The sequence below is a fragment of the Chiloscyllium punctatum genome, chromosome 10 (assembly GCF_047496795.1).
Source record: "Chiloscyllium punctatum isolate Juve2018m chromosome 10, sChiPun1.3, whole genome shotgun sequence".
Lineage (NCBI taxonomy): Eukaryota > Metazoa > Chordata > Chondrichthyes > Orectolobiformes > Hemiscylliidae > Chiloscyllium > Chiloscyllium punctatum.
In genome coordinates this window covers 4,458,510-4,602,688 of record NC_092748.1, presented here as the reverse complement: position 1 = coordinate 4,602,688, position 144,179 = coordinate 4,458,510, and the positions used below count along the sequence as shown (strand labels likewise).

Sequence of the window (144,179 nt, the reverse complement as noted above, 5' to 3'; positions counted from 1 at the left end):
AAGAGGAATGAATTTCCGGAGGCCAGACAGATCTTACGGAGCTATTTGAAAGTGAGGAGCAAAGTGGTGAAGCAGAGACTTGGGGAATTCCAGAGTGTGGGAGTGCAAGCAGGCTCAGGGTTCTGAGGCTGAGTGAATGTGCAGAAGCAGATGACACAAGCAGTACGAGATTGCAAAGAAAGGGAGGGAGAGGATCAAGGTGGTGGAGGGATCTGAAGGTGCAGTGAAAGGTTTGTGCTGAGGAACGAGGCTCCGACTGAAGACCGTGGAGCTAATGAGTGGAAACTCGGTGTGTGGGATTGATGTGAGTGGTCAAGCAGTGGATAATTTGTCATTTAAATTCAGTTATTAAATCATTGTGACACAAGAAAGTGATTAGTAATGCCAGATGTAACTAAAACATTGCCTTAGCTACCCTCAGAAATGGCCAAACAAGCTGGGCAGTTAGAGAGATGGGTAATAAATCATGGTCTTTCGTGAAAACTATCACAACTGGGTCAATGTGATGAAGTGACAGCTGTTATCCAACTAAACACAGGAGACCATCAATCAGAGCACAGAGTGCTGGCAACACTATGAAGAGTTACACTGCTAGCTGAAACATTAGCTTTCCTTCTGCCTTTCCTTGTGTTAACTTTTAAGGGAAGTGAGGGAGAACAGAAATATTTCACCAGTAATTCCGTCGTTATTTTTGATGTGAGGCTGATGTGCAGCATTCAGGGGTGTATTGTAGTTGAAGCATCACCTGCATATCTTTGGATTATGTCAGGATCTGGTACAATAATTGATGATTTTATTTTAATTATTTTTGATTCTTGGAAAGGCGAATCAGGGAAGGACTTATACACTTAACAGTCATGTATTCCTGGGGAGTGTTGCCAAACAAAAAGACCTTGGAGTGCACTGTTCTTTGAAAGTGGAGTCACAGGTAGATAGGATAGTGAAGAAGGTATTTGATATGCTTGCCTTTATTGGTCAGTGCATTGAAGAGTTGGAAGGTCATGTTGAAGCTGTACAGAACATTAGCTCGGCCACTTTTGGAATATTGCATTCTGGTCTCTCTGCTGTAGGAAAGATGTGAAACCTGAAAGATTTTAGAAAAGATCTACAAGGATGTTGCCAGGGTTGGAGGGAGATGCTGAATAGGCTGGGGCTGTTTTCCCTGGAGTGTCGGAGGTTGAGGGGTGACCATATAGAGATTTATAAAATCATGAGGGGCATGGATAGGATAAATAGACAAGGTCTTTTCCCTGGGGTGGGAGAGTCCAGATCTAGAGAGTATAGGTTTAAGGTGAGAGGGGAAAGACCTAAAAGGGACCTAAGGGGCAACTTTTTCACAGAGAAGGTGATGTAAATACGGACTGAGCTGCCAGAGGAAGTGGTGGAGACTGGTACAATTACAACATTTAAAAGGCAATTGGTTGGGTCTCTGAATAGGAAGGGCCAAGTGCCGGCAATAGGGACTAGATCAGTTAGAATATCTGGTCAGTATGGATGAGTTGGACCGAAGGGTCTGTTTCCATGCTATACATCTCTATGACTCTAATACCCGTGTATCTGCTGCCTCGGTGGATTAATATTGGGGCAACACTTTTGGCTCCTGTCCTTAGAGATGCTCCCAGTCAAAGGTAATTGACCAGTCAGCGCAGCAGGCAACAAAGGGTGTCCGAATTACGATGGAAGAGCCTGACTCGCCAGCTGCCAGTCCTGCCAAATCTTTCACATGGCATACTGTCCTTCTGTTGCTCCTCTATGACTAATGAGGGGCTGGGAGAGCTGGAAGCGTTCAAGCCAGCACCATGCAGATGCTTTGTGAATACAATAGACGCCTGCTCCTTCCTTCCTCCTTCCTCACTATCAGTACGTTCAATGTTTATATTGTCTGCGCTGCCTCTTGTCTCAATGGCACAATCTTTTATTTTCAGAGAGAAAGGGAAGGCTTTTATCCATTCTGTCTGGACTGAATGTGTGTGCCACCCCAGGTTTTTAACAGTTCAAGGCTTTGAATGAGACAAAATCTTTTTTAAAACATAACGTTTATGAGTCTTCCCATTAATAAACAGGCAGCGAGAAGAGCAATATTAACATAACTTAAAATGTTCAATGATGGAGTACTTTCATGTTGCCTTGTGGCAGCAGAATCCTATTTCATCGATCATTGCTAGAATCTGACGTTAGATCAGCAGGCAGTGCCAAGTGAACCACCCTCATCTCCCAAACAACTGGTTATGTACCACCAAGGAAACAAGATCTTTGAGGGACTTGACCCATTGCCACTGATATATCTTGTAATAAATATAATCAGAGAAATTCTCATTAAGGACTCCTCATGTTGGAGGGTGGCACCGTGGCTCAGTAGTTAGCACTGCTGCCTCACAGCACCAGGGACCTGGGTTCGATTCCAGCCTCAGGCAACTGTCTGTGTGGAGTTTGCACATTCTCCCCGTGTCTGTGTGGGTTTCCTCCGGGTGCTCCGGTTTCCTCCCACAGTCCAAAGATGTGCAGGTCAGATGGATTGGCCGTGCTAAATTGCCCGTAGTGTTCAGGGATGTGTCGGTTAGGTGCATTAGTCAGGGGAAAATGTAAATTAATAAGGTAGGGGAATGGCTCTGGGTGGGATACTCTTTGGAGGGTCAGTATGCATTTGTTGGGCTGAAGGGCCTTTCTCCACACAGTTGGGATTCTAATTCAATATCAATTATTATCCTGAGAAACAACACCGCATTTGTTTGCAGCATAATCAGGACATTACAGAGAATGTTGGTATGGTTCAGGCCAGACCCCCTCAAATTATTTAAGAATCTAGCCTAGACCCTAACTGTTTCTTATTTGAAAGGCAGATGTGAAGTGGATATTCCAGGTCTGATGCAGCTGGTCAAACCACTCAGCTTTAAGCAAAACAGAATTTATTTAAACACTGCAGTTGAAACATGAACAAAAGAAAAATGGAATTTAGAATATAATAACTATTGGAAAACTTTATCGACCCCATACAGCAATTTAACTAACTAACTGTTCCAATCCAGTAACATCCCATAAACAAACCCTGTGGCAGAAAGGTAAATTCAAACACAGATTCTTAGATGCAGGAAGGAACAACTTGCAGAGAGAGGTTTCAGAAGAAAGAGGAATTCTTCACTGACGCTTATAACTCCCTTGCACTCACAAATTTTGTGACTGCTACAGCTAAAAATAAACTAGAATAAACCTGAACTGGGAGAACAGGCTACTCACCTTCCATCGTTAAACTAGACTCTTCCGCACCTCTGCTTTTACAACCTCTCTTCAAAATTCCCAAAGACAAAATGACCTTTTTAAAGTGATAGCATCGTCACAGCTTTACGGATGGTGAGTTACGTTTTGAAGGGCAGCCACTTTAGCCAAGATGTCTGTTCATAATGATGCCCCGATAACAAAGAGGAATGGCCAGCTAACTCCTTGCTCAAGGGAGAAAAGCTATTGAAGGCATCACAAGGATTTCTCGCACTCAAATGAATGTGTTGCAACTGCCTGAATTGGGAAATCCTGGTTTTAATTTGAAGGCTGTGCCACTGATTGGGCAGCACTCCCTTTTTGCCACACTGAATGTCAGCCTAGATTATACAACAACAGCTTCAGTTCAGGACTTGAACCCACATCTGACTCAAACAAACTTGCTACCAACTGAGGCAAGCTGACAACTTGACAAACTTTCCCCTTAGATTATTAATCCAAGAATCCAGATTTCTAATGTGCTAACTTCAGATTATGCTGAAGTTCTGCAGTTCTGAAAAAGAGACATACTGGACTCATTGAAGCCTGGAAGATAATGTCTGTGCTCATCGGTGGTATGGCTTGCAATGCAAGTCTGTGTTGCCAAGTGGATCAGAGAGATGCGTGAGAGGTTGGCATGTATCAGATGCCAATATCTGTGAACTAGGGTGAGCTAGGATGCATTTCATTGGTGTTTGGCGAGCATGCCCTGAGACGCTGATTAGTGGTCTACAACATGGAGACTGCTCACAGCCGGCGGTGGGCTAAAGTTACCAGGGCCCATTCCGACTTCCATGTCGAGAATTTTCAGCATCTGGTCTGCTGAGCAGGTTTCGTAAGATAGGAAGCTGCAACTTAGTGAAGTGAGATGTGCAGCTAATTACATCATTATAAAGGTGGCATGACAGTATAGTGGTCCCAACCCTGGGTGACCGTATAGAGATTTTATTTGCCTTCATTGGTCACACCATTGAGTACAGGAGTTGGAACGTCATGTTTCAGATATTGGCAAAGCCACTTTTGGTGCACTGTATACAATTCTGGTTGCCCTGCTTTTGGAAGGATGCTATTCAACTGAAAAGGGCGCAAAAAACTTTTCAAGGATGTCACCGAGACTGGAAGGTTTGAGATATAAAGAGAAGTTAGATAGGATGATGCTTTATTCCCTGGAGCATGGGGAGGCTGAGGCGTGACCTTCCGGAGGTTTATAAAATCATGAGGGCCATCGATAAGGTGAATAGCTAGGGGTAGGGGAATCCAAAACTAGAAGGCAGAGGTTTTTGAGGTGAGAGGGGAAAGATTTAGAAAGGACCCAAAGGGGCAAAGCTTCAATTGTGGAACGAGCTGCTAGGGGAAGTGGTAGAGACTGATACAATTTTATCATTTAAAAGACATTTAGACAGGTACATGGATAAGAAAGATTTGGAGGGATATGGGCCAAACACAGACAAATGGGACTATTCAGTTTCAAAAACCTGATTAGCAAGGACGAGTTGAACCAAAGGGTCTGGTTCTATGCTGTATGACTTTATGACTCGCAGTAATAACACCCTTAATCAGCAACTTACCGCTGCCCGATAACAAACTCATTTTGATGCCCAGCAATTGCATAAAAGACGCAGTAAGTTATTCCTAGGGTTGAGACAGACCTTGGCCAACTTCTCACATGGTTCTGCCACAAAGCTCATCAGAGTCTGCGTCATTCAGGCCCCTGTCAGATTTCTGCCCTTTGTTCCTGCCTTCACCAAACAGAATACAACAAGCATTGCTGTAATAGCTGTAAATCGGGAGGGAGAAGGAAGAGAGGAACTTTGTGCGATGACTATCACTAACAAAGCAGCACTGAGCAAACTAGTGGAGATGTGGACTGACAGATGGCTTGGCCCTGATGGACATTCCTGATGAAGGGCTCCAGCCCGAAACGTCGATTCTCCTGCTCCTCGGATGCTGCCTGACCTGCTGTGCTTTTCCAGCATCACACTCTCAACCCTGATGGACTTAACTCTCCAGTTTGAAAAGATGTAGCTAATCAGGTAGTGGATGCATTGGAGTTGATTTTCCGAAATGTACTCAATTCTGGAAAGATTGCATCAGTCTCGGCAGTAACAAATACAATCCTCTACTCAATGAGGGAGAGGAGCAGATAACAAGAAACTATGGCATGGCTGGGCCTGTGGTGATATCTGTCTTGTACTTGAATCAATCCTTAAAGATGTTTTAGCTGGGCACTTAGTCAAATTGGAGGCAATTAGGAAGGTTCAGTGGAGTTTTGTCAAGGAGAAGTCATGTTTAACCAATTTATTAGTGTTCTTTGATGGAGTAACATGTGTTATGGATAAGGGGGAGCCCATTGATGAACTAGATTTGGAATTTTCAGAAAATACTTGACAAGCTGCTGCATAAAAGGATATTATGGAGCATATGGTCTGGGGGATACCATATCATGTGGGTGAAAGATTGGCTGGCTGGCAGAAAACAGGGAATATGCATAAATAATTCTGTTTCTGGTGAGCCGACTCTGATGAGTAGGGTCTGTGTTGAGTCCTCAAGTTATTATAATTTGTAAATGGAGAATGATTGTGAAACATGTAGAGTGATTATAACACAGAGCTATACAGTCCACTGAATGTGCACCACCATTCAGTTGATAATCCTCAATTCCATTTTTTTGCCTTTCCCCCATAACCCCTGTTTCCATTACTGACTAAAAATCTGTCTAGTTCAGCCTTGAATATCCACAATGACACAGCCTCAGCAGCCCTCTGTGATAAAGATTTTCTCAGAGTCATTATCTTCTCAGAGAAGAAATTCCTCCTCAGCTCAATCTTAAATGGGAAAACACCACAATCTGAGATTTTATAGTTTTATGGTTTTATGGTTTTATATTCTTCCAAAAAAAGAAACAACCTCACTTTATCTACTCGAAAGAATCTTATATATAAGATCTATAAGATATTATCTATAAGATTGCCTCTCATTCTTCTAAATTCCAATGAGGATAAGCTCAACTACCCATAAAAAATCCCCTGCATACCCAGAATCAGCTTAGCAAACCTTCTCTGGACTAAGTTAAAAATCACACAACACCAGGTTATAGTCCAACAGGTTTAATTGCAAGCACTAGCTTTCGGAGCAACGCTCCTTCATCAGGTGACTACTACCACCTGATGAAGGAGCGTCGCTCCGAAAGTTAGTGTGTTTCCAATTAAACCTGTTGGACTATAACCTGGTGTTATGTGATTTTTAACTTTGTACACTCCAGTCCAACAGCAGCATCTCCAAATCATGACTTCTCTGGACTGTCTCCAATGTCAGTGTAACTTTTCTTAAATAGGGGCACCAAAACTGTTCACAGCATCCAGATATTGTCTGACCAGTGCCTTGTGTAGTTTTAGTAAGACTTTCCTATTTTTATATGCCATTCCTATTGAAACAAAGGCCTACATTCTTCCCCATTAGCCTCTGACTTGGATGTTAGCTTTTTGTGATTCATGCACAAGGACTCCCATATCCTCCTGTGCTGCAGCTTTCTGCAATATTTCTTCATTTAAATAATATTCTGCTCCTCTATTCTTCCTGCCAAAGTGCATAATCTCACAGTTTTTCACATTAAATTCCATCAGTCAAAATTTTACTCACTCATTTAACTTGTCTGCATCCCTTCTTCGACTCTTTGCGTCATCCTTGCTACTTGCCTCCCCATCTATTTTTATGTCATCCACAAACTTGGATGTAGTGCATTACTTTCTTCATCAGAATCTTTAAAATATATCATGAATAATTGTGTCCCCACATTAACCCCTGTGACACTACTTTAGTTACAGGTTGCCATCCAGAAATTGCCTGTTCATCCTAAGGATCTAAGTGTTCCAGTGCATAAATCACAAAATGTTAGTTTGCAGTTGCAGCAGGTTATTCAGAAGTCTAGCAGAATTATGTTGAGGGGAATTGAACTAAACATAAGGATATTATGCTTTGATCATACAGAATATTGCTAAGATTGCATGTTGAATACAGTGCATCGTTTTGGGTTTTTTTAGTGAAGAAAGCTGCAAATGTATTGGAGGCTGCTCAGAAGAGAGTTACTAGGTTGTAATCTGGAATTATTGGTCTGGAAACATTGGACTGACTGGGCAAGTATTCACTGGAGTTATGAAGAGTGATTGAAATATGTAGGATCCTGAACAATCTTGACAAGGTGCTTGTGGAAATGATGTTTAATGACTGTGGGTGAGTCCAGAACTGGGGAGAGGGGGCGCAGTTTTTAAAATTAGGGGTTGCCTTTTTAAGACAGAGATGAGGAGGAAAGTTTTCTCTGTTTGCCTCAGAAGGTCGTGGAGGCAGGGTCATTGAACATTTTAAAATCAGAGGTAAATAGATTTGTTGTTGGGCAGGGGAGTGAAAGGTTCTCAGGAAATGGGTAGGAATTTAGGACTCAAAATGCAAACAGTGCTGCAGGCCAAGTCTCCCCATGTTCCTAATTCAGATGTTCCCATGTTTATATGCTTACACCTGCCTGTTCCTCTGGTCATCTGCCCTAAAATGTTCTTATGTAGTTTAATGCAAATTTTGCTTTTGAGTGTTCTTACATGATATTTTATTAGATTAAAAGTGCTATTTTAACACTGTTGGATAAACAAGTTTGCTTGATGAGACGAACTTGGAAACTTTGGAGTATCTCCAGTCTCTAATACATAAGTGACTGCCTCTGGGAGAAGTTGCCATTTCTATGCTGTAGTCAGGTTGTTGTGAGTTGTCAGTCAGCACAACAGTCAACAGCCATTAATATCAATGGGGTTACTGTGAGCAGAACGTTATAGGGGTCTGAGTGAAGTGCAGCAGAATCAGACAAGGAGCCCACCAATGCCTCGCTGCAGGTTGACAATGTTCTGGGCGGCAACACAGGTCTGTTGCTTGGCAATAGCAAGTTGCCTATTACGTAAGGTTACTGCTTGTTAACATCCTTCTGAAATGGCAGCCTTTGCCTCACCAATGTGCAGCTTTCCATCACACCACGGGCTGCAAGGAAGCTGCACTCTAAGATTTCTCACCGTGCAAGTCAGGGTGGGTCCTGGCAATTTCCACTCCTTACTCGCTCCAGCAGCACTCTGTGTTGGAGATCAACATCTCATGGGCACTGCCCACACACACCCCACATCCATAGTCCCTTGGCATTTGACACATGCCAGCCTCTAAGTAGCTGCTTTACATGCTTTTGTACCTCTGTGCTGCACCTTGGGGCACAACAGCAATGCAGTGTTATGCTGCAGCATCGACACTGTATGCTCAGGGACATGCAGGCCAGCTGATTGACCGGAACAGGCCGCACCTCTGGCCTGTTTAGTGCTAGCTCTTTGGTGCTCTCTTAGCACTAGCTAGTTCTGAGCCTGCCTGGATGCAGACGATATACCTAACTTGCCTTGCTTTGCTTGTTTGCACCTTGCCCCTGAGTCAGAGATATGGGGCTCACAGCATTGCCATTTTACCACGCTGAGAAGATACTCCTTGCCACGGGTGTCACCCTGGATGTGACTGAGGACCACTCTCCTTGGACTTTGAGGTAAGGCCACTTCCTTGAAGCACACGGTGCAGGTGTGAGGTTGATATGGCCCAGTGCTGTTCAGTAATTCTGACCAAAACCAACAGGCATGGCAAAGCACCTCGCTTGGTGTCTGGTTGAAACTGTCACCAGTGCAGCAGTACCATGAACCTTTATGCTCTGGCTGAGTTGGGGGAGCAGCAAGGCCTTAAAGGGCAAGGCAAGGCAGAGATGCTGTGAGCATCCAGGAAGGCACTAAGTAAGTGCACACTAACATCGTAAGTGAACAGGCCCCAAATGCAGCCTGGGGTCTGATCTGGGATACCAGTCTGAATGCACACAGTATCCTTGCAGCAGCATTCCAATGATAGTGCTGCTGTGACCCAATCTGTACCACGATGGCATTGAGAGACTGGCACCCTTCGGATACAAACACCTGTGGATGTTGGGGGGGTGGAAGAGGTATGCAGTCACTGTCCATGGAGTGCGCCCCGAGACAATGGTGTCCAAGATGGAGGTCCGTCAGACCAAGAAACAAGCTGGAGTTGCCAGGTAAAGCACTACCTTAGCACCCCACTCCTCTCCCCACCCAAAACCCTCCCCCACGCCCTTTATCTACAGCTCTCTTACCCCCATACCCATTCCTGAAGAAGGGTTACATCTGAAACGTTGATGTCTCCACCTCCTGATGTTGCCTGGCTTGCTACGTTCTCCCAGCCTCCTGCCTGTCTACCTTGGATTCCAGCATCTGCAGTTTTTTAGTCTCTAGGTAACGCACTCTGACTTCCACCTTGGGAAGTTTCAACAGTGGAATGGAAACCTGCATATTAATGAGATTAGATTATAATGAGGATGACCACAAGCGATAATTCCTGTTAAAAGCCCTTGGGCTGCTCACTGGTCTTGCCTGGAACTTAGTTGGAAAATGTGACTTATTGCTCTCGATATCAAGAAAGGCCTCAGTTGACATTTCATTTCATTCTCGTTGACTTCCCACTAAAACCTAAATTGCTCACTCCCGGAGAAGCTCACCCAATGATTCTGAATTCATTTTAATGTAACGTGGGATCTTGTTAGCTTGTAATAAACCATTTCTTGCTACATTCCTCTTCTGCAAAAGACCACGATTGTTAATCCTTCACCACTGAATACTCAGAAGACTTGGAATAGAAGGAGGTTTGGTGGCAGCACATGAACACAAAGAAAATCCCAGCAGATCCAGTTGCCAGCTGCAGGTAACTCTTTCAACATCCAAGTTGTTGCTATTATTGTTTTTCTCTACGATGGGCGATGGTAATTCCAATCATGGAACTAAAACAGGGCTCTATTTTGGATTAGGAATGTCAGGAGAGGACATCAGCTGTGAATGAGACAAGGGGTCATCTCAGGTCAGTGGAAGGAGTGACCTACGGCAGTAGGAGTGCATGGAACCTGCAGTTGGAGATATCTCAAATGTCATCCTCAGGAATAGATCTCAAACCCTGTCGTCCCCTCAGGCTGCAGCTAGATGAAGCATGGGGACAGACTGAAAGAGTATGTACACCATCCACTCCCGACAAAGGAAAGCATTGTCAACCTAAACATTGACATTCCACATTCAACCAGGTCAATAGTTCTAGACACTGCACATCTAGGTGATCCTAACATGTAAAAGTATGGTTTACAGGGAGCTAAGAATATGGTACTGACCTAGGATCAATGGGCAGTATGGCCTTCTTCTGTGTTACATCCTGGACAAGCCCTGGATTCTTGTCTTCATTTTATGAATGGGACCAGTGGTGCAATGGATAATGTGTCCAACTTCCAGTTAAGATATACTACGTTCGACTACTACCTGGCTCAAGTGCAATTTTGACTATTTCATACTTCCCGACTAATCTTTCTCATTGTTCTGAAGCCGGGATGAGCTTTGAATTCTTAATCTACAGGGATGATCATCATCTCAGTGCCTCAGATCAGTAAATAGGGTGGCATGGTGGTTCAGTGCTTAGCGCTGCTGCCTCCCATCACTAGGAACCTGGGTTCGATTCCAGCCTTAGGTCACTCTGTATCTGGAGTTCTCTCAATGTCTACATGGATTTCCTCCCACAATCCAAAGATGTGCAAGCTAGGTGGATTGGCTTTGCTAGGTTGTTCATAGTGTCGAGGGATGCACAGGCTAGGTGGGTTAACCATGGGAAATGAAGAGATGTGGTGGTCTGGGTGGGATGGTCTTCAAAGGATTGGTGTGGATTTGATGGGCTGAATGGCCTGCTTTCACACTGTAGGGATTCTATTGTTCCATGTTTGTGTGTTGTCCAGAGATTTATGGTATTGTAGTTCACAGCATATTTCTGGAGGGTACAAAGTCTGCTTCCACAATCCTTCCTCTTGAGTTACAGTCTTGCTGGGCTCTTAACACTGGTCTCGAATTGTGTTGAGGCTGCCCAGGTATGAGGTGAGTTGCTGTTGTGTATGGGCAAAGATTTCTTGGGATTCAGATGCAGACAGGACAATTTATGCAGTAGGCACATTTCCAAGGTTCCAACATGAGAGAACCAAGATAAAAAAGTGAATGAAGAAAGGGATGAAATAACTCCTGTAGACTCCTAACAATATTTCTGTCAATGGGACATTTAGATCATGGCTGACCTAGAACCTTGATTTTACTTCCCAGTCTTTGCTCCATATGCCTTGTTTAACGAAAATCTATCGATCTCAGTTCTGAAAGCTCCAATGGGTCACAGCGCATGTGAATAAACCATTGTGTTTTTTTAACAGAAGCAATATGTCCAATTGACAACACCAGAGAAAACGTTGATGGAGATTTACACAGGGGGGGCTTAAGAAAAGGCCACCATCAATTCAACATCAATCATGCACATTACAGAGTCCATTCAGCCCAACACCTCTGCACTGACGACTAGAGAGGGATCTGCACCTTAGTCCCACTTCCCTGCTCTTGCCCCATAGCCTTGCAGATGTTGCCTTCCTTTGTACTTATCCAGCTTCCTTTTGAAAGTTATTATCCAATCTACTTCTTCTGCCCTTTCATGCAGCCCATTCCAGATCGCAACAGCTCACAGAATTAAACAGAGTATTCATCCGCCAAGAAAATGTGGAGCTGGAGAGGCACTATATGTCAGGCAGGATCAGGGGAGCAGGGAACTCGACATTTTGGATCAGGACTCATCAGCCCCTGGCTTTTTTCTTTTATCGTTAATTATTTTAAATCTGTGCCCCTTGGTTAGTGTCACTCCTTGCTACTGCAAACAAGTTCCCCACATCCACTTTAGAAAAAAACCCTGCCAATGTGGAATGCCTTTATTAAATTTCCAGTTAACTGATTTCTGTCTAAGGAGGACAATTCTAGCTTCGCAACTCTCGGTTTGCAACTGGAGTCCTTCAGCCCCTCGACTATTCCAGTAAATCCCCTCTGCAGCCCCTTTCAAAGCCTTATCTTTCACAAAGTGCTGTGCTGCTTGTTGTTCCTCCAACTCGGATCTAACGGGTGTCTTATGGAGGTTTAATATAACATTCTTGCTTCTGTATGTAATGGAGGGGGTGGGGGGGGGGGAGTGTAACAAAGTGAACAGGAAAGAGCCACAAGTTTAAACTGGTAAATATGGGAAGCTGTACACCAACCTGTTGCAAACACAATTAATCCAGTTTAATTGTGGCAAGGTTAGGGGAAGGCTCAGGGGAACCTGCTCTGGGGAGGGCAGAATTAAATCAGACTGTGTCCCTCGGTTTACAGAGAGGATAAGTGCGCTGCTGAAGCCAGCATTTATTGTCCATCCCTAATTGCCCAGAGGGTAGTTAAATGTCACTCACCTTGCTGTAGGTCTGGAGTCACACGTAGGCCAGACCAGGGAAGGATGACACTTTCCTTCCCTAAAGGACATTAGTGAACAAGATGGGTTTTCCCGACAATCATTAATTCATACAGACATACAGCACACAGCAGACCCTCCGGTCCAACCAGTCCACGCCGACCATGTTCCCAAACTAAACCAGCCCTACCTGACTGCGCTTAGTCCATATCCCTCCAAACCTTTCCTATTCATGTACTTGTCCAAATGTTGTTTAAACCTGGTAGCTGTACCTCCACCACATTCTCTGCAGTTCATTCCACTCTCTGTGTAAAAAAAGTTCCTCCTCAGGTCCTTTTTAAATCTTTCTCCTCTCACCTTAAAAATATACCCCTTAGTTTTGAACTTTAGGTTAAAGACCCTTGCTATTCACAGTAGGCGCTGTAAGACATGTCAGAGTGTGGACATAGATACCACTATTAAGCGTGGGGACACCTCCCACCTTGTACGTGGCAGGTACTCGTGTGACTCAGCCAACGTTGTCTATCTTATACGTTGCAGACAAGGATGCCCGGAGGCATGGTACATTGGGGAAACCGAGCAAAGACTACGACAACGGATGAATGGGCACCGCACAACAATCAACAGACAGGAGGGTTCCCTCCCAGTTGGGGAACACTTCAGTGGTCCAGGACATTCAGCCTCGGAACTTTGGGTGATCATCTTCCAAGGTGGACTTCGGGACAGGCAGCAGAGAAAAGCGGCCGAGCAGAGGCTGATAGCTAAGTTCGGTACCCATAGAGAGGGCCTCAACCGGGACTTTGGGTTCATGTCACACACACAAACACACACACAAAACACACAGTCACTCCTATACACATATATACACTCGACACATGTATACACAGACACTCACACACACCCTTACAGACACACACACCCCACACTCACGCATGCACCATCCCACAGACTTAGACCACTCTACACTCATACACACATATATACTCACAATCCCCCACCCCAGACACACACACACCCTTACAGACACACACACCCCACACTCACACATGCATCCTCTCACAGACTTAGACCACTCTACACTCACACACACACACATACTCACAACCCCCCCACCCCAGACACACACACACTTCTACAGACACACACACTCCCACACTCACACATGCACCCTCTCACAGACTTAGACCACTCTACACTCACACATACACACATACTCACAACCCCCCCACCCCAGACACACACACACTTCTACAGACACACACACTCCCACACTCACACATGCACCCCCTTACAAACTTAGACATTCTACACTCACATACACACACATATACACTTCTCTCACACTCACAACACCCCCACCCCAGACAGACAGACACACAGACACACACACACACACAAACCATATGCACACATATACATATACGTTTGTGGGGTGAATTTGTACTTGCAGAGTTACATTTGCTCAAAAACTGCATTAATTCATGTAAGACTCTGTTATCTCACTGTTTAGATTAGAATCAATCTAAACATAATGGCACAGACACAGAGCACAGGGGGCTAACACCTTCAACATATTGCCTGGCTGATACCAATTGTTACAGTTAAGCTGAGAATGTAACTTTTAAAAAAACGTTTTGTGATTTATATATGAAAGAAGTGAAACTGTCATGGTTTTCAAACAGAAGAAAGACTCAACAAACAATCAAGCTATTTTTCACTGTATAATTTCAGTTGCATCATATTCTAAACTTTTGCTGTAAATTCTGTGTCTTACAATTGTGTTCTCCACAACCACCTGATGAAGGAGCGTCGCTCCGAAAGCTAGTGCTTCCAATTAAACCTGTTGGACTATAACCTGGTGTGGTGTGATTTTTAACTTTGTATTGCTATACATTGCTGAAAATGTTTTGCTGGAAAAGTGCAGCAGGTCAGGCAGCATCCAAGGAGCAGGAGAATTGACATTTCGGGCATGAGCCCTTCTTCAGGAATGAGGAAAGTGTGCCAAGCAGGCTAAGATAAAAGGTAGGGAGAAGGGACTTGGGGGAGGGGCGTTGGAAAGTCCCTCCTCCCTACCTTTTATCTTAGCCTGCTTGGCACACTTTCCTCATTCCTGAAGAAGGGCTCATGCCCGAAATGTCAATTCTCCTGCTCCTTGGATGCTGCCTGACCTGCTGCACTTTTCCAGCAAAACATTTTCAGCTCTGATCTCCAGCATCTGCAGTCCTCACTTTCTCCTAGAAGATTGCTATACATTGTGGCTAGTTAGTTGAACCTTGGTCTTTTCTCATCTCTTAAGATCTATGTGCAGACAATGCTGTTTTCAGCTTTAGGGTTTGAGATACAAACAGGTGGGTGGCATGGTGGCTCAGTGGTTAGCACTGCTGCCTCACAGCACCAGGGACCCAGGTTTGTTTCCCGCCTTGGGCGACTGTCTGTGTAGAGTTTGCACCATTCTCCCCATCTCTGCGTGGGTTTCCTCTCACAATCCAAAGATGTGCAGGTTAGGTGTATTGGCCATGCAAAATTGCCCAGAGTACTCAGGGATGTGTAGGTTAGATGCATCAGTCAGGAGTAAATATAGGGTAGGGGAATGGGTCTGGGTGGGTTATTCTCCAGAGGGTCGGTGTGGACTTATTGGGCCAAAGGGCCTGCTTCCATTCTGTAGGAATTCTAATTCTAGGTGCATTTGGTAACATTTTCCACCAGAGGGTGCTGTTCATTAACACTTGAAAGCTCCAAGCCATTTTCCTCAGGGATTGTGTTCAATTTTGTGGGAAATGATTCTGACATGAAATATACAGGAAAGGCTAGAAATGTCACCTTCCTCATTCTGAGAACAAAGTGGAAGTCAGTTATGTTTCTTATAAGCCGAACAGTTTTTCTTATATTGTCCTTTAAAAGTACATACTTATTTCTGAACCCCTCTTCTCGTTGAGGCGGGGGCCTTCCCTCGGGTTTATGTTTCACTTGTCTTGACAGTTTTGCATCATGTTGCTCGCAACCATTGCTTTCAAGCGAATTGACATGGAGCTATTGTTGAGCCATAAGGGGGCATCAAAGATGAGTTTAAGCCATGCTCACTTTAACTTGTCCCACTAAAACCTTCCAGCAGGTGGCACTGTTGAGCATTTGGTACCTGACTGCTGAGCATTGCCCTAACAAGGCCCACTGTCACCTCACAACCTAATGTCACAAGAAAATTTATATTTTGAAAGGTACATTGGTTTGCACTACACTGGGTGTCCCATTATTAACTGGAAGATAATGAATGTATATAATTGTTTTACATATAGAATCAGACTGATAATTTGCAAATTACAAGAACAGAGGCACAGGAGAAGAAATTTAGCCCTCACACCTGAGTTCGCCATTGCATCAGTTCATGGCTTAAACATCTCTGTCCACCCTGATTCCCTAATTCTTAACACCATTGTCCAACAGAAATCTGTCAGTCTTAATTTGAATCTTTCAATTGATCCTTGAGACTCCGAGGGGTACAGGAGCTCATCAGTACACCAGGGAGTTTGTACTTAGTTAGAATGAATACTTCTCAAATATTGGGCCATCAAGTGTCATGGCAGGGAAATGACATCGTGAAACAGTCACTCAATGGGAGAGTCCATCTTGGGTCCATCACAGATGTCTGTGCTTTGTTAATCTTCAATCCATGTTCAGTGGATCAGACATCCAGACATCCCTCATGAAACCCTGGGGGGGAGGGGGAATGGGGTTACATTCTTTGCCCCGGTAGAGTATGACTTCTGATTTAACAACTTGTATTGAACGGTAGGAGTTAACATATAGATGTGGAATTTGCAAGCGAGTCACAGCTGTAAACGAAGATGACACACTGTGGTGATGTTAAAACTGTGTACCTTTTGGGGTCTGGCTGAAGGATAATGTTGGTGGAAGAGTCTCGGGAGTAGATTTCACTCTTTGCCTCTTCCTGTTGTGAAGTAACCTGTACTCCACAAAGTTGACCTGTGCTAGGGCCAAGGCCTGTCCTGCTACAGATGTGAGGCTCCCTAGGAAAGCCTCACTCAGGTTTCTGGGTGCTGTCCATTCATAAAGTGTGTGAGAATAAAGTGCCACAATATAATTGTAGAAAGTTCCTTAAAAGAGGAGTTGCGAGTAGACAGAATGGTGGAAAAGGCATTTGGTATGTTTGTTTTTATTGGTCAGTGCATTGACTATAGGAGTTGGGAGGTCATGTTGTGGCTGTACAGGACATTAGTTAGGCCACTTTTGGAATACAGCGTGCAATTCTGGTCTCCTTCTTATAGGAAGGATGTTGTGAAACTTGACAGGGTTCAGAAATGAATGTTGCCAAGGTTGGAGGGTTTGAATTACAGGGAAAGGCTGAATAGTCTGGGGCTGTTTTCCCTGGAGCGTTGGAGATTGTGGGGTGACCTTATAGGTGTTTACAAAATCATGAGGGGCATGAATAGAGTTAATAGTCAAGATCTTTTCCCCTGGGGAGGGGAGTCCAAAATTAGAGGGCATAGGTTTAGGGTGAGAAGGGAAAGACATAAAAGGGAACTAAGAGGCAACCTTTTCATGCAGAGGGTGGTGCGTGTATGGAATGAGCTGCCAGAGGAGGATTGCATAATTATAACATTTTAGAGAGAATTGTAAGGGATAGGATTGTCTTAGAGAGAATTGTAAGGGATAGGATTGTCTTAGAGAGAATTGTAAGGGATAGGATTTATGCACATCTGGATAAGAATAATGTGATCAAGGATAGTCAGCATAGTTTTGTGAAGGGCAGGTCGTGCCTCACAAACCTTATTGAATTCTTTGAGAAGGTGACTAAGGAGGTAGATGAGGGGAAAGTGGTAGATGTGGTATATATGGATTTTAGTAAGGCATTTGATAAGGTCCCCCATGGTAGGCTACTGCAGATAATACAGAGATATGGCATTGAGGGTGAGTTGGAGGTTTGGATTAGGAATTGGCTGGCTGGAAGAAGACAGAGGGTAGTAGTTGATGGCAAAGGTTCATCTTGGAGTGCCGTCACTGGCGGTGTTCCGCAAGGATCTGTTTTGGGACCATTGCTGTTTGTCATTTTTATAAATGACCTGGAGGAAGGGTTAGAAGGTTGGGTGAGCAAGTTTGCAGATGATACGAAAGTCGGAGGAGTTGTAGACAGTGAGGAAGGATGTGGCAGGTTACAGCGGGATATAGAGAAGCTGCAGAGCTGGGCAGAAAGGTGGCAAATGGAGTTCAATGTAGCTAAGTGTGAGGTGATTCACTTTGGTAAGAGTAACAAAAAGATTGGGTACTGGGCTAATGGTCGGATACTTGGTAGTGTGGAAGAGCAGAGGGATCTTGGTGTCCATGTACACAGATCTCTGAAAGTTGCCACCCAGGTAAATAGTGCAGTGAAGAAGGCATATGGCGTACTGGCGTTTATTGGTAGAGGAATTGAGTTCCGGAGTCCTGAGGTCATGCTGCAGTTGTATAAGACTCTGGTGCGGCCGCATCTAGAATATTGTGTGCAGTTTTGGTCGCCATACTATAGGAAGGATGTGGAGGCACTGGAACGGGTGCAGAGGAAGTTTACCAGGATGTTGCCTGGTATGGTAGGATGATCCTATGAGGAAAGGCTGAGGCACTTGGGGTTGTTTTCATTGGAGAAAAGAAGGTTTAGGGGTGACTTGATAGAGGTGTACAAGATGATTAGGGGGTTAGATAGGGTTGACAGTGAGAACCTTTTTCCACGTATGGAGTCAGCTATTACAAGGGGGCATAGCTTTAAATTAAGGGGGGGTAGATATAGGACTGATGTTAGGGGTAGGTTCTTCACTCAGCGAGTCGTAAGTTCATGGAATGCCCTGCCAGTAGCAGTAGTGGACTCTCCCTCTTTATGGGTATTTAAGCGGGCATTGGATAGGTATATGGAGGATAGTGGGTTAGTGTAGGTTAGGTGGGCTTGGATCAGCGCAACATCGAGGGCCAAAGGGCCTGTACTGCGCTGTATTCTTCTATGTTCTATGTTCTATGTTCTAAAAGGCATCTAGATGAGGATATGATTAGGAAGGGTTTAGAGGGATATGGGCCAAGTGCTGGCCAATGGTTCTAGATTAATTTAGGATATGTGGTTGGCATGGATGAATCAGACTGAAGGGTCTGTTTCCGTGATGTACATCTCTATAACTGTGTGAACTGTTACAGTAATGTGTCTCCAAGTGGGGCTGGACATCTGACTTGGAAGCAAAACTGGAAGCTGATGATAGCACTCTCTGGAAATGGGACACATTTTCAGCAAGGGCCAAGATTTCATGACTGTGAATGACACAGTCCAAGATGGGGATGACAACAAGGAGTTAGAAACAGGTGGGAATGAAAACAGAAGGAAACTTGGATCAGAGATCATGGAATTGATGGTGGGAGCTCTGAACCCAAAATGCTGCCTGGCCTGCTGTGTTTTCCAGCACCACATTTTTCAACCAAACACTTTGTGTTGGGTACAAGAGGCAAAAATCTCAAATGTAACAGCAGTCACATGAGCTTCTTAATAACTCAAAGATATGAATCATTTGCTCAGCAGATTTCACAATGAACTATATTTCTGATGTTCGAAATGCTGCAGGTCTCAGTGACAACTGAGGCAATGGGAATACCTCCCCCCACCCCGACTCAGAATTGGAGACTAGGTACAGGGGATGGTGTCCTGTCTGAGGTGCAATGATGAACTCATCAACATGGGGTGCAATTAACTAAGGTGGTGATGGAGAAGAAGAAAATGGTGGTGGCGAAATCACAAAACCAAGGACTTAATTATTCACGGTGTACAGCAGTGGGTTATTAGCACAGCGATAAATTACACCAAATGATGTCCACGTTCTCGGACAGCCAACCAGGATAGCACTCAGCTCCATGATTCCCTTGTCAAAGAATATCAGCAGACCTCGGGACAAGCAACAATGCAAAGTGACCGTGTAGTGGCTGACAGCCAAGTTTGGTATCCATGAGGATGGCCTCAACTGGGACCTTGGATTCATGTCACAGGTGACTCCAGTACACTATGAACACACACATTCACATGCAAACCCTCCCTCATACACTAGCCGTCCCTCATATGCACATACACCCCTCACACTCACACCGACACACGCATCCTCTCACGCATATCCCATCACACTCACACACACATATACACACACGCTCCATTACATGTACACACACACACGCACACTCAATCTGTCGCTCCTACATGCGCACACGTATAAGTTTATGGGGTGAATTTGTTTTTGCAGAATTACATTTTATTTTGCTGCATGAATCGATGGAAAACTCTGTCAAACTATACAGAGGGTTTGTCAGTCTGACATAGCACTGGGATACAGACAGACCTCATACCTATTGTTTAAAAAGCTGAGCTAGCTTGAGAATGTAATTTGAAAGAAGTTCTGGGATTGACGTATCAATGAACAGAAACCAGCATATCCCATTATAAAAGATGAAAGTGTTAATGTAAGATTGTTTACTGTATCACATCTCCATGACACTTGGCTCCTTGGGCTATAAACTCTGTGAGCATGATCCTATTCTCCACAACCACTGATGAAGGAGCAGTGCTCCAAAAATTAATACTTCCAAATAAAACTGTTGAACTATAACCTGGAGTTGTGTGATTTTTAACTTTGTCTACCCCAGTCCAACACTGACACCTCCACATCATGCTAGGAAGGGCCATCCAAATCAGTGTGGTACCTAACCCCAGTCCTGTGCTCAACACCAGTGAGGTTTTGCTAATGGAGGCATGTTTCCATGTCAACAGGTGATGTGCAGACTTGAAAAAGACACTTGAGTGAGTATTCCAAAATAGGCTCTCCCTCACTGAGGTAAAAACAATGACTGCAGATGCTGGAAACCAGATTTTGGATTAGTGGTGCTGGAAAAGCACAGCAGTTCAGGCAGCATCCAAGGAGCCCTTCATCAGGAATAAAGGCAGAGAGCCTGAAGCGTGGAGAGATAAGCTAGAGGAGGGTGGGGGTGGGGAGAAAGTAGCATAGAGTACAATAGGTGAGTGGGGGAGGGGATGAAGGTGATAGGTCAGGGAGGAGAGGGTGGAGTGGATAGGTGGAAAAGGAGGTAGGTAGGACAAGACCGGACAAGTCAAGGAGACAGTAACTGAGCTGGAAGTTTGGAACTAGGGTGAGGTGGGGGAAGGGCAAATGAGGAAACTGTTGAAGTCCACATTGATGCCCTGGGGTTGAAGTGTTCCGAGGCGGAAGATGAGGCGTTCTTCCTCCATGCGTCTGGTGGTGAGGGAGCGGCGGTGAAGGAGGCCCAGGACCTCCATGTCCTCGGCAGAGTGGGAGGGGGAGTTGAAATGTTGGGCCACGGGGCGGTGTGGTTGATTGGTGCGGGTGTCTCGGAGATGTTCCCGAAAGCGCTCTGCTCGGAGGCGCCCAGTCTCCCCAATGTAGAGGAGACTGCATCGGGAGCAACGGATACAATAAATGATATTAGTGTCCCAGCGTCACTTACTGAAGGGGAAGCTTCCACACATTGTGCTTTACACTGAGTGAAAGAGTAATAAGGATAAAGTATTCCTTCTGCCTTAGTCAATACTCAAAAGCAAATGATGACACTTTAGTCTCTTTTCAACACTTTGAGATTCATTCAAAGTAGAGCATCTTATGATAATGATATATTCATTTCTCATCACAGGAGGCCAGCACCATGCTAGCACATCCCAGCTTCTGACTCTGCAGACCAGAGAGATTAATAACGCTGCAAGACATTTGTCAGTCTTCTGCTGCTACAGCAAGCAGTTGCTGAATATTTAACCTCCTAAGTAATTAAAGTTGCATTCTGCGAAAGCATGTAGCAGCCAGAGAGGATTAATGTCCCACTCAATAGGTTAGTGACTGTCCTGGAGACTCAGTCTTAGCTCTGTCTTCTTGGGTTGGTGGCTCTCGTCTGGGGGTTGCCATGATAGATCCACAGTTAAACACAGTGCTCATGCTCTGTAAGTCTTCTCTGTGACCACAAACCCAATGGTATTTATCAACCTCAAGGTGGCTTCAGGCATTCTTCTTCCACACTTCAATTCTCAAGCAGATGTCCCAAAACGTTGAACAAGTTGTTCTGGATTTTGACCGATGACAATGACGGAATGGTGATATAGTTCCAATCGGGAATGGTGTGATTTGGAAAGGAGCTTGTTTTCCCATTACCTGCTGCCCTTACCCTTCTAGCTGGTAGAGACCCTGGGTCCATGAGGTGTGGTCAAAGGAACTTTGGCGAATTGATGCAGAATGTGTTGTAAATGGTACACACGGCTGCCACCGTGCATGGATGGTGAAGGGAGTGTATGTTGAAGGTGTTGGATGAGGTGCCAATCAAATGAGTTGCTTTGTCCTGGTTGAGTGTATTGGAGCAGCACTCATCCAGACAAGTGGGAAGCATTCCATCATATTCCTGACTTATGTCTATAGACACGGGTCCATTTTTCCACCTACATCTGTCACTAAGGTTGCTCTTGAAACTCTACAATCCATCACTCAAGTTGTCTGCATTCCTCCAAAACTGATCATTAAATTGTATCCAATCGCACCCCCCCCCCCGCACCAGAGCAAAATATGCTGTAAAAATACAAGATGTTGCTGTTGAGAAGATTCGGTTACGATGCCAAAAAGCTCTATCTGATCTCTTTTTATTGGTACGTACGTGATAAAAGGTTGTCATGGATTATTCAGGGTCTAGTAAAAAAGGGCTGACATTTCTACTGAATGATTTATGTAAAATTATGCAAATCCCACCAAGAAACATTCAGCAGAAAGCCAGAACAAAGCCTCTCTGATTTAATAAAGTACTGAACCAATGCTTTAAGATGAATCAATTAGGATTTTGCTAATTTACAACAATCTCAGCATGCAATTTGCAGCTAGCATCGATAAATTGCTGTTCTGCTTTGTATTATTCCCTACAGCAGCAGTTAAATAATAAATAAATAGCAATTAAGTAATAAAACTTATTCAAGTTTTCTTAGACCTGCTGTATTTCTATAAATTCTTTGCTGTCTTTCCCTCGAAGGTACACTGCTGTCCACTATTGGCATTTGCTTCCAGTACCTACCTCATGTTCCCTGTCTCTCATTGATCTTTCCAGTGGGTCTTAGGAATTTAAAATTGATCTACATTTAGCTCTTCACTTTTCATGACTCAACATTGCAGCATTTTCGCAATGATTCACAGAACCACAAAACAGTATTGATGATGGACTGAGGCCCAGACTAATGCTGTTGGGTCATTGGTTCAAATCTCTACCTCAGTTGCTGGTGGAGTTAAAATTCAGGGATATCATTTTGCCTCAGTAGTACAGGCAAGGAACAATCATTGTTTGTTATAAAGTTCCATATGTTTCACCAATGTCCCTTTATGGAGGGTAATCTGCCACCCTCACCTGGTCAGGCCTCCATGTGACTCCAGACCCACAGCAACGTGGTTGACCCCTACCTGCATTCTGAAAGCTACTTAGTTCAAAGACAATTAGGAGTGGGCCACAAATATTGGCCCAACCAAAGACATCCAGATCACATGAAAGAATGACAAAATAGAAACATGGAAAATAGGTGCAGGAGTAGGCCGTTTGGCCCTTACAGCCTGCACCACCATTCAATCTGATCATGCAACCTCAGTATCCCATTCCCACCCTCTCCCCACAGCCTTTGATGGTGTTAGTCACACAGGCCACACCCACTCTCCTTCTTGAATATATATCTAATGAACTGGCCCCAACAGCTTCCTGTGGGAGAGACTTTCACAGGTTCACAGCTCTCTGGGTGAAGGAATTCTTCCTCATCTCAGTCCTGAATGGCTTACCCCTTATTCTTAGACTGTGACCTCTAGTTCTGTACTTCCCCAACATTGGGAATGTTCATCCTGCATCTAGCCTGCCCAATCCCAGCAGAATTTTATGTTTCACAAGATCCCCTCTCATTCTTCTAAATTCTGGCAAATACAAGCCCAATTGATCCAGTCTTTCCTCACGTCAGTCCTGCCATCCCGGGAATCAGTCTGGTAAACCTTCGTTGGAATCCCTCAATGGTAAGAGACCAAAACTGTGCACAATACTCAGGGTGTGACTCACTAAGGCCCTGTATAACTGCAGCAAGATGTCTTTACTCTGATACTCAAATCCTCTCATTAGCTTTCCTCACCACCTGCTGCACCTGCATGCCAACCTTCAGCAACTGTTCCACCATGACACTCAGGTCTCGTTGCACCTTATCCCTTCCTAAACTGTTGCCCTTCAGATAATAATCTGCCTTCCTATTTCTGTTACCGAAGTGGATAACCTTATGTTTCCCAAGTATTTGCCCACTCAGCCATCCTGTCCAAGTCAGCCTGTAGCCTCTTAGCATCCTCCTCACAGCAATAAGGAGAAAAAAAGGTGTAACTGAACTAACCACAGGGATGGGATATTAATGCTAGTCTGGATTCTGTCCTTGTACAAAGCCCAAATGTAAAGGTTATATCAAAGGCTGAGGATTACCATTAACCAGAAATGGTTAATGGACAAGCCATAAGAACAATAACAAGAGCAGGTCAAAGGCAAGGAATCCTACAGCAAGGAACTTATCTCCTGACTCCCCAAAGCCTGTCCACTGTCTCAATGCTCAAGATAAGAGTATGATGGAAGAATTTCCACTGGCCTGGATGAGGACAGCTTCAACAAATTCAAGAAGCTTGACATCATCCAAGACAAGACAGTTCACTTGATTGGCACCACAATCATAAAAATTCAGTCACTCCATCACTAACGCTCAGGAGCAGCAGTGTGTACTATCTACAAGGTGCACTGCAGAAATGCACCATGGGTCCTCACACAGCACCTTACAAACCCATGACCATGTAAAAGGACAAGGGCAGTAGGTACAAGGAAACACCAGCATTTACAAGTTCTCCTCCAAGCCACTCACCATCCTGACATGCAAAACAAATCACTGTTCCTTGAGTGGAGCTGAGTCTAAATACTGGAACTCTCCCCCATCAGACATTATGGATTTACCTATATCAAATAAGGCTGTAGCAGTTCAACATCACATCTCACCACCACTTTCTCAAGGGTGGCATAGTGGATGTTTTGCACTGCTGCCTTATAGCGCTGATTCCAGCCTTGGGTGACTTCCTGTGTGGGCTTCCTCTCACAGTCCAAAGACATACCAGATAGGTGGATTGGCCATTCTAAGTTGTCCCATAGAGACAAGGGATCCACAGGCAAGGTGGAATAGCCATGCTTAACGGGGATAGGGTGGAATACTGATTGTAGGATGCAGGGGCCAAATGGCTTCTTTCCACAGTGTAAGAATTCTCTGATTCTAAGCTATTAATGGACAATAATTCTGTCCCGCCAGCAAAGGCCACATCCTGTGAATGAATTCAAAGAAAAAGAATTTGGATTAAAATTGAATTAATGTGCTTCTAGGCTTGCCGTAGTAATATAATCTCTGCCATGAGACACTCACTGCAGACTGTCATCTTATAACCAGTTCAACAGACACAATACAAGCTAAACTGCTGCCCTGTGTCTGACTGGTCTTGAAACATTAACTGTTTCTCATTCCACAGATGCTGCCAGACCTGCTGAGTTTCTCCTGTGCCCTCTGTTGTTTGTTTCAGATTTCCCGCATCTGCAGTATTTTGCTTTTCCATATTGATACAGATATGTGACAGACTTAAAACGGATGGCAAAATCTGGGTGCCTGATCTCATAGCAGACAGCCAGTTCAATGGGAGCCCACAACAGCTTAAAAACCTTGCCTGATTTTTATTTTGCCTTCCCTAGCCCAATGGTACCCCTTGCTACCTGCGTTCCCTCTCATTTGTGTATTGGCTGGGTGGGTCTCCCAGGCCTGTTTATGACAGTAATGTCTGGAACTGTAAGTCAATGCTACGACCAGTTTTCAGAGACCAATTTTCGAGCATGGGAGTGGCTGTACGTGTGCAACTTAGAGGGAACGTTGCCCACGATTATAGCACACCCTTTAACCCCAGCGATGCAATTCGATACTGTATCTCCCTCATCTGTCTGCTGTAGTGCTGTGGCATCTGTTCATTCGGCTTCTCAATCAAGCTTCAACTGTTGGCACAACATTTACTTGAGATTACAAAGACACAAAGTGGCCATGTAACATCCTCCCCCCCCCACCCCACCCACCTCCCCCACCGCCCCCCCCACCCCACCCACCTCCCCCCCCCACCCCACCCACCTCCCCCCCCCACCCCACCCACCTCCCCCCCCCCCCACCCCACACCGCCCACTGAGCCTGTTCTGCCATTTAGTTGAGATTATGGCTAATCTATGACCGAACCCTATGTATCGATCTTTGCCTTATACCTCTCAACGTGATGGACCAACAACAATCTAACAAGCTCAGCCTTAAAACTGAGTGGCAGATGGAGTTTAATTTGTATAATAGCGAGGTATTGCCTTTCAGTACAACAATCCTTTAAAGCCAGGACTTATACAATTAATGGCAGGGCCCTGGGCATCGTTGTAGAACAGGGAGACCTAGAGGTTCAGGTATAAGTAGCTACTGGCTATCCGAAAATAGCGTGTTCTAGGGAAACCTTTTGTAAGCCGGAAATGTTGTAAAGCGAATGTGCACGATTTATATGGGACAAAGTATTGCCATTTTTCATACAAGTGAAAATCCTCTTTGGACTTGTGAAAACAGGTACTAAAATATATCTTTCATAAAAGTGAACTGGTGTTAAGCAAACATTTAAAACGCAGGGACTACCTGTACATGTTGCTTTGGAATTTGTGTCACAGGTAGACAGGGTAGTTCAGGTGTTTAGCCTGCTTGTCTTCATTGCTCAGACCTTTGAGTACAGGAGTTGGGTTGTCATGTTGAGGTTGTAGAGGACATTGGTGAGGCTACTTTTGGAGTACTGTGTACAGTTCTGGTCACCCGGTTATAGGAAGGATATTATCAAACTGGAGAGGGCTCAGAAAAGATTTACCAGGAATGTTTCCAGGACTGGAGGGTTTAAGATATGAAAATAGACAGGAAAGATTGGGACCTTTTTCACTGGCATGAGATTGAGGGGTGACCTTATTGAGCTTTATAAAATCATGGGTAAGGTGAATAACAAGGGTTTTTTCCCGAGGGCGGAGGGGTTCAAAATGAGGGGGCATATTTTTAAGGTGAGAGGAGAAAGATTTAAAAAGGGCCTGAGGAGCAACTTTCTTTTTTTTAACACAGAGAGTGGAATGAACTGCAGAGAAAGTGGTGAATGCAGGTACAGTTACAATGTTTAAATGACATTTAAATGACATAAGTACATGAATAGGAAAGGTTTGGAGGGACGTGAACCAGGAGTAGGCAGGTGGGACTAGTTTAGTTTGGGAACATGGTCAGCACGGATTGGTTGGACCAAAGGGCCTGTTTCCGTGCTGTATGACTCTATGACTCCACATCAAATACCATTTGTTGAGGGGAATTCTAAGCTAATAGCAGCCTTTGCAGACAGGAATGTTTCCTGATTTCGTTTCTGGGCCTACGTTTTACACCATTCCCTCTATGACCTGTTCCACCCCAAAACCCATCCTACACTCTCCAACCAGCTTCTCCCAATTTACTCTATCGATTCCCTCTTATATCTTGAACATTTGGATCAAAATGTCACTTCACCTTAGACATTCCAGGGAATACTATCCCAGAATGTGTAACCTCTACTCACAGCTTCACTTTTGGTGTCAAGGTCTCGTTCTGGTAAAGCTACACAGCTGTCCATCCCAGACCATGTATTCTTCTGATGGAGTGAAGCCCAAACTAGCTAACAGGAGCTCAAGGTCGCTCTCATCAGGGCTCAGCGGTTTGTGCACTCTGTAGTGCCACCAACAAGGCTGTGATTGTTCTTGCAATGACCAGAAATATCAGGTAGATGTTTTACAGGAAGGGGACTTTCTGGGACTGGGGGGGGGGGTCATAGAGGGACAGAGGAGGACAAAGAGATCAGAAGCAAGGGCAGGGAGTGGCTCTCAGGGGCCACCCCATATCCCATATCCATTACTGCACAGGAATTATTGCAGATCAAGGAACACTCACTCCTCAGGCTGCGTGCGCTAGTTTACTGTGCAGCCGTGGGGTGACCCTTTTCCCTTGTCCTGCTGGGAGCTGAAAAGATTGCAGCTATGACGGAATATGAAGTTGCTTGATTTACTGACCACCCAAGGTCTTCAGTTATCGGCGAGCCCTCACTGTCCAGAACTTAATTCAGGTGAAGACAGGAACGCGTTGGCTTTATGGGACACCGCCCTCACTCAGCTGCTTTCCAGTCCAGACGGTTCCAGTTTGTGAAGTGCACGGTTTTGTTATTTCCCTTTCAATGGGGGTTGTCATGGCTTTGATTGGATCACTCACACCGTCACCATTATGAGGCAGTCAAGCCTTCACAACATCTGTCAGACATTCTCCTAAGATCTTCCTTCAGATAGGCCACTGCTCAGGTGCTATATAAAGGAACATTCCTGCAGGTGACATTTTAAAAACCTCACCCATCTGTTGAACTATGGATCTATAACACAGCCAAGAATGTTGCCAAGTAAGACATAACCTTTCCCGGCAGCTGAATGAACAGTTCAATATCTTTGCCTCAATCTATTCATTGTGCTACCCTTGGTACGGTTCTCCTCCCTGTTCTAAAAATGGCTTAACCTGGATTAATATACACCATGAACAGAGAACTTATTTACCTCATGATGGTCTCCATTTACAGGTCATTCTGCTATAAAGTGTGTTTCATCATCACAAATTCGCTGTAATGTGATTGATGAATAGGGAATGCTGTTTCTAAACGCACAAGCTTTTAAAATGTGTGATGGCTATAATGGGATTACATCACCAACACTTTAAGTGGTTTTTTTTGCATGATTCTTGTATAGTGCAGGGTCGCACAGGAATGCTACAATCGCACTATAAAATAAATAAAAATATCAGAAAGTCATTCTCTTCCCTCAATGTAGCTTTTCCTATATCAAACAAATAGGGTTTAAGAAACCTTTCCAAGTCCTGTCATTAGCCATTTTAATAGACAGCTAAAGATTTTCACCTGACATGTGATGTCTCTTAATGTGCTTGCTGGCTTAATCTTCTACCTTACCGAATTTGGAGTCTCACAAAAATGCCAAGGTATTGCGTGATGATACTATGGCTTTAAGAGGTATATTTTGAACATATTTCTATGAAGAGAGGTTGAGACAGAGGTTACAAGTTGTCTGTTCCCAGCCAATAAACAGCTTGTGAAACCTTGATGTTTCATTTTTTGATGCTGGAACAATAGATGCAGCCTGAAGGGGTGGGGTCAAGCACTCACAGAACCAGGGTTTCCGTTAACTCCCCATAGCTGTTGGGATTTGGAATCTGCTATACATCTTCCCCTGCTACATCAAAATGCTCCAGTTCTCTTTTTGTCTCTCTCTCTGTCTATCTCTCAGAGCTTTCTCTTGATGTTCTTTCCTCCTGGACTGGAGAAATTTTGCATGTAAGACAATCTATTTTACTGAATTTGCCTTTTGCCAAGGGTGTGTTAATGGGATGTTATCCTACTGGAACAGTTACTGTTTAGTAGTTTATGTTTCTGTTAAGGTTTTCCAGTAGAGTTAAGTTAGTCCATTTCTTTCTTTTGTCTGCATTTTAATTATAATGTAAGGATAAACTGTTTTTTGCTTCAAGCCTGGTAGTTTGACCAATTGAAATGCATCCAGAACACGACACTTGCCTTTAAAAATAAGAATAAAATGGGATCTAGTCTATCTTCTTAATATATCGAGAGAAGGTTTAGTCAGGTCCATGATAGTTGCTAGTCCTAGAACTGTTGTTAATTGTCAGTCTGACTGGACAGCTGCACATATTAAAACATGAAGTACTTCATGTCCCTCATTTGTCTAATGACAAAACTGAATTTAACACCCAAGAAACCAGTTAGCTTCTTCAGTTTAGTGAGAACTACACTTGGCTGAGGTTATCCATGAGATGTTGATCCTGACTACTCACCCAGCTCCTATTAGTGTCTCACGGGGTTTTGTCTCAGTTGAAATGTTGTGGCTAGTAAAAGTAACTAAAGGGTAATAACTAAGCAATAAGTTGCTGACTGAATGGTATCATTGCAATGGAATTATTGTCTGCTAGTCACAAGGCACCAGAAGAAGAATTCAGTAATAAAGAGTTTGAGAAACTATTATCTTTCATTGTTTCTGACTGTAATGTCAATCAAATGTAAACCTCTCTCCAGGAACAATTCCACATTAGTCATGTTCAGCTGAAAGCAATACACACAAATACTTCAGCTCAATAGCCATTCTCACTTATGATGAGCTAAGCTTTCCTCTAATACAACAGATTGAGTTCCTAAATACTGTACATGTTGAGTACACTTGGTTGGGGAGGGTGTTTGATGACCAGTGCAAAGGCATGTATTTCCTCAGATATTAATACAGATATTCCTGATACAGACTGCATCTCTGTGCTGCTTCTTTATGGTGTCATCTGAAAACATAACATTAGGCGCCACGTGTATGCTGATATCACTCACCACAATCTCTCTCAACCTCACTGCTGCTTCTAAACAGTCATTATTTGTCCAACATGCTGCATTAGATGTGCAGAAATGTCCTTCTTTATTTGGAAGATCAAAGTCATTATGTCTTTGGTTCTATTCCCCAGTCACCCTCTCCCTAGCAACTACCTGAGGCCGAATCAAACTTGACTTGGTTTAAACCAGGAGATGAGCTTATGCCCATATATCTATAATATTGTTAAAACTGCCTATTTCCACATGTATATTATTGTACATTTTCACACCTACTTCAGCTCCTCTGCTGCTGAAATCATGCCTTGGTTAGAATCGCCTCCCATCTTTTATCCTCAGTAACGTTTGCTCATCAAAACTCTGCCATCAAGTCTCGATTTCCACCGTGTGTTGTCAGTCATCATTCCTGCATTCTCTTTACTGCTGCTTGTTAAACTGCACTTTGTTATATAATTCTGTGTCTTACAATCTTATACTCTACAACCACCTCATGAAGGAGCAGTGCTGCAAATGTTAGTGCTTCCAAATAAACCTGTTGGACCATAACCTGGTGTTGTGTGATTTTTAATCTTGTTATACATTCCTACCTTATTTTGAATCTCTGCAAAGCCTTGCTTTGATTTGCTGTCTAATCTCCTCCATCCCCACAATCTTATATATTTGAACTCTTCTCACACATTCTCTCGAGTGCATGTCTGCTTTTAGTCCTTCCAACATTGGAGGCCATGCTTTCAGTTGTTAGGTCTTAAGTTATGGAAATCATCATCAACACTGCTATCAAGCAGCACTTTCTCAGCAATTTGGGTTTTATGAGGGTCTCTCAACATCCAACCTTGTTACAGTCTTGCTACAAACATGAAGAAAAGAGCTGAACTCCAGAAGTAAGCTGACAGTGACTGCCCTTGATATCAAGTGGACTGAGTCCAACATCAAGAGGCTCTAGCAAATCTGGAGTCAGTGGAAGTCAGGAAGAAAATTCTCCAATCATTAGATTCATGCCAAGCACAAAAGAAGATGGTTGTGGTTGTAGGATAACATTCATTAAGTTCTAGGACATCTCCTCAGGATGGTGTCTTAGCCTCATCCACCTTCAGTTGTTTCATCAATGACCTTGCCTCCATCATTAGGTCAGAAGTGGGATGTTCACCAATGATTGCACAATGCTTAGCACCATTTGTGACTTCTCAAATACTGAAGCATTCTATGCCTATACACATCGCGATCTGGACAATATTCATGCTTGGGCTGATAAATGGCAAGTAACCATTCACACCACTCAAATGCCAGGCAATGACCATCTCCAACAAGATCGAATGTATCTTGAATCTCCTGTTGATATTCATAGGCATTACCATGACTGAAATCACACTGTCAACACCCTAGGGGTTATCATTGGTCAGAAACTGAACTGGACTTGCCATACAAATACTGTGGTTACAAAACAGATCAGAGACTAAGACTCCTGTAGCAAGTAACATATCCCCTGACTCTCCTAAGCCTGTCAACCATCCACGAGACACAAGTCTGGAGTATGAAAGAAAACTCTTCACTTACCTGGATGAGTGCAGTGCCAACAATGTTCAAGAAGCTTGACACCATCCAGGGCAAAGCAGTCTACTTGACTGGCACCACATCAAACACCTTGAACAGTCAATCCCTCCACTGTGTGCACTAACTACAAAAAGCAGTTTGGCAATTTCAAAGGGCTCTTCCAACATCACCTTCTAAAACCCACACTTCTATCACTTAGAAGGACAAAGGGAGTCAGTGAATAGGAAAACCATGATCTGCAAGCTCTGATCCTGAGTTAGATTATCTCACCAATCCTATCCTGTTGCTGCATTGAAGCTCTGGAACTCCCTCGCTAATTGCACTGTGAGTGTGTTTACCCCTTACCCCAAGCTGCAAGAGAGCAGCTCCCCACCACTTTGTCACACACCATTAGGGATGTGCAATAAATGCCGGTCCATCTAGCAATGCTTACATCCCACAAATTCCCTCCATAAATATCTTAGTCTTTCTAATTATCTCTCTCCTCTTTTGAGGCATTTCTCCCCTAATAACTAATATTCTCTTACATGACACAGTTTCATGTTATCTTTGATAACATGTCTGTGAAGCAGCTTGGGTAATTTTGCATATCGAAGCTTGTGTTGTTTAAACAGGGAGATAACAGATCCTGAAGCTAATCGTGTTATCATTTCACCAGAAACAACCTATTCACCTGCTGCTCTGACGCAAATGTTGCACTCCCTATTGAGCTATTCTAGGAGACAAGTACAATCTTAGGAAGACACAAAACACTGAAGTAAAATATAAAACTTCCAAAGCAAGGTCAAATATTGCATTTCACTGTTAATTAAACTTTCTTTTTTAGATGGCTATAATTTTCGATTCTGGCGCATAATCACTTAATTAAGCTTCATTTCTTAAACTATGCACTTAAGAAATCTAATGATGCAGTCAAGAACATTCAATGGAATGCGAAACACATCTGGCTGTACTCACTCACAGAGGTGTGTCTGACATTTCTTACGCAAAACTGTGCTGGGTGTATGTAAGGCACAATCTTTCCATAGCACATACCTGTTTCCACTCACTGAGTGGGAGCTAATTGAGGCTTTATGCAAGGCCTTGAGGCCTGTCAAATTCCTCGCAATCATTTGAGAAGATTTACTATGCAAGAGAAACAAAGCACTCTGACACATCCTGCTTTCGATCATATGCTTCTAGGTGCTATCAATAGGTGGACTGTGACCACTAATGCTCTATACTCTCCTGAATGTTGGCATGAGCTGAGATGCGGTTTAGCAGGTCCTGGGAAACGCTCTGACAGACAGCTGCTTCTAATGAGGAAGCCTGCTGGCTGAACCATTGCAAAGGAAGTGACAGGCAGCATCTGTTCCTGCAATCTTCCAGTATGTTATAACAGATGTGCTTTCCAGCAGGGAAACATTCGTGGTCAGATATCAAAATTTCAGCTGAGTTCTAACCTCCCTTGCCCTCCAGCTGTGAAAGAGGAGAGCAATGGTTCGGGTACAGATCAAATATGGAACATTTCCCTCTCTGCGTATCCCAACACCACACTCACCAATTCCACTGACTTTATCTGGAATGCCTCGGCTAAACATTAGGAAGGAGAAAGTGAGGATTGCAGATGCTGGAGATCAGAGTTGAGAGTATGGTGCTGGAAAAGCACAGCAGGTCAGGCAGCATCCGAGGAGCAGGAGAATCGACATTTCGGGCATTCCTGATGAAGGGTTTATACCTGAAACATCGTGTCTACTGCTAAACAGTCAGGAAACCCAGGTGCTCAGGAAGATAGAAAAGTTCACAAGCATCTCACATTTCAAAATAACAATCAGGAAATTAAATGTGTACAGCAAAACAAATCTGAAAAAAGCAAAGAGGTGCATCCACAGGAACAAGAGCGAGATTCAATCTCGAATCCTCACTTCATTGCAAGGATATTGTCAATGGGTCTGTGCAGTGGCTTCATAATCCTGATGGTGCAGGGAAGAGAAGAAAAAACTAACCAGGCCTTCTTCCAGCATTTAGTTCATGATGTTTGGGCATTGCTGACTAGGCCACCACTTATTACTCATTCTTAGTTCCGTAGTCACACACCAGCTTATGGTCCAACATTTGAAATGTTTATTTGAAATCACAAGCATTTGGAGCACTGTCTCTTCATCAGGCGAAGTCACATCTGTGTGATTTTTGTCTTTGCCCACCCCAGTCCAATACCAGCACCTACACATTGTTCCCAATCGCCCTTGAGAAGGTGGTAGAGAGCTGCCACTTTGACCTGCTACAGACCATGGTGGGAGGAGGGGCCTCCTGGTAGGTACACACTTATCATGATGTCAGCGAAGAAGTTGCAGCATTTTGACCCAAACCATCACTGGAAACTGCAATGGTGCAAACGCCGGGACGTGGATTTATCCCAGATGCTGCAATTATTAAAACGGCCCTCTGTTAGCAGTCAGTCTTTTTTCAATGACAGTGCGCTGAACCAGGCATAAAGGGGTTAACAGGCTACTCCAGTGACTCATACTTCATTTCATTGCATGTTCTCACCGACGTGCTGTTTTTCACATTGGACAATAAACCAAGGCCTCTCCAGGCTACTGAGTGGATCAAAAAGGTGAGTGGAAATATTTGAAGAACAACATATGGAACTCTTACATTGTACTGTGAACAGTTATAGTCCTTTTATTAAGGAAGGATTTCATTAACTTGGAGGCATTTCAGAGAAGGTTCACTAGGATGATTCCCCGATTTAATGGGATTGTGTTATGACCAAAGGACAATCAGGTTGGGACTGTACTCACTGGAGTTTAGAAGAGCAATAGGTGATTTCAGAGTCTCAGAATAAAGGGGTGCCAATTTAAGAATGAGATGAGGAGGAATTTCCTCTTTTAAATGGTTGGAATGCCTTGGCCTGAGAACTGTGGGTGCAGAGTCCTTGTGTATATTTAAGGCTGAGATAGATATCAATTGGCAGCGGAATTGGAGGCTACAAGGAAAGGGCAAGAAATTGGACATGAGAAATGGTTGGATCAGCCATGATGCTAATTGAATGGTGGAGTAGGCTCAAGGGGCTGAATGGCCTACTCTTGTTCCTATTTCTTATGGTCTTCTTCTGCTGCAGAATTGATAGTGTTAGCAACTGACCCAGAGCTGACAGCACCACCATGGAGCAGGCCAGGAAACGTTAAGAACAGCCAAGGCATAACAGCTGGGCAGACTGTGGAATTCTCTGCAGCATTGCTGGATATGCTCGTGGCTATGCAAGTGACATTATTTATCAAAAGAACACAGGGAAAAAGCAACTTAACATTAAAAAAATTGATCTAATCAACCATAAGATGTAAAGTGCAGAATGCATACGTCACATATTTACTTGAGGTATTGAAGGTGGGAGTCTTGATTTTGTAGGCACATTTACGTGCTATCAGCAAGGCTGCTGTGGAGATATATCAATCAAACAAGCTCAGACTTGTTGCTAGGATTTCAGTGAAGGATACTTACTACCAATCTCCCTTTCAAAACTGACAATGCTGTCTCAATTTATGCATCAATGACTTGAGTCCAACTTAAAAATTAATCTTTTTCACCTACTGATTTTTTTTAATCAATCAGATTTCTCTGATAGGAAGGATTGAAAATGGTGGGAACCATGCTGAGCAGTTCTCGGGTATTGTGTGCAAATTTCTGAGTAGCCTGGAGACACAGGAAATACATTAAACAGGTTTATTAAGTAACAGGAGGACAAAACATGAATAAACTCTGGCAGCAGTTCCCTTGATTTCCAAAGAGTTTTGCTTTTTACTTTAGCACTGGGAAACCTATTATCCAGCCAGTGTCAGCAAGGATACACTGGGATGAAAAGCATTCTTGTGGTGTAGTGATGACATCCCAGCCTCTGAACCAGGAGGCCTGGATTCAAGTCTCACTTGCTCTAGAGTTGTGTCAAAACATACCTGCGTGGGATGGTTAGAAAATATCAAAAATGGAATGAATATTAGGTCTGACCTGGAAAGTGAGAGCAAATTCCTTTCAAAGTAACTGCCAGTTGAAGAGATTGATCTGCATCAAGTGCACCTAAAGGTTTGCATCATCCACACTAAAATATGATTAGTAAAAATCTAGGAAATACCAACTGATCAAAAAGTCTGTTTCAAACATTGTAAAATTAGAATATCTATAATCTCTTTATATACCAATCATAGTTTAATTTTAAAAAATACCCATTGAGTTTTCTACATCTTTATTATTTTTGCACAAGTCAGCAGGTACTTAAATGTGTGCATTTTTAATATCTAGATAAATCTGGCATGTGTGTGTGTGTGTGTGTGTGTGTTCAGACTTTGTGTATCAACCTAGTAGAGTGGTATTTACTAACTTTTGTTTGAATTAGTCGATAATAAGCATGTTGTGGATTTGAAGCATTGGATAATGCAATTGAGTTGTTGTTAAGCCTGGATAATACCCTCGGGACAGCTTTTGGCTCACAGAACTCTCACATTTATGCAGTCAGGTGGGTTCCAGTACATGGAAAAACCATCAACGAGATGACCCTGTGCAAGAAGAGGCAGATAGCAGGGAATTGCAGGCTGGTTAGCCTAATGTGCATCATTGGCAAAATGCTCGAGAAGGAACAGCAGGTTGTTTAAAAAAAGTTCAGCGCTATCAGAGTCAACAAAGATTTCTGAAAGGGAAATCATGATTGACAAATAAGCTAGAGTTGTTTGAGGATATAGCAAACAGAGTTGTTAAATGAGAGCTGGTAGCATATTTGGATTACTAGAGAGCTTTCGATAAGATGCCACACAAAAGGTTATTGCACAAGATTAGAGCTCAATATTGGGGATAATGTATTAGCATGGATTGAGGATTAGTTAACATAGAGAAAACAGACAGCTGGGATTAATGGGTCTTATTCAGGTCAGAAAGATGTAACTAGTGGGGTTCTGCAAGAATCAGTACCAGGGCCTCAACAATTTACTTCTCTATATTAATGACTTAGAGGAGGGGGCAGAGCATAATGTATCCAACTTTGCTGATGATACGATGATAGGTGGGAGGGCATGTTGTGATGAGGATAGAAGGAATCAACAAGTGTAGATTGAGCAAGTGGGTAAAAACTTGGCCAATGAAGCTCAATGCAGGAAAATATGAAGTTATTTACTTTGGGAGGGAAAATCAAAAACTACATACAGTCATAGAGATGTACAGCATGGAAACAGACTCTTCAGTCCAACCTGTCTATGCCGACCAGATATCCCAACCCAATCTAATCCCTCCTGCCAGCACCTGGCCCATATTCCCCCAAACCCTCCCTATTCATATATCCAACTAAATGCTTTTTAAATGTTGCAATTGTACCAGCCTCATCCACTTCCCGGCAGCTCATTCCATACACATACCATCCTCTGCGTGAAAAGGTTGCCTCTTAGGTCTCTTTTATATCTTTCCCCTCTCAGTTTAAATCTGTTTCTTCTAGTTCTGGACTCCCCAACCCCAGGGAAAAGACTTTGTCTATTTATTCTATCCATGTCCCTCATAATTTTGTAAACCTCTATAAGGTCACCCCCCCCACCCCAGCTTCCAACGCTCCAGGGAAACCAGCCCCAGCCTGTTCAGCCTCTCCCTATAGTTCAAATCCTCCACCCCTGGCAACATCCTTGTAAATCTTTTCTGAACTCTTTCAAGTTTCACAACATCTTCCCGATAGGAAGGAGACCAGAATTGCATGCAATATTCCAACAGTGGCTTAACCAATGTCCTGTACAGCTGCAATAACCTCCCAAATCTTGTACTCGATACTCTGACCAATAAAGGAAAGCATACCAAATGCTTTCTTCACTATCCTATCTACCTGTGACTCCACTTTCAAGGAGCTATGAACCTGCACTCCAAGGTCTCTTTGTTCAGCAACACTCCCTAGGACCTTACCATTAAGTGTATAATTCCTGCTAAAATTTGCGTTCCCAAAATGCAGCACCCTGCATTTATCTGAATTAAACTCCATCTGCCACTTCTCAGCCCATTGGCCCATGTGATCCAGATCCTGTTGTAATCTGAGGTAACCCTCTTTGCTGTCCACTACACCTCCAAAATCTGCAAACTTACTAACTGTACCTCTCATGCTCGCATCCAAATCATTTATATAAATGACAAAAAGTAGAGGACCTAGCACCGATCCTTGTGGCACCGCACTGGGCACAGGCTTCCAGTCTGAAAAACAACCCTCCACCTGTCTTCTACCTTTGAGCCTGTTTTGTATCCAAATTAAATGGAGAGAAACTCCAAACTAGCACAAAGGGATCGGGGTGTTCTTATACATGGAACACAAAAAGTTAGCTTGCAGGAGTAGCAAGTAATTAAGGTGCAGAGGAGTTTGTCCTTCATTATTTGGTGTTGGAGAGAAATTTGGAAGTCTTGTTACGTAGTGCAGGGTGTTGTTGAGTCTGGGTACAGCCTTTATGCCTGTATTTGAGACAGGGTATACTGACATTAGAGGTTATTCAAAATTGATTCACCATGTCAATTCCTGGAATGAAGGGGTTGATTTTCTCAAGAACAGCTAAACAGGTTAGAAATCTTAATACATTACAGCTAACAAGGATGAGGGGTGACCTTATTGAAAGATACAAGAATCCGAGGAGGTTTGACAGAATAGAGTCATACAGCACAGAAACAGGCCCTTCCGTCCAACTCTTCCACGCTGACCACACATTCCAATCTGACCTCAGCCCATTTGCCAGTATTTGGCCCATATCCCTCGAAACCCTTCCTTTTCACATACCCATCCAGATGCCTTTTAAATGGAGCAATCTTACCTCCCTCCATCACTTTATCTGGCAGCACATTCCATACATGCACCATCCTGTCTGTGAAAAGGTTCTCCTCAGGTGCTTTCTAAATCCTTCCCCTCTCACCTTAAACCTATGCCTTCTAGTTTTGGACTCCCCAAACCTAGGAAAGACTTTGGCTATTCATCCTTTTCATGTCCCTATGAACTTATAAGAAAGTCTCCCCTCAGCCTCAGATGGTCCAGGGAAGAAAGCCCCATCCTGTTCAGCCTCTCCCTATTGCTCAAACCCTCCAGTGCTGGCAAAATCCTTGCAAATCCTTTCTGCAGCCTCTCAAGTTGAACAACAACCTTCTTATAAAAGGGCGACCAGAATTGCATGCAGTACTCTAAAAGTGGCCTCACCAATGTCCTGTACAGCTGCAACATGATCTCCCAAATTCTATCTCAATTTTGTGACCAACGAAGATATTGAAATGATGTCTCAACTAATGGCATTCTTGTGTATAAACCACAAAAAACAACCCATTATATACATTCAGCAGCAAAACAAGGAAGGCAAATGGAATATTGTCCTTTATTTCAAAGGGAATAGAGCATAAAAATGGGAAATCTTTGTTAAAACTGTAGAAGGCATTAGTTAAACCAGGCCTAAAATACTGTGAATAGTTTTGATCACCTTATCTAAGGAAAGATATATTAGCTTTGGAGGCAGTCTAGAGAAGATTCACTCAGCTGATACCACCTTTGGAAGAACTTCCTAATGAGGAGAGGTTGAGTGGGACCTGTACTCATTATTGATTAGCAGGATGAGAGGACACCTTGTTGAAACGTCGAAGATTCTCAAAGAGCTTGACAGGGTAGATGTGGAAACTTTGCTTTTGTGGGAGAGGCTAGCACCAGAGGGCATAATCTCAGAATAAGTGGTCACCTATTTAAAACAGCAGAGGAATTTCTTCTCTCTGAAGTGCGTGAGTCTGCAGAGGGCTGTAGAGGCTGTGTTCTTCGGCAAATTCAAGGCTGAAACAGGCAGCCTGTTAAATCAGAAGTCGGGTTGAAAGTGATCAGATCAGTCATGATCTCATTAAATGGCCAAATGGCCTGCTTTTGCTCCGACATTTTATGGTCTTAACTTGTAAGGACCCAGGCACAGTAACAGTCTTCCTTCAGAGTTTGAGGAAACGAGGGCTAAAATTCCAAGTGCATTTGAACACAATGTCAGTAGCATTCCAAAAGAATGCAACTGCAAACTACTGAACAAGGGAAAGAGCCCATCAAATAACCTGTGCGCTAACAAAGTTCACAAAAATGCAATGAGAAATGCAGAATTACAATTTTTTTTATTGCCAAATGAAGATGTTTAAAACCAAAGTGTCAATGAAGCTAGAAATTACTTTTCATAAATAGGTAGAGAAATGGAAAGCAGCGGCTTTAAAAACAAAATCACAGAAATAAGGCTATTCATATCTCCAAACGGCAGCCTATAATATCTGTCAGTGTGACAAGAGTGTGCTGTGTGTGTCAGGAAGCAAGTGAGTGGTAAATAATGCAGCAACTCTCAGTCAAGAGAGTATGTGGTAGAAAGTGCACTAAGGTGAAGGTCCAGGCTAGCTTACTGATTTATTTATTGCTGATCTAAGAACATGGATGGAAAAAGGAAGTGAAGCATCGCTTCAATTAAGACGGAATTAATAGGTATAACAACATGGGTGGTTAAAAATGGAAAGAAATGGAGAGTCCAATGTAGATGAATCCATAATCCCAAATTTTGTGCCACCTCAAACTGAAGCACATATCTTTCAACTTCTTTTTACTTGCTCATGGGATCTGAGCATCACTGGAAAAGACAGCATTTACTGTCCATTGCTTGACGAGGTTATGGTGAGCCACCTTGACGCCAGCAGCCCATGTGGTGCAAGTACAACCACAGAACTATTACAGAAGGGTTTCCACATCTTTGACCCACAAACAATGGAGAACTAGTGTGTTCTCAACACAACTCCAGCATACAAAATCAATCCTCCTTTCCAACTGTAGTGTAGTGGTAAAATCACAACTATTTTCAAACTACATATTTTAAATTGGGGGAAGTTATAGATGCATGGTGACATTGAACTGCGAAGAGACATGCGCACGCCCAAAACAAAAGCTTTACCGAAGGTTGATCAGTTCCGGGTAAAGGGTTTTTTTGGAATGCAAACCCAGAAACTTTCTTAGTGTGATTGGATGATAGTCCATTTTGGCTAGAATGGAGAATACATGAATATAATCCTGTGCCCTGTTGAAAAATAGCACATTATTCAATGTTAAAGACTGTGACAGTATGTATGAAGCATTATAGATCAGTGGAAGATGTATGTTGAGATTATGACCTTCAAGTTTGAGTTGGTGTAGTCAAAAGTGGTCCCTTTTTTTAAAAAAAAGTCTGAATCCTAAACAAAGTACACCAGGTGCTAGGATTCTCTTCACAGATGATATATAACCCTTGAAGTAATTCAACCATTTTCTCTTATCTACAGCATTAAACACACAAAACAGGCCCAATCACAAAATATGACCAGAACTGCAAGCAGATTACAAAAATGGTAAATTTACATTAATTTACAAAGTGTTGAGTAAATGAATTTCAGGGTTAAAAATGTCAACATTGAACAACACCTCACACTTACAGAGGCCAATCTGGAAAGGTCACTTCAATTGTGCAAGATTGGGTTGAAGTATGGGCAAAACAAATAAATTCAGCATGAACTATTAAAAGACAGACTTCACATACAACAGGATTTTAATCAGATTGCCTCAATTAATAGTGCTGTTATTTTCAGAACTACCTATCATTTGAAGGAGGTCTTCACTTTCCATGGCAATAAACTCACTTGATGTAGGTCCCTCCCAACACCAACATCGCAAAATATTCCGGAAAGGTGGTTGACAGAAACTCCCACCTTCAGAACTCATCTAACTAAGCTAGTAGCAGGATATGTCTTCTGATCAGACACCTACACATATAATACTGTCATAAGAACAGCTTTGCCAGTGACTTAGGTCAATTTGATGACACAGTTTAGTGGAATCAAACCACGCGATCCAATTTCAGCACCTTCACCAATTATTCAAAGATTCTCCAAATCCTCAGTGAGCATCAAAAAAAAAACAAGGCTCTGAACAGATAAAAATTTTAAAAGTGGCCTCTCTGAGCAATATGAAGTATTTTGTGACATTGATAAGGTGAACCTGGAAAATTACTTGGTCAGTCAGACCAATGGACTGAGGGGAAACTACTTTGAATTCAAAACAGTTTTACATACATCTCAGGTGGCAGAACAGTCTTTGCAAATGTGTGTCGTGCTTTGACTTATTGTTCTACCAAGTATTGCTATGTATTCAAACAGCTCAGGGGATTTAAGCAATGGATGGGGCTCAGCATGGGTTATTTCAGAAACACCGGAGATGGACAGGACAAACTGGAATTCCTATTCCAGACTCTTCCTGCACTAAATTATCACTGTCACTCTAGAATAAGTCGTATATTATTTAAATATCAACAACTATTTATAAATCTACAAATTCCCTTTACAAATCAAACAGAATTGAACCAGTCAAACATTTGGCATCAGCATTTTTTGATAATTAAGAAAACTGGTTTTCTTACTGGGGTCCTCAGATGGGTGAAGCAAACGTCCTATTTATCTGAACTCAATTAGGAATTAAATATTAGGCTAAATTAAATTATAGCTCAAAAGGAAAATGTCTGAGCATTCATCACCAGTTTCATATTAATTTCTGGCATCATGTAGATCAGTTCACACCAAAATAAATGTCACATAATCAGTATAATATTTAGAACTAATTTAGGAGTCTGACCTCAGAATATTAATAGCTTTTCCAATGAAGATAACAAAATTCATTATATAGTTTCTAGGCACCAGTTGATAAATCCACACCCAATAGCAAGTAAATCCGGACAAACTTATTACAATTTAATTTAGGGAGTTGTCTTTCCTCCAGAGCTCCATGGAGGCAGCACCATGCTATCAGCCATTGAAGGAAACCAGAGGCCAACCACTGACAAGAAAAAAAAGGTTTTCCATGTCTAAATTTGGGAGGAAATTGGGCAGACTGCCAGATTCAGTTTGCATTATCAAAAATCAACAGGGAAAAGGACTTTGGACTCTGCATTCCAAGGTGCTCGCTATACGGTCCACAACCTTACATGTGGAGGAATAATATGGAATCCACGAGCAGCCCACGTGAACTACATGACTACCAAGTTAGTGATGCAGAGGGAAACCACCAAAAGAAATTCTGATCACAGCAAACTTTCACATTCCTGTCAACGTTTTTCCAGGTATGGAAAGAGACGGGGGAGGGAGCAAGATTAAGACATGTACTCTTTCTCAGGGCAGAACAACGAAAAGAAAACTGCAATTGAAAAATAAAACAGTTCCAGGCCATTACGTGTGCTTGATAATCAACGGTTCGAAAATGAGTGATTACTCTGCCCAATAAGCCCCAGTTATTCTCCGTGAAAGTTGTGTGCTCTGAAAGCATTAACATTTTTGGCCAAAGAGTGTTAGAGTTTTTTTTCTAAATTCTGCTGTTTCAACTTCCCCATAGAGGAGAACCAAGTGTTGACTGTGTATTATTGGCAGCCTCACAAAGGCTAATTAGTCCAGACTATAACTGGGTAGCTTCGACCAGAACATTTGGCTTCAAGACCCACCTGCTTTAGCGGTATGTCATAACATGTCTGAACGTTTTGATTAAAAATATATAAAAATATAAAACTGGGTTGCTGGATATGATTAAGTTACATTAATTAGCAAAATCTCAGTTAGTGAAGAGGAAAACATAAAAACGCACTCATTCGAAAATCTTCACAATTAAGCCCAACAAGGAGCAGCAGGCAGTAAACATTCCATCAACCATTACAGCCTTCATCTTCTGCCTAATCCATCCCATGCCTCATTTAAAAGCCATTAAGAAATTGTGATGTTTAAATCAGAAACTCCAAATAAAACGCACCTTCAGTGTTAGCAAGAGGGTTAACAAAAGGCAAAGCATGTGATGAATTGGGATAATGCATTACATTGAGAGGGGAGACTGGAGATGCAATATGACCTCTGTTTTTAAATGCAGTATGGAGTGCTGAATTATCACAACACTTGCATCTTTAAAACGCACTGAATTCTTTTCCTCCATCCTATCCCTGACCAGCAGCATTTTCAATTGTTTAACAAACATTCAAAGCTATGCTACTTAAAAACTGGAGGAAAACACTGCTGTAGCTAAATGGCATCTGTTGAATAACCTGAATGGGACTTGTCAGTGGTTTGTCAGAGTTTCAGCACATAGTAGCTGTGACTAGCTCCCCAATGCAAAGTGCAAGCATGTCTCGACATGTCCAATTTCCCTCTGCAGTTTTTCAACCGACAGCCTTACAAGGCAGGATAACTCGGCAAAAAGTTGGGATCAGCAGGCAGTTGACCACAGCACAGGGTTTCGAAAGCAAAGGCAGGGAGATGAAGACATGAGCGTTCAGGGTTAAAGCAGACTAGGGAAAAGCTTAAACGTACCTGAGGTAGTTAGGACTATACACACAATGCTCAAAAACTACATTCTGTCAATTCTTTAAAATATGGGCTAAGGAACAATTCTTTGACACTTAAAAATAGTACCAATAAGTAGTGCTATTTAAAAGGGGGGAGAAGAATCATGCAGTGAAAGCATAGCATCTCTGTACAGTGAAGCAGAATCGCAAATGAATCAGAAACAATAACAGAATTTAGTTAGGAATTAGTTTATGAATAACCATTGGTGAATTCATTCACACCGACCCTCCCTAAAATAAATTTGATTGATTCTGTGTGCAAAACAAGCTTTTAGAATTCACTCCCAAGTCACAAGATGAGGTGGCACTTTAAAGTGACTTGGGAACAAGGCTGAATTTTGCCCTTGATGGCGATAGTTTGAAAACAGTGATAAAACTGACAATCAAGGCTCTTTACAACACAGAAAACCCTGCAGTACTCCATGTTAAAAGGATCTGTCCATCCTGCTGCCAATTTTGAGAAACTGGGTCCAAATGGCTTGAGCCACTCAAGGCAAAGCTGTTTAAGTCATTTTTCTGTCCGGCTGGACTTAGTCCACATCTTCCCAAGACAAGTTCGAGAATATCCAAGTTAAATAGCAATGTCATCCTGGTCAGGGGGGCTGAAGGCTGCAGCCCTGAGGATGTCCAGAGCATGAACCAAAATGAGGCTCCCTGTCAAGTGTTTCCAGCGCTTGGTGATGGGATGCTTCATTTTATCAAGCCCCAGGTGTAGTTCCTGAATCACATCCCTGTAGCTGTCTCCAATCTGTGCACTCCAGGTCAACAAGAAGTCATAGGCAGGTTTCCACATAGCCTGGAAGAATACAAATCAATTAGACCTGCTATTTTGTACAACCACCTGTATTAATGAAACACCATTTACATTGCAAATTGTATTGATCCTTCCAGTGGCAGAAGGTATTTACTTTTTGCTAACCTTGTCACACCCTTCTATTCGAATAATAGCTTAGAAGCTGCATAGTATAATACACACCTAGCCACTTTTGAAAATTGTCAATAATTTTAAAGGTTACGGGCATTGCTGGCTTGGCAGGAACTAGGAACTATGTGGCAGACAAAGGAGGTATTAATGTGATGTTTTACTTCAAATCTGATCCCATCTTACAGCCAATAACATTTCTGCACATGACAAGGTTGGGGGCTTTCCCCAATACTGACATTTTGCTCACCCAATCAAAATTGAGTCACTTAAACAGACTTGGAAAGGGGCTGAAATTGTTAACAGCAGAATTAATTCTATATATCCAGATTACAATAAAATTCACAATGACCCATGTCTCAGAGTCAGAAACAGGGGAAAAAAAACAACTAGAATCTTTCAATCATGTAGAACCAAAAAACAAATCAGTTTTCCAAGGCAATTAACTTGTCAATGGCTCCCTACTTGGGAAATTCTGGTAGTTATCACAAACCTTCAGTGGCTACTCAACTGCATCATACCCAAGACAACAACAGGAAACTAGGCTTTGGATGTGAGTTATGTAAACAAGGATAGAGAGGAGGAGAGGAAAATAAAATCAGACTCCTGTTCATAAGCATTATCACTATGACTACACTGCAATTCTTGACAAAAGACAGGATCATCTTAGCTGTGATACCCTTAACAACAACTTACACTTACATGGTAAACTAATGTATGAATGACCCCAGATGCTTCACAGGAGCAATATAAAATGAAGAAAGACACAATCCATATCAGCAGTTCTTAGATCAGATAACCAAAAAAACTTTGTCAAAGTTTTTCAAAAGAGTCTTAATATGAGAGAGGGGAATGGGAGGGGGAGACAGAGGATATAAGGTGAGTAACTTCCAGAATTTCGGGCTTCAACTTTGGTGACCGATGATGATGTGATTATAAGTGTAGATGCATAAGAGGCCAGAATTAGTAGTGTAAAATACCTCAAGAGGATAATGAGGTGGAGGAGACTATAGAGATAGGAAAAGGTAAGGCAGTGAAGGAATTAGTAAATTTAAGAAGTTGGGAATCAAGATATTGATTGACCAGGAACCAAGGTAAATCAATGAGGTGAGTGGGTGATGAGAAACTAGGTCATGCTGCAAATTAAAACACAGGCAGCATTGTTTTAGATGATCTCAGGTTTATGGAGGGCAGATAGCAGAAGGCTAGCCAGGAGTGCATTGGAATAAAAGGTAATGAAAGGTACAAATTAAGGTTTCAGTAGCATTTGGGCTGATATAAGGTTGTTGCAATCAGTGTGACAGAGGGGGAAACAGACACCAACAGAGATGAAATAGGCAAGGTAGGAAGTTCATTACAGGATCAACACAGTTGGCAAACCTGTCAATGCCTACTGCATAAACTGATAGATGATTAAACTAGATGTTGGTATGTGAGAGAGAGAGACTCCAACTGCAAGGCCTTCACACTGACCTTGACCCAATAGCACTGCTTTGATCAGAAAGGCACAAATAATTCCCTTACATTAGCTAGAATTGCTCTGGAATATCACAGATACAGATTCGAAAACATTCGATTCAAGAGAGAGGCTAGAAATCACAAATTCCCTGTGGCTGGTGGGGAGTACGGATCTCAGTCGATGGATTCCAGGACATACCCAAGAACTAATAAGAGAAGTCAACTAGGTCTGAGATTCAAACCTCCAAACCATTGCAGAAGAACAAATCACAACAGCCATCATTTTTAAAAGAGTTTGTTCCACGATTCCATAACCAAAGGGGAGGGTAGAAGGCAGGGTGGGCTGAGATGTGGAACTGAAGAATGGAACTTGAAAGCGCTTGCTGTTAAAAAGGTTTTTTGAACAATCTACTCTGTCTTGAACTCCAATCCATCCCTATTAACTCTTGAGAAGATGTTTTATCTAAATATTAGTATTAATATTTTATTTTATTCATTTGGAAGTACAGAACTTGAGCACTGCTGAAGAAAATACATGTTTTGTCAAAGCTTTGTTTGCACTCATCAAGACAATTTTCAGAAAATATCAATGAAAAGGAAAACCACCTTATTCCACTGTGTGAGAAGAAAGCACTGTTTGTATGACAAGCGGACCATGGGGAAGGTATTGCCATGGAGGATGCATCAGTGACATGTAGGGTAACATAAGATTGTCACGTTGGGCTTCAGCCCATATCTGATTATTCTGGAATGTCAAGCAACGGGGGAAGCTAGCTGTCTCACAGTGCACTTGCATGGTGCTGCTAACAAACCAAAAAGGCATTCTGTCTATCACACAAATGTGGTGTATGAATGCCATGCTGCTATTGTGCACATTATATGTCCTAAAGCCTGGCAGATAATGTTGGACTAAACATCATTTCGGTTGTTCACGCCTGCGAAGGCACTAACTGGAGCTCAACCAATCCGCGCTTGCAGAACTGAAAAAGTATTTAACATCAGATATGAATCACTGATTGGACAACATTGGTCAAATAATCCATGATGTGTGACAAATTACACTGATGACCAACTGAGGACTGTAATTTGGGTTTACAGTGTGAGCATACATCTGCATGCAGTGGAAGCTACGTAAATTGATACATCATCCTGCAGGCAGAAGGAATATGCACATGTATCAAGTCAATAAAACAGATGACAGCCAGTCTTTGGTTCATTTTTCAGGGCAATACCTTGAAAAACCAGAGTCAATCTGCCCGATTTAAATTTAAACAAAACTTGGCAGTTACTCGTCAGCTGTCATCTAATTGGCGGATTCTGCACAGCAATGTCGATCTCAATCAGAGTTCATTGCCAATCAATCAATACTTTCTTCTCATACACTATTAAAAAGATTGCTTTCCATTTAAATTGATACACTTTTCAAATTGTCCTGATGAGTGCAAGGCGAAAAGAGAGAAGTTGTTTTCATTTGTGGAAAAACTGAGAACGAGAAGGCACAGATTTAAAATAATTAGCAAAAGGAGCAGCAGAGTTGTCAGGAAGCATCTTTTATAAGCAGCAAGTGATTAGGATCTGGAATGTATAGCTTGAGAGAGTGTGGTGGTGACGGACTCAATTCCTGATTTCAAAACAGAATTGGCTCTTTGTCTAAAAAGGAAGAACGCGTGGAACTAAAGGGAAAAGATGGTGGATTGCCACTCGATATGTTGGACTCAAAGACAGAGTTGGCACAGACATGACTTGCTGAAGGGCCACCTCTGTGCTGTAAGCATTTCAGGATTCTAGGAGTACTGATATACCAGCAATATTGCCCAAATGCCTGAGTCTTTGCCTCTTGGAACAAGTCAATTCCAACATTTTAACAACCACACTTCCACTTTCTCTGTATCAAATCCTTGAACTGTTGATTTAAAACTGTTCGTTCAACATCAGTAATTCAAGCAGCCTGACAGTTAACTTTTTCCAAGCTGGCCTTGTTCCTCACCTAGCTGTACTATAGGTAACTATATCGCAAAGGTGAAATATTACTATTTACCCTGTTAAGTTTTCAGGGTTTCTTGGCAGAAATAGAAAACTCCAGATGAAACAAAATATAGCTCTTTCAAGGCAGGGCTTAAGGTGCAATGATGCAACCAACATAATTAAAAACAGATAAACTCCAAGTTTTTGGAGTCTTGCTTTGTACAAATTGGCTCCTGTGCTAGCTCCCTAATCAGCATATCATTGGTTACAAATAGTTTTGGTACATTCTCTTTTTGAGGATAAGGAATTTCTGTCCTTTGCAAGCAGGTGACCTCTTTGTTGACGTGGTGAGGACAGACCGGGATGTTCACGGACAAGGTTGGGCTAATATTAGGACTTTTGTTATTCACAAGTCAAGTTGTCCAGGGAGTAACGGTACTGCAAAAATATGTTTTGTTTTATCAATGCCTGAGGAGTGACCTTAGACTGAAATGAGGGACCATTGTCAGATTAGCAAAAAACAATTATAGTGTGTCTCACACACCTTACCCAGACAACAGCTTGATGGAGATCAGTAACAGTTGTTGTTTATTACTGCTTAGCCAGACTAAATATATCAGATAGAACAGCAAACCAGGTGTGAAAAACAGAGCCATTCACAAACTTCCCTACCATTTTTGGGAGGGAAACATTAACTCTGATTTTTGTCTATTCACACAGACATCATTGCTTCTTCCCTAGACTCAAGGTGGAAAGAGCTTGTGACCATTCATTCCCACTTCAATGTTGGGCTAAATCCAGATGTCAGGAAGTGAAGCTTTTGATCGGCTGGGAGAGGAGAGAGTGAAAAAAAGCATGAGCAAGAGAAAAATAGAGAGAAAGTGAGGGAGGGAGAGAAAGACAGGGATGGGGGTGGACAGAGAAGGAGGGCATGAGAGCAGGAGTCAACGAGCACAAACAGGATGCAATCAATCTGAGTATCTTCCAGGAAACTCAATTCACTTGGAGACAGCGTCTCCGTTAAACTGGAAAGAGGGAACCAAGGCACGCCATAATCCAGATCAAGGAGGAAGAGGCACAAGTTGAAATAGAAGTAGTAGGGATGGGCTTGTTGGACAACTGGAATTGAAGTATTTCAGGTGGGTATGCAAAGCCATGAAGCAGCACTCCTGCTTCTCCAAGTTCCACAGAATTGAAAGGCACAAACATGGTTGATACTGAGCGAGAACATACAGGGTACCCTGCACTGACACCTGGAGTCCCCTCAATGTCATCAAACCCTGACCTCCATTTTAATAAGTTACAATTGCAAACAATAGGCCCAGGAGAACACTGCTACAGCCTTGGTGACAGTGTGTCATTGTCTATATGTTGTGCCACTTTCTACTGGGTGGAACAGCTGAAAGGTCAGCTTTGTGTTTCGAGAATAGAAACAGCAAATTAGCCCATTTTAAACCATCATTCTTCTCAACAGAAAAGATCCTGACGTGGGAATGCAGGGCACAACTTCAAAATACGCAGAGGCACTGAACCTGTAAACATTGTGAATTATGAGGGGGATACTGATAGATTTAAAGAGAACACACAAGAGTGGAATGGTCAGACACATGGCAAAGCAAATTTAACTTAGAGAAGTGTGAAGTTAGATATTTTGGTGGAAGGAAGTAGGTGATAGATCTGATCGAAGGGATGCAATTTTAGGAGACAAGGCAACAGAGAGTGCAAGCAGATACAAGTCATTGAAGGGGACAGGTCAGGTGGAAAAAGTGACTAAAACAATACAGAATATGAAACAAAGAACTGTGAAGGCCAGAGATACGAAATGAAAACAAAATGCTACATCTGTGGCAGCACCTGTGGAGAGAATAAAACTGAGTTAATGTTTCGAGACCGGTGACCAGAACCCTTCCTTCAGAACCCCTAGTGCAGATCTGAAGAAGGGTTACCAGACTCGAAACATTAACTCTGTTTCTTCTCTACACAGACGCTGCCAGACTTGCTCAGTTTCTCCAGTAATTTATGTTCTTGATACATTACGGGATCCTGAGCTTACACACATAGCTCAAAAAAAAATGACATGATGATGAGCCTTGACAAAATAGTGCGCCTCAACCAGAAAACTGTATGCAAGCCCACGTCTATACATTAGTGGGAGTGCAGACAGATTTACAAGAATGGTTCAAGAGACGAGGATTTCAGTTATGTAGGCAAGCTGAGGCGGTCTTCCATAAGGAAAAGTTTGAGGTAGAGGTGTTCAAAAATGGTGGTGTAGGCAGAGTAAATAGGGGAAAACTGATCTCATTGACAGAATAGTCAACAACTGGGGTCACCAATTTCAGGTGATTAACAGAAGTGCCAATGTCAAGATAAGGAAAACCATTTCTTCATGCAGCAAGTAGTTAGGATCCGGAATGCCCTGCTGAGAGCATGGTGGAGGCAGATTGTATAGTGGAGTTTAAAAGAAAAGTTTAAATATTTGAACAGAATGTGCAGGCTCTGTGTAAAGGCACAGGGGTAAGACTAGCTGCATTGCCACTGCATGGAGTTTGCACAGACACAATGGACTGAATGACCTCATTCTGTGCTTTAACTATTCCATCATCCAGACTTGGAAAGAGGTGACACTGTCTTCAAAACTGCAGAATATGTAACATCAGGGAGAGCTTGTTGAAGTGCGAAGAAAACAATGGTTTCAGGAAACCAGGTTAGCATATTAGAACGACATTACCAGGAGATTTAAATGAAACAAATTGTAAGAGGGCATTCAACTGGTAATTTAATAATTAGATAATATAAAGGCAAAAGGTTTGAGGGGTGAGTTTCCTTTGGGGACTTGAGCAAAAATGCAGAATGTTGTTTGAAGATAAAATGTCTACCAGAACCAAACATCTAATGCAGAAACGTTCTTAAAAAGAATAGATGTATCAATGCAGTAGTACAAATGCAGCTTCAGATACTGTATGCTGCACTGAGCTGGTGCTGGCTGAATAATCTCACCTCAGTCTCGACAACTCCATTCTTGTCTCTGTGCGGAGCTTCGTAAGCTTCCATCTGCTGCCGAGAAACTTTGGCCAGTTTCTCAGCTAATTCTCTCCATCTCGGGGCCACTTCAACGGCAGTGGTGAGGAGGACAAAATCCTGGATGAGCCTGGCAACCAGACCCTGACAATCGAGTTTCAACAAGGCCTGGGGGGGGGGGGTAGAAACAAAGAGGGAAATATTCAGAAGCTGTGAGATACAAACATAGGGTGGTCAGGAAAAGACCAACAGATCCATTGAGCCCGTCCCATGCTTGACACGTGAAGCACCGTGACAGCTATATGAACCAGGGGTAGGTCATTCATACACTCAGACAAGCTTTCACCCTCTTGTTGATCAAGAAACTATGTCTTCCTTAAAAATAATTAAGGCTCAGTGACCACAGACTAAGTTTTTGGAAATCTCTTTCTCAAACATCTGGGAGCAAAGAATTATTTTCAACTTAGGTGAAACTCTATTTCTCCAAGAGCGATTTCCATTTTTAAATCTGCCCAGTTGAGGAAATGCCTTTTAAACATCCATCCTGTCAAGGATCCTCAGATCTTGCACGTTCCAATCAAGTGGCACCTCACAGCCTCCTAAACTCCAGCAGATACTAATCTATCTAACACCCCAGGTATTAATCTAGTTAGTGGACATTCTTAAACATTCCTTCCAGTCACCCTGTAGCTGTTTAGTCTTCAGGGAAAGGCAACAAAAAGAGTACAAAAATCCAGGATGAACAAACGAATGTTACTCTTGAAAATTCCTGAAACTAGTCTGGGAGGTCGCATAGTCCAACTGTTAACTACAAAGTTACTAACCTGCTTTGTCTCTACCCCAGTCCGGAACCCCAGTTGCCTGTCAAAGGGTTATAGAGTCAGTGCCCAGCACACCAGCTGGTAACACATTCCAGACACACACAGACTGCTCTCTGGGAAATGAACTACCTAATAATTCAATCAATTCCTACTCTCTCACACAGTCATCTCCTTTGGTCATCCTCACCTTAGTGAGGCAGATTATCCAATCCTTCATTATTCCATTGACCTTGATCAGCTCAGTTTTAAGTCCTAATTTCTCTGTAAATACACCAAGAACCTTGAGGCCAAGTAGATCAAGTTCCTTAAGCAAGTGTTCATCGTTGTAATTCTCTACTGGCTCTTTCCAAAGGCTATATGTCACCAACTTAGTGGGTCGGATCAAAACTGGGCCCTGTACCCAAGCTGCAGTTTGCTGTATAACCCACAGAATGCCAAAATGGTGCCCTTTGTCTTGTGCACCAAGATCGTTTCCCTTTTAAACTTTCAGTAACATTCCCCACAAATAACATGGCATTCTGTGACCCAACTAATATGTGTGGCATTTAACTAAATCAATTACAATTTAACATTGTGGTGATACATGTATCAAGCACAACTAAACCTCTTGGCAGTCGACTGCATACCTACAAACACTTCATCCTTACGTTGATTTTGGCATCAAGCTCCTGGCTGCCTGAAGTCACAAACAACCTGTTAACAAACTGTCCACATCACTGCCCCAGTCATTAAGTAAGACAATTGTAGGCTTCACACCAATCCCTGGGACGATCACCTCCATGATGATACTCATTCCCTTCTGGGCTGTGGGGCTGCAGCCAATACCCATTCCAATGTTACAAATTGCAACTGATATCACAAGACTATAATGTAAAATCTACATCAAACACTAAAGTATTTGTTGCTAATTTGTGTAGGGATAATACAAGGGACAGTTTTAACACTTTTGCTAAATCCTGCTGCTTTTGGAGGATAGAAACATCTCCCAACCTAGTTCTCTCAAGACGCACTCGGTACAGCAGTACTTGCACCTAATGGTAGTGGAGGACCAATGGTAACAATAAGATTCTAATACAAGGCATTCAATCAACGGAGCATGTACATAGTCTACTGTGGCTATCAATGCAACTGAATTAGAGAGATTGTACAGCCTTAGGATATACTGAAACATCTTCAGTATCATAAAGCATATCTTTTGTAATAGTCTGCTTTGCAGCTACCCGAAAGCATTTGTAGAACTACTGGATCATGCAGCTCAAATGGAGGCAATTCATCAATTCTATGACCATATCTAGTTAGTCCCACTCCCCACTTTCTCTGCATTCAGGATACCCAGTGATAATAATTATAATATTCCTGCAGAGGTAGGACAGTACTGCAGGAGCCAAGAAATATGTTGGCAGATAAAATGCGAGTTTCATAGGTGTCTGACGTGGCTCAGTGGGAGCACTCCCAACTTGGCAGCCGAGGGCTGCAGGTTTAAGTCCCACAGTGTACAGTGTGCACATGACCATATATTCATAGCTGGCTGCCAGAACAATGCACCCCTTCAAACCTGAAGGGGTTCATCATTGAGGTCACAAGCCCTAAAGAACTGAATGGTCAATAATGAGGGGGAAATGGGCAGTAGTAAGCTCAACATATAACTTCCTCTCTCCTGCCACTTTTACTCAGCTGTTTTAATGCATATTCTTCATGGAAACTACCTCCAATTAGCAGGGGAAAGAAGAGATAAATCCTGTATCACTCAGGGCTTGGTAAGGCTATTTCACTAGTTGTAACACAATTCCTTTCTGAAAGGTGTTGAACAGTCGTTGAGTAGCTCAACAGTTTCTTGATTACAGGGCTCGTTCAGTCTCCACAATTCAGCAACCTAGAGACTTGTCTGTAATTGTTTATCCTTTTAGCTATTGCAGTGGAAGCTAAGATGATGAATGATTTTAAAAGATTTTAAATTAGACAGGCGCTTGAAGGAAACACTTGCAGTGCTATGGGGAGAGCAGGGAACTCTCAGGATGGCATTACAGAGAAGCACATTGGATGTGATGGGCTGAATAGCCTCTGTCAGTGCTGCAATGACTGTATCACTGCTAATAGTGATGATTACGTACCTGATTCGCTCCACTTTGTGGAGGTAGGGGGTGATGGCTGCGAGGGCGGAGGACAGTTGTTAATACCATACAATATAGCAAAAATGGGTCTACGCAGCTCATGTTAGTGTAAGATCAACAATTGGCAAACTGGCTTGGAATGGTGAGCCGACAACAAAACAAAACACTGTGAATGGAGATTACACTGAAAGAAAACTACAAAGAGGAATCCCAGGGGAAGACTGATATTAAGACGACACAGCAACTCAATCAGAGTGGATAATACATCCATTCAGTTCACTGCACTGTGAAGGTAATAGTGCCTGTGCCCTTAGCTCTAAAACAGACAGGCCAGTTGTATCCTTCTCAATATCAACTTGCAGTTTTGTTTCATGGTGTCTGAGTCAGAACGGGATGTGGGTAACAGAGAGAGACAATGAAGTGTCCTCCCCCTCACTTGCCAGTCTAAAGTGAAGAAACTCAACGGCAGAGACACGTGGAGACAGCTGGGATTCAGGAATGATGACAAGCACACAAGGAAACTAAAACAATTGCAGAACAAACAAAATAACTTATCCAAATAATAGTTTAAAATAAAAACAATGCAAAGTTGCTGCACCGGCTGCACTGTTCAGGACAGACATAATATTCTTTGCATTTATGTAACATCTTATTGCACTGGTTACAATAGGATTCTACAATGAGGAGCCTAATGTATTCTATACCAAAAATTAATATCACCACTTCCACCAGTTTTGTTTCTCACAGCAGCTGGTACGTCATGACCAGGGGAAGCAGAGTTGTCCATCGCCAAAGTCGGTATAGCCAAGGCACAGTGAGGTACAGGGCAGCGTGATGAGATGCAGGGCAGCTGTGGCACGGTGATGTGTGGACAAGCCATGGCATGGCTAGATGCTGGGCAGCTGGGATACAGCCAAGGTGGACACCCTTTTCCTGGTTTTTGAGCTTACCAAGCAATGAAGCAACGCAGTTGTGCTAGATTTTCATACACTGAGAAATTCAAATAAAATGGTTGCATATGAATGAGAATTGCTTTGGTTTCAGCCCGACACTAGTCTTTGATACAGTCTGTTACACTTGTTTAGTATTGACTGAGAATGCTGATGCACTATGAGAAGCACAAGCATTTGAAATGAGGCAACAATCCAGTGGCAGGATCATCTAATCAGTCATTCAGGGGCTATTAAAAGATCCAACAATTGTACAGGCATCTTTTCTATAACACAGTTGTTGTGTTCTTGTGCAATCCCACGCTGTATAAAACGTGGGCAATAAAAATAGCAATTCACGAGTTGACAATGCAATCGTGTTATAGCTACCACACATTTTAATACCACCATACCCATATATAGGCGGCATGGTGGTTCAGTGGTTTGCACTGCTGCCTCACAGCACCAGGGACCCGATTTGATTCCTGCCTCGGGCGACTGTCTGTGTGGAGTTTGCACATTCTCCCCACATCTGTGGGGGTTTCCTCCGGGTGCTCCGGTTTCCTCCCATAATCCAAAGATGTGCAGGTTAGGTTGAGTGGCCATGCTAAATTGTCCCATAGTGTTAGGTGCATTAGTCAGGGTAAGTGTATGGTAGGGGAATGGGTCTGGGTGAGTTACTCTTTGGAGGGTTGGTGTGGACCTGTTGGGCCGAAGGGCCTGTTTCCATACTTTAGGGAATCTAATCTAAATAGCGTCCCCTATTCGTCAATCACTTTATAGTGAATTAGTGTTGACGAAACGCACATTATAGAGAAGAACCAGTAATTCAATGACCATTCCATAAGACATGACAATACTTCCCCATCGTGATGCGGATCAGGAGAAAGAGTTTGATTTAAAGCATACCCAAACAGATTGCTCTAAACTGATTTGTATGGATAAAAGATCCTGAAAGGGGTGCAGCCATGTGCTGTTTTAACACTTAAGAGACTATTCAGGAGAATCGGTGCACCTGACACCATGCTATGGAATTCAAGTGGTTTCAATGACTCAGCGTCATAGTGGAGGGATGCAGAACACATCTTGCGGTATTAATGAATAAACAAAGGTCTGTTTCCATGAACCTATGGCTCAGCGAGCATCAGCCACATCATGGTGAGCTATTTGCACCACTTCAGTATTGAGCTTCTAGTAGCTACGTAGCATCAATGGCATACACAAACTATCAACAAATTTAAGGCCCACCAGCATTACCTGGATATCAGTGCCACTCCACTACGATCCATGCTGAAACAGTTTTTCAACTAATTTTCATTGCTCCACCCATGAAGGTGAAGGAATGAATACTTACTTTCCCATGGCCTGCAATATATTGCAATGGGTGGCCTGGAAATGGCAAAATTTCCTCAACGTTGTTATAGAAATGGGAATATATACACTTCGAAGAAAAAGGGACACGTGCACACAATTATCTGTAGCAATTCCGAACCTTGCAATCTTACTGTATTGTCATGATGAATGTTACTTGATGAGTAAAGCCCCCCAGTGAGTTCTGCTTGAATGACATAATGAATTAAGTTGCACAATTTCGGGCTTGGACCGTGATTATAAGAAATGATTTCATTCAAAATCATGACTTGGTGCTTGGTAACGTTTCCCTCCATTGTCTTCCACTAGGACATGTTCACAGAAGGTGCACAATGAACACAGTCAACATATACTCAATGAGAATAGGTTACATTATTTTTCAAAAGATACGGCACTGAAAAACGTGCACCACCCCATGCCAATTTTGACATTTAATGACTGACATTTAAATTAATCTAAGGCATTCCAAAATTTTACAGACAATTGAGAGGAAAACTGCAGGCTTCAGTTAGTGCCCCGCCAACATTCCTCTGTAATATGTATCAACTACACCCCCTCTCCCTGACGTGCAAAACAGCAATGTGCTTTCTTCGGTTTGAAAATGCAATTAATTATGACAAGCACATCCTGCTTGGATCAAAGCCAATAATTCCTTGAAAACAGCTCATTTCCTTTGTCGTCATTTCTGCTGTTGACAAAGACGAGAGAGAGAGAGAAAGGATTCTGAGTGTTGCTTCTCATAGATCTTGTCACCTTTAGAGGCTGGCATTTGGGGAGCCTGAGCTAAATCCATGGACAAGAGAGAAAGCAGGAGGATCAGATCTGTAAATGCACTACAACAGTTCAACCAGTTAAAAGAGGCAAATCAGATCTGGCACCATGAGTGTGTTAAACTGACTCGACGTTTTGAAACATTACTGAGCCCTCGATTGAAGAAAGACACATTTCCATTGCACCTTTCATAACCTCAGGATATCTTAAAATCCTTTACAATGAATAAAGTACATTCGTAATATAGTCACTGTTGTGTTGTTGAGATGTAGCAGGCAACTTATGTGCAGCAAACTCTCTTAAACAGCTCAAATAACTGAATAACTTGCTCAATGCTCTTTCAGGGACATTGTAGGAGCATCTCACACCCCCAGCACTTCAAGTATGCTACCTTTTACAAAAGATGACACCTCTGACAGTGCAGCGTTCCCTCAGTATTGCACACAAGTGCTAAACCAGAATGGAGCTTTAGTTGGTGCTATTCTTGCTCAAGATGGGAGTCAAGGCTGGCAATTGTACAGATGCCAATAATATCGGCTTGTTTTCAGCAGAGTTACACATGTCCAACTCCAATGTTTCTATAGACAAGTCCTCGCTTTCCAATTGTTATTTGTAAACATGGTTGAAGTAGCAGGCTAAATGAAGAACAATGCAACTTTTATTATTGTAACGTGTACATTGGAAATGCAGAGAAAATAACTACACTCTCTACATTCCTGACTCATACACAAATTATACCTTAAATTTAGAGATTTCCAAACTTGCTCATTTAAGAAATGTGATTAATAGAAACAAGAACCAATAGATAAATTCATTGGATTTAAAAGCGAGAAGAGCTCTCCTCAGTACTTCTTCCATAATATACATCAAGAAGAACCTTTTTTGAAGAACTTGCATCCTAGAAAAAATACTTTTACTAAGATAGCCACCACATCAAGCTTGGGATGTATGTGTAGCATATAGCAAGGTGACAACTGATGAACAAAGAAACTTACACCTAACTACATGCAGTTTCTGTCCACTGAATTGAAGATCGAAATTCACTTCCCGAGAGCCACAGCTCCCTTCCTTCCCCTTCAGAACTTGATCTCCAGTTACTCACCCCCTCCAGGATGGATGGAAGCAGAGCTGTGAACTAGCAGCTTCAGTATCTCTGAAGGCCTGATAGAATTGCAAGTGAAAACCTGCAAGGATAAGGAGATCATAGTCCAAGATTCATAACATCCAATCTATTGTTTCATTTCATATACCTGGCCCTAGTCTTGGATATCTTTTCAGGTGAAAAAGATAAGGCATCCAAAGCTAACAAAAATGAATCTACATAGAAATAGAGGCAATCATTAGTGAGGTAGGAGACACAAAGGAACAATAGGGATTGGTGTCAACTGGTGAGATGTGACCAATGGTACCCCCCAGAGACTTGCACTGAGCCTCAGCTTTTCACCATATTTAGAAAAGCCTTGTATGAAGGAATAGAGAGCCATGAATTCAGATTTACTGACATCAGCAAGATGGGTGACAAACAAGTATTTTAGTTGACAGCAAAAATTTGCAAAAGTGACACTGATAAATTAAGCAAACAGGCAACATTGGTTCTACTGGGTTCAATGTGATCAAGTGTGAGACCATTCGTCTTGGAGTCAAGAAAGAAAGAAAGGCAAGCATATTTTCTAAATGCGGAGAAGCTATGATCAGTGAAGATACAAAGAGGCTTAGGAGTCTGTAGACAGATGTCACTGACAACTATTGGATGTGTTAAAAAAAACTAATCCATAAAAATAATTCAAGAGGATTGGATTAAATTACAGCTGCACAGAGTTCTACTTACTTCCCATTTCTAAGCAACTCAGGAACGGCAGATTTACTTTGGAGGGGATGGAGCACAAATTCACCAGAATGATACCTGGGCTAATTAAAAGGACAGGTTAGATCATAGGATTAGATCACAGAATCCCTGCAGTGTGGAAACAGGCACTTCGGCCTAGCAAATCCACACCGACCCTCTGAAGAGTACCCCACCCAAACCCAATCCCCTAATGAACTGTTGTATTTGGGAGCCTTATAGTTCCTTGTGTATAGATGGTTAAGAGTTGATTTAATTGAAGATACTTTTGATGATTAAAGGCCAAGAGGTAGCGAGCAAGAAACTAGTTCCTTTCATGTTAAGAATACAAAACCAAGTTAATACAAGGATAAGACAACTGGACTTGAGAATAAAATTCAGGGTCAACGTTAGGAAGCACTTCTTCACATGAAGGCAGTGGAAATCTAAACTCCCTCTGCTTAAAAAATAATCTTTGGGAGGCTGGAAATCAAATGAAGATTTTAAAACTGAGATTGAAATGTGTGTACTAGGCAAGGATAATAAGGCTAAGGAACCAACTGCGCAAATGGAGATAAGATGTGGATCGGCCATGAGCAGATTGAACATCAGAACATACTTGTGGGACAGAAAGGCCTCGTCTTATTTTACACTAATGTACTAACAGCACATTATATGACTATTAGCCAGAGATGGAGAACTGGATGTGATCTATCCCAGGTTGCTGAGAGGTGCAAGAGAGGAAATATCTGGGGCCCTGACTGATATTTTTGTAGCATCCTTAAACACAGGTGAAGTGCTGGAAGACTGGAAGGTTGCTCATGTTGTCCCCTTGTACAAGAAGGGTAGTAGGGATATTCCAGGTAACTACAGACCAGTGAGCCTGCGTGAGTGGTGGGAAAGTTGTTGGAGAAGGTACTGAGGGATAAAATCTACTTATATTTGGAAACAAATGGGCTTATCAGTGATAGGCAACATGGTTTTGTGCCGGGGCGATCATGCCTTACCAATTTAATAGAGTTCTTTGAGGAAGTGACCAAGTTGATAGATAAAGGAAAGGGTGTGGATGTCATATACATGGGCTTTAGTGAGGCATATGATAAGGTTCCTCATGGTAAAATAATGGAGAAAGTGAAGTCACATTATGTGCAGAGTGTTCTAGCTAGGTGGATAAAGAACAGGTTGACAGAGTAATAGTTAAAGGGAGTTTCTTGAAATGGAGTAAGGTGACCAATGGTGTTCCACAGGGATCATTGCTGGGGCCACTGTTTGCGATATACATAAACGATCTGGAAGATGGCATTGTTGGTCTGATCAATAAGTTTGCAGATGACACGAAGTTTGGTAGAGTAGCAGAAAGAATAGGGGACTATCAAACAATACAGAAGAATGTAGATAGACTGGAGAGTTGGGTGGAGAAGTGGCCGATGGATTTCAATCTAAGCAAATATGAGGTGATGCCTCTTGGGAAGTATATTTCTAAAGCAAACTATACTGTAAACGAAAGAGCCTTGGGAAAAGTTGATGAGCAGAGAGATCTGGGAGTTCAGGTCCATTGTACCTGAAGGTGGCTGCACAGGTGGATAGAGTGGTCATCGGACGAGGTATTGAGTAAAAAGAGCTGGCAGGTCATGTTAAAATTGTACAAGACTTTGGTTCGGCCGCATTTAGAATACTAAGTACAGTTCTGGTCACCAAGTAACCAAAAGGATGTGGACGCTTTGGAAAGGGTGCAGCGAAGGTTTATGAGGGTGTTCCCTGGGATGGAAGGTGCTATCTATGAAGAGAGGTTGAGTAGGTTAGGACTGTTTTCATTACAAAAAAGGAGATTGAAGCAGGACCTGATTGAGGTCTACAAAACCATGAAGGGTATAGACAGGGTGGATATAGATAAGCGTTTTCCCAGGGTGAGGGTTTCAATAACAAGAGGTCACGTGTTCAAGGTGAGAGGTGAAATGTTTAAGGGGGATACACACGGAAAGTACTTTACACAGAGGGTGGTAAGTGCCTGCAACGTGTTGCCAGCAGAGGTGGTAGAGGCAGGCACTGTAAATTCACTTAAGGTGCGTCTGGACAGATGCATGAGTAGGTGGGGAGCAGAGGGATACAGATGCTTAGGAATCGGGTGATAGGTTTAGACAGTGGATTTGCATTAGCTCAGGCTTGGAGGGCCAAAGGGCCTGGTCCTGGGCTGTAAATTTTCTTTGTTCTTTTCTTTATCCTGGCAAAGTGCAGCTATCATGACTACTGTATTTAGTACATTCTGTGTACAGTAGTTACATAATACCAGCACAGCTATAATGATCCTTCCAAAAGGTAGCCAAAGAGTCTCAGATTAAACAGGACAGACCAATGATCCATCAAGTAGACTTATGATTTATCAGATATACTTCAAAAATTGAATATCTGTTTAATAACAGTTTCAGAAAGGTGGTCAGAATTGACTGCATACAAAATGAAAACACTCCTTTTCGGCGTATTAATTAAACTATCCTGCTTTTAGATGCTTGTGACTCCACTGTGCATTGCCACAATTGGTAATTTAGAATGTTTTGTGAGTGACACTGCCTCAGCAATTGAGAAATTTACATCATAGTAGATGTGAACAGATCACTGCATCTTTTAATTGTACATGAATAACAAGTCTGGAGGATACAGAATTGCTTTCTTATGCAATGAGGAATTAGAATTTGGAATGCATTGCCTGATAGGTTACTGGTTACATTGTGAGAGTAACCTTCAAAAGGGAATGAAGAGAAGCAAGTCGCTTCCAACCTGGGCTACTAATGTCCTTTTGGGCAGAAGCTCTGCTGTCTTTGCCTGGTCTTGTCTACATGGGACTCCAGATACACAGTAATGTGGTTGAGTCTTAACTGCCCTCTGAAATGACTTAGCAAGACACCCAGTTCAAAGGCAATTAGGGATGGACACTAAATGCTGGCCTTGTGAAGGATGCCTGCATCTCTAAGAAAAACAGCCCAGAAGTTCTGGTTAGAGGAACAGTAAATGCATTCAATAAATGCATGAGGCATGTCTCAGTGAAGCACTTTGGAGGAGAAACTGATACCAGACAGAATAATGAGGAAAAAGTGCAGAAGGGGTTGTCACCCCAAAAGGCCAGGATGTGGAGGTGCCAGTGTTGGACAGGAGTGGACAATATTGAAAATCACACCACACCAGGTTTGGTCCAACAGGTTTATTTGGAAGTACAAGCTTTCGGAACGCTGTTCCTTCAACTGAAGAAGGAGCAGTGCTCGGAAAGCTTGTACTTCCAAATAAACCTGTTGGATTAAACTTGGTGTGGTGTGATTTTTAAACTTTGTCCTTGGAAAGGGATAGTGGAAAATCAACAATGCAAAAAACATCCCTGATATGAATCCACCTGAAACTGGTCAAAAATTATTTTAGACAGGTTGAAACCTTGCTTCTCTGCCACGATACATGGCTCCAAACAGTAGCATTGAAGCAGAAACAACATCAAAATGTATGAGACGTTAACCTACACTGCCCACATGGAGACGAGATGCCAACAAGAAGCAGTTGGGCCACAAAACATGAGACATTGTTGCAATGTCAATGCTGTATCATTTGCTATTTTGTGTAGCATCCAGCTATTCACTTTCAAAATTTCTGTTACTTAAGTGTAACTCAACCCTCTTATCTTTTACATTGTTCATGGGATGACAGCATCACTGGATAGATCCAATGCTAAGAGCATTTGAAAAGTTGGTGGTGAGTTGCCTTCTCTGATTGCTGTAGGTGCATGCTCAATTCTGTTGGGGACGGAGACCTAGGCTGTGAACAAACATGGATCGTCCAGGCTCAGTGAAGAAACAGTGAAATATTTCTACATCAGGATAGATGCTGGGAACTTGCAGGCTATCTCTGTCCTTCCAGATGGCAAAGGTTGTGGGTTTCGAAGGAGACTTGGTGAGTTGTTACAATCGGGAACAAACTATCTGGACTTATCAATTGTTTTCATCCCGAGTATTGCTTTACTGATCTAGCAATATAATTGTTCGCTCTGATATTTCCCATTTCAAATGCACCAACTGGTTAGCATATGGTAGCCACATTACAGGAATTCTTCAGCCTAATTCTCAGAGGTGATCCATGCACTGTTCTAATTCAGTTCAAGAACAAACCAGATGGGACCCATCTCACAAGGGGAAAGGATTTTTACACCACAGCATGCACAGAACCCAAAAGATCAAATAAATGACTAATCGACATATGCATTCAACAGAACAACAGAGCATAAGAATACGGTAGAACTTCAAAGGGATGTGGGCAGATTGGCAGAATGCAAAGACCAGTGACAAGAGTAAATTTAATGCAAAGTCAGTCATTTTAGTAGGAAGAATGCATAGAGACAATGCAAAATAAAGGTACAATTCTTAAGATAATGCAAAAGGGAAGGGACCTACTTGTAAATGTGCACAATCACTGAAAGTGTACTTAATCAATAGAGGCATCCCTAGCTTTATTAACAGGACTTAGAGCACAAAAGCAACACAGTTTTATAGAAAATGTGCAGAAGTATTTCAGCTTCAACTGGGATGACGGTGTTCAGTTCTAACTGTTACTGTTCAGAAAGGGCATGATGTTCTTAAAGAGGGTGGAGAAAAGATTTTGAGAATGGTTTCTGAAAAAGGATTTGAGATATGTATTTAGATTAAGGGGGTTGGGACTGTTCTCTTCAGAGAAGAAAAGTTTGGGGGAGATTTGATAGAGGCATTCAAAATCATGAGGTACCTGGACAGAACAGTCAGGAAGGATTGAGCAACAGATGGCACAGATTTGAGGTAATTGACAAAGCAGCAATGGTGACAGGAGGGAAATTATTTTCACACAGTGAGCGACCAGAGCCTGGCATGCACTTCTGAGAAAGGGGGGTGGAGGCAGGCTCAATCAAGGCATTCAGAAAAGATTTCCTGAAAAGGAAACAATTCCAGGGTTAATGGAGAAAAGATGGGAGAATGGCATCGGGCGATTTGTACCTGCAAAGGAATAATAACGCAATGTCACTGACACGATGGGCTTCTGCGTGCCTCAGCCATCCCATGACTTCATATTTCCACTGTAAGTGTGAACACCAGCGTGCAATGAGGAAAGTAAGAACAAAGTAGATCATCACATCCTTTATGGATCATGTTCAATGCAGTCACCACTCCTTTGGGATAAGTCTCATGGCCAAAGTAAGAATCTTGCATCTACAGTGAACAGCTATTGCTCAATGTGGAAGTCTCCACTGTGATGCTCTCTGCCAACTGACTTCTGAACAAAACCCACAAATTATTTCTCTGGCCCTCTTCCCACCCCCCCACACCATGTCCGTCCTCCCATCCTGACAAACCCCTGGAAGAAAACACAAACAGAAAATTACCTATTTCCACATCCTAAGGTGAGGACACTCAGTCAGTCAGCCTGTATTTCTGACCTTCCTAGAAATAGTTTCCTCTAAAAGAATTCACACAGGGGTAGTAGACACTCCCAGTAAGTACTGTTCAAAGCCCAGAGATCGAAATCACACAAAACATATAGTGAAAGTTCCTCACAAGGCTGCATGGATTCTGTCAGGATCCTCAAGGTCAGATTTAAGATGCAACAGCCCCACAGAATACAGATGTTCTGGGCCTCTGTTGCCATGATTAGGCTCCAATTTATGAATCCACAGTTAATTCACCAGATTTTCAACAACTCTCCTTTAGTCATATCTGACAGACTGAAAAAGAGAACAAATAACATATCCCCCTTCTTCTCTGGCTGGAGTCTTTTTAAAATGATCAGCGTGGAGAGATTTCATATGCAGGGTTATAGTACATGGTGGCAACAGATTGCTCGAATAAGAAAGGACAGCCCATTTCCCAATCTTGTATTCGTCACAAATACAAAATTCATTTCAGATTCGAGTGCTGAGGATATTTAAAAGGGAAATGGAGAGAGAATCTGTCACAACCTACAAGAATAGGTGACACGGTGGCACAGTGGTTAGCACTGCTGCTTCACAGCACCAGAGACCCGGGTTCAATTCCCGCCTCAGGCGACTGACTGTGTGGAGTTTGCACATTCTCCCAGTGTCTGCGTGGGTTTCCTCCAGGTGCTCCGGTTTCTTCCCACAGTCCAAAAATGTGCAGGTTAGGTGAATTGGTCATGCTAAATTGCTCATAGTGTTAGGTGCAGGGGTAAATGTAGGGGAATGGGTCTGGGTGGGTGAGCTTCGGCGGGTCGGTGTGGACTTGTTGGGCCGAAGGGCCTGTTTCCACACTGTAAGTAATCAAATCTAATATACTGAGGCTCTCACCATTTTAGATTAGATTCTCTACAATGTTGACAGAGGCCCTTAGGCCCAACAACACCACACCAACCATTTGAGTGGGAGCAGCGGCCGAGGAAAAACGAACCCGGGAGACTACAGCTAAGGTAAGACAGTTTGTTTCAAAATTACTTACCTGTAGCGGGCAGCAGAAGTGAGGTTGGAGCGCATAGCTGGGCGGGAAGGCAAGTGATTAGTATTTGAGTGGGTGTGTTCTAGACCCCAGGTCCTACTTCCGTAGGGCCTCCCTCCCACCCTCCTCCTCTAACCTAACTTTAAAGTCCACAGGTTATTGACTCAGTGTTCTTGTTTTTGGAGACAGTGTACAGTCATGGCAGCGCAGGCGGTGGAATGTTCCTCCTGCAGGATGTTTGAGGTAGGAGTGACCACCGATACTCCTGCCGACTTCGTGTGCAGGAAATGCAGTCAGATCCTGATCCTCAGCGAACGAGTTAGGGAACTGGAACTGGAGCTGGATGAGCTGAGGATTATTCGAGAGGCTGAGAGGGTGATCGATAGAAGCTACAGGGACATAGTTACGCCGGAGAACAGAGGTAGCTGGGTAACAGTTAGAGGTGGGAAGGGGAAGAAGCAGGCAGTGCAGGGTTCCCCTGTGGTCGTTCCCCTAAAAAATAAGTATACAGCTTTGGAAACTGTTGGGGGGGACAGCCTTGCAGGTGTAAGCTGCAGTGAAGGGGTCTGTGGCTCTGAGATTCAGAAGGGAAAGGGGGAGAAGAGGAGAGCGCTAGTTATAGGGGACTCTCTAGTTAGAGGGACGGACAGGCGATTCTGTGGACATGGGCGAGACTCTCGGATGGTTTGTTGCCTCCCGGGTGCTAGGGTCCGAGACATCTCGGACCGTGTCTTCAGAATCCTTAAGGGGGAGGGTGTGCAGCCAGAAGTTGTGGTACACATTGGCACCAACGACATAGGTAGGAAGAGGGGTGGGGAGGTCATTCAAGAGCTCAAGGAGTTAGGCTGGAAGCTAAAAGCTAGGACAGACAGAGTCGTCATCTCTGGGTTGTTGCCGGTGCCACGTGACAGAGAGGCAAAGAATAGGGAGAGAGTGCAGTTGAACACGTGGCTGCAAGGATGGTGTAGGAGGGAGGGCTTCAGATATTTGGACAATTGGACTGCATTCTGGGGAAGGTGGGACCTGTATAAACAGGACGGGTTGCACCTGAACCAGAAGGGCACCAATATCCTGGGGGGTAGGTTTGCTAGCACTCTTCGGGGGGGTTTAAACTAATTTGGCAGGGGGATGGGATCCGGACTTGTAGTCCAGCAAGTAAGCTAGCTGTGTGTCAGGATGTCCAAGACTGTAGGGAGGCTGTGGAGAAGGTAGCACTGACAGGGAATACTTGCGGACACAGAGATGGGCTCAAGTGCGTATACTTCAATGCAAGGAGTATCAGAAATAAGGTGGGTGAACTTAAGGCGTGGATCGGTACCTGGGACTACGATGTTGTGGCCATCACGGAAACATGGATAGATGAGGGACAGGAATGGCTGTTGGAGGTTCCTGGTTACAGATGTTTCAGTAAGATTAGGGAGGGTGGTAAAAAAGGAGGGGGGTGGCATTGCTAATTAGAAATGGTATAACGGCTGCAGAAAGGAAGTTTGAGGGGGATCTGCCTCTGGAGGTAGTATGGGCTGAAGTCAGAAATAGGAAAGGTGCAGTCACCTTGTTGGGTGTTTATTATAGGCCCCCCAATAGCAGCAGAGATGTGGAGAAACAGATTGGGAAACAGATTTTGGAAAGGTGCAGAAGCCACAGGGTCGTAGTCATGGGCGACTTCAACTTCCCAAATATTGATTGGAAGCTCTTTAGATCAAGTAGATTGGATGGGGCGGTGTTTGTGCAGTGTGTCCAGGAAGCTTTTCTAACGCAGTATGTAGATTGTCCAACCAGAGGGGAGGCCATATTGGATTTGGTACTCGGTAATGAACCGGGACAAGTGGTGGGCTTGTTAGTGGGTGAACATTTTGGTGATGGCGACCACAATTCTGTGACTTTCACCTTGGTTATGGAGAGAGATAGGTGCGCACAACAAGGTAGATTTTACAATTGGGGGAAGGGAAATTACGATGCTGTAAGACAGGATTTGAGGAGCATACGTTGGGAGCATAGGCTGTCAGGGAAGGATGTGGTGGAAATGTGGAACTTTTTCAAGGAGCAGATACGACGTGTCCTTGATATGTATGTACCTATCAGGCAGGAAAGAAATGGTCGTGTGAGGGAGCCTTGGTTGACGAGGGAGGTTGAATGTCGAGTAAAGAGGAAGAAGGAGGCTTACATAAGGTTGAGGAAACAAGGTTCAGACAGAGCAGTGGAGGGATACAGGATAGCCAGAAGGGACCTGAAGAAAGGGATTAGGAGAGCTAAGAGAGGGCATGAAAAATCCCTGGCGGATAGGATCAAGGATAACCCCAAGGCATTCTATACGTATGTGAGAAACCTGAGAATGACGAGAACGAGGGTAGGTCCGATCAAGGACAGTGGTGGGAGACTGTGTATTGAGTTGGAAGAGATAGGAGAGGTCCTGAACAAGTCCTTCTCTTCAGTATTTACGAACGAGAGGGACCGTATTGTTGAAGAGGAGTGTGTGAAACGGACTGTTAAGCTAGAAGAGATACCTGTTAGGAAGGAAGATGTGTTGGACATTTTGAACAACTTGAGGATAGACAAGTCCCCCGGGCCTGACGGGATATATCCTAGGATTATGTGGGAAGCAAGAGAGGAAATTGCAGTACCGTTGGCAATGATCTTCTCGTCTTCACTGGCAACGGGGGTGGTACCAGGGGACTGGAGAGTAGCGAATGTTGTGCCCCTGTTCAAAAAAGGGAACAGGGATAACCCCGGGAATTACAGGCCAGTTAGTCTTACTTCTGTGGTAGGCAAAGTAATGGAAAGGGTACTGAGGGATAGGATTTACGAGTATCTGGAAAGACACTGCTTGATTAGGGACAGCCAGCACGGATTTGTGAAGGGTAGGTCTTGCCTTACAGGTCTTATTGAATTCTTCGAGGAGGTGACCAAGCATGTGGATGAGGGTAGAGCAGTGGATGTAGTGCACATGGATTTTAGTAAGGCATTTGATAAGGTTCCCCATGGTAGGCTAATGCGGAAAGTCAGGAGGCATGGGATAGAGGGAAATTTGGCCAATTGGATAGAAAACTGGCTAACCGGTCGAAGTCAGAGAGTGGTGGTAGATGGTAAATATTCAGCATGGAGTCCAGTTACAAGTGGAGTTCCGCAGGGATCAGTTCTGGGTCCTCTGCTGTTTGTAATTTTTATTAATGACTTAGATGAGGGAGTCGAAGGGTGGGTCAGTAAATTTGCAGATGATACGAAGATAGGTGGAGTTGTGGACAGTGAGGAGGGCTGTTGTCGGCTCCAGAGGGACTTAGATATGATGCAGAGCTGGGCTGAGGAGTGGCAGATGGAGTTCAACCCTGCCAAGTGTGAGGTTGTCCATTTTGGAAGAACAAATAAGAATGCGGAATACAGGGTTAATGGTAGGGTTCTTGGTCAGGTGGAGGAAGAGAGGGATCTTGGGGTCTATGTACATAGATCTTTGAAGGTTGCCACTCAGGTGGATAGAGTTTGTAAGAAGGCCTATGGAGTATTATCGTTCATTAGCAGAGGGATCGAATTCAAGAGTCGTGAAGTGATGTTGCAGCTGTACAGGACTTTGGTTAGGCCACAGTTGGAGTACTGTGTGCAGTTCTGGTCGCCTCACTTTAGGAAAGATGTGGAAGCTTTGGAGAGGGTGCAGAGAAGATTTACCAGGATGTTGCCTGGAATGGAGAGTAGGTCGTACGAGGATAGGTTGAGAGTTCTCGGCCTTTTCTCGTTGGAATGGCGAAGGATGAGGGGTGACTTGATAGAGGTTTATAAGATGATCAGAGGAATAGATAGAGTAGACAGTCAGAAACTTTTTCCCCGGGTACAACAGAGTGTAACAAGGGGACATAAATTTAAGGTGAAGGGTGGAAGGTATAGGGGAGATGTCAGGGGTGGGTTCTTTACCCAGAGAGTGGTGGGGGCATGGAATGCGCTGCCCGTGGGAGTGGTAGAGTCAGATTCATTGGCGACCTTTAAGCGGCATTTGGATAGGTACATGGATGGGTGCTTAATCTAGGATAGAAGTTCGGCACAACATCGTGGGCCGAAGGGCCTGTTCTGTGCTGTATTGTTCTATGTTCTATAACCATCCAAAGAGTAACTCACCCAGACCCATTTCCCTTTGACTAATGCACCTGACCTATACATCCCTGAACACTATGGGCAATTTAGCATGGACAATTCACCTGACTTGCACATCTTTAGACAGTGAGAGGAAACCGGAGCACCCAGAGGAAACAATGCAGACATGGGGAGAATACGCAAACTCCACACAGTCGCTCAAGGTTGGAATCAAACCTGGGACCCTGGTGCTGTGAGGCAGCAGTGCTAACCACTGAGCCATCGTGCCAGCCAACATTGTTCTGATTGATCCCCAGATCTCTAAACCTTACTGAATACAAGGAGTCCATTCTGCCCATTCTTCCTGTCTGAAAGAACAGCCTTGCTGAATCCCACATCCCTGCTTTATTGTTTATAACTCTGTGAAGTCCCTCATTTCCAGCAATTCTTCCAACTCCTTTCTAAAATGGTTGATGGAATCAGCTTCCAAATGCCTTACTGAGTCAAGCATTTCAAATCCCAATAACTGACAGAAAACATCTCTCATCTCTTCACGTTACCTTCAGTCAATGATTTTTAAAAAACACACTGGCCAATGGCCTCTTGACCCCATTAGCCAGAGGAAATAGTCCTTTTCTCTCTTTATCAAAAGCTCTCATCATCTTGGAATTAGGTCACCCATTAACTTTCCAGTTCCAAGGAGAACAGACCCTAATTTTTCCATTCCTGCATTCCCAAGTGAAGTCCCTCATACATTGACAGTGACAGGAGAGATTGAGAAAGCAGTTCGTAAAACACATGGGTTCCCAGCTTTTATGAAAAGTAGCACAAAGTATAAACACAACCAAACTTTGATGAACCGGTGAGGAGTTCTGCCTTGGCCTCAACTGGAATATTATGGCTGATTCCGGGCCCCACAATGTGGAAAGGCTGTGAAAGCATCAGAGAGAGAGAGAGAGAGAGCGAGAGCACGAGCGAGAAGAGAGCAAAAATTATTCATAAGCATTGTTCCAAAAGTGAGGGACTTAAAGTTGTTGATAAGATTGGGGAAGCAGAGAAGATTGACAGAAAATTTGACAGGGAGAAAGTGTTCTCATTGTGTCAAACATCAGAAAACACTGACAGCGGTGCGTGCATATACTGAGCCGCCAGAGGAAGTGGTGGAGGGTGGTACAATTACAATATCTAAATGGCATTGGGATGGATATATGAGTAAGCAAGGTTTAGAAAGACGTTGGCCAGATGCTGACAAATGGGACTAAATTTATTTAGGATTTCTGGTCAGCATGGACAAGTTGGACCAAATGGTCTGCTTCTGTGCTGTACGATGCTGTGATCCAAAGATGACTGGCAAAAGAAGCAACAACGTGAGGAAAACATTTCACAGGGATTTGGATAACTATCTAGAGACAAAAAAAATAGCAGGCTGTAATCAAGATGGGGGAATTATGACTGGGTGCGTTGTGCATGCTGAGACTCGGCATGGATATAATGGCCTGAAGGATCTCCTTCCATGCTGTTATCATTTGGTGATTCTATCCCAATAAATCCTCTGTTGCCTTCCAAGATCTTTAAATCTTCCCTGAAATGGGTGTCCTGAACTGTTCTGAGTATTCCAACTGAGGCTTCTTAAGACAAAATAATTTGAAACAAGACTGATTATTTCAAAGAGTAGTCACTGACAGATTTCCCCTTCATATGATAAAATTGCAGGGTCTGCTTCTCATATTTGGCTGTCATTTAGAAATCACAAGTAATTCAAAAAAAGCTTTTGAATTTCATTGGACTGGCACACATACATGTTAATAAACAATCACTTTTCATATTCCTGACCATAGTTTGGCACCTGCTCCTCATTAGATAATTCAAGACTAAACTCAAACAGAGGTTTTTGGCAAAATATTCACATTTATTTGTTACCCTGACATCAGAACAGCTGCTGTGCAACTTTTAGTTTTTGAAAAATTAGCTCGGTCCTGTTTTGGAGTACTCCTTGCAATTGGTCTCATTGACAGCGAAAAAGTTAAAAAGTCTTGACAAATTGTGTTTAATAAAGGCTGGCATTCTACATAAATATGTGAAGGTATCCTGCAAAGCACAGTGATTTTGTAAGGATCATATACCATCCTATATTACCCTACACAAGATGGCTCATACCCATACAAAATGATTGTACTGCAATTCAGTGAAGAACAGCAAGTTTCTAGTCAATACTACAACACTAAACTGTAGCTTAGCAAACTTAAGAGAAGGCAGAGACTATACTATAGCTATTAACAGGTACTCACAGCCATCAGCTCTTTCTGAAAGGACTTCTTTTCCTTGTTCTCAGTGTCATTGCAGTCCTCCTTGAGCTTTTCCAGGACAGACGCCACGCGTTCTGGCTCGCTGTCTATTTCTGTTCTGCAGAAGTGGACAAGTGGCACGTTTTTGTAACCCAAGGCGTCTGCGAATGCTCTCCAGCTGCTGATGTTTTCCATCAGTGTCATCCTCACAGAGGCATAAATGTAGGTCAGGAACTTGCTGGGACGCAGAATCTGGTCCAAGAGTGTAGAGGTGGTGAGGTCAGGCCCAGCGAAGAAGCTCGGTTTAATTTTGCCAACCACTAGCACGTTCTTGGCATGCACCAAGCCTATCTTACCTTGGTAGTACCCAGTGTACCATTCCTTTGTTCGCAGCTGCCCTTTAAACCTAATCTTCTCTTCACTCAGCAATGCAATTACATCTCCCTTTTTGTACTCCAAGAGATAATAGTTTTTGTTCTGCCTTACTACAGTTTTCAGCAGTTTGCCATACTTAAGGTTGTTTACACGGCGGTCCTGAAAGACAGGGTATTTACTTGTGACAGCCAAGGGCGACAGAACAATCTTGCCGACTTCTTTCTTCTTCAGAAACCTCCTCTGTCCGCTGTTCCGGGTCCCAGACTTCGGAGGTGGCTGTGGTGTCCTCACGCAGAACTGTGTGATCATCACCTCCTGGTCGTTCTTCACCTGGATCCTCAGCGTGAAGTCCGAGAGCTCTTCTGGGAGCCGCGAGTGGATGGGGAAAATGAGGCGGCTGACCTTCCCAAGCCTCACCTGAAATCCACGGACGACCTTAACCTGGTCAGCAGCTTTGATCTCGTAGTTGGAAATATTGGGATGGATGCTGATCTTCAGGTCCTGCGGCTTGGCTAGCACAAACTGGTGCTTGCCCCACAGCTGTAGAGCCACTGGGGGTGCAGTTAAAACCTCTCGGCCTACTTCATTAACCAGCAATGACTTGGGTGCACTGTTATGGCCAAACACAGCCACCACCGCCTTGAAGGAAGGGTGGATGTGCTTAGGGCCATAAACACCAACTGTGATGTTTTTGTTAATGCAATCCCACACTGTGTCAGGGTACTGCAGCGTCTTGGCCTGAGACACCACAACAGCATACATGCAAGGCTCTAGATTGTCCAGCTGCACCTGCACTGTATCGCCATAGTGATAAACCTGAGGCATGGGCGAGAACGGCCCGTCTTTGCTGTCGCTAAAAAGGCAGGTTATTACTGCGTCTTTTCTGATCGCCGCATCTTCTTTTAACTCAGCAGAAATTTTCATTTCCAAGGTGAGGAACGTCTTCACTTCCATGTTGCTTAACTTAATCTCCACCACGGGGCTAATGGTTGTGCATTTGTCATTGTTCAATTCCACAGGAGGGTCCAACAAAGCTTTCATTGAGATCTGCTGGCTTTCTCCAGGAAGGACGTGCCCTTCTGGTACATGGATAGTGATATTGGTGTCTGGTAGTTGAACTGCCCCACTGCTGCTATCCAGCTTACATGCAATATTAGTCTCCACAGGTTGTGTCTGACCCCAGCCAGGGTTTTGTCCAAGAGAATTTAAATCATGGCAGGAGCGTGCCATTTTCCTGTGGTTAAGCCAAGCTGCTCGAAAGTCCTCCCTGCTCTTGAACTGTTCAGGATCTGGAGACTGCATGCCAGTGAAGAACCCAGAAGAGGAAGCTCCTTCGGACTTGGCTTGCAACACTGAAAGTTCAGACATACTGTATGATCGCTTGCTTCTGAAGAAGGGATTGTTCCTGTTGAGAAGCGGATCAAACTCAGCCTTGGAGCTGGTTAACAGGTCTTCCTCAAAAACATCATGACTTGAGTTGTTAGCTATTAATGGTTTGGAACTGGTAAAAGGTGGGGTATCAGAGTCAAACAAAAGTAAATCCACTTCTGATTTAGCTGTCTGTTGATTGTTGGAGCTAACACTCTGTCTGTTTCTGTCCAGAAATGGATTGGAGGATGCCAAGCCATTCAAAAATGGATTGTTTTGTTGGGATTTTGAAGTCATTTTGTCAAAGACGTCTCCCCACTCTCCAAATAAGTCGATCTCTTTGGCACCCTCGTCCGAACTGTCCCCAATGTTGTCCACCATTCCACTGTCTCGAAGGGAAGAGCTCCTGACAACAGGTTGAACGTATGAAGCAGGGATGTAACCCATTTCAGTATTGTTGTGGGCATACCACCATTCAGATCCAGAGGTGTCCAAAACATACAGAACATCCCCCTTGTTAAATTTAAGTGTGGTAAAATTAGTGGGGCAGTAATCCTTGATCGCCACAACTTCACGTGCATCCCCAAAAGATGTAGATGAATCCAACCGCAAGGCACTAGGAGAGGGCCCTGCAAATTTAGAAAAAAGAAACAATAATTCAAGCAGGGTTACTCAAGTACCAAGATTATATCTTTTGACATTAGCATTCTATTTAACCATTTCAAGCAAAAGAAATGTGCAAATTCAACAAGAGCTCAATAAGAAAAAATATACCCAATATATCAAATTGATAAACGCAGTACTACATATAAATACAATAGATGATATATTACAGGTAAATGCCATTCAGCAAATATTTCAAAAAGCTAGAGCAAATGTAAATATACACATACAACCACATGAACAAGAGACAAGAGGAGGCCACTCGGCCCTTTAAGCCTGCTTCATATTTAGTAAGCTCATGGTTGATCTGAATTTAACCTCAACTCTACATTTCTACATACCCCCCGATAACTTTAATCCCCCTAGTAATCAAGAATCAATTTACCTTCACCTTAAAAACATTTAAAAATTCTGCAACCTCACCTATATCCTTTTGAGGAAGGGAATTCCAAAGATAATCCTCCATGAGAAAATGTTTCTTTCCTTATCTCTGTCTTAAATGGGTGATCCCTTATGATTAAACTATGATCCCTAGTTCTAGATTTTTCCACATAAGGAAACATCCTTTCAACATCATCAGGTCAAGTCCCCTCAGGATCTTATATTATTCGATTCAGTCACTTCCAACTCCTCTAAACTCCAGAGAACTCTGGCTAAGCCTGTTTAGCCTTTCCTTATAAGGCAATCCAGTCGCTCCAGGTATTTGTCTAGTGAACCTCTGAAGTACTCCCAGTATATTAGGATCCTTCCCTAAACATGGTGACCATTACTGTTCTCCAGTTATAGTCTCACAAATGCCTTGTACAACTGAGGCATGTCGATTGGCCCAAGGATGCACCCTGACCTCTCATCCCAGCTCCATCACCGAGGGAATTTCACGGGGGGCAGGAGGAGGGGTAGTCAGGAAGTGCCCCATTGGAGCATGGGTATCTCTCCACTCTTGCATTCAATTCCTTTTAACAATAAAACATAACAATCTATTAACTTTCTTGATTACTTCTTGTAGCTGTATCCTAACCTTATGATCCATGCACCAGAACACCCAGATCTCTCTGTATCATCTCACCATTAGACAATTTCCCACATTATACTCCATTTGCTAAATCTCTGCCTAATCGTTTAATCTATATCCCTTCGTAGGTTCTTTATGCCTTCTTCACAACTCACTTGCCTACCTACCTTTGTGTTATCAGCAAATTTAGCTACCGTACCTTCATTCAAGTCATTTATTTGAATTGTCAAGAGCTGAAGCTCTAGCACTGGCCCCTGTGGCACACCAGTCATGATATCCTGCCAACCTGAATCATATTCTCTGCTCCCCATTAGCCATCCAATGATCTATCCAAACCAACATGTCTGCACAATATGGTGAGCTTTTAATTTCTTTAACAACCTTTGTTGTGGCATTTAATCAAACGCCTTCTGGAAATCTAAATACTTTTCATTCACTGGTTTAACCTTTATCCACAGCACAAGTTAATCCTTCAAAGGACTTCAATAAATAAGTTGTACATGATTTACCTTCAACAAAACTACAGTGATGCCCTTGAACGTGCCCAAGTGTGCTGTTACAATGTCTTGAATAACATTCTTCCCTTGACAAATGTTAAGTTAACTGACCTGCAGTTTCCTGCTTTCTGCATTCCTTCTTTTTTCAATAAAGGAACTACATGAGCTATTTTCCAATCAAAAGGAACTTTACTGAATTTAATGAGTTTTGGAAAATTAAAACCAATACATCAAAATATCTCACCAGGTACTACTTTTAGGACTACAGGATGAAATTCTTTAGGACCTGGGGCTTTGTCAACGAGCAGTTCCAACAATTTTCTCAGCACCACTCCACTGGTAATTGTAGTTTTCTAAGTCACCCTCCAATTTTAAATCCTGCTTTACAGTTATTCCCAGGATGTTCCATGTATCCTGTCTCATGGTGGCCAACACAAAACATCCGTTCAATTCATCTACCATCTCTTTATCCTTCATTACTAATTCCCTAGGCTCAGCCTCTGTATGATTAACACTTACTTCACTAACTTTAATTTAAATATTTGAAGAAACCTCTCCTGTTTTACTCTTCTGGCCAAATTTCTCATGTCATTGAACTTTTCCCTCCTTATTAATCTTCCAGTAATTATTTTTTGTCTTTTACATTCTGTGCGATCTTTGACCTACCTTTGCATAATCATATGTTTTTCAAGTCTGATACTATCTTTGACTGTTAGTTAACCATGGGTGGCAGGTATGTCCCTTAGACCTTTCTTTATTTATTGAAATATCCCCTCAAACTTTTGCCACTGCAGTTCAATTGGCCCATCTCTTGACTTAAGTTGACAATTCATTTTCACCAGCTCTGCATTCATGCCCATATAACTGCCCATGTTCAAATTCAACATAGTAATCTTTGACTCATACTTCTTTTTCTTAAACTGTGCGTAAAAGTCAACCATATCATGGTCACTGCTACCCAGGAGTCTTTTCACTACAAAGTCAGTAATTAATTCTGTCTCGCTGGTAAAACCATATGTTGACCACTTGCCTACTGACAATCATTCATTTGCCAAGCAAACAAATATTGTGCTGTAGATATCAACAACAACTGGAAGTGAGGAACAATTAGAATAACCAATGTGCACTTTGAGTGCTGCAACACAAGTTTGACACTGTGCAGGTTTGACATTCCATAAGTCCACACAGTATTCTAGGAGAAAGTGAGGACTGCAGATGCTGGAGAGTCAGAGTCAAAAAGGGTGGCGCCGGAAAAGCACAGCAGGTCAGGCAGCATACTCCCCTACATTATGATGGTTCTTCTTCTGAAATGTCTGCCTCTATTTCAGATTCACACAAGGTTGATTGCTAGTCACCAACCCTGTTATGTGGTATCACTCAATTACCAAGATGATCAGGGTTAACCTTGGCCCATTTTTTGCTCAGCAATTCTCAAGTCTTAGTAACTGTGCCACACAAACCACAGAAAGCTTACTGGCATATGACAAAGAATCGTGCATCCTCCTTCCCTCACATGTGTAACCAGACGGCTTACTAAACTTGACAATTTCCCACACTGACTGGAAGGAGCAAGTCTGCTGAGCTTGCAATTGAGGTATCAGGCAATTCTAACTGGCTTAATTTGAAGGCAGGAAAGGTCCAAGGAGAAAGCGTTTAGATCAAATAACAGAAACACTCCTTCAAATGCAATGTTGAAAAATTTGGTAGTTGAACACTTAAAAACAGTACACATCAGCTGTCAAACCAAGTTTCCTCAGGAATCTGCTCAATAGAAAACAGCAAGAATCTTGATTTGTACAACAAATATTTTAATGTTTGCAATAAATGTATACTCTTCTGATTATGCTCACCTGAAATGTGTAAGATGATTAAAAGGTTGGATAAGGTATAAGATGACCAGAACAAGGGATCAGAACTTTAAATTCAAGCCAAGCCTGAGCGATAATGTCACACAACAGGGAGTGGACATCTTCAACTCTCTCCCTCAAAAAGCCGATGAATCTGGCAGTCAGTTGCCAAATTCAAAATAGAGCGTGAGTGATTTTTGTTAGGTAACAATACAAAATGGTATTACAAAATCAAATCAGGGAGATGGAGTTAACACACAGATCAGCTACGATCAAACTCGCAATAGTTTTGGAGTACTGAATGGACTCCTCTTATTACTAGAGCCCTGAAGAGATAAATTGCTTGGTGAGCCATTCAACACCCCAGCCACAGTGTGAGGAGTAGAAATCTAACCATTATCCGTTTCAAAGGCTTTGCAATTTCTGACCAAGTCAGGTATTAGTTCCAAGTTTCATGATCTGTAAAGTTAAACACTTACACAAGGTCTCATCTTCATGTGCAACTTCCAAACAGAAGGGGAGCAGGCTGCTAAGACCCACATGGAGCAGGGGGTGGGGTGGGGGTGGGGGGGGGGGGGTGGGGGGGGGGGGTGGTGGAGGTGAGGTGGTGTTGGAGAATCACCACCAAAAGACAAGTGAAGTGTAAAACAGCAACATAAAAAAAAAGGTAAGCATGGAGCTTTCAGAGTTTTATTCTTGTTAATGTTGATTTTTTTTAAAAGATTCACTGCAGTGTTGAAGTAAGGACTGCAAATATCATCACCTGACTGGCCCATTCATTCAGCTGGAAGAGTGCATATTGCCTATTAACAATAATAGTTGTCAAAAGTAAAAGGAGGTCAATTTCAGAGTTGGCTTTTGGCTGGCATTGCGGCCGTTTGAGCAATGTGCTGGCTCGAGCCCAATGAAAATCAACTCTGACCCTCATTCTTCTGCACAAAAGATTCGTTCAATTAATGAACCACCAGGACACAAATCAGGGCTCGACTGCCTCTCAAACAGCACTCCTACAGTAAGATATTCTTGAGTGATTACTGCACTGTTTGCACGTCAACAAACCCATGGGGAATTCATTATTTCCATTTACCTAATGGGAGCTTTCCTGATTTCTGCAGATTGATCTTTTTTGGCACGCTGCAGCAAGGCAGAACAGGCTACAACATGCATGTCTGGGACACTGTAACATTTGAACCAGCCTAAGTTAATACTGCGGGTAACAAAATCATGATAACCTCACTGGTTAAACATTTGCTGGGAGCTGAAAGTCTGTTTTCAATACCCGAAAGCAATTCAATGTGTGTTTTTAAAGAAGAACACTGCTTAGCAGTGAACTATTTCAGGTGTTTCTATACTTATCTTGAGAAGTCATATTTGCTGATCAGAAAAAAAAACGATTGATGCTTTTTCCTCTTTGATCTCTGATAATTTCTCTCAGCCAGTACGCACTAGAATTCAATTAGTTTTTAATTCTTTCATGGGATATGGTTATCCCTAATTAGGCAAAAGTGAGGACTGCAGATGCTGGAAACCAGAGTTTAGGTTAGAGTGGTGCTGGAACAGCACAGCAGGTCAGGCAGCATCCGAGGAGCAGGAAAATCAACATTTCAGGCAAAAGTCCTTCATCAAGAATCTTTCCTGATGAAGGGCTTTTGCCCGAAACGTCAATTTTCCTGCTTCTCGGATGCTGCCTGACCTGCTGTGCTTTTCCAGCACCACTCTAATCTAAACTCTCATTCCTAATTAGGCTAACATTTATTGAGCACCCTGAATTGCCCTCAAGAAGACGGTGCTAAGCAGCCATCTTGAACCGCTGCACTGGAGATACATTTTCAACGCCAAGAGGGAGGAAGTTCCAAGTCAGCCCAGCTTGTGGCTTGGAACAGAACTTGCAGATAGATAATACTCCCATGTGTTTGTAGCCCCTGACCTTTCCGATGGTAAGGGTCACAGGTTTGGAAGGCACTGTCATAGCAGGACCTGCAGGTTCAACCTCAGCAGGAGCATTATACCCAGTTCTAGGTTCTACACTTAAAAAAAATATGAAGGCATTGGAGCGAGTGCAGAAAAGATTCACACGTGTGGCCCTAGTGAGAAAGAATTTCTGTCACAGAGAATAAAATGAAGTTGACTGTTCTCCTTGGAAAAAGGTGAAAGGAGATGAAGTCATTCAAAAATAGTGAGAGGGCCGGACAGTGCAGATGGAGTCAAAGCTCCCTTTTGGTAGAAGGACCAAGAATGAGAGGACAAATGGTTCTTCTGCCAATGACATGAGAATAAACATTTTCATGTAGAAAGTGGTTAAAACAAGAATATGGTGTGACACTGAATAGTGGAGGCAGGTTCAACCATGACACTCAAGCCGAATTGGGATTACCAACAGGAAAGGAAGAACATGCAGGCTTACAGGGAGGAGAGGAGAATAACAAAAAGCGAATTGCTCATACGGATGGCTAGTATGAGCAAGATGACAAAATATCCTCCTTCATTACTGTAACAACTTTTTGATTCTGTGCATGGATCAACCTTTCAGAGCTTATCAAGAGCAATTAGAGTGATTCGGGATGAAAAGTACCCACAGGGTATCCCTCGTAGATTACCAATGGAGTAACTTGCCAAAACTACAGCTATTTCACTATGAGCCTCTTCAAAGCAGCATGTTGAAGTTAGAGACCAGTGCCACTGATGGAATGCAAACTTGTTGGGATGGCAGTGGAAAGCTGACAGCATCGGTTGATGCTTAGCTTCTAAATAAAAAGCAAAGGATGTCATAAAGCATCTCCCACTGCTTGCAAGTTATATTCTGAGTTGCAGAGATCAAGTTGTGAAAAAGCACAAACACTTGAGTTGAACTAGGATGAGGTTTGGCCATCAGAGACTGACATCAACAAAACAAGGGTTAAAACAAATTGACCTGTAATGGAGGTTTTTTTTTAAAAAAGGAGTAATTTACTAAATCAAATGCCCCTCTCCCCAGATATCTGAGAAATCTACCGACTATCTAATGATGCAATTATTCTGTGATGTTTAACAAAATATGAATCACAAATATTTACCTTTGACATCGTTCATACCAAGATCGGAAAATCCATCATTCAAGTCGATTAACGTTCCTTCAGATTTACACCGAGGGAGTCCACTTGTGTTGGTGGAACGAATTCTCTGGGCTGCCATAATTCCTTTGATTATCAGGTTTAATGCTAGATACAAAGGTCGTTCATCTACAGCAGTTTTTATAAGCCAACGACCAGCTCTTTAACGATTGCAGTTTCACTTGTTATGCTGATCATCTAGGAGATAAATCAATTAACTCTGCATCAGTTCAGGAGATATAGACACTAAAAATGTGCCAAAATTTACCAAATACATTCTTCCAGTCAACTCATGGCTTGCACAGAAATTACTTTCAATTGTAAATTGTTACAAGCAAATGAAAATAGACCATAAATATTCAACTTCCATCACTTCCCTTGAATATGCAAGAATTGGGTTTAGTAAGGTCACTACTGACGCAATAATGGTGTGATCACTTGACAAATCCAGGCGACCTGCATGATATATACAACATTGGCTGAAGGACTACCATCTTAACCAAGAGGCTCAGTGAGGTATCAAAACCTTCACACGTCTTACTCAAACTTGCATAACCCACATAGCAGAGATGAATAGTTACCTTTAGAATGCCCAATAATAAAGACAATGGAGCTAGACTTGGAATAAAAAGTCATTCATACTTCTGCAGCTTGCTTTGTGCAAAAAGAGGGAAAAAGTGACATGGACTGACAACAGCAAGGATACTCAGGCCTCTTCTTTCTCTCAATCTGCTTAAAGCTCAGTAACTAGTTGGTGAAAAGCAACTTGGAACAACAGTAATTTACTGAAAAATCCAAGACACCTGCACCTTTGCCATTACACGGGAAACCATAAAGCAACTGAACAGTTGGATTCAGGTTTCGCTTTTGTATGCAAAGGCTCTTTGAAGAAAAATGTAAACTGCAACTGTCTTTACCCTCTTGGCTGGACCACATACCCTCCCCCACCAGCCTCTTTGTAAGCTCATTCCTTGCGTTTGTACGCTTGATGTCGTTTTCCTTGGTAGAGAGAGTTAGTTATAGGTAATAAAACTGTAAACATGAACACATCAGAATTGGCTCTCCTTTGTTGTTGATCTGGATCATTTCAGCTTCATTGGAGTATGATAGCTACATGTTAAAAAGGAAAACCACTTTTTAAAAAAATTGTTGTGACTGAGAGAGACTAAAAATTAATCTCAAAGAGTCAGTGGACTGTGGAATTCTTTTCACTAGACAGCAGGAAAGGCTGAGTTAAATATTGATTGACAAGAGAGTCAAAGGGTATAGCAGGCAATGCAGTTGCAGCCCAGAATCAGATCAGCCATGATCTTATCGAATGGTGAAGCTGATTTGAGGGACCTATTCCTGCACCCGAATACTCTGTTCGTATGTGAACACAAGATCCATGTGTATGAAATAAGGTTCCAAATGGCTTTTATATCCAACAAGGTTCCCTCTGTTGTCAACAAAGGTACATTAGAAACATCAGAATTTAGAAAAGTCAATATTTCTATGGCACTTACCACAATCTCTCCACATTGTGAAGCTCTTTATAATGTGTCGTCACTGACAATAAAAGCATGATATAAATGCAAATCCCTTTTTTCTATCTATTCATTCTTTTACTGACCCTACATGTTCTAAGTTTAATCTACTTGTTGAACGCCCTTTGAAAATACAGATATATTACCACTGATGGCTCTTGTTACTTTGTCAAAGATAATGCTAGTCAAGGATTACTTGTCCTTTTGAAATCTAATTTCATATATCCAATTTTGAAATCGTAGTCTGTAAATCTTTAAGACTGCAATTCACACCAGATTTATTTCTGGATGGTTTCAAAATTTATGATAACTACAATAAGTTTTATTTATTATAAATGCAGATTAGGCAGAATGCAAACACATTTCAGCCTCGCTAAGCAGAAGGCACACTGGCGGGAAAGATAAGGATATTAAATGTTAGTTGGAAAATTAGAATCAGAGAATGAGGAGAAGGGAAAAGAGAGTACTGTGCTGATTGTGTTAGAAGAATGAGAGGAAGCTTGTGCTGAATATTAATTTCACAATGGACTGGTGCTCATAAATAGACTAGTTCTCGTCTCTTGTCCTATGTAGGAACAGAATCCACCCGTTTTGACATCTGTGAAGGACTTGCCTTTATTATATTTTCAACATATAGCCATTTTATATTCCATCTTTAAATAACAATTCCATTAGTTTTCCTAAGTTCCCAAGACTTCTTCATGCTCCCTCCTTAATGCAGTCATTTCTAATGAATACATTAGCAAAGAATAATGTATAAATGATCATGTTTCCAGCATTTTTTCATAACTTTTTGAAAAAAATGTTTCAATGTAATCCACCCAGACTTCATGGGATTCATACTCACTACATTTGTTTGTTTGTTTATCAACTTGCCATCTCAAAGATTTTGCAAATCTTTTGTTATTTATGTGGCTGTAGAATACTTTACTTGACAACCAAATTTAATAGTTCCACTTTGCCTGCTGTACTGTTTTCTGACTTCATTCCAAACCGTTTATTATTGCCTTAGGACGTCTTTTCCTTTTTGAAGTACTTCATGTGTGCCTTTGTTTAAAAACTTCATTTTAAGTTTCTGCTCTGGACTAAATCAGCAATCCAGGTGAAAATTGTGCCAGTTCTGAGAAGTATTTACTTTCCCTCAAGTTTTGGTACAAACTCAATTGCACAAGTCAAAATGCAAGATCAGCCATAAACCAGTGAAAAATCAGTCAGCATTTTAGAATGTTTTTTAAAAAAATGGACACTTAATTATATTGCGGAAAAAATTTCACAAGTGGGAACCCAATGGAGCTGCAAATGGGTTCATCATTAAAAAAACATTGAAATCAAAGTATCTAGTCACCAGAGAGCAGGTGGAACTTGATTACAGTCCTGAAAATTGCTCTTTAGAAGGATATAAAAGCATTTGCTAGTCCCGTTGGGATACAACCAGCAATTTTTGAATACAAGTTAAGAAAACGATATTTAAAAGTTTTTAAAATAGGTAGCCATTTCTGTCCTCTCACCCAAAGCAACCAATTTAATATTCAGTGCTTGCTTCAAGTGGGCACAACTAACGGAAACCTCAAGTTGTGATGCATTGATCAAGAAGCAGAGCCAGTTTTGGCAATGGACCTGCTTCCAGGACAATGTTTTTTTTCACATCAGAACAAATAAACAAGTAGAACATGCATGGAATGTAACGTGTGCTTAAAATTCTACAAACTTTTGTGCTGGTTTCACCAATTTTGGAAGAACTATGTGGAAACTACAGGCCAACCCATCCAGAATATTGGACTCATGGGTTGTATGATTCTTTTTAATAAGAGAAATATATTTCATCTTAACTCGAATAGCAACTGTTTTAAGAATTTCCACAGCTTGGTCACTTTGTTTGTAAATATTTTTTCCAATTTTGATTCCCCAGCCATTAGCTTCTCCATTTTATTTTGAATTTTGCATGCAATGGTACACAGGCAGTTTATTAAGTTTGCACTGACACCTTTTATACTTCAATTTTCACAAAAAATCTCTTTACACTTCTCGTCTGTGGCAATATTTATTCTTCATTTTCTTCTTGATCTAAGTCCCACATCGAAAGGGTACCTAGGGAGCGAATATGACTCCTCAAAGATCAACAAGGCGGCCTTTGTGTGGAGCCACAAGAGATGGGGGAGATACTAAATGAGTGTTTAGCATTTTGTTTTCTGTGGAGAAGGATATGGAAGATATAGACTGTAGGGAAGTAGATGTTGACATCTTGAAAATGTCGATATTACAGAGCAGGAAGTGCTGGATGTCTTGAAATGCATAAAAGTGGATAAATCCCCAGGACCTGATCAGGTTAACCCTAAAACTCTGTGGGAAGCTAGAGAAGTGATTGCTGGGCCGCTTGCTGAGATATCTGTATCATCGATAGTCACAGGTGAGATGTTGGAAGACTGGAGGTTAGCTAACGTGTGCCACTGTTTAAGAAGGGTGGTAAAGACAAGCCAGGGAACTATAGACCAGTGAGTCTGACGTCAGTGGTGGGCAAGTTGTTGAAGGGAATCCTGAGGGACAGGATGTATATGTATTTGGAAAGGCAAGGACTGATTCGGGATAGTCAACATGGCTTTGTACATGGGAAATCACGTCTCACAAACTTGATCGAGTTTTTTGAAAAAGTAACAGAGGATTGATGAGGGCAGAGTGGTGAACGTGATCAGTATGGACTTCAGTAAGGCATTTGACAAGGTTCCTCATTGGAGACTGGTTAGCAAGGTTAGATTTCATGAAATATAGGGAGAACTAGCCATTTGGATACAGAACTGGCTCAAAGGTAGGTGACAGAGAGTGGTGGTGGAGGGTTGTTTTTCAGACTAGAGGCCTGTGACCAGTGGAATGCCATAAGGATCGGTGCTGGGTCCTCTACTTTTCAGTATTTAGGTAAATGATTTGGATATGGACATAAGAGGTATAGTTAGTAAGTTTGCAGATGACACCAAAATTAGAGGTGTAGTGGACAGCGAAGAAGGTTACCTCAGATTACAACAGGATCTTGATCAGACCAGTGAGCTGAGGAGTGACAGATGGAGTTTAATTTAGATAAATTCGAGGTGCTGCATTTTGGGAAAGCAAATCTTAGCAGGACTTATACACTTAATGCTAAGTTCCTCATGAGGTGTTGCTGATCAAAGAATGCACGTTCATAGCTCCTTGAAAGTGGGGTCGCAGGTAGATAGAATAGGGAAGGCGGTGTTTGGTATGCTTTCCTTTAATGGTCAGAGTAACGAGTACAGGAGTTAGGAGGTCATGTTGTGGTTGTACAGGACATTTGTTAGACTACTTTTGGAATACAGTGTTCATTTTGGGCCTCCCTACTATCGGAAAGATGTTGTGAAACTTGAAAGGGTTCAGAAAAGATTTACAAGGATATTGCCAGGGTTGGAGGATCTGAGCTATAGGGAGAGGCTGAACAGGCTGGGGCTATTTTCCGTGGAGCATCGGAGGCTGAGGGGTGACCTTTTAGAAGTTTATAAAATCATGAGGGGCACGGATAGGATAGTAGATAGACAGACAAGGTCTTTTCCCAGGGTAGGGGAGTCCAAAACTAGAAGAAACAGATTTAAACTGAGAGGGAAAGATTTAAAAAGGGACCTAAGTGGCAACTGGAGGCTGGTACAATTATAGCATTTAAAAGACATCTGGATGGGTACATGAATAGGAAGGGTTTAGAAGAATATGGGCCAAATGCTGGCAAATGGGATTGGGTTAATTTTGGGTATCTGGTCGGCATGGATGAGTTGGACTGAAGGATCTGTTTCCATGTTATACAGCTCTATGGAGAAAGTGAGGACTGCAGATCAGAGTTGAGAGTGTGATGCTGGAAAAGCACAGCAGGTCAGGCAGCACCTGAGGAGCAGGAGGACCCTTCCTGATGAATGGTTTATGCTCGAAACATCGATTCACCTGCTCCTTGGATGCTGCCTGATCAGCTGTGCATTTCCAGCACCATTCTCTCAACTCTGTACAGCTCTGATTCCATAATTAAAATCTTAGAATTTGAAGGCTATGAAGAATGCAACCATAAGGAGATTTAACCCAAATTTGCCAACTTTATCTTGGAGACATTGAGTGACCAGGAACCTTTGAAAGTTAGCGAACAATGGAACAAAAGTCAGGGCTAGATGAAAAGAAGGTTATGAAAATCTAAGGAGGATGATGACGAAAAGAACATTGTAAGTGTGAATGCAATCTTTTGTTAAGCAGTCATGGGAGATGGGCTGGCTAAAAATCTTTGGTGATTTTCTGCAGCACATCTTGGAGTTGGTATGCACTGCTGATATTGAGTGTTGGTGGTACAGGGAATGGATGGTTGTAGGTATGATGCCAATCAAGCAGCCTGCATTCTCCTGCATGGTATCAAGCTTCTTGAATGTTTTTGGAGCTGCACTCAACCAGGCAGGTGGGGAGTATTTCAACATACTCCTGACTTCTGCCTTGTAGATAATGGACAGGCTGTGGGGAGTCAGGTGCTGAGTTAATTGCTGCAGTATTCCTAGCTTTTGACCTGCTCTTATAGCCACTATGTTTATGTGGTGAGGCCAGTTGAGTTTCTGGTCAATTGTAACCCCCAGGATGTTGATAATGGGGGATTCAATGATGCTAATACCATTGAATGTCAAGGGGCAGTGGTTAGATTGCCTCTTAGTGATGGTCACTGTCTTGCATTTGTGGGGCACAAATGTTGCTTGCCACTTGTCAGGCAAGCCCAGAACTTGTTGTATCTCTCCTCAGTATCTGAGTCGTGGTGAATGGTGCTGCACATTGCACAATCGGCTAACATCGCCATTTCTGAGCTTATGATGAAGCAACTGAAGAAGGTTGGGCCGAGGGCACTAACCTGTGGAACTCCTACAGAGATGTCCTGGAGCCGAAATGACTGACCTCCAACAGCCACAGCAAATGTGCCATGTATGACTACACCTAGTACAGAGTTTACCTGCTGATCCCCATTGATTCCAGTTTTCCTAGGGGTCCTTGATGCCACAATCGAATGCAGCCTTGATGTCAAGGGCTGCCACTCTCACCTCAACACTAGAATTCAGCTCTTTTGTCTTTGTTTGAACCAAGGCTGTATTAGACGCGGAGGGTTCCTGGTAGGGACTAGCCACCACTTAGCAGGTTATTGCTGAGCAGGTGCTGCTTGACAACATTGTTGGTGATTGAGAATAGACTGATATGGTGGTATTTGGCAATTTTCTACATTGTCAGAAAGATATTAGTGTTGCGACTCTCCCACCCCAGGAAAGAGACGTTGTCTATTTATCCTAACCATGCCCCTCATGATTTTATAAACCTCGATAAGGTCAGCATTTAGTACTATTAGTGGAATGTCAGGGTCCATAATCTTTGCAGTATCCAGTACCTCCAACCATTTCTTGATACCACGTGGAGTGAACTGAATTGGCCGAAGACTGATATTGGACCACTGGAACAGGGCAAGGTGGATCATCTATACGGCACTTATGGCTGAAGATTTCCACGAATGCTTCAGCTTTGTCTTTCGCATTGGTGCTTTGGGTTCATCTATTAGTGAGAATGGGGATATTCATGGAGATTCGACCTCCAAAGTATTGTTTAAGGTTCCACAACCACTCACGGTCAGATGTGGCAGGACTGCAGAGCTTAAATCTGATGTGTTGGTTGAGAGATCACTTAGCTGTCTTTCACTTGCTGCTTATGCTGTTTGGCATGAAGTAGCCCTGTTTGGTGGCTTCACTAGGTCGACACTTCATCTTCAGGTATGCCTGGTGCTGCTCCTGGCATGCCTTCATGCACTCTCCATTGAACCAGGGTTGATCCCTGGCTTGATGGTAATGGCTGAATGGGAGATACACTGGGACATGAGGTTGCGGACTGCACTATAATATAATTATGCTGCTGCTGCTGACCCACAGCACCTCATGAAGTCTTATGCCCAGTGTTGAGTTGCTAGATGTGTTCGAAGTCTGTCCAATTTAGCACAGTGATAGTGTCACACAACACAATGGAGGGCATTCTCAATGCAAAGGTGGGACTTTGCCTACAGTGGTCATTCTTACAGAAACTGTCATGGAAGGTTATATCTGCAGCCACAGATTGGTAAGGTTGAGGTCAACAATGTTTTTCCCTCACCACCTGCTGCAGACCCAGTCCGTTAGCTATGCCCTTTCAGACCCGATCTGTTCAATCTGTACATTTTGCACCCTTGCCACCCTCGGTGCTTCCTCCAGGTCTTCTTCGAATGAAGGACTGATTCATCCACCAAGGGAAGACAATATGTGGTAATCAAAGGAGGTACCTTTGCCTATGTTTAATCTGAAGTCTTAAGACTTCATGAGAACCAAAGTAAATGTTGAGCTCCTCCATGGCAACTCCTTCCCGATGATATACCACTGTGCACCAGCTCGGTCCTACCGGTGGGACGGGTACATATATAGAGGGATACTTATGGTGATGATGAAAAGTGTGGTCCTGGAAAAGCACGGTCCTGGAAAAGCACAGCAGGTCAGGCAACATCCGAGGAGCAAGAGTGTCGATGTTTTGAGCTTAAGTGATGTCTAGGACATTGTAATGTATGAATCCATGAGTACAACTGTCAGGCTGTTGCTTGACTAGCCTGTGAGACAGCTCTCCCAAATTTGGGAAAGCTTGAGATGGATGGATAGCAGAGAAACAACAGGAAGACAGGCTCAGTGTTAGGTCAGTGGGAGCTTAAGGCTGATGAAGGGCTTTTGCCCGAAACGTTGATTTCGCTGCTCGTTGGATGCTGCCTGAACTGCTGTGCTCTTCCAGCACCACTAATCCAGTATTTGATTTTCAGCATCTGCAGTCATTGTTTTTACCCATTGGGAGCTTAAGGCAAGCTTAGTTTCCTGGGAAGAGTTCAATGGTAAAGAGAGGTGGAGGTGTAGAGACAACAGAACACTGTCTCAATCTTAACATGAAAGTATCCATCCCAGGGCTTCCTTGCAAATGCAGTCAAGCAGCTAGGATTTGGAACTTTGAAAATGCAGCTCCAAGTGATTTTACTCCCAAGTTGGACTAAGGAGGATTGGAAAGTAATGAGAGATAAAGGACATGATTAGATTCACTACAGTGTGGAAACAGGCCCTTCGGCCCACACCGACCCTCTGAAGAGTAACCCACCCAGACACATTTCCCTCTGACGATAGCACCGAACACTACGGGCAATTTAGCATGGCCAATTCACCTGACCTGCACATCTTTAGACTGTGGGAGGAAACCCACGCAGACACGGGGAGAATGCGCAAACTCCACACAGACAGTTGTCCGAGGCTAGAATCAAACCTAGAACCTTGGTGCTGTGAGGCAGCAGTGCTAACCACTGAGCCACCGTGCCAGGGATAGCCTTCTGACTGACAGCACAAGTTAAAGGCCACAATAAATGACATGGATGTGAGTACGTTCAGGAGAATTTCTCTGAAAGGACAAGGTAACTGCTGATTCAGAACAGAGGGGGCAACTTAAAACAATTGGGTGATTGTAATTACTGAGGATGAGCAGTAGTTTAATAAGAAAGGTGAGAACGAACAATGTAGGATAAAATTAAAACTCACCCAATACCAGGTTAGAGCTGAAAATGTGTTGCTGGAAAAGCGCAGCAGGTCAGGCAGCATCCAAGGAGCAGGAATCCTGAAGAAGGGCTTATGCCCTAAATGTCGATTCTCCTGCTCCTTGGATGCTGCCTGACCTGCTGCACTTTTCCAGCAACACATTTTCAGCTCTGATCTCTAGCATCTGCAGTCCTCACTTTCTCCCCAATACCAGGTTAGAGTCCAGCAGGTTTATTTTGAAGTACATACTTTTGAGGCTCTGCTCCTTCGTCACGGGCAGGAATGTAAGACACAGAATTTATAGTAAAAGTTCCAAGTGTCATACAACTGATGCAACACCTACACACAACATAGGATGAGATTGGGATGGTAATGAGTCTGTGTTTCAAGAGGGGACTAGAGCAGTGGGACGAATGCAGAGATTAGAAACATGGGCATGAAACTCATGACACAGGGTGGGAAGAATTCTTAAACGTGGAGAAACCTGAAGGTGAATTAAAGTAGGGGTGTTGCATACTGTAATGCTGTGGGAGACAGAAATAATACGTAGCACCAACAGTCCAACTATCTACAACCAAATTAAAATGACGAACTAGGACATGCACTATGAGAAAAAGAAATTCTGTTCACCCCACAACTGGCCATTGTAATTACTTGAATTAGTCTAATGAATTACCATAACATAAAATCCCTTTCTAAAGTCAAAATATTCCCTGTTTACACTGATAATTGAAGGGTGTGACAGATCTTTCACCTGACCTTGTATCACCAGTATAAACATATTCAACACTGACAGAAAACCAATCCAGGACAAACCAAATCAAACCTCAAGAGCAGACTTCACATCTGAAACAATTCCGAGACAATATAGTGTAAACAAACACAGCTGTATGATTCTGCTGTAGCCTGATGTACAATGCAAGAAAATAACATTTCAGCAACCTTGCATTCATATGTTCAGAGAGAAAAAAAGTAATGGCTAAATGAGTTTTACTCAGTCTTTCAATGCAATTTCAATTCCTCAGTTTCTTGAATGCATAAACTAATTCGGGTGATGATATAATTCATAAACACGGGCAGAGACATTTACAAACACAACGTTGGGTTGAAACACAATTTCTTTGGTCGTTGAATACATTTAATTCCATGCCAAATAGTGCTCACTGAAACTGTACCCATGTCAGACTAGTCTTTCAAGCATCAAAGCACTGTTTATTTTACTATATGTCTTATGCTTTGCACAACTTTGCACTTTTAAATCTTCTTTGAAAAACATTTCTCTTACGTCTTCTAGTACTTTTTTTTCAGTTTTCAAAGAGGGAGAGGCTGAATAGGCTGGGGCTGTTTTCTCTGGAGCATCAGAGGTTGAGGGTGACCTTATAGAAGTTTATAAAATCGTAAGGGGCGAGGATAGGATAAATAGATACGATCTTTTCCCTAAGTTTGGTGAGTCCGGAACTAGAAGGCATAGGTTTAGGGCGAGAGAGAAAAGATTTAGAAAGGGACCTAAGGGGCAACTTTTTCACGCAGAGGGTGGTCCGTGTATGGAATGAGCTGCCAGAGGAAGCGGTGGAGGCTGGTACAATTACAACATTTAAAAGGCATCTGGATGGGGATATGAATAGGAAGAGTTTAGAGGAATATGGGCCAAATGCTGGCAAATGGGACTAGATGCATTCAGGATATCTGGCCGGCATGGATGAATTGGACTGAAGGGTCTGTTTCCATGCTGTACATCTTTATGATTCAATGACTCTAGTGGAATACAACATTTTGAAGTAATCATAGAAATGTACAGAACAGAGAGGGGCCATTCAGCCCCTCATGACTGTACCAGCAGACAAGTAACCATCCAACCTAATCCCAGTTTCCAGTTCTTGGTTGCTAACCCTACAGTTTACAACACTTAAGTGCATATCCACGTGCTTATTAAATATACAGAATATTGTCTGCCTCTAACAGACATTGAGTTCCAGATCCCCATAAATCAATTTCAAATTATACAGGCCACAAATCTAACTTCTCAAGGAATGGTGTCATTTGATATTCAACAGCAAAAAAAAACACCTGAAAACTTTGGTGAGGTGAAGTAACCGGAGGCAAGAGATCAAATTGATCATTCACTAGTCAGCTTGGACATGTAATGGGTAACATTACATAACATGGAGAAAGTGAGGGCTGCAGATGCTGGAGACCAGAGTTGAAAAATGTGGTGCTGGAAAAACACAGCAGGCCAGGCAGCATCCGAGGAGCAGGAGAATCGACGTTTCGAGCATAAGCCCTTCTTCCTGATTCTCCTGCTCCATGGATGCTGCCTGGCCTGCTGTGTTTTTCCAGCACCACATTTTTCAACATTACATAACATCTCAGCCTAGTATAAATACTTCCCTATTTCTCCCTTTTTTTTAGCTTTGACAAAGAGTCAGTTATACTCGAAACTTCAGCTCTTTTCTCTCCTTATAGATGCTGCCAGACCTGCTGAGATTTTGGTTTCAGATTCGAGCATTCGCAGTTATTTGCTTTTAACATTACTTCCATAGATTTGATTAGGTTATGGGAGAGCCAACACTGTACTGAAACAAATCTTCCAACTTTCAGCTGATAAATGTGCTGGCTCAGATTGAAACAGTTGTTGGCCAAGCAGGACATGGAGCTTGAAAATAAAACACTGGAGTTTCTTTTGTCACTTTAGAGACTCCCCATTTGAGTGGTCATTTCATCATAACAGTACAACTTACTGCAGGACTCCTCCCTGATTTCATGCAATGGTACAATCACAGACAGATCCTTCTAGCAAGTACAAAGTGATCAAAGAGTAAAGAAACCTTACTATAATTGTGCACATTACATCTGGCCATGCCTGGTGTAATGGAGTTCTTGAAGTAAGAATCCTTGTCAGAGGGACAGTGAAGCAAAGATTTACAAGACTGGTTCCTGGTAAAACAGGGTTGTTTTGTGCAAAACTGACAGGACTCAATTCCCAGGGATTTGGAGGAATGAGAAGAGTTCTTAAAACATATTCTTAAGCGGTAAGACATAGTAGATAGAAATGAGGTCAGTCTCAGAATAAGCAGCATGCAATTTAAGACTGAGATGAGAGGAAATTTCTTCAAAGAGTTGTAACTATTCAAAACTGTCTACCTGAAAGCAGTAGATGCTCAGTCATCGAGTACACTGTGATGGAGATCAAAAATTTGTGGGTACTAAGGGAACCAAGGGATATGGGACAGTGCAGAAAGGTGAAGTTAAGGCAGAAGATAATCTTACTGAAAGGTACAGCAGGTTCAAGAGGACCATATGACTGAACAGCCCTGACTGTTTAGGCTCTTATGATTTGTATGAAAGACAAGTATTGGCCGGGACACAACATAGTGGAAAGCATCTAACCAAAGTGATGCCATGTCTTTCCTACAATGCGCATAACCCACCAGTAATTTCTGAAAGAAAGACTTTACTTATCCATTTCTGTTCCTTCTGTGCATTCTTTCTCATGGTCAAGAACTCCTTGACAACCCATGCAGTTGTGATGCAGAGGAGAAAGCTATGAGGGATGGAAGCTGCATGCAGCTAAGTGCCATTTCAATCGTGTGGTCACATTGTAATATAGTAATACAAAGTACAAGAAGGAAAGGTTTTTAGAAACTGAAATCTAATGTTTAATTCTTGCAACAGTTGCCTTAGGAACCAAAAGACACTGCTGGCTCACATCTATCTCCTTCAGAACAAGTCACTTGTATTTACTTGCACATTGACAACATGCCAGCAGTAAACTCAAACCCATGGTCAGTCAATGGGTTCTTTCAACAGCAAGATACAGGAACAAAATTCATCTGTTTTTACATTATCTGGAGAGGTTTGATTCTTCCTTCGAGGCAGATTACCAGCTGTTACACATTGCATTTGTTCCTGACATTGAGCAGTCCCGTTCTCTTGAAGGGTATTTGCTACAACAATGTATTGCATGCCACTATCCTGCTCCAGGAGGTCTGTGGTGTTAACCTTATTGACATGCGCCTGCAATTCAGCACCCACTCCAATGACACGGGCATGTGTGCAATTGCTGACATCAATGACAGGTTCATACTTGTTGCCTCCCTGAGCATGTGACGCGGTGGTCCTGCAACTGCCCTGTCTGCTGTCCCACTTCCAACCTCTGTCTCCTTTTCTCATGCAAACAACTGAATAGAAATCCTTTCCTCAGCTGTATTCTCAGTAGGGGTGACATGTTAGCTCAGTGGTTAGCACTGCTGCCTCACAGCACCAGAGACCTGGCTTCAATTCCCATCTTGGGCAACTGTTTGTTTGAACATTCTTCCCATGTCTGCGTGGGTTTCCTCCGCGTGCTCCGGTTTTCTCCCACAGACCAAAGATGGGCGGCACGGTGGCTCAGTGGTTAGCACGGCTGCCTCACAGCGCCAGAGACCCGGGTTCAATTCCCGCCTCAGGCGACTCTCTGTGTGGAGTTTGCACATTCTCCCCGTGTCTGCGTGGGTTTCCTCCGGGTGCTTCGGTTTCCTCCCACAGTCCAAAGATGTGCAGGTCAGGTGAATTGGCCATGCTAAATTGTCCGTAGCGTTAGGTAAGGGGTAGATGTAGGGGTATGGGTGGGTTGCGCTTCGGCGGGGCGGTATGGACTTGTTGGGCCGAAGGGCCTGTTTCCACACTGTAAGTAATCTAATCTAATCTAAAAAAAATGTGCAGGTCAGGTGAATTGGCCACGCTAAATTGCTCATAGTGTTAGGTGCATTAGTCAGAGGTAAAAATAGGGGGGTGGGTTTCTCTTCGGAGGGTCAGTGTGGACTTGTTGGGCTGAAGGGCCTGTTTCCACACTGTAGGGAATCTAATCTAGCCTAACCTACTGCACCGCTAGCTGTAGTGTCACAGACTCTTCAACTGCATGAGCAGCACGTGCTGTGCCCCAGTAGTCGTGGGGGCAGCAGATAACAAGCTACTCATTTAATTTGTTCCTCCAAGAGACCAGGTTCACACCTTCATCTGGGAACTGCATCAGTGTATCCCAGCTTCAGCAGCATCGGTTTCCATATCTGGGCTCAGCAAAGTGTACAACAAACCAAGGTGTCATGATTCAAAAAAAAAAGTAAAATCACTTCCCCTCCCCTGCTCCAAGGTTTTTGTCTCAGAACTGCTGATTCTTAGGCGGTGGTCCGTGTATGGAATGAGCTGCCAAAGGAAGTGGTGGAGGGCGGTACAATTGCAACATTTAAAAGGCATTTGGATGCGTATATGAATAGGAAGGGTTTGGAAGGATATGGGCTGGGTGCTGGCTGGTGGTGGGATACCTGGTCGGCATGAACAGGTTGGAGCGAAGGGTCTGTTTCCATGCTGTACATCTATGACTTGTACTGACTCCAGTGATTAAGCTCTGCTTTCGAAGTTTCACGGCTGAGATGGAACATGTCCTCTGACCGATATCCACACATCCCAGAAGTCAGCATGGAATACATGGTGATTGGATTCCCACCAAGCCCTGTTTTTTATTGAGCAGAAACCAATTGAGGCAACCTAGTTAGCTACCTCGAATTTCTGGAATCAAATAGCATAGTCTGAAAAAAAACAAACTCATAACAGCACTCTGGCAGCAGTGTCTTCTCCAACAAATCATGAGTTTGAGGCATTAATCATTTACCAAGTTGTTTTGAGTTCAACAGCACCCCACAACTTAGGCATTTCACATTCCAATCTTTTTCCAGAAAGACTGAAGCGTCAGAAATCAGCAGAAAGAAACAGGATTCAGTTCACAGAATCCTCTGTTAAGAAACCCATCATTGGCTCTCATATCTGAGAAATATTTCTGTTGTTTTCCAAATTAACTTAGCCAAAGGGTATAATACAATAGGAGCAGCTTACAGTTTTCTGACCATAATTGATAGGATTTGGGTAGTTCCAAAGCCAAAAAGTCAAATGCTTACAACATGTTGATGTCCTTTGCCTGTAGGCAAATGTTCTCAGCTACAGTCCTCTGCTCCAGCCAAGCTAATTTTCCTGGGTCAATCTATAGCACTTAATCACTGACATCGATAATGGAATCACACTCCCAATTAGCAAAAAAAAAGGGAAAAAAACATGCACTTTTAACGCAGGAGCCACATATTCTATTTGGGGCTGCTAAAATCCTTATGAAAGCAGGCATGCTTGCACACAGGATTGTGTTTCTTCCTACCCTACTTAAATACGCTGAGTTGAACCCAACCTTAAACGAATAAAGTTTACTGTGCTTTCTAGATCCTTCCAGGTCTAGCTGAGCACTGGTAAGGATAACAGTCAAGAAGAAAAAGATAAAACAACACACAGTTTCCCACTGCAGTTCACTATCCAGTGAATAGCAAGTTTACTGTCAGTAGCTGCAGCTTTGCAAGGGCTGGGTTCTCAATACTGTTACATGGCAGCAGTGCTCAGTGGAACAGAAATATATTGACATGGGTGCACATTACTAAAAACAGCAACAAACCCCACTGTCCCTACCACCTTTCATCCAAAAGGCGCTGACTCATGCTGACTGTGCAAAGCATCAGGAGGTGCTATTCCACAGAGGACCACAACTGAGACAGAACTTGTCTTCACCAGACATCCACACCTTCCAAGTGGTGTCATGGCAACAACGCTGACTCTCCTCACCCTAGCCTGGGGACTAATACAGAAAAGCAAACAAAAAAATTTGCATGACTCCAAGGGAAAGAGTAGGCTGGTAGGGCTGATCAAATATCTTTTCTCTTTGAGGTGACAAAGGCACAGGAAGTCAAATGACCTTCCTTTCTGTCTTGTACAATTGCATATTTAGGTTTGGCTGCACTTCTCCCGTTTCCCCACACTACCCCCCGACCCCCTTACTTTAATAGCTAGGTGAGGTTTGGACAGTGAAGTGAGGGATCTTGAAGAGCCAACCACCCAACAACCCTTCAACAACGTCTTTGTGGTGGAAATCAAGAATTAGAGATATTTTAAAAATTCCGCACTGAACACTCCATGTTCATGGGGATGGGTTGTTCCTTCAAAACTAGACTGTAACAAAAAAAAGAGAGGTCGTATTTGGGAAAGATGTTGTAATACTGCCGCTGTGCTAGTCTTCAACAAAACTACACAACAATGACCACACATGTAAGGGAGCAGCCATGACAGCCACCATTTTGCATCTTTCTTTAGCATAAATAATCCATCCTCACATCAGACCCACAGGCAACTGTGTGAGGAAGTTCCAGAAAAATCAGATTCTATCACCTGGTGGCCACCACGCACACACCCAGTGCAATCTAGACTTGGAAAACACGCATACAAGAAATAATTCACTGTAGACTTCAAAATTAAAGAAACAAGTTGTTCCTAAATACTGCCAATAAATTGTGAGGTCTAGGAGACGTGGGGATGGAGCACAGCAGGGAAGGTGCCCAGGAACAGAGATGATCACAATGCCATTGGCAGGCACTGAAAATTATGAAAAAGAATGAGGGTTAGAATACTGGCTTTTAAAACAAGAAAACTAAGTCATGCTTCAACAATACAAAGCCATGATCAGACCACACTCAGTAAGTAAAGTGTTTATTTCTGGGCATCTCAGGGCATGGAGGGACGATAGTGTACATTTATCAGAATAATATCTGGACACCAAGGGCTAAATTACAAGGAGAGACTACTGCACATAAACCAAGATTGCAGACTCTGGAATTTTGAAGGTGATGGGATGACTTGACATTAAGGCAAACTGAGGACAGCCAGACAGAAAATATTTTCACAGGCTGGGCAGCTTTAGGAATGAGCTTCACAAACTTTATTCGCACCGCGACATCTTTTGATGCTTGAAAATCGTCATGACCACCTCAATGAGGACTGAGACACTGGTATGCAGCTCGGAGGGGTGGGACAAGGGGGGTGCAGATGAATGTGGGGGCCAAATAGAGGGGGAGCACAGCACTTATAAGTTGAAGAGAACTCTACAGTAGCTATTGCTGCCTCAAAATTAACACCCAAATTTCAGTTTTATGGCACCAGCACTTTTGGAAGCTCTGGTTTTGAACTAAAAGCATAGTTTAAATATTGGAGCTAAATCATTCAGGAACAAATGGAGAAAAACTTCTATATGCTACTGCCGGTAATAAGTTTCAAACTCCCTTTCCAAATAACAAATGGTGCTTGACAATTTTTTTTTAAGGGTGTCACTGGCTAGACCCACATGTATTGACCGCCCTGTGGGCAATTAGGGATAGGCAAGTCAACCACATTGCGATGAGTCTGGAGTCAAATGTAGGCTAGACCAGATAAGGATAGCAATTTCCTTCCCTAAAGGACATTCACGAACCAGATGGGTATTTTTTTCCTGACTATTCACAATGGATTCAATGGTCGTCATTAGATTCTTATTTCCAGATTTTTATTGAATTCAAATTCCATCATCCACCATGGCAGGATTTCAACTCAGGATATTACCTTGGTCACTGGATTAACAGTCTAGCCATAATACCACCAGACCATTGCCTCCCTGTATTGTTAATTTGAAATCTGAGACAAGCTGATTTTTGTTAACCCAGAATATTGAGATATGTGTGACAAAATGTACACCGAGTTTGGTCACAGATCAGTCAAGATCTTATTAAATGTCAGCAAAACAGGATGCAGAGGCTGAATGGCCTTCTTCTGTTCCTACTTCCAGCTTCTGGTAGCACTGTACCACTTTGCTTTCTGGAATTATGCCAATATAAAATCCATTGCATGAACACAGATACAGAAAAAAGGGCAAATGCAGATCAAATTTCCCTGCTTGAACACCTATTTGCACATTGAATAAAATTAAATGGTGGGGGAGTCAGTAGGATTTGATCGACACAAGGTAGTATTACAATTCTTTGTGACCTTATTCATGGCCTTTTATCCTTCTGTACTTCTGGCATTATTGTCATGTTCTCTTGGCTACAATCACGTCCAAACAGCTTTGTTGAGAACAAGCAAATTGACATTGATGTACTTGCTGGTAAGGATCCAGTACAAATGTATGTTGTCCACAGCCTGAAAGCAGCTGCTTCAAAACCCACGGCAAAAAACAAGAGATGCCTCAATATAGGGACTGTAATGGCAGGAAAAGAGGAGTGGTGAAACTGAAGTCAGCCTGTCTCTGCCTCAACTATTAATTACCATTCTTTTTCTGTATAAAAAGCTGCCCTCCTCCCCCAATTTTTAAAAAAAAATTTATAAACTAAACAGAATCCAAATCGAAACTGGCTGGAAAATTTACAATCACTTGAGAATGAACGGGTGCCATTAGAAAGACTGGTCTAGCACTAATGGATATTCAGACATGACATTTACAGGATGATACCTCACTGTGCTTTTGAAACCAAACCAGAGTGACCCACTGCAGCTCCAATTAACATTTTAACAACTGAAAAGGTGGCAATGCTCAGAGTAGGCAGTTTTACACACACAGCACGCTGCAATTCCGATGTCACAATATTGAAATGTGGCACCTTGCTTATATCACTCAAAACAAAATAAGGGGCCATCGTTGACCCAAAATACTCCACTTATTGTGGTTTGACCTGCTCACTATTTTCAACACACTCTGCTTTTATCTCAGATTTCCCAACAACTGCATGTTTTGTTTTCATATCACTCAGACTATTGATGTATGTAATGCTAAAATTACTATTCTATACCCCCTGCTTTCCTTGGACACAGTCCCAATAGGGGCCGATCCCATGTTTAGGTAGCTGCCAGCCACTCAGTAGGATACAGATTTCAGAGCCTGAGCTCACAGAGTTCATTAGAAGTTTTGGGAATCACTACTTTCTCCTTCTGATCACAAGCACAGAACACAAGGCAAGAGCAAAGTGACAAACTGTGACATCCAGCAAGTCCAACCTCACTAACACAGCGGCATCAAACAGCTGATATTTTCTGAGGAAGGGTCACTCGGTCCTAAACGTTAACTCTGATTTCTCTCCATAGATGCTGCTCGACCTGCTGAGCTTTTCCAGCAATTTCCGTTTTTGTTTCTCTGATATCTTCTTTTTTCTCAACACCCCACTCCAACCTACTCCAGTGTTTGTGATCACAAAAGGTCAAGGCAATTCCCACCTCAAAGAATCAAAACTGATTTAAATTGCATTGCAATGCGTGGCAGTGCAATGCTGGCCTGTACATTCTGACAGAAACAGGCTAAATTAAGTTTGTAGGTTAGAAAATTAAGACCCCAGGTAGCTTTCTCTTTTCAGGATAGTGTACCCTCTTGTCAAACTCTGTGAGTATCAGCTACACGCTATGAAGGAACACAGACAGCACCATGAACAGATCTGTTTCCGTATGGGTGGCCAACACATTCCAACTGCATCTGTTAACCATGAGAGAGATTTATTGCAACAAACTGAAAAGTATGTTTAAACCCAACTCCATTGGACGATAAAAATAAATTCATTTTGAATTTTGAAAAAAAAGTCACAAAAACTGTAACTCTCCACAATTGGAACAAGGACAAGCCAAATGCATCACTGGAAATGCACATTACATTTATAAGCCAAATTAACATTGGTTAAAAATTTGCTACACTTAATGAATTATTAGCTGTACTAAAAATAAAACTGAAGGGCACATATTAATTACCATAATGTGTGGAAGGGTGGCAGGGTTCAAGAACATATTTGAGTGCTGGGCATGAAGGATACTGCACCCTATTTTCAACATCTAATAAATCCTGGAGAACAGTGGAATTATAGTTCAGTCAGAGGTCCATTCACTTGTACAAAGTTTAAAATGAGGCCTAGGAACCGGTCACAGCTCAGTGCTATCTGCCTTAGCTTGTACTACGACAATGGAGGCAGCATAAATTCCTAGCCAGCTTTCAGCAAAGTGGGAACAGTGGCAAATTCAGACTCACCATCTGAGGGCAACATAATCAGTGGTCAGCTTTTCGTAGAATGAATCCCCTCACTTTCCCCCTTCCCACATTGATCCTCACCCCACTCCCTTCTGAATCCCTCATCAATTCCACTCCCTCTCATCCTCCATGCACCTCTCACTCTTCTGAGAGAGGATCCCCCCTTCCCAACTGTTCCTCTCCCCAGTGCATACATTTCCCCCCCCATTCACCCCCCTCCCCAGTGCAACTCACCCCCCACCATTCACCCCCCTCTCCCCCCACCATTCACTCCTCTCCTCAGACTACGCTCCCCATTCGACTGACCCCATCCCACGTCCGCACTTTTCTCCCTGTCTTTAACGCACCTGTCTGCACCCTCACTCCCCCTCTCACCCTTCACCACTGCTCCCACTCTCCACTGCCCCTAACCCCCCAACAACCCTCCCTTCCCATGTTCCCACCCCATCTTCAATTCTCACCCCGACTCTCCACTCGGTCTCCTCCTCAGCCCCTTCACCACCTCCCCTCTCTCTTTTCACCTTCCATGTCTCCGACCCACTCGGTGTCCCTCCCCCTCTTCATTTCAGCTCCTCTTTCGCTCTCCCTGTTGCCTCAATCTCTCTCTCCCTTCACGGTTTTCTCACACACAAAGTACAGGGAGGGGGGTGGGGGAAATATAGAAACTCCCACCTGGAGCTCCCGATCCATTTTTCGGGTTGGAGTTGCCCGGCAGCCTGTTGCAATTCCCCCCCTGAAGCTGGATACAATGTTAAGACTGAAAACAGTCACAATGTATCCCCGAAGACTGTCAGCGCTCCCTCCCGCCTGATCGACACAACCAGCAAGCACTGTGCGCGGCCCCGAGGCGCGCTGCCGGCGCCACCAACACAATGGAGAGGCGTCGCGCGCGGCCCCGAGGCGCGCCCACGCTTCCCCCGGGGCCGGTTTGAAAATGGGTCTTCCAGGTTCCCTGCAGTAGTGAAGGCAGCACAGTAGAGCAGGGCTGAGTTACTTTGCAAAGAGAATGCTTTTCAGACACATCCCAGCTCCCACTCCCTCTGTCTAAAACTTCCCTTCCTCTCTCCAAAACACTGGTATCGAACGTACCAGCCCTAACAATAGCAACAGCCTCTGAGAAGTGAAAGCCAGCAGCTGTCCCTTTCTGGCCTTATTGCCCAACAGCAGCACCAAACGCCAAATAACTGCTGATCAGAAATTGCTGGGTTAAGAAAACAACTCAGCAGATGTGACTGCATCTGTTCGCTGCCTTCTCTCCACAGTTGCTGCCAGACCTGCTGAGTTTTTACAGAATTTTCCAATATTGTTGCAGCACCATACTGACCCTTTCACCCCCACCCTGAGAAGGAAGACTGCTTGCAGATTCTACACAGTTACTGAAGACCCATTTTGCACACTCTCTTGTACGGCCCATTCTTAATGCTGTTTGGGCCATTTCTGGGTGGAGAGCCTGATGTAACACCAATGATGCTGGGGGAGGTCACAGTTCTTCTTCCAAGTCTTGGTTATGTAGCACAGATGCGACAGTGACCACACCCAGATATCCTGAGCTTGGAAAAGGTGCTATGGAAATGAAAGCCTTTATTTTTCTTATGGAGAAAATGTCATGCATGGTGACTTTTTCAAATTTGTAACTAAAAATTGTAATTTGCAATTAAACAGAAGTATAAGCCCCGATTTTTAAAGTGGGGTTAAAGTGTAAGGATTGGCTGGAGAGGTGCGTGTCAGATGGGTTCCAGCCCCTGATATGGGATCTAATATGAATTAATGCAAAGCTTCATTTTAGTGGAGAAAGTGAGGACTGCAGATGCTGGAGATCAGAGCTGAAAATGTGTGGCTGGAAAAGTGCAGCAGGTCAGGCAGCATCCAAGGAACAGGAGAATCGACGTTTCGGGCATCAGCCCTTCTTCAGGAAGGGCTGATGCCCGAAACGTCGATTCTCCTGTTCCTTGGATGCTGCCTGACCTGCTGCGCTTTTCCAGCCACACATTTTCAGCTTCATTTTAGTGGACCAAGTACAAATCCCAGGCACACACATCTCAACCAGTGCCAATGGTGTCAGGTCAATGAGTGAGAATTGGACAAGTGTGGCAGATGGTAACTTCTCGCCCAGCCCATTAACTATCAAAATAGTGATTAAAATCAGCCCATATTTCTTCTTAAATGGAAGTGAATTTATGTGATCGATCAATGTCGACTCACAATAGTAAGGAACAGTATGTGATATGTTGGTGGTGTGAGGGGAGGAGGGTGGGGGTAGTATTTTTGAGTGCCAGGAACATCCTGGTCCGAAAATTCACTTAAAACAGATTGTGAAGTTTGCCTACAAATGTGCAAACCGATAACTCCTTTATCGTTTAGTTAAACGAGTACAAGAAACATTTCTGCTTTTCAGAGCATCCCATTTCTGGTGCTAAATTAGCTGATAATGACACATTCCTCTGTTCAAAATCCTGGGGAAATATATTACTCAGCCTGTTACCAGATTCTGCTTTAAATAGACCAGTTCTAGACATGTCACCACTTTTTTTGATGAATGTTGCTCTTAAAAATAAATACTGCTCCATTTGCTTCAATGGTTTTGCAGTCCTTTTCAATCTTTGGATTAATAAATCTCACACCTGCTCAGTGTTAAAAGTCTTGTCTTACAGCATTACACAGCATTACACAGCATCTCAAGAGCACTATATATATATATGTACTGCATTTACCAATGGGAAAGTCCTGAGTGAATATGGTTCACTTTATAAATTTTAAAAGAATGAGACTGATAAGATCACTGATTCTAATAATTAATTAGTAAGCATGTTGCTTTGTTTCAGCAACTTTCAAGAGAATAGCTACAAGCGAAACATCAGGTTCAGCAAGTTAACTCTATCTGCCTGAGTAAAGACTATTGCACAGAACCAGTTATAACCCATTTTGAAGTGTAATCAAGCCACTCCCATAACCAACAACACAAACAGAAATTGCTGGAAAAGCTTAGCATCTGTGGAGAGAGATCAGAGTTAACATCCAGTGACCCTTCCTCAGAACTCCCATAACTGGTTCTCTCCAAATTTTATTTTATTCATTCAGGGGACGAAGGCATTGCTGGCCAGGACAATATTTATTGCCCATTCCTAGTTGCCCAAAGGGCAGTTATTAATCAACCACATTCTGAAGTCACACATAGACTAGATCAGGTAAGCACAGCAATTTCTTCCCTTAAAGGCATCAGTGAACTATGTGGAATTTTCCAGCATTAAACATTGTTTTCATAATCATCATTAGACTCTGAATTTCAGACTTTTAATGAATTCATATTCTGGCATCTGCCTTGGTCCCCAAAAAATTACCTGAGCCTCAGGAATAATAGTCTAGCAATAAAACCACTAGGCCATTGTCTCTCCCAATGTTGAAAAGTGTAGTGTAATTGCCAGAATTGAAGGGGCTGAATACCAGTGAGAACGTATTTGTTTCATTTAAGGTATTGCTCATGGGAAATCCCTAACAGCACTGCTATCCCACCAAACAATTTCTGAGAATCCCTTCGGTGTGGAAGCAGGCCATTTGACTCAACACCAAACCTCCAAAGAGCAGCCCCCAGACACAACCTCCCCCCGCCTTACTTCCGTATCCTTGTAAACCTGCATTTCCCATGGCTAACTCACCTAGCCTGTACATACATCCCTGGACACTATGAGAAATTTAGCATGGCTAATCCACCTCACCTGTACATCTTTGGACTTTGGGAGGAAACAAGACCACTTCAAGGAAACCCATTCAGAAACAAGGAGGATGTATAAACTCCGCACACACAATTGCCAGGCTGGAATCAAACCCAGGGTTCCTTGCGCCCAACGTCTCTTATGGCTTCAGATTTGGCTGGTACTCAGCCTTCTGCCTTAAGTGAGCCAGCACAGCTCCAGTCCCATCAGCTTTTTTGCCATCTGAGACGTCTCCATTTGCTTGAAGTTTTCTTAAATGGCGTGTTAAAGCCAGAAAATTTTACCGTCATCACATGACCAGTTTCTGGTCATCTGTGAAGATACTAGCAAAGGCAAATTATTCAAGTAGAATTTAGAATTTAGAGTTAGATTTTATTGTCGCATGTACTCAAATACGTGAATACAGGAGTACAGTGGAAAGTGTACAAAGCACCCATTCTATGGCACCATCTTAAAATGCAAAACTCGAATTTAAAAGGAAACAGGAGAACAAATAAAAGAAACAGAGCCAAAATGAAAAAAGGAAAACATCCAAATGTTAAAATTAAAAACTGCCACAATGATGGTTCAATAGACAATAGACAATAGACAATAGATGCAGGAGTAGGCCATTCAGCCCTTCGAGCCTGCACCGCCATTCAATATGATCATGGCTGATCATTCCTAATCAGTATCCTGTTCCAGCCTTATCTCCATAACCCTTGACTCCACTATCTTTAAGAGTTCTATCCAATTCTTTCTTAAATGAATCCAGAGACTGGGCCTCCACTGCCCTCTGGGGCAGAGCATTCCACACAGCCACCACTCTCTGGGTGAAGTAGTTTCTCCTCATCTCTGTCCTAAATGGTCTACCCCGTATTTTTAAGTTGTGTCCTCTGGTTCGGCACTCCCCCATCAGCGGTAATATGTTTCCTCCTGCCAGAGTGTCCAGTCCTTTCATAATCCTATACGTTTCAATCAGATCCCCTCTCAGTCTTCTAAACTCAAGGGTATACAAGCCCAGTCGCTTCAGTCTTTCAGCGTAAGGCAATCCTGCCATTCCAGGAATTGACCTCGTGAACCTACGCTGCACTCCCTCAATAGCCAGAATGTCTTTCCTCAAATTTGGAGACCAGAACTGTACACAGTACTCCAGGTATGGTCTCACCAGGGCTCTGTACAGCTGCAGAAGCACCTCTTTGCTTCTATACTCAATTCCTCTTGTTATGAAGGCCAGCATGCTATTAGCCTTCTTCACGACCTGCTGTACCTGCATGCTTGCCTTCATTGACTGGTGGACAAGAACACCCAGATCTCTCTGAACAGCCCCTTTACCTAATTTGATACCATTGAGGTAGTAATCTGCCTTCCTGTTCTTGCCACCAAAGTGGATAACCAGACATTTATCCACATTAAACTGCATCTGCCATGCATCTGCCCACTCACCTAACTTGTCCAGGTCACCCTGTAATCTCCTAACATCCTCATCACATTTCACCCTACCACCCAGCTTTGTATCATCAGCAAATTTGCTAATGTTATTGCTGATACCATCTTCTATATCATTTACATATATTGTAAAAAGCTGCGGTCCCAGCACGGATCCCTGCAGTACCCCACTGGTCACTGCCTGCCATTCCGAAATGGAGCCGTTAATCACTACCCTTTGTTTCCTATTAGCCAACCAATTCTCTATCCAATCTAGTACTTTGCCCCCAATCCCGTGCACCCTAATTTTACTCACTAACCTCTTGTGTGGGACTTTATCAAAAGCTTTCTGAAAGTCCAGGTACACTACATCCACTGGATCTCCCTCGTCCATCTTCCGAGTTACATCCTCAAAAAATTCAAGAAGATTAGTCAAGCATGATTTCCCCTTCATAAATCCATGCTGACTCTGTCCTATCCTGTTACTATTATCCAGATGTGCCGTAATTTCATCCTTTATAATAGACTCCAGCAGCTTTCCCACCACTGAGGTCAGACTAACTGGTCTATAATTTCCTGCTTTCTCCCGCCCACCCTTCTTAAAAAGTGGCACAACATTAGCCGCCCTCCAATCCTCAGGAACCGTCCCCGATTCTATTGAACTCTGGAAAATAATCACCAGCGCATCCACGATTTCCCGAGCCACCTCCTTCAGTACCCTGGGATGCAGGCCATCAGGTCCCGGAGACTTATCAACCTTCAGACCTAACAGTCTCTCCAACACCAAATCCTGGCAAATATAAATTCCCTTAAGTTCAGGTCCTTCAGCCACTGTTACCTCAGGGAGATTGCTTGTGTCTTCCCCAGTGAACACAGATCTGAAGTACCCATTTAATTCCTCTGCCATTTCTTCGTTCCCAGTAATATATTCCCCTGTTTCTGACTTCATTGAACACTGAGCCATAAATCAGAACATGCATAGAAGGAAACCGTTTGATTTATTATGTCTGTGCCATCCCCACATTAAAATCTATCCACCCTAATCTCACTTCCCAGCTCTTGGTCAGTATCTCTGTGGGTTATAGCATTTTCACATCTTCACTTGAAGAAAGGAAAAAGAAGCAAGTATTGGAACAAATGGGCTAGAACTGCCTTATTGTCAGCTGTGACTCAGTGGGTAATGCTCTCAGTTCTGAACCAAATGGTTATGGGTTTAACTTGCACTTGAACAGAGAAAAATAGATGTTAGAAAGAAAGAATAAGTAGGGAACAGTTGTTAAGCATTTTTCTATTGTCTTATTAAAAAAACAAAGTGAGGGTGAGTCCAATAGAAAGTCAGTCTGGGAAATTAATAGTGGAAGGTAAGAAGATGCCTGATGAATTAAGCAGAAATCAGGAAATGTATAGGATGGAGTAACTCAAGGAAACTACACTCAGCAGGGAGACAGAACTGAGCAAATTGTTGGAGCTACAAGCTAACAAGTGTCTGGGTCTGGTTGAATCCGAGGGTCTTAAAAGAAGTGGCTAGTGAAATAGTTTAATTTTCCAAACTCCCATAGAACTAGGGAAGGTTCCACTAATTTGGAAATAAGCAAATATAACTCATTTATTCAAAAAGAGGGGGAGGTAGGAAGCAGGAGGTTATGGGCTAGTTAGTTTAAATCTGTGATAGGGAAGACATCAGAAACTATTACTAAAAATGTTATCACAGGGCATTTGGAAAAGTGATCAGACAGAGTCAATGCATAATATTTTGAAAAGGAAGTCATTTGGAACCAATTTAATGGAATTATTTATGAAAGTAACATGCAATATGTAGAAAGGAGAAAAAGTAGATATACTGTACTTAGATTTTCAGAAGGCATTTGGTTAAGCACAACATCATGTAAATAGACAAGGTCTTTTCCCTGGGGTGGGGGAGTCTAGAGCTAGAGAGCATTGGTTTAGGGTGAGAAGGGAAAGATATAAAAGAGACCTAAGGGGCAACTTTTTCAGAAAGAGGATGGTGCATGTATGGAGTGAGCTGCCAGGGGAAGTGGTGGAGGCTCGTACAGTTGCAACATTTAAAAGGCATTTGGATGGGTATATGAATTGGAAGGGTTTGGAGGGATATGGGCCAAATGCTGACAAATGGGACTAGATTTGGTTGAGATATCTGCTCGGCATGGATGAGTTGGACAGAAGGGTCTATGACTGTGCTGTACATCTCTATGACTCGGTAGAGTCAGAGAGTCATAGAGATGTACAGCACAGAAACAGACCCTTCGGCCCAACTCGTCCATGCTGACCAGATATCCCAACTCAATCTAGTCCCACCTGCCAGCACCTGGCTCATATCCCTCCAAAACCTTCCTATTCATTTACCCGTCCAGACGCATTTTAAATGTTGCAATTATACCAGTCTCCACTACTTCCTCTAGCAGCTCATTCCACACACGTACCATGCTCTGTGTGAAAAAGTTGCCCCTTATGTCCCTTTTATATATCTTTCCGCTCTCACCCTAAACCTATGCCCTCTAGTTCTGGACTCCCCCATCCCAGGGAAGAGAATTTGTTTATTTATCCTATCCATGCCATGCCCCCTCATGATTTTATAAACCTCTATATGGTCACCCCTCAGCCTCTGACACTCCAGGGATAACAGCCCCAGCCTATTCAACCTCTCCCTATAGCTCAAATCCTCCAACCCTGGCAACATCTTTGTGAATCTTTTCTGAACCCTTTAAGTTTCACAATATCTTTCCGATAAGAAGGAGACCAGAATTGCACACAATATTATTGTGGGCGGCACGGTGGCACAGTGGTTAGCACTGCTGCCTCACAGCGCCTGAGACCCGGGTTCAATTCCCGCCTCAGGCGACTGACTGTGTGAAGTTTGCACGTTCTCCCTGTGTCTGCGTGGGTTTCCTCCGGGTGCTCCGGTTTCCTCCCACAGTCCAAAGATGTGCAGGCCAGGTGAATTGGCCATGCTAAATTGCCCATAGTGTTAGGTAAGGGGTAAATGTAAATGTAGATGTAGGGGTATGGGTGGGTTACGCTTCAGCGGGGCGGTGTGGACTTGTTGGGCCGAAGGGCCTGTTTCCACACTGTAAGTAATCTAATCTAATTACAAAAGTGACCGAATCAATATCCTATGCAGCCACAATATGACTTCCCAACTCCTGTACTCAATACTCTGACCAATAAAGGAAAACATGCCAAACACCTTCTTCACTATCCTATCTACCTGCAACTCCACTTTCAAGGATCTATGAACCTGCATTCCAAGGTCTCTTTGTTCAGCAATACTCCTGAGGACTTACCATTAAGTGGATAAGTCCTGCTAAGATTTGTTTTCCCAAAATGCAGCACCTCACATTTATCTTAATTAAACTCCATCTGCCACTTCACAACCCATTGGCCCATCTGATCAAGATCCTGTTGTAATCTGAGGTAACTTTCTTCGTTGTCACTACACCTCCAATTTTAGTGTTATCTGCAAACTTACTAACTGTACCTCTAATGCTCACATTCAAATCATTTATGTAAATGACGAACAGTAGTGGACCCAGCACCGATCCTTGTGGCACTCCACTGGTCACAGGCCTCCAGTGTGAAAAACAACCCTCCACCACCACCCTCTGTCTTCTACCTTTGAGCCAAGTTCTGTATCCAAATGGCTAGTTCTCCCTGTATTCCATGAGATCTAACCTTGCTAACCAGTCTCCCATGGGGAACTTTATCAAATCAAACACCTTACTGAAGTCCATATAGATCACGTCCACCACTCTGCCCTCACCAATCCTCTGTTACTTTTTCAAAAACCTCAATCAAGTTTGTGAGACATGATTTCCCATGCACAAAGCCATGTTGGCTATCCTGAATCAGTCCTTGCCTTTCCAAATACATGTGCATCCTGTCTCTCAGGATTCCCTCCAACAACTTGCCCACCACCTAGGTCAGGCTCACCGGTCTATAGTTCCCTGGCTTGTCTTTACTGCCCTTCTTAAACAGTGGCACCACGTTTGCCAACCTCCAGTCTTCCGGCACCTCACCTGTGACTATCAATGATACAAATATCTCAGCAAGAGGCCCAGCAATCACACACACGCAGATGACAAGCAACATGAGTTCGACTGGGACAACACTACTATTATAGGACAAGCCAGAGAACAGCCAGGGAATTCCTAGAGGTATGGCACTCATCCACAGATGCAATCAATAAGCACATTGACCTGGACCCAATATACTGACCACTGCAGCGGACAGCTGGAACTGACAACTGGAAGCGGCAGATTCAAACCACTACAAATGCCGGAGGAAAGATCACAGAAGCGCTTCACAGGAGGCTCCCAAGCACTGAGGATGTCACCTAGACAGGGGACGAAGCGCATGCAATACAAATTCCCAGCTCGGCGAACAGAACCACAACAATCACTTCCCTAGCTTCCCACAGAGTTCTCGGGTGCACCTGATCAGGTCCTGGGGATTTATCCACCTTTAACCGTTTCAAGACATCCATCACTTCCTCCTCTGTAATCTGGACATTTTGCAAGATGTCACCATCTATTTCCCTACAGTCTATATCTTCCATATCCTTTTCCACAGTAAATACTGATGCAAAATATTCATTTAGTATCTCCCCCATTTTCTGTGGCTCCACACAAAAGCTACCTTGCTGATATTGAGGGGCTCTATTCTCTCCCTAGTTACCCTTTTGTCCTTAATATATTTGTAAAAACCCTTTGGATTCTCCTTAATTCTATTTGCCAAAGCTATCTCACGTTCCCGTTTTGCTTTCCTGATTTCCCTCTTAAGTATACTCCTACTTTCTTTAAACTCTTCTAAGGATTCACTCAATCTATACTGTTTATACCTGACATATGCTTCCTTCTTTTTCTTAACCAAACCTTCAATTTCTTTAGCTATACAACATTCCCTATACCTACCAGCCTTCCTTTTCATCCTGACGGGAATATACTTTCTCTGGATTCTTGTTATCTCATTTCTGAAGACTTCCCATTTTCTAGCCATCCCTTTACCTGCGAACATCTGCCTCCAATCAGCTTTCGAAAGTTCTTGCCTAATACCGTCAAAACTGGCCTTTCTCCAATTTAGAACTTCAACTTTTAGATCTGGTCTATTCTTTTCCATCACTATTTTAAAACAAATAGAATTATGGTCTCTGGCTCCAAAGTGCTCCCCCACGACACGTCAGTCACCTGCCCTGCCTTATTTCCCAAGACCTGCCTTCCCTGTTTGGCCTCTTGCATTGAAAGAAATGCAGTTTAATTTATCAGTCCTACCTTGTTCTCTGCTTTGTTCATGGAGAAAGTGAGGACTGCAGATGCTGGAGATCAGAGCTGAAAATGTGTTGCTGGAAAAGCGCAGCAGGTCAGGCAGCATCCAAGGAACAGGAGAATCGACGTTTCGGGCATAAGCCCTTCCTCATTCCTGAATAAGGGCTTATGCCTGAAACGTCGATTCTCCTGTTCCTTGGATGCTGCCTGACCTGCTGCGCTTTTCCAGCAACACATTTTCAGCTCTGCTTTGTTCATGCCTGCCCTGACTGACTCGCTTCTTTTCTCAACTGTACCAGTCTCAGATTGATCTCTTTCCTCACTATCTCCCTGTGTCCCACTCCCTACCATAATAGTTTAAATTCTCCTGAGCAGCTCTAACAAATCCCCCTGCCAATATATTATTCCCTTTCCAATTCAGGTGCAAGCCGTCCTTCTTGTACAGGTCACTCCTACCCCAGAAGAGATTCCAATGATCCAAAAAATGTGAATCCTTCTCCCATACACCAGCTCCTCAGCCACCCATTCATCTGCTCTATCCTCCTATTCCTACTTTGACTAGCTCATAGCATTGGGAGTAATCTAGATATTACCACTCTTGAGGATCTCCTTTTTAAATTCCTGCCTTACTCTCTGTAATCTCCCTTCAGAATCTCAACCTTTTCCCTTCTGATGTTGTTGGTACCAACGTGTACAATGACCTCCTGCTGGTCCCTCTCCCCCTTGAGAACATTCTGCACCCTTTCTGAGATATCCTTGATCCTGGTACCAGGGAGGCAACACACCATTCTGATTTTTTGCTGCTGGCCACAGAAACATTTGTCTGTGCCTCGGACATAGAGTATTGTGGTAAATAAAAGCTTAGAGTGTAGAAGGTAGCATATTGGCATGGATAGAAGCTTAGCTGCCGAACAGGAAGCAGGATGTAGGAATAAGTGGGTCTTTTTCAAATGGCAGGATGCCACAAGCTGTACGTCACAGGATCAATGGAGGAGCTTCATTTGTTTTACTACAGACATAGATGACTTAGATGAGGGGATCTTTGTTAAATTTGCTGATTGCACAAAGATAGCTGGGAATGTAAATTGTGAAGATGACATTATAAGGATATAAAGGGACATATGTTAGATGAGAAAGTGGGAAAAGATGTGGCAAATGGAGCAAAGTATGTGAAAATTTTAAATTAACCATTTTGACAAGAACAGTAAAAAATAGAATTGGGTGGCATGGTGGCTCGCTGCTGCCTTACAGCACCAGGAACCTGGGTTCAATTCTACCTTGGGTGGCTGTCTGTGTGGAGTTGACACATTCTCCCCATGTTAGTATTGGTTTCCTCTGGGTGCTCTGGCTTCCTCCCACAGTCCAAAGATGTGCTGGATCAGACATGCTAAATTGCCCATAGTTTCCAGGACTGCACAGGCTCAATAGATTGACCATGGGAAATGCATGGTTTCAGAGTTCAGATGGGGCTGGGTGGGATGGTTTTCAGAGGGTCAGTGTCAACTCAATGGACTCAATAGCTTGCTTCCACACTGTTTGGATTCTATGAAGCATGTCAATGAAACACTTCTCAATTGCAGAGTTCTAAGAGGTAGAGAGATCTGTGTATCTTAGTGCATAAATCAGAAAAGGTCAGTATGCCAGCACAGCAAGTAATTAAGAAAGCTAAAAGAATGTTATCGTTTATTGTGAAGGGAGTTGATTACAAAATTATAGTGGCTATGCTTCAGTTATTCTGGGTCAAAAATCACACGACACCAGGTTATAGTCCAACCAGTTTATTTGAAAACACAAGCTTTCAAACCCCGTTCCTTCTTCAGGTATTGTACAGAGCATTGGTTAGAGCACATCAGGAGCTCTGTGTTCAGTGTTCTTCTCTTTCTTGAAACAAATATGTAAATGTGTTGAAAGCAGGTTAGAGAAGGTTTACTAGATTAATGCTCAAAATGGACAGCTGGTCTAATGAAGAAAAGATTGGACAATCTATCCTTACATTCACTGGAGTTCAGAAGAGTAAAAGTGACTTAACTGAAACATTTAAAATCTCAAGGAGTTTTGACAGAGTGGATCTGGAAAAGATGCTTTTTCTTGTGGAAGAATCTGGAAATACCAGTCGCTGTTTAAAAGTAAGAGTTGTCCATTAACAATGAAAAGTTTTCATCACAGAGGGTGATGGATCTTTGGCATCCTTTTCTTCAAAGGGGAGTGAAAACAGAGTCTTTAAATATTTTTAATGCAGAGGTAGATAGATTCTTAATAAACAAGGTAGTGAAAGGTTATCAAGTGTCGGTGAGAATGTTGAGTAATCAGATAAGTCATGAATTATTGAATGGCATAACAGGTTAGAGGGGTTGAGTGGCCTTATCATAGAATCCCTACAGCCATTAGGCCCAACAGGTCCACACTGACCCTCAGAGGAGTATCCCACCCAGACCTATTCCCCTACCCTATTACTCTACATTTCCCGTGACTAAGGCACCTAACCTACACAACCCTGAACACTATGCTCAATTTAACATGGTCAATTCACCTAACCTGCACATCTTTGGACTGTAGGAGGAATCTGGACCACCCAGAGGAAATCCACATGGACACAGGGATAACGTGCAAACTCCATACAGATAGTCGCCTGAGGCTGAAATTGTACCCAGGTCTCTGGCACCGTGAGGCAGCAGCACTAACCACTGAGCCACCGTACTACCCCTACTCCTGCTTCTAATTCATCTGTTCATGTGTTTGTAAGATCTAGACTAGCACAGCAGCATGGTTCTGAGGGATTTTTTTGATATGTCAGCTATCAGATGAAATTAGAAATCAAAATACTATGTCCCGTTTTCAAATGGGTGTAAAAAGATTCACAACAATATTTCAAAGAAAAGCAGAAGGGATCCCTTTATTCCTGGCCAATATTTATCATCCAAAAGTGATGATCTGGTCATTGTCACATTGTTTTTTGTGGTAGCTTACCTTGTCCATAATTGGCTGCCATGTTTCTTACAACAGTGACTACAGCTCAACAGTTCTTAATTAGCAATAAAGTAGTCTTTGTACTCTTAGAGTTTGCAAAAAGCACGATGTAAATGAGTATAGTTGTTTATTGCTTTTTACTGAAGACCCAGAATCATTTTATAACACGCATTGCATTGATTGTCAGATGTTTACCATTCTCTACATGAGACGGTGCATTGTTTATTCTTATTAATAGATCTAGACGATGGAACCATAAAGGAAAATCAAGCATACTGATAGTGTTAGTTTTACCAATTGAATGAAATCAAACATGTCACCTCCTTTACTTCTAGCTGAAGAGGAATAATGTGCAACTAATAAACTCTGAACCCTTGCATTTCATTCCATTTACTCAAACAATGGTAACAGCATTGAAAAATAGTTGTTTTCAAGATTGTACCCATTGTTGTTTTAACATTTTACAAGTTGGTAAGTAGCAGATCTACATTAGAACATGAGCAAGAAGAGGAAGGAAATGAAGTACAATATAAACTCTGAGTAAATCTCTGACAGTCAGAATGTAAAAAGCCACAGTGCTTCTTGGAACATGGACATTTCTACGTTTCAATACCTCTGTCACCTTCTCAGGACAATGGTAGTGGGCAATAAATGAATCTTTGCAAGCAGCGTTCACATTCCAAGAAAACTAAGCCTGTCTAGAATCAAATAGTTTTAATTCTAATCCAAACAAGCACTCTTGGCTGAGGTCACAATTATTGCATGATGTACTGACTCAAATGTCAGAGTTCAGTGTGACTACATATACTTGCTGTATTCATCTGTTGTAAATAATGTGTAACTTTTAACGGGGTAGGGATTGGTTTCACAAAAGCCTTTCCTCTGACATTATGCAAGTATTGATGTGTCATTGGAGTACAGTCTTCTGGGAACTGGTTGCTAACTTTTCAAGCATCTGTTTTCCACATGGGAACTCCCGCCAAGCAAGAGTCAATAGTCTGTTTAATTATGGGTGAAGGTTTTGGAGTGGTGGATGAGGGATGCCTCAGAACCAAACATGGTCATATGAGTCGGAGAAAGTGAGGACTGCAGATGCTGGAGATCAGAGTCAAAAGTTGTGAGGTTCCTGATGAGGAGCTTATACTCGAAACATTGATTCTCCTGCTCCTTGGATGCTGCTTGACTGGCTGTGCTTTTCCAGCACCACACCTTTTGACCTATATTCTTAATGAATGTCCACTAACCAGGTGAAATCTAACCCTGAATCTAATATGTATATTCTATTGTAATGTCAATGACCTGAAACTTTAAGTCTGTTTCTCTCTCCACAGTTGCTGAAAGACCCGCTGAGCTTATCCAGCATTCTCCGTCTTTTCTTTTCAGCATCTGCAGAATTTTGTTGTTGTATTAATTTGTAAAATGTGCAGCCTTCCAATAGTAAAGACATCAAGAGCAGTCAGTAGCAAGAAGTTTTAATATTTTAAACATCAATACCTCTCTGAGACAATTTTTAAACTTCAAAGGTGGCATTACAGTGGATTTCTAAACACTGAGATCTTGGCAAGGAATCTACTTTCTGGGAAGGTATATGTATCCCACTTCTTGAAAATTAAATCTTGTACTTCTAGGAAAATGCCATAAATCCCTAATTCCATTTCCATAAAAAGTACATTTATGCCATTTATTTTCACTGCAGTCAATACAATGAATGGCATAATTACTCTTCCTCCAGTTTAACTTACAACAAGTTCATGCTGCTGTACTCACTGACCTGTACTGGCTCCCAATTTGGTGTCACTAACTTTAAAAACTCTCATCCTTATTTTTAAATTCTCCATGTCCTTGCCCCTCCCTATTTCTGTAACTTCTTCTGGTCCAGCAACTCTGTAAGATATCCTCTGAGAATAGATTCAAGAACAGCTTTTTCCCTGCTGTTATTAGACTTCTGAATAGACCTCTTAAATCTTAAATTTGTTGTTCAACTCACTCTCTGTGCAGCTTCTCTGCAGGCCTAATCTAGTGCTCACCCAAATCCCAGCTCACACTGTCTTGGGTGAGATGCACTAACTCAACACATATTCACATAACTGCAGATCATCCTTACTCAATGTCACATCAAGAGGCATTGTATTCTTCACTCTGTCCTATTATCTGAATGCAGTTGTATGGTTTGATCTGCCTGTACTGTTGGCAAAACAAAACTGTTCACTGTACCTAGGTACATGTGACAATAATAAATTAAATCAAATCTGCACAGTCCAATTCTAGCTGCAATGTTGGTGGCATTTTCTTCAGCTGCCAGAGTCCTTAGCTTTGAAATTTCCTTGCTATACCCCTCCGTTTCTCTGCATCTCCCTCATTTTTTAACGTACTTCTTTTGCAATGCCCTACTCTAATGGTCTTGAGCAGGGAGGAAAGGGTCGTGTGAGGGAGCCGTGGTTTAATAAGGAGTTGGAATCCCTTGTTAAATGGAAGAGGGCGGCCTTTGTAAAGATGATGCGTGAAGGTTCAATAGGGGCGATTGAGAGTTATAAGGTAGCCCGGAAGGACCTGAAGAGAGAGCTAAGAGCAGCAAGGAGGGGACATGAAAGGTCCTTAGTGGATAGGATTAGGGAAAACCCTAAGGCTTTCTATAGGTATGTTAGGAATAAAAGAATGACGAGGGAAGGAATAGGTCCAATCAAGGATAGTAATGGGAAGTTGCGTGTGGAGGCTGAAGAGATTGGGGAGGCGCTGAATGAATACTTTTCGTCAGTATTCACTCAGGAACAGGACATTGTTGTCGATATGAATACTGAGGCATGAATAAGTAGAATGGATGGCTTTGAGATATGTAGAGAAGAGGTGTTGGAAATTCTGGCAAGGGTGAAAATAGATAAGTCCCCTGGGCCTGATGGCATTTATCCTAGGATTCTCTGGGAAGCAAGGGAGGAGATTGCAGAGCCATTGGCCTTGATTTTTGTGTCCTCTTTGTCGACAGGAGTAGTGCCAGAGGACTGGAGGCTAGCAAACGTGGTTCCCTTGTTCAAGAAGGGGAGTAGGGATAATCCTAGTAACTATAGGCCAGTGAGTCTCACTTCTGTTGTGGGCAAAGTCTTAGAGAGAATTGTAAGGGATAGGATTTATGAACATTTGGATAGGAATAATGTGATCAAGGATAGTCAGCATGGTTTTGTGAAGGGCAGGTTGTGCCTCACAAACCTTATTGAATTCTTTGAGAAGGTGACTAAGGAGGTAGATGAGGGGAAAGCGGTAGATGTGGTATATATGGATTTTAGTAAGGCGTTTGATAAGGTCCCCCATGGTAGGCTACTGCAGAAAATACAGAGATATGGCATTGAGGGTGAGTTGGAGGTTTGGATTAGGAATTGGCTCTCTGGAAGAAGACAGAGGGTAGTAGTTGATGGCAAAGGTTCATCTTGGAGTGCCGTCACTAGCGGTGTTCCGCAAGGATCTGTTTTGGGACCATTGCTGTTTGTCATTTTTATAAATGACTTGGAGGAAGGGTTAGAAGGTTGGGTGAGCAAGTTTGCGGATGATACGAAAGTCGGAGGAGTTGTAGACAGTGAGGAAGGATATGGCAGGTTACAGCGGGATATAGAGAAGCTGCAGAGCTGGGCAGAAAGGTGGCAAATGGAGTTCAATGTAGCTAAGTGTGAAGTGATTCACTTTGGTAAGAGTAATAAAAAGATGGATTACTGGGCTAATGGTCGGATACTTGGTAGTGTGGAAGAGCAGAGGGATCTTGGTGTCCATGTACACAGATCTCTGAAAGTTGCCACCCAGGTAAATAGTGCAGTGAAGAAGGCATATGGCGTACTGGCTTTTATTGGTAGAGGAATTGAGTTCCGGAGTCCTGAGGTCATGCTGCAGTTGTATAAGACTCTGGTGCGGCCGCATCTAGAATATTGTGTGCAGTTTTGGTCGCCATACTACAGGAAGGATGTGGAGGCACTGGAACGGGTGCAGAGGAAGTTTACCAGGATGTTGCCTGGTATGGTAGGAAGATCCTATGAGGAAAGGCCGAGGCACTTGGGGTTGTTTTCATTGGAGAAAAGAAGGTTTAGGGGTGACTTGATAGAGGTGTACAAGATGATTAGGGGGTTAGATAGGGTTGACAGTGAGGACCTTTTTCCACGTATGGAGTCAGCTATTACAAGGGGGCATAGCTTTAAATTAAGGGGGGGTAGATATAGGACTGATGTTAGGGGTAGGTTCTTCACTCAGCGAGTCGTAAGTTCATGGAATGCCCTGCCAGTAGCAGTAGTGGACTCTCCCTCTTTATGGGTATTTAAGCGGGCATTGGATAGGTATATGGAGGATAGTGGGTTAGTGTAGGTTAGGTGGGCTTTGATCGGCGCAACATCGAGGGCCGAAGGGCCTGTACTGCGCTGTATTCTTCTATGTTCTATGTTCTATGTTCTATAAGCTAGGGTGGCACTCTAGTGTTAGAATGACAGAGTGCTGCAACATTGTGAGCTTCATCTTCTAAATGAGATATTAATCTGAGGCTCCATCTCCCTTCTGAAGTGGACATCAAAGATCCTATTTCACTCAAGAAGAAAGTTCTTCTGTTGTCCTGGACAATATTCATCCCTCAACCAACATCACTAAAACAGACTATCCAGTTGTGGGTTGCTCAGTGGCTAATACTGCTGCCTCACAGTGCCAGGGAGCAGGGTTTGGTTCCCATCTCAGGTGACTGTCTGTGTGGAGTTTGCATGTTCTCTCCGTGTCTGCTTGGGTTTCCTCCCACAATCCAAAAGACGTGCAGGTCAGGTGAATTGGCCGTGCTAAATTGCCCATAGTGTTAGGTACATTAGTAAGGGGGGAATGGGTCTGGGTGGGCTACTCTTCGGAGAGTCGGTGTGAAGTTGTTGGGCCGGAGGGCCTGTTTCTGTACTGTAGATAATCTAATCTTATCTCCCAACAATACGAGGTACCTTGCTTTGTGTAAATTAGCTATCATACTTCTCCATTTTACAACAGTGACTTGAAAAATACTTTGTTTCCTGTAAAGTGCTTTGTCTGCCCTGAGGTTGTGAAATGCATTATAAGACATAAGTTCGACATTGTCATTATTTGTTTTTCTCACAGGTATATATTCCACCAGGAGTGACTGAAAACCATGGCCTTTCTTTCCCCCAGGCCTAATCTAGTGCTCACCCAAATCCCGACTCTCATTGTCTTGGGTAAGATCCATTAACTCAACACATATCCACGTAACTGCGGAGCATCCTTGCTCAATGTCACAACAAGAGGCACGTTTTCACTCACATAAGCACAGGGATCTTTCAAGGAGCAGCTGCATTCTTTCAGCTAATATCTTAGAAAGTGCACAGAAATAGAGCCCATAAACAAATGTTTTGCATGACCAAAATGGAAACATTCCAACATGCCTTGCATTGTGGAGAAATCCCAGCAGGCTTCCAAGTACTCTAACAGCGTAAGCAGTAAAAACAGGAAGCAAGGGATGATTTTGATCTGCAACTTTCAGTGCAGGGCTTCTGCATAATATTTCTGTCTGAGTTACACTTTCTTCCCAAATATGTAAAAGATTAACTACGTCGAGTAGATCCGGCAGTATTTGATCTGATGGATTGTTTACATAACAGTTTGGAAAGTATACTACTGTTCCTGTTTTCTTCCACAGATACTGATTGAGAGTAATGTTGCTGCCTCCAATTATTCCATCTGGATATATACTTTCCAGTGTGTGACTGAGCTTGCAGTCCAGTTCAGTGGGCATTTAGAGGAGTGGGAGCTAGGAGCTCAGCAAGCTTCACTTCTTTGCATTTCTACTCCTCAGTGCTCAGAGTTTCACTTCATACATTGTACAACTGCGGTAATCAAGCTAGCCTGACTACAACAGCAACCCTGAACTAGGAAAGAACAAGATAGTAAGCTATGAAGATGTGTTTAGCACGCTTGCCTTCATTGCTCAGACCTTTGAGTATAGGAGTTGAGTCATGTTGAGTTTGTACAGGATGTTGGTGAGGCTTTTTCTGGAGTACTGTGTGCAGTTCTGGTCACACTGCTGAAGGAAGAATATTATTAAACTTGAGAGGGCTCAGAAAAGATTTACCGGAATGTTGCCAGGAATAGAGGGTTTGAGTTATAGACAGAGGTTTTCACTGGAAGGCAGGAGTTTGAGGGGTTACCTTATTGAGGTTTATAAAATAATGAGGGGCAAAGATAAGGTGAATGTCAAGGGACATTTCCCTAGGGTGGGGGTGGGGGTGGGGTTCAAAATTAGGGGACATATTTTTAGGGTGAGAGGAGAAAGATTTAAAAAGGACATGAGTGGAAACTTTTTTGCACAGACAGTGGTTTGTGTGTGGAATAAACTGTCAGAGAAAGTAATGGAAGCAGGTAGTTTTAACATTTTTAAAAGATATTTGGATAAGTTCATGAATAGGAGATGTTTGGAGGGATATCGCTCAGCACAGGCAGATGGGGCTAGTTTAGTTTGAGAATATGGTCAGCATGGACTGGTTGGACAGAAGGGTCTGTTTCTTTGCTGTATGATTCTATGACTCTATGACTCCACTGAACACTGGTACAAATATGAAAGTCAGGAAAGAATAAAATTAGCTTTAGACATAGTCTCCACCATAGTCTCATTCTGGCTGAATATATTGATCATTTTTAACACATCACTGATGTACAAACAATTTGGAATACTTTCCTAGGCCAAGGAATTGAGATAGAACTTGTTTCTAGCTAGTTACACGTTTTTGAAAAGTTTCCTCATGCCTTATGGGCATCGCCGATGATTGACTCATTATGAACCCCAACGTTGTCATCCAGCAAGCCAGTTGGCAGAGGAGGATTCTTGATAACAGTAATCAGCGTAAGGCATTTTTCTGTGCCTTGTGGTCTTACACTTCCCTTCTCAGTTGTTGATCGGAGCCTCCCATTTTCAATTGTCTAACATCATCTTTCTATTTCTCCCTCTTGATGTACATCTTTTGAATCTGTCTTCATCACCTCCTTCAAATGATCATGTCTTAGAATATGGACAATTCAATCTTGTTCCCTTTTCTAGTCAGTGTTCACTAAAGATGTTTCCACCTCCAATATCCTGGGACCCCAAGGTGAATGGTGAGGGATTATAAAAGTGCCGATCTTTCCTCAGTCTTATATTTATTTACAGAGTGAAACATTAGTAGCATGCGCCTCCGAGCTAAACCACATTCAGTATTAGTAATTGTTTCCTTACATATGCTGAAATGCTGATTAATCCCTTCCATCTGCATAGCTATATGGTGCTAAATAAGAAGGGAATGATCACCTTAATGGGGTCACCTTATAGGCAACCAATAGTCAGTGAAAAATTGAGGACTAAATATGTAGAGAGATCTAAGCTATCTGTAAGAATAATAGGGTTGTAATGGTGGGTGATTATAGCTTTACGAACATCGACTGGGGCTGAGGTGAAAAATTTGGCGCTGGAAAAGCACAGCAGGTCAGGCAACATCCGAGGAGCAGGAGAATCGATGTTTTGGGCATAAGCCCTTCATCAGGAATGTGATGCGCCACACTTTTCGATTCTGACTCTCCAACATCTGCAGTCATCGCTTTCTCATAGACTGGGGCTGCCATAGTGTTAAGGGCTTGGATGGGGAGAAACTTGTTAAGTGTGCTCATGAAAAGTTTCTTCATCAATATATAGATGGCCTTACTTGAGAAGGAGCAAAACTTAACCTTCTCTTGGGAAATAAGGCAGGCAAAGTGACTGAGGTGTCAGTGGGCGAGCACTTTGGGACCAGTGACCATAATTCTATTAATTTTAAAATAGTTATGGAAAAAGATAGGCCTTAGATAAAAGTTAAAGTTCTGCATTGGAGCAAAGCCAATTTTGACAGCATTAGACAGCTTTCAAATTTGATTGGGTCAGCTGTTTGTAGGTAAAGGCACGACTGGCAAGTGGGAGGCTTTCAAGTGTGAGATAACGAGAGTTTAGAGACATTACGTTCCTGTTATAGTTAAGGGCAAGGTTGGCACAAGTAGGGAACACTGGATGACCAGAAATATTGAGGATTTGCATAAAGCAAATGAAGGAGGCATATGTCAGGTATAGACTGCTGGAATTAAGTGAATCCCTTGAGGAGTACAGGAGGAATAGGGGCATACTTAAGAGGGAAATCAGGAGGGCAAAATGGGAATATGAGATAGCTTTGACAGATAAGGTTAAGGAGAATCCAAAGAGATTCCACAAATGCATTAAGCACAAAAGAAGGATTAGGAAGAGAATGCAGCCCTTTAAAGATGAATGAAGCAGTCTATGCATGGAATCACAGGAGGTGAGTGAGGAATTGAATGAATGTTTTGTGCCAGTATTTACTATGGAGAAAGACATGGAAGCTAGGGAACTTGGAGAAATAAATAGTGATGTCTTGAAATCAGTCCTCATTACTGAAGAGGAGGTGCTGGAGGTCTTAACATGCATAAAGGTAGATAAGTCATTGGGACCTTATCAAGTGTATCCCAACACATTGTAAAAAGCTAGGGAAGAGATTTGTGCCCCGAGCAGAGATATTTTTATCATCTACAGCTATGGATGAGGTGCTAATGTTATGCCTTTATTTCAGAAAAGCTGCAAGTAAAAGCCTTGAAATTAGAGTCTGACATAGAACATAGAACATTACAACGCAGTACAGGCCCTTCAGCCCTCGATGTTGCGCCGACCTGTCATACCAATCTGAAGTCCATCTAACCTACACTATTCCATGTACTTGTCCAATGACAACTTAAATGTACTTAAAGTTGGCGAATCTACTACCATTGCAGGCAAAGCATTCCATACCCTTAGTACTCTCTGAGTAAAGAAACGACCTCTGACATCTGTCCTATATCTATCACATCAATGGCAGATAAGTTGTTGGAGGGGATTCTAAGAGACAGGATTGACATGCATCTGGAGAGATTCAGACTGATTAGAGACAATTAACATGACTTTGTGTGTGGGAAATCATGTCTCACAAACTAGAGTGAGTTTTTTGAGGGTGTAACCAAAAAGATAGATGAGCACAGATTGGTTGACATTGTCTACATAGACATTAATAAGGTCTTTTACAAAGTTCCTCATGGTAGATTGGTTAGTAAAGTTAGGTCACATGGGATCCAGGGAGAGCTAGTCAATTGGATACAAAATTGGCTAGACAGTAGGAGACAGAGGATGGTGGTGGAGGGTTGTTTTTCAGACTAGAGGCCTGTGACTGGTGTTGTTCCACAAGGGTTAGTGTTGGGTTCACTTTCGTTTGTCACTTATATCAATAATTTGAATGAGAATATAGGAAGCATGTTTAGTAAGTTTGCAGGTGACACCAATCTTGTTAGTAAAGTGAAGACGATTATCGCAGCGTACAAAGGGTTCATGATCAGATGGGCCAATGGTCTGAGGAGTGGTAGATGGAGTTTAATTCAGATAAATGCAAGGTATTGCATTTTGATAATACAAACCAGGGCAGGACTTACACAGTTAATGGTCAGGCCGTGGGGACTGTTGTCAAGCAGGGAGAGTTAGGGGTGCTGGCACATAATTCTTTGACAGTGGTGTCACAGATAGACAGCATGGTGAGAAGGCATTTAGCACACTTGCCTTCATTGGTCAGAGCATTGAGTATAGGAGTTGGGACCTCATCTTTCAGCTGTACAGGATGTTGGTGAGACCATGTAAGGAGAAGTGCAGGTGCCTCCTATCTGACCACCAACCTATCCATTTCCCATTAACCTCAGCCAGAACAGCTTAGTAATAAAAACAGAAATTGCTGGAAAAGCTCAGCAGATCTGGCGCCGCCTTTGGAGAGAAATCAGAGTTAATGTTTCAGGTTGAGTGATCCTTCCTCAGAACTCAGTATCAGCTTTGGGAATACCAATCTATGTCATTCGCATGAAGCATCAGGGCAATAACATAGGAGGGAATTAAAATAACTTGGACACCATTCATGGAGGATTCAGCCTTGCAGGTATTATTCCCCAAGTAGGACATACAGGCAAACATGTGAGACTCCCTTTAACAACAGCAATACATTCAGCTGGTCACCATTATCCCTTACAAAAAAGCATGCCCAATTTACAAAATTTGCAGAGACTAGGTTTCACAGGTTAATGGACTTGCTGGTTCACCAAGGTCCAGCCGGCAATGATGGTACTCACATTGTGCAGGATCATCCACTCAGCTACCTCAGAAGGAAAAATTTAACTCCCTCAGAGATAGCAAGTGTGACATCTTCCTCATCAGTGCCATAACAGAGTAAGCTCTAGTAAGTTTTTATAGAATCCTATCAGCCTCATATTCAAACTAATAGTTTATTTTGTATTGGGATAATCATATCTTGAAGGTTCTATTCTGTAGATGAGACATTATTCTGAGCAGCGTTCTATTCTTTTGAAATCTATGTTCAAAATCCCTTAACAATAATTTGAAGGGCAGGAAATCTTCCTGATGTCGTTGGCAAAGATTCCTCATTCAAACATCGCCCAAAGAAAAAGGTTATGGGCGGCACGGTGGCACAGTGGTTAGCACTGCTGCCTCACAGAGCCAGAGACCTGGGTTCAATTCCCACCTCAGGCGTCTGTCTGTGTGGAGTTTGCACATTCTCCCCGTGTCTGCGTGGGTTTCCTCCGGGTGCTCCGGTTTCCTCCCACAGTCCAAAGATGTGCAGGTCAGGTGAATTGGCCAATCTAAATTGCCCATAGCGTTAGGTAAGGGGTAAATGTAGGGGTATGGGTGGGTTGCGCTTCGGCGGGGCGGTGTGGACTTGTTGGGCCGAAGGGCCTGTTTCCACACTGTAAGTAATCTAATCTAATCTAATCTAATCTAATCTAATGGCTTATTCATCTCACTGTTATTTCAGAGAAAATCTTGTGTGCAGTGTGGCTGCTAGATTTAGTATGAAAATGAATCCATTCATTCAAGTCAAATTTACTGGCTACAAAATGTTGAATGCTCCCACTGGTGCTCCTGTTGTCAATGGCAGTTTCTGTTTTACCATCCCAATAAAAAAAATGCATTTATTTACATTTTTGCTAATGTGTTACCATTAGCAGTTAATCCAATCACTAACTCATAGCCCTCAAACTAACCTCAAATCTTAACCACTATTCTTAAATATTACCAGAAGACCAATCCCAGATTTAGTAGTCATACTAATCCTCACACTATCCATAACCCTCCAAGCTTCTGAGCTGACATTCCTGTTATCTCACACAAGCGAAAGCATGTCAACCCAACTCCATATTTTAAACAGCACCCCAATCCCTAATCTTGGCCATAACCATGCCCTGACCCCAATTCTGAAATATACTCTTAAACCCAACCCCTAATTGTAACCCTCATATTACATTCATGTATTGCCAATAATGTACTCCAGGATCGAAAGCAATTCTGGTAGCCAATTGTTGATGATACTTGTCAACTGTATTGATTAAAAAAACAATTAAATTAAAAATATCTGTGAACTGTCTGTAAACATTTTAAAGAGACAATAAAAATGTTGATAAAAGTGATTTTTCCATTAACCATTGAATGCCAAATGCCTTCAAATGGAGAAAGCATATTTCACATGTGTGAATGAAAAATGCTCCACATAAACAAGTTATCAGAGGAAGTGGTGAAGGCTGGTATAAATACAACATTTAAAAGGCATCTGGATGGGTCAATGAATAGGAAGGGTTTGGAGGGATATGGGCCAAATGCTAATAAATGGGACTAGAGTAGTTTAGGATATTTGGTCGGCATAGATGAGTTGGACCGAAGGGTCTGTTTCCGTGCTGTACATCTCTATGTCTCTAATCAGTCTGCTACTTCCTATCAATAGACCCTGCCCTGGAGATATCCACTGACTGCCACTATCTCACAAAAGTGAGAGTTTCATTCATTGGCCTCTGGTACTTGATGACTCCAATGTCAAGATACACAGAAGAGTGTCAGCTGGTGACTGGGAAAGTGAGAGCCCCAGTAGCATTCACAGAACAGCATCCAGGGAGGGGAACCTCAAACACATAATTTTCCACACACACACACACACACACACACATACACACACACACCATAATTTGGGATTATAGTCTTAGACTAATCTTTTGCTTGTTAATCCAGGGTTATGAAGGGTGGATGTAGTTTGGAGATTAAATTTGTGATCTAATCACAGTCTTTGTCACATTGGTCTGGCTGTTGAGGAAGCAGAACCTGGTATATATATATATATATATGGAAATTTTATAAAACCAAAAAAAACCCAACTCTCAAATCATATCTTCTGGATCAAGATAGCCCAAACCTGTGTGGTTCACTACCACACTGGACAATATCAGTAATCCTACGAAGTGATGATTTATTATGACCAATGATTTATTAGGATGATGACTCTCAATTTGTTTTGGTTTACTTACTTACAGTGTGGAAACAGGCCCTTCGGCCCAACAAATCCACACTGCCCCGCCGAAGCGTAACCCACCCATACCCCTACATCTACATCTACCCCTTACCTAACACTATGGGCAATTTAGCATGGCCAATTCACCTGACCTGCACATCTTTGGACTGTGGGAGGAAACCGGAGCACCCGGAGGAAACCCACGCAGACACAGGGAGAACGTGCAAACTCCACACAGTCAGTCGCCTGAGGCGGGAATTGAACCCGGATCTCTGGCGCTGTGAGGCAGCAGTGCTAACCACTGTGCCACCGTGCCGCCCACAATGGGAAATCTTGATGGGATATCCCAAATCATTAGGTTCTGGGTGTCTTATGAATGAATAGGCTCTCCTTTGTTATTCATCTGCTTACTCAAATGGTCACAATTGGGTTACTTTAAAAAGGATCCCTTCCTATCTGGATACCTTTCTCCAGGGTACCAAATGAAGCTATGCTTTAAAGAGAGCTGATTTAACCAGGCTTCCTTTAATTAACAATAAGAGTGAACTTATTCATTACTAAACGTGAGAAAGGTGTTCTCACTGTCAGTAGAATTGGGAGAATGGTTGAGGCATGCACATTGAAAGGATCAAAAGGAAAGACCACGGACAGTGACAGAGCGAGCTGACCTGTGAAGATATATACAGACAGCAAGGAGGATTTTAAATTCAACATCTTGGTGGAAAGTGAACAGAAGGGGTTTGGTGAGGACACTGTTGAGACTGACCAGACGACAGGATATGGGTAGCAGGTTTTTATATAAATTAGGTGTCATTAGCAGGGAGTTAAAGAGCCAATTGAGGAAGTTGTTGAAGAAATGGTGTCTAGAGGCTGGAAGGGTGCAGGTGAGAGTGGACATTTCAGCCTCCAGTTGAATCTGTTCGCTATTAAAGTGCATCCATTTGTTCAAACTGTTGCTGTGGCGATAATTATGCATTCTAGCTGCAAATTATATTGATTAAGTTCAGCTTATTGTATGCAACCTGGCTAAACTCCAACACTGTTTTGATCAGAATAATACAAAGCATTAAAATCGACTGTAATTTGACATACTTTCACATACGCCCTTCTATAGAGATAATGTGCTGTGTATTCAAGGGACAACGATAAACTTAATAGCAGAAGTAGAGCTGAGTGAATTCAATGCATTCTGTACATGGGGTATGGGGGTGATCTTCATCTTGTACACTTTCATATTGCATTAACTTTAATACGAAAGAAACAAAAGTCTAGTGAAAGTGTTAGGATGCCACTCCTCTTTACATTATTAATTAACGTTAATTTTGAACTTGTTTTTCCTTTGAGGATCTTTGTGTTTCTTCAACATTTATATTCTCACACATTGCTCACCCTGCTGAATTTTGGACTTGTACCAGATAAACTGTTTTTTCTCAGCACACGTGCAACTATGCAAAGAATGGACTTATTTTAGAGATGTAGTGAGACATATGATAAGCTGTCCTTGGTGCTGATGCAAAAAGGAATCTTATCAGAGAGCTGCAGAGATGCATTTTCCAGTCTGCTGCTGGACCCCTGTAGGCAGAGGAGGCTTGTAAAATGAATTTTGTTTTCAAGGGAGCCAATTTAACCAGGCTTTTTGGAATTTAATAAGAGTGAGTTTATTATTTACTAAACATGAGGAAGGCTCTCTCACAATTGGTAGAATTGCGAAATTGCTTGGGGTATACACATTGGAAAGGAATGGTCAGAGACAGTGACAGGGTGAGCTGACCTACTAAGGTACATACAGAGCGCAATGAGGATTTTGAATTCAACATCATAGTGGGAAGTGACCAGATGGTGTTCAATAGGGACACTGGTGGGACGACTTGCTAAAACCCAACCTGTCAATACTGTGATTCTGGTCTCTGACTAGGAACAAATTATAAATATTGACTGACCATGGGATAGATCTTGAGGTGTGGTGGTAGTGTCTCTAACTCTGCTTAGAATCCCTGGGCTCAAGACCCACCCGCTGTGGAGATGTATCATTACATGTCCAACCAGATTGGAAATTTTTTGAGGAGTCTTGTGTCACAGTGTCATGGTTTTATTTGCCATATCTAAAGAAGGATAAAGTTCCCTTGGAGGCAGGACAGCAATGAGGCTAATTTCTGGATTGAGATTGTCCCATGATGACACGCTGTGTAAATTGGGCTGATTTTCACCGGAGCTCAAAACAGTGAGATGTGATCTTATTGAAGCATGCAGGATTTCTGAAGGCCTTTGGCAGGATTGCGTCTGAAAGATTGCTTTCCTCGGTGGGAGAATCCAGAGCACATGTGCACGCTGTCAGCTGAGGGTTCAATCATTTCAGTCTGAAGAGGGCAGAGATTTACTCACTATTTGAAATTCTCAGGGCTTTTGATCCTCCATCATTTATTTATTTCAAGATTGAGATAGGCAGATTGTTGACCCCCAGCAGAAGGGAGGCAGCAGAAAAGTGGTGTTGAGGTAGGAGATCAAGCACGGTTGCATGAAATGGTGGAGCCAATTTGAAGGTCTACATGGTCTGTTCTTATATGGCTATGGGACTCAGTCACTCAGTGGCTCTGAGTCTAATTGTAGACCTTCTGAACATCATGTTTATTCAAAGTCGACTTGCTCAATAAAGGATGGTAATAGGGCATGTGATTCTGGCCTGGGAGAAAGTGAGGACTGCAGATGCTGGAGATCAGAGTCGAGATTGTGTGGTGCTGGAAAAGTGCAGCAGGTCAGGCAGCATCTGAGGAGCAGGAGAATCAGGATGAAGAGACGCCAATTCTCCTGCTCCTTGTATGCTGCCTGACCTGCTGTGTTTTTCTAGTACCACGCACTCTCAACATGTGATCCTGGCCTGTTTGATTCAGACATGCACTGTCTGAATTTAATGAGTGCCCATGGAAATTTGGTTTACTTGAGGTCTGCAAGTGTGTGCCAAAGAACATCCCACCTCTCCTTTCCTCTGAGATTATTCAGGGGTGAGTAATTGAAGTTTTAATCAGTTTCATAAAACTGGAAACGTTCTAAAGAAAATTCATATTGGACTTAAAATGTTGGCTCTGTTTCTCTCTCCACAGATGCTGCCAGATCTGCTGAATTTCTCCAGCACTTCCTATTTCCATTTCAGATTTCCAGCAACTGTGCTTTTATCCAAGAACTGGCAAGAAAAACAGAAGATGGCAGAAGTGATGCACAAGTTAAAAGGAGAAACAGAAATTATTTTGTGAAGATGAAGAATCCTTAAGCTACAAGAAAACAGAAGCATGTAACAATGGAAAAACACATAAGATGCTCCATTTTATAGACTTCTCTGTTTTCCTCAGGAATCTGGATAAGAAATAAAATATCTGTGGAAGAAACTAAAGGCCTTTGAAAGTGTGGATTCTTGGAAGTATGCAAAAAAAATCCTTAAATGGTCCATAAGACAACTGAGGAGGTCCTCAAAATTGCAAGAGCAAATACAACTCTAAAAAGCGACATCCAGAAAAGGAAATGTCATTTTTTCAGGTATTTGGTCAGAACTGAAAAGCTACAGAGATTTCTTTTAGAAGGCAAAGTGGACATCAACAGGCAGAGAGGCTGCAGGTAAGCTGTGGTGGGTGTGCGAGGAGATGCAAGATAAACAGCCAAGACATAACATAATAGAGATCTCCTGTTGCAGTGGCTACAAGCTGGATAGGATAGGACAGTACAGTACAGGACCGGAATGGCAAGGGTAAAGAATCACTATGAAGGGGTTAATCATGATGTTTTACTGATAAGTAAATGAATCAACAGTGGATTAATTGGTGTAAATAACAACAGTTGTTTTACTACAAATTGACTTGTTTGGTTGCAAAGCATTGAGGGACGTTCTGAGGTCAAAAGCAGTACCATAGAAATACAAGTTCATTTCTCTAAAGACTGTAAACAGAAGACAGTTGTAGTTGAGAACTTCTGCTTGGCATGTTTTGCTGTTTTCAGGATGTATTAATGATTAGCAGAAAGGCATCTTTAGGAAATTATTTGGGTCTACTGAAGCGTAAGTAGTGTGTAATAGACAGGGCTATGTGACCACATCCAAGCTCTGCAGACTGTCGCATCCCATCATGAATGGTGGTGGGCAATTAAACAACTATAGATGGAAGAGGGTCTGAAAATATCCCCAGCCTTAATAAAGGGGGAGCCCAGCATACCAATGCAAAACACAATGCTAAAGTTATTGCAAGCACCTTCAGCCAGAAGTGCTGAGTGGATAACCCATCCTGGCTTTCTTTTGAGGTCCAAAACATCACAGATGCTAATCTTCAGCCAATTCAATTCCCTTCACGTGATGTGAAGAAATGCTGAAGCCACAGGATACTGCAAAGGGTGTGGGCTGGACAATGTTCTGGTAACAGTGCTGAAGACTTGGACTCCAGAATAATCTGTGCCTTTGGTCAAGATATTTCAATATAGCTGCAGCCCTGACATTGAGCAGGCAATGAAGAAAATTGTCCAGGTATGTCCAGCCAAACGAAGCAGAACCAATCTAATCTGGTCAAATGCTACCTCCTCAATTTTCTCAGTCCTGAAGAAGGGTTGCACCCGAAACGTTGACTTCTCCACCTCCTGAGGCTTGCTGTATTCTCCCAGCCTCTGCTTGTCTACTTTGGATTCCAGCATCTGCAGATCTTTGTCTCTCTCTCCTCAATACACTCTCATTTATCAGCAAAGTTACTAGGGTGGGGAATGGTGTAGTGAGAGAAGGAAGATGCTGCTTGCAATAGTGACAGTAGGAGACCATTGGAGGGAGCTGGATGCAGGAACAGAGAGTGAGTGTGGGGTAACAGAAAGAAGTGTCACTTACCCCGCTTGAGCAGGGACAGCTGTTGAACTTCCTGTGGTCCTACTTGGTGTTCTTCTGGATGTTTGAGGCTGTGCTGACCTGAGTGGCAACCTGACACTTGTCCGGCAGGGTCTGGTCACCTCTGGTGGTCCTGGGGGAAGAGTAGGAGGAGGATGCCCCTCCAGTGCACTACCCTGTCGACCAGGACAGTGAGATTCCTGACCATAAAGCGGAGGTGGTAGGGGTGCAATTTCCCCTTGTCTCCTATTGCACCCCCAGACTGTGTGCAGCTATGCAGGGCAGCTCCTGAGTTGTGTGGGTGTGCAATGGTCTTGCGGGTTTGGGTGTAGCACCAGGCATGCCATTGTACTGAGGCATATCTGTGCATTGGCAAAAGCCTCCATCTCTGGTGAGTGGGAGAATCGGGCCAGCATCAGCCATGCTGGATGCCAAAGGTGGCTAGTTAATGTGTCAAATATGGGATGCTAGCGCAAGGAAGCTAGTGGAGAGAGACACCCCCATGAAACCCAATGTTTAACCAGTTTCTGGGCAGATTCAGCCCTTATCCATTTTTTCCCCCCAAAAATACAGTTATACTTTGTTCCAATTATTCTGTGGAAACATATTACATCGTTACCCAAAGTAGGCATTGCATGAGAGGCAAAAACAAATTGGTTTCCAATGTTGTGTGTTACAAATATTCATTACACATCAGCTCCCTGGGAGGGGAAGTAGTTGGCAGCAAGGAGGGGTTTGTTGATGGGGTTGGAGGTTTTGTGTTTAACGTTAGAGTGGGTCTACCTAGTTAACCAGCCCGATTGGTGTATCATGACTGACAAGCCGTGGACAGTCGTCTTTCCCCCAAAGTCTCTGTGGGGAGAGTACATCACACCAATGTCTCCAGTACAAACAGTGATGCCACTGGCTCAGTTGGTCAAAGGTCTCAGAGCAGTAGGTTTATAGGAAAATCTCAGCTGTTGGGAGTATTCACTGTAATGTTTATTGCTAAACAGTGGCAGGTGTCCTCTTTCTCTGAGCATATCAGCTCAAACACTGAGGCATGGAGAATGGGTTGGGAAGATTAAAATTCCTAACTTTTCTCATTCAGAAAATAAAAGTGTGAATTAAGTCCAGTATTTCATATTTTTTCCATGAAAAATGGTCTTTGCTGATCGTAGAATCTCAACATTGTGGAGGCAGGCCATTTGGCCCTGTCAAGTCTTTATCAAACCCCTGAAGACTATCCCACCCAGACCCAGTTCCCCCACACCCAACCCCATCCCTGCATTCCCCATGGCCATTCCACCCAATCTGAATTTCTCTGCCCTGAGAGGAAGTTGGAGTAACCAGACGAAACCCACACAGACATGGGGAGAATGTGCAAACTCCACACAGATGGTTACATGATGCTGGAATTAAACCCAGGACCCTGGTGCTGTGAGGCAGCAGTGCTAACCACTGAGCCACCGTGCCACCCTGAATTGCATTTTTTTGCTTCATGAAGCGGCAGCCAGGAAATTCACCCCTCCTATTCCCATTTGTGTTGACAATTATTGTCAGGCATGATTGTAATTTTGGGAATAGGTTATGAATAAACTAAAATCATATCCGTGATGATGTTTCGTTAGAGAAATTAATATGTAACAAGCTAACATCTATGAAACTGTCCTTTTTACAGCTCAGTTTAAAGATGTTCCTGTCACTGTTCTAGCCTGTTACAACACATTCCAATATTTCAAAAATGAACACACACAGCAAGGAACTCTTCATTTTCTGCTTACCCCTCTTCCTCCGGCCCCACCCCCACCAAATAGTTTCAGTGTTCTGTGCATGTTTTGACCAGTTTTGTGTTTACCATATGCTGACTTGCTTTCACTCAATCTGTCTGGAATGTGGATCATTGCCTGTAATGCCGTCTGCCTGGTGATTCGTGGCATATTTTCTGACAACAGCATTTAAAAGGGAACTGGATAACCTGTTGCGAGGCAGGATCAAAAATGGTTATGTGGGAATGGCAGCCTAATTGGAGCTCTGGTAGGTAGGTACAATGGAAGAGTGTGCATTGGTATGATGAACCAAAAGACCTCATTCTTCGCTGTAATTTGACTGAATACAACTTATTGATCTGTCAAATACACCTCCACGCCACCCACCCCCCACCAGCAGTTGTGGGTGAGGCCCAATTTACTTCAATCAAACATTCGCATAAACTTGATGGTGATCCCATTCCCTTATCCTTCCTTTCCTCATTCCAGCCACTGCCTTAGGTTGAACTGTTTGCAGCTTCAGTGTCCTGTCTGATCTCCCATATTCTGTCTGTCAAGAATTCCACCTACCTCCAATTCCATGATATCATCCATCACTCTCCCTTCCTCTCTCTCATCTGTTCCCGAATCAATCATCCATATATTTACTTCCTCTGAGACTGACTGTGCCAGTTCAATCCTGGTCAGAGTTTCATTTTACAGCCTCAATAAACTTAGCTCATCCTAACACATCGCTGTCTCTACACTTGCTGACAGACTCCTGGTCCCCTAATGATTCTACTTTAAGCAAAGCAGAACAAGAAACAGGACAACAAGGACAGCACAAGGCCCATCAAGCTTGTTCCATCATTCACTGTGATGGTGACCAATCTTGGGCTTCAATTCCACTCTCCATCCACTCCCAGCATCCCCCATTCCCTGAGAGATAGAAAAATCTGCCTATCCCAGCCTTAAATGTATTCAATTATGGAACAACTCTCTAGGGTAGAGAATCCTAAAGTTTCACCAGCTTTTGAGTGAAGATTTCTCCTCATCTTAGCCCTAACTAATTGGCTTCTATTTGTGAGCCTGTTTCCCCTGCCACCACCCTGTGTTTTAGGTTCCCTGACCAGTGGAAGTAATTTCTCATAGTTTATCCTTTCCAGTCTCTTCGGAATCTCTTTTGTTTAAAAAAAAATCATCCTTGTGTTTAAATCCTGCCCCTCACATTAAATTTCCTCTCACCCCACAAAACCCCTCTCTCCCATGAACAGTGTACACTGGGGATTCTAACATGTTGTGATTTCCTCACTTCTTTTAGATCCATTGCCAGCCAGCCATATGCACCAGAATTTCCACTCTGACCTTCTCTGCATTTCTGCTTCTCTCCTTCAAGATTCTCAATTAAAAGCTATCTCCTTGACTGGCCGTGAAAGAATTTCTCTTCCTATCTTCTTCTTTGGCTTTGTGATCCCTTTCTTCAGGCCATTCCTCTGTACAGTGACTTCAGCATTTTTGAACATTAAACATAATCAAAACACAAAAAATATGAGCAGAAGTAGGTAGGCCATTCAGCCCCTCAAGCATGTATCACCATCCTTATCATCTCATTCCTAAATGGGAGATCTTTGTTTGAAACTCTGTCCCCAGTTCTAGACCACCCCAGAAGGATACAGGCACTAAGAAAGCTGTAAGAAGTTGTTGAATGTGGAGGCAGAACATTCCTTGCTTTTCCTAAAGAAAAATTGATGTGAATTCATTTTACTTCTTCACCAACTATGATTTCTGAGACTGTGATTTACTTGGGGTATGACATATATGGGAGAACAGACTCCTTTCTATTGAAAGAGCAATTTCATCATCAGGGCATGTTCAAACTCATAAGCTCATCAAATCCAAATGAATAAACAACACGTGGACCTCAGACACCGGCACCCTGAAAATTCTCTCCTAAACCGCCTTGCTGTCTTCAACAGATTTCAAAATTTCCACCTGATCAACTGGGTCTTATCTCCCTGATGCTAAACCTTTCCTGCATATGATGTCTGCTTTTTTGTCTTGCTTAGTGTTGTGGACTATTTCATTTTTCCCTCAGACTCCTATATCATTGCAAATTGTTGTTGATTGCTCACCAGGTAAAATTCACTCTCCTCTCCTGGGGGAATTTATAAAATCAAAAGGAGAAGCTCCTTTCATCAACGATTAAAGCAAAAGGGTTGATGATCTCAAAGCAGAAAATCTTACTTATATTGAAGCCAATGTTATGACTAAGATACATAGCAGGAAATCTCGTCCCTGGGGTTGAAGGATTACGAAAAAATGTTTAGGTTTCTAATGGCAGAAAGGGAGATAGAGAAATAAAGTGATCTTGGCAGAGAATTCTTGTTGGCTTGGATGCACTGATTATAAGGTAAAGGAATGTCTAATGTAAACTTAAGACATTCTGAGTTCTGGACAAAGTTGACATTGCTCACGTAAAGGAATTCAAGACTTATCACTCTTTGAGCTGTTTCATTACACAAAAAAAATGATCATAGATGAATCTGCCTCCTTTTCAATGTTCTTTTTTACCTTCCTGAATGTGCAGCCTCACAGTGAGGTACAGGTTTATAAAGTTCAGTAGATAATACTCTTTTCTTTGAGGCGTGGATTCAGTATCCCTCTCCAAGAGATTTGAGTACAAAGGCTCCATCACATCAATGTGGTCTGGATGGAGTGTCACATTTTAAGAGGTATTGATTTTTTGATGAGACATTTTCTTGAGGTTTATTTGTTCTCTCAGGGAAAAGGTCCATTGCAAATAAGTGGACTGTCCATGTCTCCCATGCAGTTATAAAATGCCAGCAATACAAAGTCATCTCCCAAATTATGGAAAACAAGCAGGCACAGAAATAGGTAGGCCTCCTGCCATTTTGAAATGACCATTTAACAAGCTATTGAACTGCTGAATGACTCAATTGTTTGTAATTAATTTTTGCCTGCATTAACTGTGAAAAATATTTGGGAATGTTTCATGTTGGCTATGAGGAGGTGGCACTGAAGTGGAAAATAAAGCACTGCTGCCAGGAAAATGGCTGAAAGCAGTGGAAACTATGCTGAGTAAGGTGGCAGTCTCTGCACATCTTTTTCCTTGAGCTTTTTCAGCCTTCAATATAAGTATTGAGATTCAGAGAGTAGGGTCCTTTAAATGCACAATTCATGACCAACATGCTATTCTCAGCAGGACCCCTCTTTTGCATGATATCTCAGCCGACAGACCTGATTGGGTGCATAGCTCCCCTGTTTGCACTTCTAATGGGCTACACAGACAACTGTTATATTCGCCACTCGATACTTGACTAGCAAGCTGGTCAACTGGGGAAGGAAATGTGCAGCCAACTCAGTTTCTGTTCTGCGCCCCCGTGCCCCATCAAAAATTGTAAAATTTGTGAATATATGATTGGGAAAGATTTTGAGAGATAGGGGCCAAACGCTGGCAAATGGACTAGGTCAGATTGGGATGCCTGGTCATTGCGGACAAAATGAACTGAAGGGTCTGTTTCTGTGCCAAATGATCTATGTTGTATAAGGCAGTTAGGGCCTGAAAGTGTTAACTGAGATCACAAGATAAACTCTGCCTTTATATCAACATATAAAGGACGTTTCCTGGCAGTAACTGACCAGCTCGCTAAGACTCCCAACAGCACATCAGTGATTGCTATTACTGCTAACAGCATGTAGCTAAAGTCGTAATGTGTGCTTTGGCTTAATTTGAGCCTGATGCAACACATTAGGAAATTACATATCTTTGATGTAATGTAACTGGTTATTAAGTAACATGGAATAAACTTATTTCTTTTTCAGTACTGAGGATCTCATATGGACATTCTCCCCTAAATGGTGTCAATAGCCTAGACTAAAACCAGCAAACTGATCCTAGCGAACCTATTCAAGAAATCCCAGCAAAAGCAAAATCCAGCCAAAAATAACCACCTGGACATTTCTCATCACGTCGGTGAGAGAGTTGTCAAATTCTTGAAGTGAATAACCACAGTACGAAAAGAACACCAAGGGTTAATCTGCCACATATTAATGAAGGAGAGCACCTATGCCCTTGGTGGAACATCAAAATTGTAATTATTTGACAAAAACTATCTGAAGATAATAATTTATGAGCAATACAATAAAACGGTTTAACATCTGTTCAGCTGAAAATTCCGGGTTCCAGGTTTTTTGATGTGATTGACTAAGAAGGGTGCTAAAAAAAAGTCACAAAAGTTATCTTAAAGAGAATAAAACAAGGGAATGCTTTCAGATTAAGAAAGATAACACATTGGTGTGGGAAAGTACCGAACAATGAAGCATTATATTTATCAACATGAAGTAAATAGCAATCATATATTGACGCAAATTTGATCATAATGGTTTCTCTGTATCATTGCCTGCTATGAAATAAATAAGCTTAATTTCACGAGGTATTTTCTCAATCTTCTAAAAATATTGAATGATCACATGAAGAAACATGCAGAATAAACAATATCATTTTCATTTTTGTATATGTTTTGTTATGTTGTCAGAAAAGCAGCTATTTGCCATTGAGTCCACACTGGTAAGTAAGGAGCATAGATACTACAGGTGGAGATGGGGGTGGTGTTGGGGAGGAAGGGTAAGGTAACTGACTTATTGGGCTTGATTTTACCCTCCCAAATTGGTCATGCTGCCATCTCCCCCACTCACACTGATCAAACTTCAGGGCAATGATGTTTGGTAAGCAATCTGACCTTGTCTTATTAGCCTCTAATAATGACGATGGAGCATGGGGCACCAACATTGGCAGCACACTAGGACCATTTTGAAATTACTCACTAACAAGCTATCACAGAATTGCGCAGTTGTTACAGTGCGGCTTGAGCCATTTGGCCCCTTATGTCTGCCCTGGCTGTCCAAGTGAGCTTGTTCACAATCCACAAGTGCTCTCCACAATTTCTCATTGTTCACTTTAGCTATTAACGTGAAAAGGTTTGGGAGCAGCCAAGTGTCACATCTGTGGCGCAAAAGTTGTTGAAAGTTCCTACAACTTGAAACCATAGCTAAAGGTTCCCATAACTTTGCTGGGTGGCCTGTGTCCATATGTTGTTTAATGACTTTATTAAAATCTCTTTTGTGTTGTCCACGAAAGATGAAAATTGATTCTCAGAGTAGGAGGCCTTTAGGAATTGTATAAGTGACCCCTCATTGCCCCACTGCCACTTCTAGTGTAATTGTTACAAGTTCGTGTATTGGTGAGACATATTGGTGAGGCCACTTTTGGAATGCTGCATTCACTTCTGGTCTCCCTGTTATAGGAAGGACATTGTGAAACTTGAAAGAGTTCAAATAAGATTTGCAAGGTTGTTGCTGAGATTGCAAGAGAGGCTGAAAAGGCTGGGGCTTTTTTCCCTGGAGCGTCAGACATAGAGGGCTGACATTATAGAAGTTTATAAAATCATGACGGGCATGGATAGGGTGAATAACTAAGGTCTTTTTCCCAGAATAGGGGAGACCAAAACGAGAAAGCATAGCTTTAAGGCAAGAAAGGAAACATTTAAAAGGGACCTGAGGGGCAACTCTTTCATGTAAATGGTGGTACGTGTATGGAATGAGCTGTCAGAGGAAGTGGTGGAGGCTGGTACAATTACAACATTTAAAAGGCATCCCGCTTCAATGACGATTGCTATGTGCCTCTTTTTGTGCAAGTTTCTCAGAACCAACAAGATTTGTGTTCATATCAAGGTGCGAATCATATTCCTCTGTGAATGTACCTGCAAGAAAAATTCAGCTCCTGTTACTTTTCACAGTAACTCAGAGTCACAGGAGCTGACTAAATTGTGGCAAGTAAAAACACCATAGGAGGCAGAAGCTCCTTTGAAATAACTTTGCAGGATTAGAAGGCAGCAAAGGGGTTATTTGTGATTGGGAAGTAAGTGTTCTTTGCATCTATAAACAGTCTCCTTTCCATTAGGCATCCACTAATTGGCTATCTAATACACGATTAGGCACATAGAGAGAGTGGCAGAGGGGGCACCTCAGTTTCCATTTTGTCTCCCTCACCTCTCCAAGAAATGTAATATCCAAACTCATGGAACAGACAACCATAAACTTAGAGTCACGGGGTCATAGTGTCATGAGTTGTCCAATTAATCCATGCCAACCAGATATCCTAAATTAATCTAGTCCCATTTACCAGCATTTGGCCCATATCCCTCGAAACCCTTCCTATTCATATACCCATCCAGATGCCTCTTAAATGTTGTAATTGTATCTGCCCCAGTACTTCCTCTCGCAGCTCATTCCATACATGCACCACCCTCTGTGTGAGATAGTTGCCCCTCGGGTCTCTTTTAAACCTTTCCCTTCTCGTCTATACCCTCTATTTTTGAGCTCCCCTATCCTGGGAAAAAAAACCTTGACTATTCACCCTATCCACGCCCTTCGTGATTTTAGAAACCTCCATAATGCCACTCTTCAACCTCCAACGTTCCAGGAAAAAATGCCCCAGCCTATTCAGCCTCTCTCTATTGTTCAAACTCTCCAATTCCCAGCAACGTCTTTGTCAATCTTTTTTAAACCTTTTCAAGTTTCACAACATCCTCCTTATAGCAGGGAGATCAGAAGTGTATGCAACAGTCCAAAAATGGCCTCCAGTAATATGCCTCACCAATACAAATTGTAACAATTGCACTTGAAGATTTCAACATTTTGGAGTGTCACTGACTATATCTGATGTGTAGCGTTGTCAATCAGTAATTAACTTGCTGTGTGGATAACTATGCTGCATGGATTACTTAATAAAGATATTTTCCATCAACTTTGTTGTGTATTTTCCATAAGATAGAGTAAAATTCATGTGAAATTGATGATACTTTGGCCCTATTGGAATGGACCGATGGGCATTATGATTTTGAGTGAAAGCAAATTACTGCGAACGCTGGAATCTGAAACCAAAAAAGAGAAAATGCTGGAAAATTTCAGCAAGTCTGGCAGCATCTGTAAGGCGAGGAAAGAGCTGACGTTTTGAGTCTAACTGACCCTTTAAACGTCAGCTCTTTTCTCTCTTGACAGATGCTGCCAGACTTGCTGAGATTTTCCAGCATTTTCTCTTTTTTGAATCATGATTTTGAGGCTGGCCTACAAGCATAATTTAACACTGAATCTCATCACAGTATAAGATTCAGAGGGAAGAGGGTGAAAATAATACTTGAAATATTTTCAGTCTCATGGGATTATAATTGATTTGATTATAAAAAGGAATCAGGTAGGCTGGGGGCTTGGTAACACAGAAATAGGAATAAATCAGTGAGCTTGAAGCATGGTCATCAGCATCCATTTGTGTAAAGGCTCATTCACATATTTGAATGTGGTTTAAAGTTCAATATTACAAGGCCGTTATTTAGTTCTGGCAGGGCCAAAACCTCTGAGATGCCTGACCACAGTACAACTCCAACTGGCTACATACTGCAATGCATTGAGCTAGAGTGGTCAAAGACTTTCATTTTCTCAATCACTTAATTACATAGCATGGACTTTTGAATCGCTGACAAAATATCATGCAATATTCCCTTTAATTATCATAATTAAAGTGGTGAGCCAATGAAATTTGCTGTCATAGCAAATATTTGAGGCCAAAATATTTGAATGTTTCCGAGAAAGAGTTAGATATAGTTACCAAGGCAAAAGGTATAGGGAGAAATCAGGAACAGGATATTGAGTTGGATGATCAGCCATGATCTTATCGAATGGTGGAGCAGACTCAAAGGGCCGAATGGCCTACTCCTGCTCCTAGTTTCTATGTTTCGATGATCCACTCATGAGTCAGGAACATTGGGAAAATTCCCTTCCAAATTCACAGATGTATAGATTGAACAAAGCAATAGAATAAAATGCAGGGACAGATGGAACCAGATTTGTCAAGCTTTATGGATTGGATTTTATTGTAAGGGATAGACATAGCCAATAGGAGATTGCTCAGACATCATTGAGCATCTCTGTGAAAAGAAGTAAAACAAAATGGAATGGAACAAATAAAAGTACGTTTGAACTAATCAAGTTGACCTCATTCAGGGCCGTCATCTGGGTGAGAAGTGGAGAACCTTGTGTTTGACTTAGTTATACATGGTACTGAGCCTGTTAGTGTTCCAAAGGCCAGCAGATGCTCACCGGTTCTGTTGACCATTTTGATGAACAATGGGGCTTATTGTTGTAATGTTCAGTTCTCATCAGTTGCCATTGAGCTTCGCATTAAAGCCACTGATCGATAGATTCATATTATAGCTAGATGCTTCAGCCAGCATGTCTGTGATCTATAGCCAAATACTTCCTTTTCTTCCTATGTGTCTCATTCAAAGTGCCAACTGAGGTGATGGTTTTGAGTCTACAATTTGTTATAATACCAATTGCAATCCACGTCACCAAGACAGGGAGGAGAACAAGGAAGATGTCATGTAAGTTGGACATCTTTTGCCAATATTGCCAATGTGAGGTCCTGGCCATTGGAAATAGAAACAGTCAGTTGAATCCTACCATACTTTGGTTAAATCAATTTCATCAAGATTCATGAAGGGTTTCCTTCTGTGAGGCCTCCCGAGTTTTCTTGTACCATTGTCCCAGCTTCCTCATTAACTACCTTCCTGAATGAGCCAGGAGGGTCGGTGGGATTCTAACATTCAGTTCCTCATTCCCTCTGAGGAGAAGATCTTGGTCCTCATTGGTGAGAAACACAACAGGTCCCCAGGAGATGCAGCGATGTCCGCGTCCTAACAACCAAGGAAGAATCATTATTCATTATTGTGCAACTCTCATATTAACTGAATTCTTTACCTGCCACAACTTATAAGCCTTGGATGTGACGCTTTTCTGTGTCTTACAGGTATGAGTGGTCTGTCCACACTGGCTCTGGTTATGCCTTCCAATACATTTCTTTTACTCCCTGAGGAATATTGCATAAAGGAAGCAGAGGGAAGGCTGCCTCCAGCACCCCACCAGCTGGGACACTGACCTTTCGATGAGTATTTTAGCTAGAGTCCAGTCAGGGCACCCACTGGGCAGGGGTTCACTGCCATGCCTCTGCAGCTGATTGAGAGTGAAACACTCCAAGTTGCCAGGACTTGGACAAGAGGACCCCGTGGTACTGTCAACTGGGGACTTCATCTGAATGCACAAGAATTCACAGGAGCAGCAGGAGGGTTGATCAGGGCAACATAGCACGACAGCTGCAGGGCTGTAGCAAAAATGTTTGCGCACTGCTGTGTTCCAGAATGCGATCACCCGGCTACCTCCCTGGACGGGTTGGCAGCTGCCATGGGTGACCCAGGTCCAGCGCCATTAGGGTCTGCTGGCTCTGTGAATGGGAGAGTCCTGAACAAGCATTCTGCCTGAAACATCAACTCTCTTGCTCCATTGATGCTGCCTGACCTCCTGTGCCTTTTCCAGCACCACACTTTATCAACCCCAAGGAGAACAGGAGGGCCATAGATTTAAAGTGATCCACAGAAGATGCAGGAGATTGACACAATGCTCATCTAGCAATGGGCCAAATGGCCTCCTTCCTCACTTTTACACTTCTGACACTCTGCAGTCTGCACTCAATTGCTTTAGCTGATGGTGGGTGGGTGGGTGTGGCGAGGGGAGCAGGTCCTCACTGTGGGTGCCCCTTCATCACAAGGAGATGGGGTGGTGCCAATAGGGACCCAGAGAGAGGAGGAACCAAATACAGGCTACCTCTGCCCATCCTCACACCAAAAGTTTGGACACTCCAGAAGTGATCAAGCCTTCCACCTCCACCCTGTGCCTGCTACCACCAGGCCTGTGGAGAGCAAACTGAGGAGGGAGCACTTGCCTCTGGCAAAAGCACACTCAGCATATCTGGGTCCCCTGGTCATAATGCCCAGAGACTGCACTGAGACCGAGTTGGAGGGAGAGGAAGAAGATGGCACGTTGGTGATATTGGGATAACATTTGATTGCAAGTCTGTGACTCATGTTTATAAACATATATATGTTGAATGCTCCTAATCATCTATTTGTGCAAGTCTTTGTACAGCTATAAATGCAACCTTGAAGGCCCTGAAGTCACCAATCCTTATCCAAGAAAATGTTCCATGGACCAAAGTGTGAAGTGAGTACACACTGATAGCCACAGGGACGCTGTGACTTTGCCAACCAAGCTCCATGTACCGTTGACCCCACCTATTCAAGCTGTTTCTATTGTTCCAAATTAAAATGAAAACTGAAGGCATCACAAACTGTTTACTTTATTGAGTTCAAAAAGACAGCTCAATACCGCTGTCTGAAAACCTCTCTTCAAAAAAGAACCAGAATACCCCTTAAGGCCATTATAATATCACACCAGCCCATTGAGACACTTACAGTCATAGAATCCCTACAGTATGGAAACAGGCCATTTGGCCTAACAAGTCCACACCGACCCTCTGAAGAGTAACCCACCCAGACCCATTCCCCTATCCTATCACTTTACATTTACCTCTGACTAATGCAGTTAACCCACATATCCCTGAACACTATGGGCAATTTAGCGTGGCCAATTCACCTAATCTGCACATTTTTGGATTGTGGGAGGAAACCGGAGCACCAGGATGAAACTCAGGCAGACATGGGAAAGAACGTGCAAACTCCACACAGACAGTCATCCGAGGCTGGAATCAAACTCAGATCCCTGGCACCGTGAGGCAGCAGTGCTAACCACTGAGCCACCATGCCACCCAAAGTCATAGAGATGTACAGCACAGAAACAGACCCTTCGGTCCAACTTTTCCATACCAACCAGATATCCTAACCTAATCTAGTCCCATTTACCAGCAATCTGCCCATATCCCTCCAAACCCTTCCTATTCATATACCTTTTAAATGTTGTCATTATACCAGCCTCCACCACTTCCTCTGGCAGCTCATTCCATACATGCACCACCCTCTGTGTGAAAAAGTTG

The 144,179-nt window shown here is 42.8% G+C and overlaps 1 protein-coding gene across 3 annotated transcripts; it reads right to left on the bottom strand.

The window, feature by feature from the left end:
• Positions 1 to 39,796: 39,796 nt before the first annotated feature.
• Positions 39,797 to 101,744, bottom strand: LOC140481833 (SH3 domain-binding protein 4-like). 3 transcript variants are annotated; one of them, XM_072578361.1, is made up of 5 exons: positions 101,573 to 101,744; positions 80,877 to 81,110; positions 72,065 to 74,433; positions 51,426 to 51,614; positions 39,797 to 44,879 (listed from the first exon to the last, which is right to left on the bottom strand). In XM_072578361.1, exons 2-5 carry the CDS (start codon positions 80,992 to 80,994, stop codon positions 44,655 to 44,657), a joined length of 2,901 nt encoding a protein of 966 aa, XP_072434462.1. In that variant the 5' UTR covers positions 80,995 to 81,110; positions 101,573 to 101,744; the 3' UTR covers positions 39,797 to 44,654. The 3 variants fall into 3 exon arrangements, with proteins under 3 accessions (XP_072434462.1, XP_072434463.1, XP_072434465.1); XM_072578362.1 differs by lacking the exon at positions 101,573 to 101,744 and adding an exon at positions 100,901 to 100,985; XM_072578364.1 differs by lacking the exon at positions 80,877 to 81,110.
• Between the last annotated feature and the right edge of the window lie 42,435 nt (positions 101,745 to 144,179).

What these genes read in the sequence shown, in the direction of transcription:
- LOC140481833 (XM_072578361.1), bottom strand. Translation starts at nt 80,994, where the DNA reads ATGGCAGCCCAGAGAATTCGTTCCACCAACACAAGTGGACTCCCTCGG. An exon ending in TTCAGAAAGAGCTGATGGCT is followed by an intron (nt 51,615 to 72,064) that starts GTGAGTACCTGT and finishes CCCCCCCCCCAG; the next exon opens with GCCTTGTTGAAACTCGATTG. An exon ending in ATGGAGTTGTCGAGACTGAG is followed by an intron (nt 44,880 to 51,425) that starts GTGAGATTATTC and finishes GTATTCTTCCAG; the next exon opens with GCTATGTGGAAACCTGCCTA.